The sequence below is a fragment of the Mustelus asterias genome, chromosome 29 (genome assembly GCF_964213995.1).
Source record: "Mustelus asterias chromosome 29, sMusAst1.hap1.1, whole genome shotgun sequence".
Taxonomy (NCBI): Eukaryota; Metazoa; Chordata; class Chondrichthyes; order Carcharhiniformes; family Triakidae; genus Mustelus; species Mustelus asterias.
Genome location: NC_135829.1, coordinates 10,011,412 through 10,147,755, shown reverse-complemented (window position 1 = coordinate 10,147,755; position 136,344 = coordinate 10,011,412). Strand labels below are relative to the sequence as shown.

General features: G+C 47.3%; 2 protein-coding genes and 1 non-coding gene across 5 annotated transcripts; 1 reads left to right on the top strand and 2 right to left on the bottom strand.

Annotated features, from left to right (window-relative positions):
* Nucleotides 1-15,153: 15,153 nt before the first annotated feature.
* LOC144480533 (protein FAM219B-like) lies at nucleotides 15,154-60,377 on the bottom strand. 3 transcript variants are annotated; one of them, XR_013495681.1, is made up of 7 exons: nucleotides 60,285-60,377; nucleotides 45,719-45,821; nucleotides 33,449-33,539; nucleotides 29,092-29,169; nucleotides 24,815-24,869; nucleotides 21,582-22,417; nucleotides 15,154-21,518 (listed from the first exon to the last, which is right to left on the bottom strand). XR_013495681.1 is itself a non-coding variant. In XM_078200099.1 (6 exons), exons 1-6 carry the CDS (start codon nucleotides 60,336-60,338, stop codon nucleotides 22,259-22,261), a joined length of 540 nt encoding a protein of 179 aa, XP_078056225.1. In that variant the 5' UTR covers nucleotides 60,339-60,377; the 3' UTR covers nucleotides 15,154-22,258. The 3 variants fall into 3 exon arrangements, 2 of the variants coding, with proteins under 2 accessions (XP_078056225.1, XP_078056226.1); XM_078200099.1 differs by having other exon boundaries at nucleotides 15,154-22,417; XM_078200100.1 differs by having other exon boundaries at nucleotides 15,154-22,414; nucleotides 60,285-60,375.
* A 29,718-nt stretch (nucleotides 60,378-90,095) lies between these two features.
* Nucleotides 90,096-117,042, bottom strand: LOC144480534 (cytochrome c oxidase subunit 5A, mitochondrial-like). The gene is made up of 5 exons (XM_078200101.1): nucleotides 116,790-117,042; nucleotides 107,072-107,188; nucleotides 106,125-106,246; nucleotides 101,101-101,225; nucleotides 90,096-90,243 (listed from the first exon to the last, which is right to left on the bottom strand). Exons 1-4 carry the CDS (start codon nucleotides 116,872-116,874, stop codon nucleotides 101,112-101,114), a joined length of 438 nt encoding a protein of 145 aa, XP_078056227.1. The 5' UTR covers nucleotides 116,875-117,042; the 3' UTR covers nucleotides 90,096-90,243; nucleotides 101,101-101,111.
* Nucleotides 117,043-121,687: 4,645 nt separating this feature from the next.
* Nucleotides 121,688-121,886, top strand: LOC144480603 (U2 spliceosomal RNA). The gene has a single exon (XR_013495699.1). It is a non-coding gene; the product is annotated as a U2 spliceosomal RNA (small nuclear RNA).
* The last annotated feature ends 14,458 nt before the right edge of the window (nucleotides 121,887-136,344 follow it).

Sequence of the window (136,344 nt, the reverse complement as noted above, 5' to 3'; positions counted from 1 at the left end):
GTCCAAAGTTGTGCGGGTTAGGTGGATTGGCCATGCTAAATTGCCCCTTAGTGTCCAAAGATGTGCAGGTTAGGCGGATTGGCCAAGCTAAATTGCCCCTTAGTGACCAAAGATGTGCAGGTTAGGGGGGATTAGCAGGGTAAATACGTGTGGTTACGGGGATAGAGCTTGGGTGGGAAGCTCTGTCGGACAGGGCAGACCCGATGGGCCGAATGTCCTCCATCTGCGTTGCAAGGATTCTATGATTCATCTCCTCCCTGGCTTCCACTGAGGTTCCTCCCCGACCCAGGACGCAAGTCCTTGCTCCCGATTGGGTCGGTTTCCCGCGCTGCCTCTCCAGGTTCTGCACACTCGCATTTCCTTCTCTATGAACGGTATGCTCTGTCTGTATAGCACGCAAGAAACACTGCAGACCAATAATAATAAATCAAATCCAATGAAAATAGGATCTGGCCCGATCACGTGACCCTCTGGGATCGTCCCCCCCCCCCCCCCCCCTCTCCCCTTAAAGGGGCCACGTTCCCACAGGAGTGACAAGCAAAATTCGAACGTTCCGACTTTAATAAAGGAACAAATGTTAACAGTCCTGTGGATCTGAGGACAAATAGACCTCAGAACACTGAGACAGAAAATCAATCCTAACCGTGTGGGAGAACATTTTGTTTCATTTACATTAGCAGCTGTTTAATTTAATTGTTTCCAAAAGTCCAGGTCAGAAGGTCAGCGACGTGCTTCATTCTCTAACTGCTTTACTTACGCAAATGGTTGGCGATATCTCAGTCCCCTTCCAAATATTTCTCCATCTACCTAATTGGGCTTCAGTCTGTTGGCAATTTGTGAAAAGTAAGCTCGTTTAAATGGCCAATTTCTTGTCCAGATAATTCCGCCTTCAATAGCTGTCTGCGACCCTTCATTATTTCGAGATATCAATAAACGTTGGACTTTGTATTGCTTCTAAACGGCCATCAGCAAGCTTTGTGACAATGTATTGATGGCACTGTGCTGGCATAGATATTTATCCCTGCGGGATTATAACCTTTGTCTTTGTTCTGTCTTAGGATACGGTAGTTCAACGTTTCCTGATGTGTCGTACAGAACTGACCATAACAAGGCTGCAAATAATTTGTTAGCCTTACATGCAAAGATCCAAAGATGTGCAGGTTAGGTGTGCATTGGCCGTGCTACATTCTCCCTCAGTGTACCCGAACAGGCGCCGGAGTGTGGCGACTAGGGGATTTTCACAGTAACTTCATTGCAGTGTTAATGTAAGCTGACTTGTGACACTAATAAATAAACATTAAACTCTCCCTTAATGTACCCGAACAGGCGCCAGAGTGTGGCGACTAGGGATTTTAACAGTAACTTCATTGCAGTGTTAATGTAAGCTGACTTGTGACACTAATAAACATTAAACTTTAAATTCTCCCTTAATGTAACCCAAACAGGCGCCAGAGTGTGGCGACTAGGGGATTTTCACAGTAACTTCATTGCAGTGTTAATGTAACCTACTTGTGACACTAATAAATAAAGTTCAAACTTTTTGTTCCGTCGCTGTTTAGTTTCTCCTGGGTTTTGTCAATGCCAGTTACTGCTCTTTCCACTAGAGGGCACCAGAAAGCCATCAGGATGCAGCAAGTGGCAAACATGGGCCAGGTATTGAAGCTTTCAGATTAGGTTATGATTTGATTTGATTTATTATTGTCACATGTATTTAGATGCAGTGAAAAGTATTGTTTCTTGTGCGCTATACAGACAAAGCATACCGTTCATAGAGTACACAGGGGAGAGGGAAAGGAGAGAGTGCAGAATATAGTGTTACAGTCATAGCTAGGGTGTAGAGAAAGATCAATTTAATTAATCTAAGGTAGGTCCGTTCAAAAGTCTGATGGCAGCAGGGAAGAAGCTGTTCTTGAGTCAGTTGGTACGTGACCTCAGACTTTTGTATCTTTTTCCCGATGGAAGAAGGTGGAAGAGAGAATGTCCGGGGTGCGTGGGGTCCTTGATTATGCTGGCTGCTTTTCCCGAGGCAGCGGGAAGTGTAGACAGAGTCAATGAATGGGAGGCTGGTTTGCGTGGTGGATTGGGCTACATTCACGACCCTTTGTAGTTTCTTGCAGTCTTGGGCAGAGCAGGAGCCATACCAAGCTGTGATACAACCAGAGAGAATGCTTTCTGTGGTGCATCTGTAAAAGTTGATGAGCGTTGTAGCGGACATGCCAAATTTCCTTAGTCTTTTGAGATGGTAGAGGCGTTGGTGGGGCTTTCTTGACTATGGTGTTGCCATGGGGGGGACCAGGACAGGTTGTTGGTGATCTGGACACCTAGAAACTTGAAGCTCTTGACCATTTCCATTTCATCCCCGTTGATGTAGACAGGGGCATGTATTCCGCTACCTGTAGTCGATGACTACCTCATGGCCTGGGTGGGATTGTTGTTGGCGCAGGCTCTTCTGACTGTTAACAATCCCACCCAGGCCCTATCTCCATAACCACGCTTATTTACCCTGCTGATCCCGCCTGACACTAAGGGTCAATTTAGCACGGCCAATCATCCTAACCTACACATCTTTGGAGGAAACATCCTTGCCACATCCTTGCCACTACCCCTCGGGGTCATAAAGGTTTGGATCAAGTCGCTTCTTACTCTTCTAAACTCCAGTGGATACAAACTTAATTTTTCCAACCTTTTGTCAGTGCTCGAAAGATATTTGGACGCAGCGTTCCCGAGTGATGGATCCTTTATTGTCTTCTTATCGATAAGGAGAGGAGGACTGAAGAATTCCTAAGGCTTCTTCAGTCTGCTCTGCCCAATTGTGTACAGTCGACCTTTTTTATAGGACACAACGTCTAGAAAAAATATTTGTTTCTAATCACGTATACCGGTAAATTATTTACATATGATACAAAGAGATAAGCCCGGGACAATAACTGTTTAATCGCGTCCCATCAGTAATGTCATAATCTTTCGTGGTGGACGGATGGAATGTCCATTCAGACAATGGTCACTTAATCATGTCTTTATTACAGTTTTGGTGCTGTAAGCAAGGATATTCGGCTGTGTCCTGTTGATAGATATGGTGAAACATCCCCTTTTGTCTGCGCTGTCTATTTCCTGTATATGCAGAGACAGCCAGTCTACAGTGAGGATGCTGCTGCTGATGTGCTAATTTTCCAGGTCCCCTGGTCGACCCTTTGCTGAGCTCAATCTCCTCTCCCACACTGCCCCCACAGGACAATCCACCCATTCCAGGTATTAGCCTATTCAAAGAATCTTCATCTGTCATAGCTTACCCTCTGATTTCAGCTTCTCTGCCGTTTAGCCATTCACACCTTCTATTCTCTCTCTGGGCTGCCATTAGCAGCCTTTCCCCTGGTTTCTGTGGCTATGACTCATTTTTCATTCCCTCCCCCGCAGTATAAATACCTCCCACTTTCTCTGCCTTTTAGCTTTGACAAAGGGTCATCTGGACTCGAAACATCAGCCCTTTTCTCTCCTTACAGATGCTGCCAGACCTGCTGAGATTTTCCAGCATTTTCTCTTTTGGTTTCAGATTCCAGCATCCCCAGTAATTTGCTTTTATTAGTCTAGTAAACCTTCTCTGGGCTGTTTCTAACGCATTTACAACCACCCTTAGATAAGGCGATTACTGTACACAATACAGGTAAATAAGTGTGGTCATCCTTAGATAAGGCCAGTACTGTACACAATACTCCAGATGTGGTCTCACTAATGCCATGTACAACTTATGCATAATCTCCCAACATCTGTAATCAAATCCCCACACAATAAATGACCCCTGCACGAAAAGGGGGAATAAAGATTGACAATGGCTTTGTTACTGGTGTCACAAAGTGTGAATTCAGTCTTGGATATCTTGAAAGGACTCAATCCATCCACGACACTAGAGGGCAAAAGTGTTGCATTTTTCAGATGCTGGCCCTAAAGAGCAATGCTTCAGGATTTTATGGGACAGTCTTGTAAGCTATTGCGCTCCGCCCCAATAAAGTGTTGCAGACAATTCACTTTACATTCTCTAAATGCTCTTGTCATTTAATCCAAAACCATTATGCTCGAGTAGATAAAGACTAAATGCAATTTGCGATTGCAGTCACATTGGCATAATGGAAAACATGGGGTGGCATGGTGGCACAGCGATTAGCACTGCTGCCTCACAGTGCCAGGGACCCGGGTTCGATTCCCAGCTTGGGTGGCTGTCTGTGCGGAGTCTGCACTTTCTCCCCCGTGTCTGCGTGGGTTTCCTCCGGGTGCTCCGGTTTCCTCCCACAGCCTCGAAAGACGTGCTGGTTTAGGTGCATTGGCCATACTAAATTCCCCTTCAGTGTACCTGAACAGGTGCCTGAGTGTGGCAACTAGGGGATTTTCACTGTAACATCATTGCAGTGTTAGGGGCAGCACGGTGGCACAGTGGCTAGCACTGCTGCTTCACAGCGCCAGGGACCCGGGTTTGATTCCCGGCTTGGGTCACTGTTTGTGCGGAGTTTGCGCATTCTCCCCGTGTCTGCGTGGGTTTCCTTCGGGTGCTCAGGTTTCTTCCCATAGTCCAAAAGACGTGCTGGTTAGGGTGCATTGGCCCGAACAGGCACCGGAATGTGACGACTAGGGGATTTTCACAGTAACTTCACTGCAGTGTTAATGTAAGCCTACTTGTGACACTAATAAATAAACTTAAACGAAGTTTAAATACAAAGTGGCTGGAGATCAGGTTAAATAAAAAGGAGGATGGACTGAGATAGCCCCTTCATTTTGTTTTTATTCATTCGTGGGACATGGGCGTTGCTGGCTGACCAGCATTTATTGCCCATCCCTAGTTGCCTGAGGGCAGTTGAGAATCAACCACATTGCTGTGGATCTGGAGTCACCTGTAGGCCAGACCAGGTAAGGACGGTAGATTTCCTTCCCTAAAGGAACATTAGTGAACCAGATGGGTTTTTCCAACAATCGACAATGGTTTCATGGTCATCAGTAGATTCTTAATTCCAGATATTTTTTATTGAATTCAAATTCCACCATCTGCCGTGGTGGGATTCGAACCCGGGTCCCCAGAACATTAGCTGAGTTTCTGGATTAATAGTCTAGGCCATCGCTTCCCCTTTGTATAGAGTCATAGAGGTTTACAGCATGGAAACAGGCCCTTTCGCCCAACTTGTCCATGCCGCCCAGTTTTTACCACTAAGCTCGTCCCAATTGCCCGCGTTTGGCCCATATCCCTCTATACCCATCTTACCCATGTAACTGTCTAAACGCTTTGTAAAAGACAGAATTGTACCCGCCTCTACTACTACCTCTGGCAGCTTGTTCCAGACACTCACCACCCTCTGAGTGAAAACAATTGCCCCTCTGGACCCTTTTGTATCTCTCTCTCAAGTTAAACCTATGCCCTCTAGTTTTAGACTCCCCTTACCTTTGGGAAAAGATGTTGCCTATGTACCTTATCTTTGCCCCTCATTATTTTATAGACCTCTATAACAGAATCATAGAATCCTACAGTGCAGAAGGAAGCCATTCGGCCCATCGAGTCTGCACCAACCACAATCCCACCCAGGCCCTATCCCCATGCATTTACCCTAGCTAGTCCCCCTGACACTAAGGGGCAATTTTAGCATGGCTAATCCACCTAACCCGCGCATCTTTGGACTGTGGGAGGAAACCGGAGCACCAGGAGGAAACCCACAGGAGGAAACAGGGAGAATGTGCAAACTCCACACAGACAGTGACCCGAGGCTGAGATCGAACCCAGGTCCCTGACATGTGAGGCAGCAATGCCACTGTGCTGCCCCATAAGATCACCCCTAGGCCTCCTACACTCCAGGGAAAAAGGTCCCAGTCTATCCATCCTCTCCTATATCTATACTGTGACTGTACATTCCACATTCTAGGGCAATAGTAGAAATCCTCATGAGGGGTACATAGGAAATAGGAGTAGGCCCGTTCGATCCGTCAAGCCTGCCCCACCAATCAAAGAGTTCATGTCTGTTCATCTACCTCTGCACCATTTATCCTTACCATCCCCATATTTGTTGATATCATTAGTTTCCAGAAATCTATCGATCTGTCATGAACATAATCAATGATCAGCCATGGTCATAATGAATGGCGGGGCAGGCTCAAAGGGCCGAATGGCCTACTCCTGCTTCTAGTTTCTATGTTTCTAATGATTGAGCCTCCGTAGTCCCCTGGGGTAGAGAATTCCAAAGATTCACCACCCCCTGAGTGAATGGGTGGCACAGTGGTTAGCACTGCTGCCTCATTATGCCAGTGACCCGGGTTCGATTCCCGGTTTGGGTCACTGTCTGTGCAGAGTCTGCACATTCTCCTCGTGTCTGCGTGGGTTTCCTCCGGGTGCTCCGGTTTCATCCCACAGTTCCGAAACGATGTGTAGGTTAGGGAGATGGGCCATGCTAAAATTCCCCCTTAGTGTCAGGGGGGCTCGCAGGGTAAATACATGGGGTTACGGAGATAGGGCCTGGGTGGGATTGTTGTTGGTGCAGGCTCAATGCAGGGAAGTCACGTTGGAGTTGTCTAGCACTTTGGTGAGGCCACAGCTAGAGTACTGTGTGCAGTTCTGGTCGTCACATTATCGGAAGGATGTGATTGCACTGGAAGGGGTGCAGAGGAGATTCACCTGTCTGGGATGGAATATTTAAGTTATGAAGAGACGCTAGAGGGATTTGCTATGCTAAATTGCCCCTTAATGTCCAAAGATGTGCAGGTTAGGTGGATTGGCCATGCTAAATTGCCCCTTAATGTCCAAAGATGTGCAGGTTAGGTGGATTGGCCATGCTAAATTGCCCCTTAGTGTCCAAAGATGTGCAGGTTAGGTGGATTGGCCATGCTAAATTGCCCCTTAGTGTCCAAAGATGTGCAGGTTAGGTGGATTGGCCATGATAAATTGCCCCTTAGTGTCCAAAGATGTGCAGGTTAGGTGGATTGGCCATGATAAATTGCCCCTTAGCGTCAGAGGGGCTAGCAAGATAAATACGTGGGGTTACGGGGATCGGGCCTGGGTGGGATTGTGGTCGCTGCAGGCTCTTCTACACTGCATAGATTCTATGAAGAAATTCCTCCGCCTCTCAGTCTCAAATGGCATGCTCCGTATACTGGAAAGGGTAAAAACAAGAGTACTCTTCATTGTAACCTTAAAGTCCAGCCTAACCTGGATACAAGGGTAACGTGCCAGGGTAGACACTCTGATTGGCGAAATTTACAACTGCGTGCGAATCCACTTGCTCTGCATGCCTGGGTGCTATTTTTATTTAAGGACAAGTTGACTCCCGTGTAAAAATAGCACGCAGGAATGCACCACAAGCGTGTTAAGCATTCGGACGATCAGAATCTCTGTCCTATCAATAATAAATCGTTCAGTTGGTAAGTGAACGTTCCAATGTTCCGTCAGGTCTCTGACTCTTCCTGCTTGGGGTATTTTTAGGTCAGCAAAGGGAAGCATCGCGCACAGACCCACTCCTGACCACACTCCAGTGATCTCCCTTGAAAAGGATATGCTAACCTTTCGCTAGAGTCCCGGTACTATCATAGAATCCCGACAGTGCAGGAAGAGGCCATTTGGCCCATCACGTCTGCACCGACTCTCCAAAAGAGCATCTTACACAGGCCCTCCCCTCCAGCCTATCCCTCTGAACCCTACACATTTACCAAGGCCAATCCACCTAACCTGCATATCTTTGGACACTAAGGGACAATTTAGCATGGCCAATCCACCTATCCTACACATCTTTGGACACTAAGGGGCAACTTAGCATGGCCAATCCACCGAACCTGCACATTTTTGGACACTTAGTGGCAATTTAGCATTCCAATCATCTAAAGTGCACATCTTGGGACACTAAGGGGCAATTTAGCATGGCCAATGTACCTAACCTGCACATCTTTGGACACTAAGGAGCAATTTAGCATGGCCAATCCACCTAACCTGTACAACATTGGAGTGGGGGAGGAAACTGGAGCACCCGGAGGAAACCCACACAGTAGAAGATGGGTCATGCGTGCACCATCTACGAGATAAACTGCAGCAACTTGCTAAGGCTCCTTTAACAGCACTTGCCTAACCTGAGGAATATAACACCTCAGACAAGGCCAGAAGGTGCATGGGAACGCCATCACCTTCCAAGATGCGCGCCATCCTCGCTCCATAGATATTGGATCAAAATCCTCGGACTCCATACTCAACAGCACCTGGAAAGCACCTCCAGCACTCGGACTCCAGCAGTTCAGGCTCAAATTCAGCTTCTCATTCTGTGGGCGGCGCGGTGGTTAGCACTGCTGCCTCACAGCGCCAGGGACCTGGGTTCGATTCCAGCCTCGTGTCACCGTCTGTGTGGAGTTTGCACGTTTTTCCTCGTGTCTGCGCGGGTTTCCTCCGGGTGCTCCGGTTTCCTCCCACAGTCCAAAAATGTGAGGGTTCGGTTGGTTGGCCATGCTAAATTGCTCCTTAGTGTCCCAAGAGGTGTAGATTAGATGGATTGGCCATGGTAAATGTGTAGGGTTACGGGGATAGGGTTGGGGAAAGGGCCTGGGTAAGATGCTCTGTCAGAGAGTCGGTGTAGACTCGATGGGCCGAATGGCCTCCTTCTGCACTGTCGGGATTGTATGATTCTATTCTATTCTAAGGGAAGAACAGGGATGGGCAATAAAGATTAGGTAAAAGCAGCAAGAGAGAATGGGACATTGGTAACTCAATTGCTCACTGAATGGATGTCACCAGAACCATCAGGCCAAGGCTAACAGTTATAAATCTGCAATCCCAGTACAGTGAAGCCAATGACGGGAGGTATTGTCACTGGACAAGAATGACGCCAGGGACGAAGGGTTTGTCATATAAGGAGCGGTTGAGGACTCTGGGTCCATGGAGTTTACAAGGATGAGGGGGGGATCTAATTGAAACTTACAGAATACTGAGAGGCCGAGATAGAGTGGACGTGGAGAGAATGTTTCCACTCGAGGGAGAGACTAGAACCAGAGGGCGCAACCTCAGAGTGGAGAGACGCTCCTTTAAAACAGAGATGAGGAGAAATTTCTTCAGCCAGAGGGTGGTGAATCTGTGGAACTCAAAGGGTTGTGGAGGCCAGGTCATTGAGTGTATTTAAGACAGAGATAGATAGGTTCTTGGTCAATAAGGGGATCAAGGGTAATGGGGAGAAGGCAGGAGAATGGGGATGAGAATCATATCAGCCATGATTGAATGGCGGAGCAGACTCGATGGGCCGAGTGGCCTAATTCTGCTCCTATATCTTATGGTCTTATGGACTAGTAATCCAAACTCTGTCCACTGGCAGGAGGGAGGAATTTCTTCAGCCAGAGGGTGGTGAATGTGTGGAATCCATTGCCACAGAAGGCTGTGGAGAACAGGTCATTGAGTGTATTTAAGACAGAGATAGATAGGTTCTTGATTGGTAAGAGGATCAAAGGTTACGGGGAAAAGGAGATTGAGGTTGAGACTTATCAGCCGTGATTGAATAGCAGAGGAGACTCGAAGGGCCGAATGGCCTAATTCTGCTCCTATATCTTATGGTCTTATGGACTAGTAACCCAAACACCCAGGGCAGTGCTCTGAGGACCTAGGTTCGAATCCCATCACGGCAGATGATGAAATTTGAATTCAGTTAAAAAGTCTGGAATTAAAAGTCATCAATGATGACCATGAAACCATTGTCGATTGTCGTAAAAGCTCCCCAGGATCACGAATCAGCTTGAGGGAGGGAAATCAGGTGCCCTCACCTCTGGCCTACATGTGACTCCAGGTCCACAGCAATGTAGTTGATACTTAAACACCCCTCTGAATTGGCTTAGCGAACCCACTCATCCGATCAGGGAGGGGCAAAAAATGCTGGCCCAGCCAGCGACGCCCACATCCCATGAATGAATTTCTTTTAAAAAGTCCAGAAATTTCTCCACACCCAATTCTCTAAATGTGCACAGCTGTCTAGGGAAGGCCATTCAGCCCATCCATTTGAAAATGGGTGGCCAAATGTTGTACTTTTCTCCTATTTTTCACTTTTCTTTGAAAAATGCCAATAAATGGTTTTGCCCCTACCCACAACCCTACTTGTATGTCTATAATAATGGCATTCGGAGTCCACTACATCACGTTAAACAGTCACTAGACTCCCAAATTACACAGCAGATTCCCAAAGAGTTTCCCACACCAAAATTTCATTTTTGTTTTCCTTATATATTGAAAAGAAGAGGTATAGCAGCACAGTGGTTAGCACTGCTGCCTCACAGCACCTGGGACCCGGCTGCGATTCTGGCCTTGGGTCACTGTCTGTGTGGAGTTTGCATGTTCTCCCCGTGTCTGCGTGGGTTTCCTCCCACACTCCAATGATGTGCAGGTAAGGTGGATTGGCTATGCTAAATTGCCCTTTAGTGTCCAAAGATGGGCAGGTTAGGTGGATTGGCTATGCTAAATTGCCCTTTAGTGTCCTATGATGTGCGGGTTAGGTGGATTGGTCATGCTAAATTGTCCCTTAGTGTCCAGAGATGTGCAGGTTAGGTGGATTGGCCTTGCTAAATTGCCCCTTAGTGTCCAAAGATGTGCAGGTTAGGTGAATTGGCCATGCTAAATTGCCCCTTAGTGTCCAAAGATGTGCAGGTTAGGTGGATTGGCCATGCTAAATTGCCCCTTAGTGTCCAAAGATGTGCAGGTTAGGTGAATTGGCCATGCTAAATTGCCCCTTAGTGTCCAAAGATGTGCAGGTTAGGTGAATTGGCCATGCTAAATTGCCCCTTAGTGTCCAAAGATGTGCAGGTTAGGTGGATTGGCCATAGTAAATACGTGAGGTTACAGTGGATAGGGTAGGGGGGATGGGCCTGTCTAAGATGCCTTTTCGGAGATTTAGTACAAAATTGATGGACCGAATGGCCTCTTTCTGCACTGTAGGGATTCTATGGATAGTCGTCATAATTGTAATGTGCATCACAGACTTTACTCCCAATGCAGAAAGCTAAACATAATATCGCAGGCTTCAACTCTGCACATTACGGGGAGACAAGGAGATGCATTTAAAATAGAGGGAGTCTAAATGCCTGAACTAAAACCCTTGCTCACATTCGACACATAGCATTAGCCACACAGAGTAATCGCTCCATGATTCATTGTAGGCAAGGTCTAATTCTCAACATTAAACTCCCAAGCATTTGGAATGTGCTAGCTCCCTCTTTTTCCATTTTCACAAGTTACTGAGACAAAAGATGTCGATGTCACAGAGAGCGCCACTTCTGGCTTTAGCTGGGACACCAGCAATGAACTGCCTTAAGAGTGCCTGAAAGCGTTTCAATGTTGTACCCAAGATGTAACCCTCCCCAAGCAACTGCGTGGCATCTTCAATTTCAAGCATGAACGACCCTTCAGCAGATGGGCGATTGAGCGTCTGATTGGGAATTGGGTTCTGCCAGGAACCTATGCCCACCATCAGATTGAGGTTGCCCCAAGCTTGCTCACTTCCATCAGCTGATCGAGGAACTTGCACTTTCCGATCTCGATTGGTACGGAATCCAGTAACCCACAGCTGAAAGGCCAGTCTGATACTCCACATCACATGGAGGCGATGGCCTGGTGGTATTATCGCTGGACTATTAATCCACAATCTCAGCTAATGTTCTGGGGACCCGGGTTCGAATCCCGGCACGGCAGATGATGGAATTTGATAAAAAATATTTGAATTTAAGAATCTACTAATGACCATGAAACCATTGTCGATTGTTGTAAGAACCCATCTGGTTCACTAATGTCCATTAGGGAAGGAAATCTGCCGTCCTTACCCAGTCTGGCTTTAAGTTGATTGATTTATTAGTCACAAGTAGGCTTACATTAACACTGCAATGAAGTTACTGTGAAAATCCCCCAGTCGCCACACCCCAGCGCCTGTTCGGGTACACTGAGGATGAATTTAGCACGGCCAATTCACCTAACCAGCACGTCTTTCAGACTGTGGGCGGAAACTGGATCACCCAGAGGAAACCCATGCAGACACGGGAAGAATGTGCAGACTCTGCACAGACAATGACCCAAGCCAGAAATCGAACCCAGATCCCTGGCGCTGTGAGGCAGCAGCGCTAACCACCGTGCTGCCCATCCTTAGGAGTAACCATCCTTCATTATCAAGTTTACAAAATAGACAAGAATGGTGGATAGGGGCAACATCTGTGCCACCGTGCTGCCCACACATGACTCCAGAGCCACAGCAATGTGGTTGACTCTCAACTGTCCTCGGGCAACTAGGGATGTACAATAAATGCCAGTGACGCTCATGTCCCATGAGTGAATTTTTAAAAATTCCCTCAATACAAACACCCCCCACCCCAGACTACCAGCCCCCACAAACTCAAGGCCAACACTCCAGTATTCATGCTGAAGGAATGCTGCACTCTCATCACTTGATCAGGCATTCAAAAGATACCTAAATGTTCAAATGAATGTTAGAGATTTTAATGGTACTATTTTGAGGGTAGGAAATTTTCCCAAGGGTCCAACATTGTTCTCTCAACGCGTACCTTAATAAAGCAACAAGATTAACTGCACTATTGTCACAGTGCAATCAATGGCATAGCTGATGTGGGTCCACTGTCTGGCAGGGTCAGGAGTTTGATGTGAAGTTGGTTCACTGAAGGCTTCACATACTTTCGCCAGACAACCCAAGTTGATAGTCCAGGCAGGGAAATATAAAATTAGTTCAATAAGGGCGGCACAGTGGTTAGCACTGCTGCCTCACAGCACCAGGGACCCCCCCGGGTTTGATTCCCAGCTTGGGTCACTGTCTGTCTGGAGTTTGCATGTTCTCTCCATGTCTGCGTGGGTTTCCTCCGGGTGCTCCGGCTTCCTCCCACAGTCCGAAGATGTGCAGGTTAGATGGATTGGCTATACTAAATTTCCCCCTAGTGTGAGGGGGATTAGCAGGGTAAATATGTGGGGTTGCGGGGATAGGGCCTGGGTGTGGTCCGTGCAGACTCGATGGGCCAAATGGCCTCCTTCTGCACTGTAGGGATTCTATGAATTAACGCCTACTCAAGGAGGATGCAACTAGCAAGTAAAAATAAGGTTTAAAAGCATTTTTCTAAAATATATAAAATGTTTACATGTTACATTGGTACACTTTTGTACATTGGCCTTTATAAATCAAAGTATTGGGTATAGGAGTTGGAATGTTATGGTGAGGTTGTATAAGATATTGGTGAGGCCGAATTTAGAGTATTGTGTACAGTTTTGGTCACCTAATTACAGGAAGGATATTAATAAGGTTGAAAGAGTGCAGAGAAGGTTTACAAGGATGTTGCCAGAACTTGAGAAAGTGAGTTACAGAGAGAGATTGAATAGGTTAGGACTTTATTCCCTGGAGTGTAGAAGAATGAGGGGAGATTTGATAGAGGTGTATAAAATTATGATGGGTATAGATAGAGTGAATGCAAGCAGGCTTTTTCCACTGAGGCTAGGGGAGAAAAAAACCAGAGGGCATGGGTTAAGGGTGAGGGGGAAAAGTTGAAAGGGAATATTAGGGGGGGCTTCTTCACACAGGGTGTGGTGGGAGTCTGGAATGAGCTGCCAGATGAAGTGGTGAATGTGGGTTCACTTTTAACATTTAAGAAAAATTTGGACAGGTACATGGATGAGAGGGGTGTGGAGGGATATGGTCCAGGTGCAGGTCAGTGGGACTAAGCACAAAAATGGTTCGGCACAGCCAAGAAGGGCCAGAGGGCCTGTTTCTGTGCTGTAATGTTCTATGGTTCACTCTTGGCACAGGTGGCTGCCATTCAGCTATGGAAGGAAGCATACCAGCTTGATGCTATCCCTTCAGATCCACTTGTGTGCACACTAACGCAAGCAACAACATGGACCCCAATTTATCTTCTCCCCCCTCTAGATACATGCTGGATAGTGTCCATAACGTGGGCGGCACAGTAGCACAGTGGTTAGCACTGCTGCCTCACAGCGCCAGGGACCCGGGTTCGATTCCTGACTTGGGTCACTTGGGTGCAGAGTCTGCACGTTCTCCCCGTATCCGTATGCGTTTCTTCCGGGTGCTCCTGTTTCCTCCCAGTCTGAAAGACGTGCTGGTTAGGTGCATCGGCCATGCTAAATTCTCCCTCAGTGTACCCAAACAGGCGTCGGAGTGTGGTGACTAGGGGATTTGTCTCAGTAACTTCTTGTGTAAATAAATAAACTTTAATTTCAACTGCTCCCAGCTGAGATCAGTTAACTGTTAGCACAAGTGTCGGCTGCACCTATCTCTTTCTCACCTGGGTTCAAGTTAGACTCCAAAGACATCTAGGCTAACACTCCAGCGCTGTATCAAGGGAGTGCTGCACTGTTTGAGGTTCCGTCTATCAGATGATCCGTTAAGTGTCTGTCCCCATTTGCTTTTCAGATGGACATAAAAGGTACTACACCACTATTTCGAAGAAGAGTTCACCCCTCCCTCGTGACCAATATTTTCCCTCAACCAATATCACGCTGCACAAATTATCCGGTTTGTCTGTGGAAGTGGCTGTGCAAACAGTTGTCACTGCACTTCATGTACTGGTGACGACACTTCAAAAGGAATTAGTTGGCTGCAAACTGCTTTGTGTTATCCCAATGTAAGTTGTCAGATAGCAAGTTATGCAGACTTCAGCATGAAGGGTGGCACAGTGGTTAGCACCGCTTTCTCACAGCGCCAGGCACCTGGGTTTGATTCCCGACTTGGGTCACTGCCTATGCGGAGATTTTACGTTCTTCCTGTGTCTGCGTGGGTTCCCTCCGGGTGCTCTGGTTTCCTCCCACAGTCCCAAGATGTGCATGTTAGGAGGATTGGCCATGCTAAATTGCCCCTTAGTATCCCAAGATGTGCAGATTAGGAGGATTGGCCATGCTAAATTGTCCCTTTGTATCCCAAAATGTGCAGGTTAGGGAGATTAGTAGGGTAAATACTTGGGATTACGGGGATACGGCCTGGGCGGGATGCTCTGTCGGATAGTCAGTGCACACTCGATGGACCAAATAGCCTTTTTCTGCACTGTAGAGATTCTATGATGCTATGATTATCTTGGGACTTTCCAATCTGCATGGTTTACAGGACCCTCCCTGGGAGCCAGAATAATAATTTTTTTTGCATCAACTCTTGACAAGCAGAGAGCAGGCTTGAGTCTTTTAAAGCATTTTTTATTTTAATCTGCCATACCAATAACATACAAAAAATAAATGCAATTTAATAAAATGTCGTTAAGTCTATGTATTGCACAGAAAGAACATTTAGTCTTTACACTTTGTGTACAGTGTGTAAATTGAAAGTTTAAAGACAACTTCAGAACCCAAACAGCCACGTGGCCCAGTGCATCATCACAATCCATTGTAACTTCCAGAAAAGGCGACACAACACACGGCATCCCGTTCAATGTACCCTGTGTCCATATTCACAGAAATATTATGGGTGAGCGAGTCTACAAAATATCAAACTTCTTTCCACACAATTTCCTTTAAACTTGCCCTTTTCTTTTGACCATGACCCAAAGTGTAGGCATACAGCATTGAGACTTTTGGGATAGCTAATGACTGCATCGTTGTAATTAACAGCTCAGCAGAATACGATTGTGTACCTTTCCAGAGGAATGATTTCTATTTTGGTTCGAAAGAACACATCCTTTGATCCTATTGCTGTCTAATTGCGAGCTCCCGGTTTGCAATTGAACTGTGGTTGAAATCGTCAAGACAGCCATGCACATTTACCGAATGCCATTAAATATTTAAGAATGAACAGCCCCCAGTAGATTTGTAGGATTTCGCCATGGCAATCCTTCTAAACAACCAAAGCATATTTGCAGATTATTACAGATTGACTGCAGCAAGACAAGATCGCTACGGACTAGTCTCCTATTCTTCCACATGCTGCCCCTTGTAGGTACAAACTGCTGATATTAACTCCTCCTCTTCTCCAGCCCCCCTCTCTCTGGATGTCAAGGGCACCACTACTGTCTACAAAACACCCAGTGAAAATACATTAGCTGCTCTGCACTGCTCTTAAACAAGGTTTAAGTTTTAAGTATTAGTGTCACAGGTAGGCTTACATTAACTGCAATGAAGTTACTGCAAAAATCCCCCACACTCCGGCGCCTGTTTGGGTACAGAGGGAGAATTTAGCATGGCCAATGCATCTAACCAGCACATCTTTTGGGCTGTGGCAGGAAACTGGAGGAAACCCATGCAAGTACGAGGAGAACAATCAGACTGCGCACAGTGACCGAACCCGGGTCCCTGGTGCTGTGAGGCAGCAGTGCTAACCACTGGCACCGTGCCGCCCCATCAGTAAACTGCCGATATTAACTCCTCCTCTTCTCCAGCCCCTCTCTCTCTCTGGACATTGACTCAAGGACACCACTACAAAACACACACTGAAAATGCATTAGCTGCTCTGCGCTGCTCTGAAACAAGGGCATGCAATAATACTCTCCAAAGACCAATGCAAAATTTAAAGGGAGCATTTAAAGGTGCTGATGAGCGTTGCTATGAGGTGTAGTCACGTATGGAGTAACTGGTGCACCGACATGGAGGTCATAATCCAAGCCTGGGACAGGCTTTGAAAATACACTCCAGAGTTGCAATACGTTTAATAGGATAGGGAACATAAAGTTTTGGTGATTTCAACAGGTTCCCCGGCTGGAGTTGCGAGTGCAGTATTATATAGACGAGTTCAAGTGGGTGAATTAATTGACAAAATTACTCACCCTCCCCTCAGATTTCTACACAACTTTAAATTGGATTTTTAGTTGTTTTTTGGTAACAATATTGATCAAATCTCCTTGGCTCACCTAACACAGCCTCCCTTATACCTGGTTCAATTCCTTCTCTAAAGCGACCGCAACAGTTAAATATAAACTAAATTATAGCGTGCAGCTGTCACCATAATAAATTCTAATTCTGTCGATTGCAATTTAACAGACTTTTAAAAATGTTTTGCCGTCCTGGGTTAAAGTAATTGGGCTTCCTCCGGAAGACGTGCTGGTTAGGGGTGCATTGGCCGCGCTAAATTCTCCCTCGGTGTACCCGAACAGGCGCCGGAGTGTGGTGGCTAGGAGATTTTCACAGTAACTTCATTGCAGTGTTAATGTAAGCCTACTTGTGACACTAATAAATAAACTTTCACTTAAAATAGAATGAATGGATGCTAAATAACCTTTGCAGTGAAATTAATATACGTGCAAAAGTTGCTCAGAACCAACTCTTAATGGCATCTACAGTGCAGGTCAAAGAGGCCAAGACTGGGTACTTCCGGAGGTGAGACACCAGTATTCTCTTCCCAGTGCTGGGAAGGGGGTTATTCACGTGGTGGGGTCTTGACGAATGCACTGCTACAGCCCTACAATTAGCTGCCATAAGCCTACTAGCCAGGCTTGGCTGTTTATTAAGCTAGTGTAACACTTCACACAACGAAACAGAAAATGCTTCTGACCCAATTCACGACAGAATGTGCTACTTGTTATTTCACAGAATCCCTACAGTGCAGGAGGAGGCCATTCGGCCCATCGCGCCTGCACCGGCCAGATCCATTACCGGGTAGCAAGACTGCATGACCGAAACTAAACCTGGGAGGCAGCAAAATCAGACAAGGGGGAAGCGTAATATATTCAAGCGGCAGGAAGGTTCTGTGGTTCTTTTACTCCACCGTACTCCAGATTCCCTGCCCCTCCCGCATTTCTCCAACAACTTCCCAGCTCCTCTACCCCCTACCCTCATTTCTCACGGAGCCACAAGGAGGTCCGCAGGGACAACCTGCCCTTTTGCGTAACATTGCATGGCTCCCTTAACATAGCAGCGTTCAATCAGCATCCTTCTGAAGTTGCCAGCGAGGCCCTGCAATTAAAGCAAAAGTGCCTTTACAGCTCGTAACTGGACGAATCAATAGTCCATTAAGCAACGGGTTCACTGGAATCCAAACGCTATGAACACTGCTATTTTCCCCTAAACCGCAGACGATATAAATCCCATGTGTTCATCCCAGGGATTCCAAACTTTGTCCACGTAGAAAAAAAAGCACTCCTGGGGCTTTTGGAGCAGTTCTCCTAACTAATATTTAAGACGTGATTGCCCCTTCTAAACAAGTGATCTGCCAGCATAATGCCTTTGGTTCGTGGCTCAAGGAAAATAGAATTTGCACTGCACGCGCTCTTTACCTTGTCGAGCCGTACACTGAAAGTGCGCAGCGTGAATCTTCAGCAATCACTTGGTGGGCTACTTTATGAAGGTGTTAACTCGCTCATCCATAAACGGCGCACATTAAAATAGGCCACAAATGATTGCACACCAATGCGTTCACTGTTTAAACACTAATATTTACAGTGTAACCTCAAAGCCAGAGACACGAGATGCCGACTACTTAAATTATCGAGGCCGTGTGCCCCCATCTCATTTCTTTTCCCCTCACAGCTCAAACATAGAATGACTTTATTTCCTATCTGTGCCTTAAATAGTTAAAAACATAAGAGCTGTCAAAAGCCACAATCTTAAGATGCCCAAGCACAGGAACGTCAGGTTTACATTCCAGACAACAGTAACTTTGGTAACATCGAATCCTACAGTGCAAAGGAGGCCATTTGGTACATCAAATCTGTACTGACCACAATCCCACCCAGGCCCTATCCCCATGACCCCATGCATTTACCCTAGCTAGTCTCCCTGACACTAAGGGGCGATTTAGCATGGCCAATCCACCTAACCCGCACATCTTTGGACTGTGGGAGGAAACCGGAGCACCCGGAGGAAACCCACGCTGACACGGGGAGAATGTGCAAACTCCGCGCAGACAGTGACCCAAGTCGGGAATCGAACCCGGGTTCCCTGGCGCTGAGAGGCAGCAGCGCTAACCACTGTGCCACCGTGCCGGGGAAACTTCTAAAACAAACAGGGAATTAGTGTGTAGATGGAGCTGGACAGAGGAATTAAAATAAGTCCAGACTTTCCATCGTTGCATACATTACCTAACTAAATCAAGCAACTTAACTGAATGGGAGAGCATTACAATATACAATAAAACCCCACATCCCTAAAACAGGAAGCATGGAGCATTTGAATTCCACAACTCTCCATTAATGCTAATAATAAATGTTCCATTGTAGCTCCAAAGAAAACAGGGAACTTATGGTCAAAGTGCAAGCTCAGGACTAGTACTCTAAAACAAGCTCCTGGATCCCCTATCCTAGCACGAAGTAGGCTGAAACATCACAGAAGATATTAAAAATATGCAACCAACATTTTAACCCCAAGCATAGTTTGAAACGAACAGTTTGGAGAAGGTTAGCAGATGGCCTAATGGACGGGTGACATCCCGTCAAAGGATACCAACACGGACAGCCACTACAGCTAAGAATGTTCAGAGTAGAAAGTGCATCTCGCTGAAAAATAGGCCAACTTCAATTGGTTTGTGTTCAACATTTTAAGCAAACAAGCACGTAAACACGACACGTCTTGATAGGGAATGGGTATCATGGGGGGGGGGGGGGGGGGAGGGGGGAAAGAAACAAGAATCAAAGTGCATCAGACGTGGCTGCCTTCAAACTGAACGTAACCAAACATTCATTACGCAAGTGCTCCCAGAACCTCAAGAGAAGCCCTTTCCCCAATTAAGAGTTTGCAGTCCTTCCTGTGGTGGGATTGTAAAAGCTGATCTCTTTGGAATCACGGCCATTCCACACGTTGTGGCAGATTCTGTGTAGTATCGGACTGTATAAAGAAACAAAATTGTCCTGAAACCATTGAACGTGCATTCGGATTGTGACAGAATGGGAGAAAGCAGGCTGGACAGAATTGCACCATGACCATTCTCAGATTATTGCCATGGGAAATGATGATATTCATAATATTCTTTGGGATTTTATGGGTACACCAAATCAATTAGGAATGCAGTAAGATTGATTCTTGCCCTTTTCCTCGCCTTTGCATTTGGCAAGTTGCTATCAAGGGCGAGTGATGTGTTACTGAAAAGGCACTCAATGACCACTGGACCTCTCATCGGAAAGTTCTGCGACTTGGGTAGCAAAGGACACTTCTTGTGGTAATCGTACAATGTCGTGCTGTGCCAAACCACACGTCAGGGGTTACTCCCTATCTGTCTGTCTCTTCCGCACTGCATGAGGTTACCAGGAACAGCTGGCAAGCTGCTTCCCAGTTCCCTGTCAAAAGCACCGCAGTCGGCGTGTAACAGATGGGAATCCTCTTAACTTCCTCACAAGAACATCTTGTCCACCCCCATCCCATCTTCCTCTGCAGAAAGATCTCACCATGGTTCGGTCTCTTATTAGATAACGTGACTAAAAATCTGGAACTTATTGAATGGCCAATAACCCCTCAGTATACTATTCTGCAATGAAATATTAATACAGCATAGAACACAGCCACTGAGTCTCAAAATTGATTTTACAAGTCCTAATTTACTTTTCCATAATCTGGATACTAAACATTAATAATAGAATCCCTACAGTGCAGGAGGAGACCATTTGACCCATCAAGTTTGCACTGACTCTGTCTGACAGTATGTTACCAGGCCCATTCCCCCGCACTATCCATGTAACCCCACATATTTACTGTGGCTAATCTAACCTACTTATCTTGAGGCACTGGGGGGCAATTTACCATGGCCAATCCACCCAAGTTGTACATCTTTGGACTGATGTGGAGTTGCTGGCGTTTGACTGGAGTGGGCACAGTGAGAAGTCTCACAACACCAGGTTAAAGTCCAACAGGTTTATTTGGAATCACGAGCTTTTGGAGCGCCACTCCTTCATCAGGTGAGTGGCTGATGAAGAAGCAACACTCCGAAAACTCGTGAGACTTCTTACTGTGCCCATCTTTGGACTGTGGGACGAAACCCACACAGACATGGGGAGGATGTGCAAACTCCGCACAGACAGACAGTCACCCAAGGCCAGAATTGAACCTGGGTCCCAGGCGTTGTGAGGCAGCAGCGCTAAGCAATGTCAATAAATAACCTGTGTGTTTGCACCAAAAACAAGTACAATTTCTGGCCATATCTGTGTAGTGTGAAGCTTGTGCAGTTGAGCATTGTCCTGGTGGTACATTGTACAAGCCACGACTGAGTTCTCATGCATATGATCTGTGTGGTACAAAGACTAATGCTCCATACAGATTTCAGCTATTCGCCATGCAGGTTTATTTCAGCACCCCTATTGCTGTCCGTTGACAGAAAAGAAAGCTGAAGTTAGAGTCCTTTATGTTTCCTCAGAGTCTGCGTGCTTTAGCCCCCCCTCCATCGATTTCCAAACAATAATTTAAGCCAGTAACAGAGTTATCATTGTTCACGTCTTTCATTCCTGGCCTGCCCACTAAGCATGGTCCTAGTCTATGGAATGAAATGGCGCTGTCCATTAAAGTGCATACATTCAGGCAAAATCCCTTCACCCAGCATCAGATGCGAGCCTGCTTTTGACTTGAGCTAGCATCTAAATAAATTACATTGAGAAGTCTCACAACAAAGTCCGACAGGTTTATTTGGAATGACGAGCTTTCGGAGCGCTATCGCCTGATGAAGGAGCAGCGCTCCGAAAGCTCGTGATTCCAAATAAACCTGTCGGACTTTGACCTGGTGCCGTGAGACCTCTTACTGTGTCCATCCTAGTCCAACACCGGCATCTCCACATCATGGTAATAAATTACATAGAAGTGCCCCATTCCAGTATCAGAATATGTAAGTTCACCACCCCCCCCAAACAGTTGTAATTTTTTGCATAGCTCCAGTCTATTCTAAGTTACAATCTTCTCTTCCTGTTTTGACAGGTTTTTCTTCCTGTGGGTCAGTGGATAAATAAGGTGGGAAAAGGTGGACTTGAGTTAGCATGGGCGTTTCACAGCATCATCATTCAATTAGGCAGCAGGGAATAGTGAGCAGCATATGGTGGAGAAATTTAGCAGTTGCTTTAAGTCTTATCGTTATCACCTGGAAAGGCAAGCCAGTTATGAATTAAGGGGTATAGACCAATATAAATTCAATCAAAGAGGTCAGCAATTGCAATGGCCACATACTGCTCGTGACTTTTCAACAGAATCCTAGTATGTTAGTATCATTTTCCAGTTTATAAATTTTTCTTTTCAACAAGTTCAGCCAAAATATAGAATATGTTATCTACACACACACGCACGCATACACCCGCACGCACACACACACTGTCCTTGTATGTAATGCTCAAAACATTCAATTGCCTCAAATGAAACGATCTTTCGACAGGGTAGTGAAGGAGGCAGTGGCTACTGCACAGTACAAGAACTCTCTGCCTGACAACAGGCACAGGCTGACGAGGTAACAGGTTTCGGAGGAATGAGATCAAGGTCTTCGTCGTCTGGTATTTCGTCGAGGTGATAGCCGTCTTTCAGGAGCTGGCGGTTCAGGTCCTGGTTAACTTGCTGCTGGAAGAGAAAGTTGCCAAGAACGAGTAAGCCAGGCGGCTAAACAACCTCACATTCGCAGGACAAGGACAAAGAACAGTACGGCGCAAGAACAGGCCCTTCGGCCCACCAAGCCTGCGCCGAAACATGGTGCCTTTCTAAACTGAAGACGCTTTTGCCGCTACGTAGTCCGTATCCCTCCATGTCCAACCTCTTCATGTATCTTGTCAAGGTGCCTGGTAAACGTTGCTATTGTATCGGCTTCTCCCCCCACCTGTAGAATTCTCTACCACAGAACGCTGTGGAGGCCAAGAATATATTTGATATGGAGAAGCCGGAGTTGGACTGGGATGGGCACAGTAAGAAGTCTCAAAACATCAGGTTAAAGTCCAACAGGTTTATTTGGAATCACGAGCTTTCAGAGCGCTGCCCCTTCAGGACTCACCTGATGAAGGAGCAGTGCTCCAAAAGCTCGTGATTCCAAATAAACCTGTTGGACTTTAACCTGGTGTTGTGAGACTTCCTACTAATATATGTAAGGAGGAAATAGATAGATTTCCAGACAGTAAAGACGTCGAGGGTTATGGGGAGGGAGCAGGTGTACGGTGTTGAGACAGAGGATCAGTCATGATCATATTGAATGGCAGAGCAGACTCGGAGAGCCGAATGGCTGACTCTTGCCCCTACTTTCATTGTTTTGAAATAAAATAGCTGGGATTGAAATGGCCCGAGGAGCTTTCTGCAATGGACCCAAATCGCACAGCAAGTAATACGCAGATCTGAAAAGCTGCTCTTAAATTTTTTAAAGCTGTATCGTTACCTAGCCCCACCTCTCAGAACAAGAGCTCTGGATGTGTGGAGGATGGAAGTATCCACCAGACATGAGCCACTCTCTCTACATGTGCAAGTTTAACCAGAGTTCATAAGATATAGGAGCAGAATTAGGCCATTCGGCCCATTGAGGCCGCTCCACCATTCGTTCATGGCTGATATGCTCCTCATCCCCATTTTCCTGACTTCTCCCCATAACCCTTCAACCCATTACCAATTAAAAATCTGTCTAACTCCTCCTCAAATTTACTCACTGTCCCAGCATCCCCCGCACTTTGGGGCAGCGAATTCCACAGATTCACAACCTTTTGGGAGAAGTAGTTTCTCCTCAACTCTGTTTTAAATTTGCTCCCCCTTATCCTAAGACTATGACCTCTCGTCCTAGAATTCCCCACAAGAGGAAGCATCCGTCTACTTTATCCATACCTTTTATCATCTCGTATACCTCAATTTGATCTCCCCTCATTCTTTTAAATTCCAAAGAGTATAGGCCTAAACTATTCAATCTCTCTCCGTATGACAAACCCCTCATCACTGGAATCAATCTAGTGAAGTTCCTCAGAGTGACTGATCCATCCAATTTTTCCTCTCATGGGGACAGGTACTTGCGCATCTTCCTGCACTGTTTTGTCCATAAATTGCTTTCTCAAGCATCTTAAATTTATTTATTTTTAAAGTTTTCCTGACCTTGGTTTGGCCTTGCAGTGCAAACTGGTGACTTCCCAAATATACAAGTGTTTGGTGTAGGAAGTATTAACTTTCACCTCCACCACATGGATGAAGCATCCGGAAAGGCATTCTGGGACGTCATTAGTGGCAAGTTACCTAGTAAGATCGATCTAACCCAGTGCAGTGCCTCACAACTGGTACACGGTTCTCTAGAGGTGGAGTCACAGGTAGATAGGGCAGTGAAGAAGGTTTTTGACACACTGGCCTTTGTCAGTCAGGACACTGAGTATAGAAGTTGGGGAGTTATGTTGCAGTTGTACGGAACGCCACACCTGGAGTATTGCGTTCAGTTTTGGTCGCCTTGCTATAGGAAGAATGTTTTTAAACTGGAGAGAGTGCAGAAGAGATTTACAAGGATGTTGCCAGGGACTCAGGGGACTGAGTTACAGGGAGAGATTGGACAGACTGGGACTTTTTTCTTTGGAGCGTAGGAAGGAGACTGAGGGATGAACTTATAGAGGTGTATAAAGATCATGAGAGGCACGGATAGGGTGAATGCACTCAGTCTTTTTCCCAGGGTTGGGGAATCGAGAACTAGAGGGCATAGGTTTAAGAGGGGAAAGAATTCATGGGAAACTGAGGAGCAAATGTTTTACACAGAGGATGGTACGTGTGTGGAATGAGCTGCTGGAGGGAGTGGTTGAGGCAGGGACATTGACAACATTTAAAAGGCATTTGGACAGATACATGGATCGGAAAGGTTTAGAGGGATATGGGCGAAATGCAGGCAAATGGGGTTCGCTTAGATGGACGTTTTGGTCGGCATGGACCAGTTTGGGCCGAAGGGCCTGTCTCCGTGCCGTAGATTCCATGAGCAACTCAAAAATCGAGGTAAAACAAGCAAGTCAGTCAGCTCACCTCTGCAGAAGAATAGCCTGACGAGGAATAATACTTGGACTCAAATTCACCATCACTGGAAAAGAACACAAAGAAAGCAGTTTACAATGCATTTATATAATGCCATTCACAACCACAAATTATGACGAATGAACTACTTTTTGTTTTCCAAATAAACATCGCTGGATCAGGATATTGAGTTTGATGATCAGCCACGATCAAAATGAATGGTGGAGTAGGCTTGAAGGGCCGAATGGCCTCCTCCTGCTTCTAGTTTCTATGTTCTAACCTAGGAAACAGCACAGCCAATTTGCACACAGCAGGCTCCAATAAATGGAAATGTAACGTCCAGATAATTTGTTTCTTGTGATGTTGGAGGGATAGTACTGGCCAGGGAACTGACAATAACTCCTCTGCTCTTCAGAGAATCTACAGTGCCGAAGGAGACCATTTGGCTCATCGAGCCCACACCGACAACAATCCCACCCAAGTCCTGTCCTATCCCCGTAACCCCACATATTTACCATCCTCATCTCCCTGACATTAAGGGTCAATTTAGCATGGCCAATCAACCTAATCTGCACATATTTGAGTGGGCGGCACGGTAGCACAGCAATTAGCACCGCTGCTTCACAGCGCCAGGGACCTGGGTTCGATTCCCGGCTTGGGTCACTGTCTGTGTGGAGTTTGCACATTCTCCTCGTGACTGCGTGGGTTTCCTCCGGGTGCTCCGGTTTCCTCCCACGGTCCAAAGATGTGCGGGTTGGGTTGATTAGCCATGCTAAAATTTCCCCTTAGTGTCCTGAGATGCGTAGACTAGAGGGATTAGTGGGTAAAATATGTAGGGATCTGGGGGTAGGGCCTGGGTGGGATTGTGGTCGGTGCAGACTCGATGGGCCGAATGGCCTCTTTCTGTACTGTAGGGTTTCTATGATTTGGACTGTGGGAGCAAACCGGAGCACCCGGGGGAAACCCACGCAGACACGGGGGAGAACGTGCAAACTCCACACGGACAGTCACCCCAGGCCAGAATTGAACCCAGGACCCTGGTGCTGTGAGGCAGCAGTGCTAACCACTGTGCCACCGTGCCGCCCCTTCTTCAAAATAGTGCCGTTTTAGGTTCAATTGAAAGGGTAGTTGGGCCTCAATTTAACATCTTACCCAGAAGACAGAACCACTGACAGTGCAGCGCGCTCTCACTACTGCACTCGAGTGTCAGAATTGGGTTTTGTGCTGAAGTAGGACTTGAATGTGCACATTTCTAGAATCCCTACAGTGCAGAAGGAGGCCATTCGGCCCATCGAGTCTGCACCGACCACAATCCCACCCAGGCCCTATTCCCGTAACCCCACGTTTACCCTGCTAATCCCCTGACACTGAGGGGCAATTTAGCATGGCCAATCAACCTAACCCACACATCTTTGGAGTGTGGGAGGAAACCGGAGCACCCGGAGGAAACCCACTAGCGCTGTGAGGCAGCAGTGCTAACCACTGTGCCGCCCATCTCTGGCTCAAGAGGCAGGTCAACTAACTCATTATTAACTGAGTCACATCAGACACTGCTAAATGACACCACTAAATTAATGCTTTTGGCTTAAAATGTTGTCAAAAATATTCCAATTGCTGTTTGTATGAGTTTAGCTACAAAATTGGCGATTTCAGGGTGTAAAAATAAAACTTCTGCACAACTTGCAAACTTCAATGGAACTTGCTTTGCATCAATGGAATTATGTTTGCCGCAATAAGTATTCTGAAGGAAATTGGCAGTGGCGTCCACAGCATTTAAAGCCTCAATCAGTTCCACACAGCAGCAGAGATTGGTGACAGCGGAACAGATAATAGCTCTGTGACCCCCCACGTCAGGCTTTGATCACTTTAACAAAGCTTTCAAAGTGAAATCTTCAGGGATTTGAGGAGATTCTTGGAGCCCAGCAATACAGCGCTGAAGTCAGAGACTTTGTGCTATGCAAAGTGTTTAGGACCTTGCAAAGATAGATATATTCGAACAAAAAAAAAAAAATGGGTTAAAGGGATATGGGGAACAGGTGGGGAGGTGGATTTGAGACCAGGGAGAGATCAGCCATTGAATGGCGGAGCAGGCTCGAAGAGCTGAATTTGCCTACTTCTGCTTCCTATGTTCAAAGTTAAAGTTTATTTATTATTCTCAGGAGTAGGCTTAGATTAACACTGCAATGAAGTTACTGTGAAAATCCCCTAGTCAAAGAACAAAAAAACAAAGAAAAGTCCAGCACAGGAACAGGCCCTTCGGCCCTCCAAGCCTGCGCTGATCATGATACCTGCCTAAACTAAACCTGTATGCACTTACAGAGTCCGTATCCTTCCATTCCCATCCTATTCATGTATTTGTCTAGTTGCCCCTTAAACGCCGCTATCGTACCCGCTCCCACCCCCTCCCCGGGCAGCGAGTTCCAGATACTTGCCTCGCACATCTCCTCTAAACTTTTCCCCACGCATCTTAAACCCATGTCCCCTCGAACTTGACTTTTCTACCCTAGGAAAGAGCATCTGACTAACCACCCTGTCCATGCCCCTCATAATCTTGTAAACCGCTATCAGGTCACCCCCTCAACCTCCATCATCCCCGTCGGCACACTCCGGCGCCTGTTCGGGTACACTGAGGGAGAATTTAGCATGGCCAATGAACCTAGCTACGTAAACCACATCAGGAGTTATCATCGGTATCCCAAAACAAAAATGCCTTTAGATTCTAGCTCACACCGATTCTCATGTCAAAACTCCATATTTGAGTAGGACAGCCCATGTTTCCCACAGTTAGATACGATTAGCTGATTCCAGCCAGGATGCCCAGTGGATTACAGCCAGCCCGAGGACTGCTGGGGTTAGAGGAAGGGTAAGGATATGCCATGGGTGCCAAGCTGGAGGAGGGCAATCCTGCTGGAAATGCAAGCTGAGCAAGGCAAGGCAGCTTTTGTTTTTAGCCCTTACACGGGCGACATGGTGGCACAGTGGTTAGCATTGCTGCCTCACAGCGCCAGGGACCCAGGTTCGATTCCCGGCTTGGGTCACTGTCTGTGTGGAATTTGCACATTCTCCCCCATGTCTGCATTTCCTCCGAGTGGTCCGGTTTCCTCCCACAGTCCAAAGATGTGCGGGTTAGTTGGATTGGCCGTGCTAAATTGCCCCTTAGTGTCAAGGGGACTAGCCAGGTTAAATGCATGGAGTTATGGGCCTAGGTGGGATTGTGGTTGGTGCAGACTCGGTGGGCCGAATGGCCTCCTTCTGCACTGTAGGATTCTACGAAGATCACTGGCAAGCCCGATGTTTGTTGCCCATCCCTCGTTGCCCTCGGGGAGATGGTGGCTACGATGCCCTTACTAACTGGGCAGCCGATCGACATCCATTGTAATGGCTTCCTGAAGCAAAGCAAGGGGGGGCACTTTGATACTTGCGGCTCTGCAATCCTGTGAATCAATGCCTTCGGGACATTGCAATAAGGTGAAAAGCCAAATGGAGAGAGGCAAACGCCAGGGACCCGGGTACAATTCTGGCCTTGGGGTCACTGTCTGTGCAGAGTCTGCACATCCCCCCCCATGTCGGCGTGGGTTTCCCCCCGGGTGCTCCGGTTTCCTCCCACAGTCCAAAGATGCGCAGGTTCGGTTGATTGGCCATGCTAAATTGTCCCTTAGCATCAGAGGGATTAGCAAGGTAAATGTGTGGGGTGACGGGGATGGGGCCTGGGTGGAATTGTTATTAGTGCAGGCTCGATGGGCTGAATGGCCTCTTTCTGCACTGTAGGGATTCTATGATCTCAGACCCATAACAGGTCAATTTAACTCCAAACTAAAGTACTTTTCATTTTGGAAAGTGAAATGCTTCACAATGAACTGAGAACTGCATACGATAAACTCATTTGCTGTGACACCGGCCTACTCACTCCTATTGAGAATTCAGAGTATGATCTGGGTGAGATTGTGGTCGGTGAAGACTTGATGGGCCGAATGGCCTCCTTTCTGCACTGTAGGGATTCCATGATGCTATGAAAATGGTAGCTCATTGGTAATTTTTTCCCTGTAACATTTTGCCACTAGTTCTGATTCAGAATCCAACAGGTTATAAATTGGACAGGGAACTTCCTGGATTACATCCGCCCCCTCGAGTAGATTTTAAAATTACCGATTAAAGCACTTCTCAATTGATATCATCTTCTCTCCTTTTAACCCAGGTGTTGTGCTCTGACATAAACCTGCTCGCCCTTCATTTAGATTTCTCAATTTGTAAAAAGAAAAATCGATGGCTAGGATCGAATCCTTCCTTACCTGTCAGACTCCAAGGAGACTAAAGATTCATCCGGATTCTGTTTCAGGGCAGAGTAACCTTTATTGAATTTTACTAACCTATAGTGAAAGAAATGGCAAACAGAATTAAGCTCAAATTAAACGTAATTATTGAATGCAACTACCACCGCTGCCATTCCTCTGCTTACTGGTATCGGGTTATGGGCGTTTAGCTGTTCAAACACAGCCTGTGGAAGGAAAAGTGTCAACACCTGAGGCAAGGACAGCAGTCCCTTTCTGCATTCTTGCTTTGAGGGGTGCAGAAACACCTCTGCAGCAAACAAGAACGCAGTCATGATGTGGAGATGCCGGCGTTGGACTGGGGTAAACACAGTAAGAGTTTTAACGACACCAGGTTAAAGGTCCAACAGGTTTATTTGGTAGCAAATGCCATTAGCTTTCTGAGCCCTGCTCCTTCGTCCACGAAGGAGCAGGGCTCAGAAAGCTAATGGCATTTGCTACCAAATAAACCTGTTGGACTTTTAACCTGGTGTTGTTAAAACTCTTACTGTGCAAACAAGAACAACAGCTATTGAACCACAGAGGAGCTACAATTTGATTTACTGTCACCGTGTATTGGGATACAGTGAAGAGTGTTGTGTCTTGCGTGCTATACAGACAAAGCACAAGAGAAAATGCTGGAAAATCTCAGCCGGCCTTGCAGCATCTGTGAGGAGAGAAAAGAGCTGACATTTCGAGTCCAGATGACCCTTTGTCAAAGCACAAGTGTGCTGACTGGCCAGCCATGATCATAATGAATGACGGAGCAGACTCAAAGGGCCGAATGGCCTACTGCTGCTTCTGTGGACAGAAGCCTTCTCTTTAATCACCTTACTTCTCCTGAAGCAAGGTTGTTTTTTTTTCCCATCAGAACGCTGGAAACACCTCTGCCAAAAGGGAATCATCTTCGTCAATCTGCTGGGGGTCTGAGACGTGCTGGTTAGATGCATTGACCCGAACAGGCGCCGGAGTGTGGCGACTAGGGGATTTTCACAGTAACTTCACTGCAGCAAGGCCTTACTTGTGACTAATAAATAAACTTTAACTTTAAGACGGAAATCAAGGACGTGACTAGTTTCAAAAGAAAATCTTGGATTTTTCCAGCTGGAATTTGGAATGGGAATGCTCCCACATTTTGGTTGCCAGAGGGAAGAGGGAGCCATCCGAATTTATAAAACTGAAAACTTAGAACACCTGTTTAATCTTACTGAATTTCTAATTTTATGTCCCGTCTGATGGTCTATCAAAGTGGAGACGGACAGAAATGATACTCAAACTAATCACTCGCTATCTTTTTAAGACGGCAATGCACAATCACATCTCGAGAATCCAAATGATTTGATTTATTGTCACATGTATTAGCGTACAGTGAAAAGTATTGATTTTTGCGCCCTATACAGACACAGCATTCCGTTCATAGGGAAGGAAAGGAGAGAGTCCAGGATGCAGTGTTATAGACAGATTTTGGAAAATTGCAAGCTGCCAAGTCCGTGAAAAGGCAGGAGAAGTTTAAAATCGAGTTGATTAAATTTTGCGCACATCTTTGAAGCATATTGACAAAAACTAATTGGAGTAATGAAAACAACATGCTTTATTTGAGATCAATTGTAATTTGCAGAGTAGCATTGATCCCAATCGGAATTTAATTGCAGCGAATAGGATTGAGAGGATCGCATAAACATCAATGGTTTACCACTTACAACACTAATCATTAGGGGTGGCACAGTGGTTAGCGCTGCTGCCTTACAGCACCTGGGGCCTGGGTTCGATTCCTGGCTCGCGTCACTGTCTGTGCGGAGTCTGCACATTCTCCCCGTGTCGGCGTGTGTTTCCTCCGGGTGATCCAGTTTCCTCCCACAAATCAAACAACGTGCTGGTTAGGGTGCAATGGCCATACTAAATTTTCCCTCAGTGTACCCGAACAGGCGCCGGAGTGTGGCGACTAGAGGATTTTCACAGTGACTCCATCGCAGCCTACTTGTGACACCAATAAACTTTTTAAACATTTAGTGACAAAAATGAGTACCATTTGGAACTTCCCAAAATTACTAGATGCCTGTTTAAAATATATACTTTTAAAATATTACAGGAGGCTGCCTGAGGGCGTTGGCCTGTTGTCGTTCCGATGGGTATCTGCCGAATCTATCTGGAGCAATTAACTATTGAAATATAGGTTTACAACCTTCCACTGGGTTAAAACTGCTAATTTCTCTGACACAAATTCAGGGAGCCATTCCCCTGAGCACATACTCAAACTGAATTTCTATATTACACGAGGAGCCCAATGTAACCAGCACCTGACTGGTCAGTAACACCATTCCCGGGAGTTGCTCGCTCAGAGAGGATCTTTTATTGGGTAGAGTGGAAGTGCTTTTCACCCCGGCACACAAGGTCTCACCAACCTTGCAAACTGTCAATGCGGTGCGTGTGTATGCGCCGAGGGGTGGCACAGTGGTTAGCACTGCTGCCTCGCAGCGTCAGGAACCCGGGTTCGATTCCCGGCTTGGGTCACTGTGCGGAGTTTGCACATTCTCCCCATGTCTGCGTGGGTTTCCTCCGGGTGCTCAAGTTTCCTCCCACACTCCAAAGATGTGCAGGTTAGGTGGATTGGCAGTGCTATATTGCCCCTTAGTGTCAGGGGGGGACTAGCTAGGGTAAATGCATGGGGTTATGGGGATAGGGCCTGGGTGGGATTGTGGTCGGTGCAGACTCGATGGGCTGAATGCCCTCCTTCTGCACTGTAGGATTCTATGATTAGAAATCCTACATATCTAATTAATTCCTGCAAGCATCACACTTTTCTGATAACCCCGCTCTATTACTATAACACTGTACATGGATGATCAGCTATGTCTCAGTATAACTTCAAAAACCAACTTCACACAAGCTGCTCCTTATTCTCAGGGCAGTCACCATTAAGATCTTCTTTCATTGAAATAATGCTCTGTGGCCCCAACTCCCCCTCTTTCCTCCCATACCATGTGAATTGACTGCTTTTCTGAGAATTGTGCACCAGTTAGAGAGTCATAGATAGAGACAGAGGTTTACAGCATGGAAACAGGCCCTTCGGCCCAACTTGTCCATGCCACCCCTTTTTTTTTTTAATATAACCACTAAGCTAGTCCCAATTGCCCGCGTTTGGCCCAAATCCCTCTATACCCATCTTACCCATGTAACTGTTTAAATGCTTCGTAAAAGACAAAATTGTACCCGCCTCTACTACTGCCTCTGGCAGCTCATTCCAGACACTCACCACCCTCTGAGTGAAAGAATTGCCCCTCTGGACCCTTTTGTATCTCTCCCCTCTCACCTTAAACCTATGGCCACTAGTTTAAACCCCCCTACCTTTGGGAAAAGATGTTGACTATCTAGTTGATCTATGCCCCTCAGTTGGATTAATTGAACTCCTTTGACCATCAAGTCTACACTCGACAGCATCATAAAACAATCAGCGGCGCTGACACAATGGACTCAACTACCTCCTCCTGTTCTGCAAACCTTTTAACCTCTCGAGATACTTTCCTATGTTAAATGCATTAATACATGCAAGTGCTGGTGGCGCGTAACAATTTATTTAGAAGGTGAACTGAAAAAGGATTTGTTACGAGGAAATTCAGGTTGCGAGATGTCATTATATTATATTACATTTTAGCTGTAACACCTGCACACAGCCCGAGTGAAGGGACGACCCTTTAGAACCGAGATGAGGAGGAATTTCTTCAGCCAGAGGGTGGTGAATGTGTGGAATTCATTGCCACAGAAGGCTGTGGAGGCCAAGTCATTGAGTGTACTTAAGACAAAGATAGATAGGTTCTTGATTGGTAAGGGGGAATCAAAGGTTACGGGGAAAAGGCGGGAGAATGGGGTTGAGGAACACAGCCATGATCGAATGGCTGAGAAGACTCGATGGGCCGAATGGTCCAATTCTGCTCCTATATCTTATGGTCTTAGCGTGACTTTGTTCCCTATGGACACTATGAAGTTAAGAAACCCCCCGAGTCAGCGGCTGACCTGACTCCAGAATGAAGGACAACAGGATTCCCTCCTTCAGGGAAAACCTGCTCCACATCAGTAATTCTAGTGTAAATGCAACCTAAGGGTAGCTTAGTCTTTGCCAGCCTCAAGTGCGCTGTCAATTATTTATTTTTTTTGCCATCCCAAGCTCTCGGGTTAATTCAATTCGCACAATTTATGCAAACGATAAAAATAATTCTGGGCCAATCAAGTTGTTGGGGAGGTGCGTTGTCGGGGCGGGGGGGGGAAGCGGCATTGGAAGGGGAGGTTAGGAGGCAGCAGTGCTAACCACTGTGCCACCGGGCCGCATAGTTGGCTTACTCACCTTTTCGTGCCCGATTTAGGCTGATGCAAGACCGGGCCTCCACCCATTCCTTTCTTCTTCAGGACTTTCTTGGCTAATTCCCGATGTTTCTCTGCAAGAATCAACATATGGCAGAATTTAGATTGAAGAAAGGTACAACGTTTCACCATGAAAACAAAATAAAGCTTCAAGTTACCAAGACTTGAGATTTGAATGGAACTCGATGCAGAGAGCGCCAAATTCTAAGTGGGTGGGAACAAAAAGGTTGCGGTAGCCTTATCAAATAACAAAGAACAGTACAGCACAGGAAACAGGCCCTTCGGCCCTCCAAGCCTGTGCCGCTCCTTGGTCCAACTAGACCAATCGTTTGCCACAGCGGGCTGTGGAGGCCATTCCCAGGCTGCTCACGTGACTCTCCAGGTAAGTCTTAAACGATGTCAGCGTGCCTGCCTCCACCACCCTACTTGGCAGCGCATTCCAGGCCCCCACCACCCTCTGTGTAAAAAATGTCCCTCTGATATCTGAGTTATACTTCGCCCCTCTCACCTTGAGCCCGTGACCCCTCGTGATCGTCACCTCCGACCTGGGGAAAAGCTTCCCACTGTTCACCCTATCTATACCCTTCATAATCTTGTACACCTCTATTAGATCTCCCCTCATTCTCCGTCTTTCCATCATTAACACATCCATTTCAGCGACTGGATTAGAATGTAGAAAATGTATTTATTAGTGACAAGTAGGCTTACATTAACACTACAATGAAGTTACTGTGAAAATCCCCTAGTCGCCACACTCCGGCGCCTGTTTGGTTACACTGAGGGAGAATTTAGCATGGTCAATTCACCTGACCAGCACATCTACAGACTGTGGGAGGAAACTGGAGCACTCGGAGGAAACCCACGCAGACACGGGGAGAACGTGCAAACTCCACACAGACAGTGACCCCAAGCTGGGAATCGAACCCGGGTCCCTGGAGCTGTGAGGCAGCAGTGCTAACCACTGTGCCACCCCGGTGAACTCACAACAAATACTATTTGATCACCCAGACCCAGTTTCGCAGGACTGATGGTCATGTGTACGGCACCTAAACTTCGAACAGTATTTTTGCCATGAATGAGTGCAATCGATGATCTTTGACCTATAGCAGCAAAGGGTGTAATTCCCTTTGTAGTTTCCAGACAAGTTTCCAATCTTTTTAATTTGTTTTCCTCAGCGAGCTTGTTTTCTTTTATCGAACAGTTTGCTAGCCTTGCTCTCCCCACGCTCAGATTAATCACCCTGAAGTGAATGGTGCTGAATTGGAGAACAAAAACCCAACAAATTCATGTGAATAACCTTCAGTAAAGCCAGGGTGATTTATCACTGCGAAACATCCCATAATGATCTCAGAATTCTGGCTAAATTAGTTTTTTCCGAATTGTCTTTTTATCTGTGGAATTCCCTGCCCAGTGAAGCAGTTGAGGCGACCTCACACTGTTTTCAAGGCAAGGATACATACATTTTTAAACAGTAAAGGAATTAAGGGTTATAGTGAGCGGGCAGGTAAGTGGAGCTGAGTCCACGAAAAGATCAGCTATGATCTTATTGAATGGCGGAGCAGGCTCGAGGGGCTGGATGGCCTTCTCCTGCTCCTAGTTCTTATGTTCTTAATCATGGGAATTGCCCCCCAGAATATAGGAGAAATTGTTAAATTTAAAGTTTATTTATTAGTCACAAGTAGGCTTTACATTAACACTGCAATGAAGTTACTGTGAAAATCCCCTCGTCGCCACGCTCTGATGCCTGTTCGGGTACACTGGAGGGAAGAGTTTAGCATGGGCAATGCACCTAACCAGCACGTCTTTTGGACTGTGGGAGGAAACCGGAGTACCCGGAGGAAACCCAAGCAGACTCGCTAATCCCATTTTCCTGCAACTGTACAGGACCTTGGTGAGACCGCATTTGGAATATTGCGTGCAGTTCTGGTCACCTCACTATAAGAAGGATGTGGAAGCGCTGGAAAGAGTGCAGAGGAGATTTACCAGGATGCTGCCTGGTTTGGAGTGTCGGTCTTATGAGGAAAGGTTGAGGGAGCTGGGGCTGTTCTCTCTGGAGCGGAGGAGATTGAGGGGAGACTTAATAGAGGTTTATAAAATGATGAAGGGGATAGATAGAGTGAAAGTTCAAAGACTATTTCCTCGGGTGGATGGAGCTATTACAAGGGGGCTTAACTATAGGGTTCATGGTGGGAGATATAGGAAGGATATCAGAGGTAGGTTCTTCACGCAGAGAGTGGTTGGGGTGTGGAATGGACTGCCTGCAGTGATAGTGGAGTCAGACACTTTAGGAACATTTAAGCGGTTATTGGATAGGCACATGGAGCACACCAGGATGGTAGGGAGTGGGATAGCTTGATCTTGGTTTCAGATGAAGGTCGGCACAACATCGTGGGCCGAAGGGCCTGTTCTGTGCTGTACTGTTCTATGTTCTATGTTCAGACACGGGGAGAACGTGCAAACTCCACACAGACAGTGACACAAGCCAGGAATCGAACCCAGGTTCCTGGAGCTGAGAGGCAGCAGTGCTAACCACTGTGCCACGCCGGTTATTTATTTATTTGTCACAAGTTAGGCTTACATTAACACTGCAATGAAGTTCCTGTGAAATTCCCCTAGTCGCCACACTCCGGCGCCTGCTCAGGTCAATGCACCCTAACCTGCACATCTTTCAGACTGCGAGAGGAAACTGGAGCGCCCGGAGGAAACCCACGCAGACGCAGGGAGGATGTGCAGGCTCCACACAGACAGTGGCCCAAGTGGGAATTGAACCCGGGTCCCTGGCACTGGGAGGTAGCAGTGCTAACCACTGTGCCACCGTGCTTGTCCCTTTACTCACCTGATCTTGGATAAGATTACTAATACCCGGGCTTGAATATGTCCATTTCTGGGCCAGTTCCCCAGTGGTACATGGATCCCCAGGTTCCATGCATTACAGAATGGTGCTTGGAGCCTCACAGCTTCACAATGCAACCCACCAACTCCACAATAATCAAATCTTCAAGTTGCTGCACTGAATTTGCAAATTTAAAAAGAGGAACGTTGCGACCAATACACACAAGTTCCATGCAGTTCTCAAAGCTGGAGAGACAGGCCTGCGACTCCATGATGCCAGAAGGGCATTGCCAATGGCGCCTTTCATCAACCAAACATTTCCAAAAACAATATACAAAAGACTGATTGTGAAGGCAAGGCTGGGAGATGGACCTAAGTCACGCACCCCGCAGTAATTTGCTTTTAACTCACTGCCACTTCTCTTCCAGGAATACCTATCCTGAAGTAGTACTGTTCTTCTCTCCGAGAGGATTTATAAAAATCTCCCACTTTCTCTGCCTTTTAGCTTTGACAAAGGGTCATCTGGACTCGAAACGTCAGCTCTTTTCTCTCCTTACAGATGCTGCCAGACCTGCTGAGATTTTCCAGCGTTTTCTCTTTTGGTGACCTACGTTACGCATCAGCTGTGACCTGGCTGAACGGTACAACGGGTTCAAGGGGCTGAATGGCCTCCCCTGGTTTCTACATTCCTACCACTTTTACTGCCAATGAGCCTTAACTGGTCCCATGACAAAGCCAGGGGGGAGAATTTTCCTGTCCCGCCCGCCACGGGAATTGTAGCGGGCCGGGGGGGAGGATTGTCCAGTTTTGGGACGAGCGCAGCCGCAAAATCCCGCCCATAGAGTCATTCAGCGCAGAAAACGTCCTTCTTTCAAATCGAGTCTGCGCCGACAATAACCCCCACTAAAGTCTCGCTAATCCCATTTTCCTGCACTTGTCCCTTATCCTTGAATGTTTTGATATTTCAGGTACTCATCCAAATATATTTTTTTTAATGGTTGTAAGGTTTCCGGTCTCCACTACCTTCCCAGACAGCGCGTTCCAGATTCCTACTGCTCTCCGAGTGAAAATAATTTTCTCAAATCCCCTCTGAATCTCCCGCCCCTTGCCCTAAAACTATGCCCCCTTGTGATGGACCCCTCAACTCCGAGTGTTGACACTGCTGATCGCTGACACCATTTTAAATAAAACCATCCATACTTGTAAGGGAAGGCAAATTCAGGTGGCCCAAATTTTGTAGCAAAATTAGGGAATTTTGAAGTGTGGTCACGGATATTAGGGAATGCTGGAGCCAACTCCACAGACAGCTGTCCCTTGATTCGAGGGTGATGTCTATTCAGGGCCACAAGTTTCTATCAGGGGTCTTCATGTGCCCAAACCAGCCGATTCCCGACATTCAGGTCTTTGGGCACAGGGGGCACGACATCCAACTGGGCAGTGGGACCCAAAGTGCAGGGTTTGCTTCCTTTACTTTCCTTCTCTGTCGTCACTCTGCCTCATTATGATGATGTTCAAACCCAAAGCATGATGGAAACATAGAAGATAGGAGCAGGAGGAGGCCATTTGGCCCTTCGAGCCTGCTCCGCCATTCATCACGATCATGGCTGATCATCCAACTCAATAGCCTAATCCTGCTTTCTCCCCATAACCTCTGATCCCGTTCGCCCCAAGTGCTATATCCAGCCGCCTCTTGAATACATTCAATGTTTTGGCATCAGCTACTTCCTGTGGCACTGAATTCCACAGGCTCACCGCTCTTTGGGTGAAGAAATGTCTCCTCACCTCTGTCCTAAATGGTCTACCCCGAATCCTCAAGCTGTGACCCCCGGTTCTGGACTCCCCCCACCATCGGGAACATCCTTCCTGCACCTACACTGTCTAGTCCTGTTAGAATTTTATTAGTCTCTATGAGATTCCCCCCCTCATTCGTCTGAACTCCAGCAAAAACAATCCTAACCTAGTCAATCTTTCCTCATACATCAGTCCCGCCATCCCCTTGCAGCTTGAGGGACAAGTTGCCACCATTTTGAATGATTGGTAACCAGCTCCTTGCCGTCGTTAATGTCGATGGTGCCATGCTCCGAGGAGAGCTTTGGCGCGTCTTTGAAGCATTTTCTTTGACTTCCCCACCTGCCCAGAACATTGATGAGCTGAGATTTGAGAAAACAGGGGAGATCCTTTTTGGCTTTCCGGACTGAATGCAGCCCACTGAAGTTGATTTGGCAGGAGTTTTGTTTGAATACTCATGGAGCTGCCCTCAAGAAGCACACATTTGTTCCACGGTCCTTCCGACTGAAACCGGAGGACATGGTGGAGGCATTATAGAGATATACAGCACGGAAACAGGCCCTTCGGCCCATTTCGTCCATGCCGACCAGGCTTCCCAAACTGAACTGATCCCATTTGCCTGCATTCGGCCCATATCCCTCTAAACTTTTCCCATTCCGTGTTCCAAGTGTTTGATTTCATTTGTCACATGTATTAGTATACAGTGAAAAGTATTGTTTCTTGCACGCTATACAGACAAAGCATACCGTTCATAGAGAAGGAAAGGAGAGAGTGCAGAATGTAGTGTTACAGACATAGCTAGGATGTAGAGAAAGATCATTAGTGCGAAGTAGGTCCATTCAAAAGTCTGATGGCAGCAGGTCTTCTAAATTATGTAATTGTAACCGCCTCTACCACCTCCTCTGGCAGCTCATTCCATATGCACATCACCCTCTGTGTGGAAAAAGTTGCCCCTCAGGTCCCTTTTAAATCTTTCCCTTCTCACCTTAAACCCATGCCCTCTAGTTTTGGATTCCTCTACCCGGGGGGGGGGAGAGAGAGAGAGAGAGAGAGAGAGAGAGAGAGAGAGAGGACCTTGGCTATTCACCTTATCTACGCCCCTCATGATTTTATAAACCTCTATAAGGTCACACCCTCATCCCCCTACATTCCAAGGAAAAAAGTCCCAGCCTCTCCTTATAATTCCGGGTAATATCCTAGTAAATCTTTTTTTGCACCCTTTCCAGTTTAATAACATCCTTCTTGTGTGTCGCTGATATACAGAGTAAGAAGTCTCACAACACCAGGTTAAAGTCCAACAGGTTTATTTGGTGGCACGAGCTTTTGGAGCGCAGCTCCTTCATCAGGTGAGTGGAGCAGCCCTCCAAAACCTCGTGATTCCAAATAAACCTGTTGGACTTTAACCTGGTGTTGAGAGACTACTTTCTGTGCCCCACCCCAGTCCAATGCCAGCAACTCCGCATCATGGCTGACATACAGAGCAGATCTCACTGTAATAGAGGAATGTGATGACAGCTGCTCCGTACACTGGGGCTTACGTTGAATTGCGGAGGTCTTTGTTGTAGTTTGTAGAAGCCTGAGCTGGAACAGCTGATCGAGTGTTGGATTTCCTCAAAGGTGACCCTTTGAGAGGATTGGTTGCAAGGGTATGGAAAGCACTCAACAAATTCTTTATTGTGGCAACACTCAAGAACAAGCCAAGTTTCCCGTATGCGGAATTGGAGAGATCGAGAGTGGCTTGCAAACCTGGTGCAGAGTGGGTAACAACACTTCAGTCATCCGCAAACTCCAGGTCAAGTATGCTTGTGGTGGGCAAATTTACAGAGACAGAGGGAGTTTACAGAATTTTCCTTTTAGACTGTATTTAGTTTGGACACGAGAGGGCAGCTGATCTTTGATGAGGTGAAGAGACACCGTAAGGTGGATTGCAAATATTATCGGGCTGATCTGAAAAAAAAAGGCAGCAAATGGCACACAGTGAGGTGCCCTTAACAACAATGGAATAGTCACCAGAAAAGCTGCTTTAATGTTACTCAATTTGTTAGTTAAGGGATAAGTGTTGATCAGTACTCCAATAGAACTGCCTTGATCTTCTTTGTATATAGAGCCATGGGATCTTTTACATCCACCTTACAGGGCAGAGGGAGCCTCCCTCTATTTAGTGTTTCATTTCAAAGACATTCCTACATGGCACGGTGGCACAGTGGCTAGCACTGCTGTCTCACAGCGCCAGGGACCCGGGTTCCATTCCAACCTCAGGTAACTGTCTGTGTGGAGTTTCTCTCCGTGTCTGAGAGAGGTTCCTCCAAGTGCTCCAGTTTCCTCCCACAGTCCAAAAGATGTGCGGGTTAGGTTGATTGGCCATGTTAAATTGCCACTTAGTGCCAGGGAGATTAGCTGGGGTTACGGGGATAGGGCCTGGGTGGGATTGTTGGCACAGGTTGAGTAGCCTCTTTCTGCACTGTAAGGATTCTTGGATTCTACATTAAGCATTCCTACAGTGCAGCATTCCTAGTACAACACTGGATTGGCCTCCTGGATTATGGGCTCACGGAGTTGGGCTCGATCCCACAGCCTTCTGACTCGGAGGCAATAAGCGTCAACCACTGAGCCACGGTGGCACTCAGGAAACTGGAGAGCTCCCATTCTTAAAGCTTCCCCCAAGTTGACGTTTGCTATCATCTTGTCAATTTGGTGCAATGCTACTTCAGCCTCATTACAGCATGATACATTCAGCATCAGTGGCGGCACAGTGGTTAGCACTGCTGCCTCACAGCTCCAGGGACTTGGTTCAATTCCAGCCTCGGGTCGCTGTGTGTGGAGTTTGCACCTTCTCCCTGTATCTGCGTGGGTTTCCTCCGGGTGCTCCGGTTTCCTCCCACACTCCAAAGATGTGCGGGTTAGGTGGATTGGCCGTGCTAAATTGCCCCTTAGAGTCAGGGGGATTAGCAGGGTAAATGCGTGGGGTTACAGGAATAGGGCCTGAGTGAGATCGTGTTCAGTATAGATGGGCCGAAGGGCCTCCTTCCGTACTGTAGGGATTCTATACTTATGCAGAATGCTTTCTTTCTACTGGCTACTATATTTTTGCAATGTAGGACCCTTTTGTTCTTGTTACAAACATTGGCAGACTCCGCACTATCCACCCACTCCCATCTCCTCAGGTCTCACAAGCAACAGCATCCATCTCACTCCTACAGTCTCATCAGTAACCCCTCCTCCAACCTCACACTCACTCACTCTCTCAGATGCTGTTCTGGCAGTGTGTCCCTTATTTCTTTCTCCCAAAGTTGGTCCACCCTGCTGTGAGCAAGTAACCAAGAATCAGGAAAGCGGCATCTGTGAAACTGTTAAGACGGTTGCCAGCAAATTGCCAGCCAGGGTTTTATCCAAGTGCAATAACATTGCAACAAGAAAGTAAACGCTGGAAAATCTCAGCAGGTCTGGCAGCATATGTGAGGGGAGAAAAGCGCTGACGTTTCGAGTCCAGATGACCCTTTGTCAAAGCTGGAAGCTGTGGGAGGAGTGGGGAGGCATCCGGAGGAAATGAGGTTGGTAACGGTGTTGGTGTTTGAGGTAATGGCTTGATGTTCAGTGGTGTGGTCATGGTCCAGGGGGAGGTAGGAGGAAGTCTCTGAGAGTTGGTGCTCAGCCTCTGCGAGGTAGAGGTCAGTACGCCAGACGATAACAGCGTCCCCTTTGTCGGCAGGTTTGATGACAATGTCGGGGTTGGACCTGAGGGAGCAAAGAGCGGAAAGTTCGGAAGGGAGAGAGGTTGGAATGGTGGGGGATGGGGAGGGGGGGGGGGGGGGGGGGCAGAAAAATTAAGATGGCCAATGTACCTGCCCTCGATCTTTTCATTGGGCAGGATATACAACATTGCAACAATTTTCTCATTTCTAGCAAGGAATCTATAAGATGCAGTGTCACCTGCCTGTTCCCTGCCCCACCCCATTATTTAGCCTTCATCAAGTGTTAGGAAACTAAAGGTAGTTTTAAGGGAATGACATTTATATGGGTAAACATTAGAAATAAGGTATAGTTTTAGGTGGGTTTAATTTAACGATTTTATGCCTGGAAGGACCTATAGTTAAATACATTTAGATAAAAGTTGTTTGTACTTAGTTAAGTTCCAATTGTGATGGGTGGCACTGCGTCATGAAGAATAAATATAGTTGCTTAGCAACTAGAGGCCCTGGTAAGAAAAAAAGCTTTCCTTTATTCTTTAGTTTTAGCTTAAGGCTAGAGCAGGCAGTATCTCTCTCAGCTTTGCTAGAAGAAAAGCCATACAATAGAGTAATGTTAAGAAAGCCAGTGCCAGAAAACTGAAGGACAGCTACTTAAGGAAACTAGAGAAATGGACAGGAGTTTCCAAGGAGCCTGAAGGTAAATGAACAAAGAGTAACTGGGAGGAGTGCAGGGTACTGCTCATTTCAAATCACAGAACTGTAAAGGAGCTGGCTAGTGCAAAGTCAAAAAGATAACTGAAGTGGTTCTAAGGCTTGTGATATCTTACTACAGTTTGAGAGACAGCAATTGAAATAATCGTAGAGCAATTAGTGGCTGGATCTCAGAATTTGCATGGGTAAATGCAGTCAAGACAAAGAAATTCTAAAAGGGGTTGGTGTAAAACCTGGAGTGAATTCACTAGTTAAAGTGGAATGGAAGCTCTGATCCAAGAGTCCTATGGAAAAGATGGACTGGATTTCGGAATGCAAATCTCCAACATGAAACATTATGAGAGGAGATTTTAAAGTGTGTTTCGAGAAGTAGAGTTTGGAAACCCTTACGTGACAATCACCTGGACGAATTCTGAGGCGAAATCTAAAGACTCTAACTTGGGTTCAGAGAGGAATGCATATCTGACCACAATCATTGTGTGTGCATCTGGCGGGTCCATTCATTTCTTAGAATAGACGTAGGTAGCACTGAGTACAAATTTAAGATGATTTCCCTTATTGAATGAAACTTAAAATTAAAACTACAGAAACGAAGACAGGATTACTGGAGAGAGAGAAAGGGACCAGCAAAAGACAGTCCCGACACAGATTTGAACTCAAACCTCACACGGGCCGGACTAACTAAACAGATAACTGTTACTACAATATATAAATTCTTATCTGTGTTATTGAAATTGCTGGGTGCGCACACAGTCCCTAACTTTCATAAACAATTTGCAGCTGCGGCCATGAAATACTTTATGAAAAACTTTGTTTGCATTGTACTGTCAAAGAATGCAGTCAACTTTCCAAGATAATCCCAGCATGCCTGCTGAGTTCAAAACGTGGCCAAGTTAACTTTGAAGCTTAACACAGTTAGTTTCGTCGGCAGAAATATCTTAAAATGAAGTCTTTTAACTGAAGCAAACCATACAAAGGATCCCACAGCGTCAAAGCAACTTTGGGTACTAATTGTAACTTCAAATGCACTTTGCCATCCATGATAATCTTTAAACCTGTGTGTACTTGGTAAGATAGCGGGGAGTAAAGGAGTATTGTATTATAGTCCAATATTTCCATGATTAATAAATGTTTTCTGTTGTTAAAACTAGCTACCAGTCCTGTGACTCGCTTCCTCCAAGGTTGATTATAAAGAAGTGAAAGATTACGGTATTTTGAGCTAGTGTCCCATTCTGGGATCTTCCCACCCAGTTATACCAACTGGGATATCAACAAGTGAGGCTGAGCTACAAGAAATTAGATTTTAAAATATTTTACGCAGTATTTATTTTCCGACGGCACCAACCTTATTGGGTTCTTAGTTTGCAAAGCAGGATGGCGGAGCTAGGAGTAGCATGAGGCTGAACGCAGCAGCCTGGAAGATGGAACCAAAGCACATGTAGAGAAACTGCAAGCTGGTGAGAGAAGCAGTAGCTGCCTAGAGAGAGAGAGAGAGAGAGATAGAGAAAGAAAGAGATGAAGGGGAAGAGGGAGAGAGAACAGAGAGGGAGGATACAGCATGAACGTTGTTGAAGTAGCACAAGTGTTGGGAAATGGGATTAGATGGGAGGTCAGACATTTCTCAGTTGTCAGTCTAGACTCAGTGGGCCGAAGGGCCTCTTCTGCGTTATGTGATTCTAAGAGGAGAATACTAAAAGGGACGTAACAAACAAGCTTCTGAAAAGAGGAATAAAAGGTAGAGAATGCAGCCAGTTTTCTGCAGTTTTGCCAGGAACCAAAAAGGTTCATATTTTGAGTTGGGATAATTTTGTCAAAAGAAGATCCAAAAAGCCAGATCATTAATCAGGGTGTTTCTTTATTCTAATCAGTAACTGAATGTTTCCACAATCACCTGATTCTGATCATCGACCACTTCCATCTAGGAGGACAAGGGCAGCAGATACGTGGGAACGCCACCACCTGCATGTTCCCCTCCAAGCCACTCACCATCCGGACTTGGAAATATATCGGCCGTTCCTTCACTGTCGCTGAGTCAAAATCCTGGAATTCCCTCCCTAACGGCACTGTGGGTCAACCCACAGCGCGTGGACTGCAGCGATTCAAGGCGGCAGCTCACCACCACCTTCTCAAGGGCAACTAGGGATGGGCAATACAGCCCCTAAAGGGGATCAGCAGGGTAAGTACAGGGGGATCAGCAGGGTAAGTACAGGGGGATCAGCAGGGTAAGTACAGGGGGATCAGCAGGGTAAGTACAGGGGGATCAGCAGGGTAAGTACAGGGGGATCAGCAGGGTAAATACAGGGGGATCAGCAGGGTAAATACAGGGGGATCAGCAGGGTAAATACAGGGGGATCAGCAGGGTAAATACAGGGGGATCAGCAGGGTAAATACAGGGGGATCAGCAGGGTAAATACAGGGGGATCAGCAGGGTAAATACAGGGGGATCAGCAGGGTAAATACAGGGGGATCAGCAGGGTAAACAGAGGGGGATCAGCAGGGTAAATACAGGGGGATCAGCAGGGTAAATGCAGGGGGATCAGCAGGGTAAATGCAGGGGGATCAGCAGGGTAAATGCAGGGGGATCAGCAGGGTAAATACAGGGGGATCAGCAGGGTAAATACAGGGGGGGGGGGTCAGCAGGTTAAATACAGGGGGGGGCGGGGTGGGGGGGGGGTGTTACAGAAATAGGGCCTGGGTGGGATTGTGGTCAACACAGACTCGATGGGCCGAATGGCCTCCTTTTGCACTGTCGGGATTCTATGATATAACTCAGGCAGTCAATGGACTCTTTTGCAGAACGCTACAGTCTGATATTTGATATCGAGAGGGGGTTTAATTCATGAGGGCTCCCATTCACTCGTGTTCTATTCTTGGCAATACCTGTGGGAAAATTGGCTGACAACAGGGCTAAAGTTTGTCTTGTCAATGGTGGAATGGCATACTATCTGCATCAAGGCTCACACATGGCGAATGGACACTTGTATGCGATGCCAGAGGGCTGCCAGAACGAGTGAAGTAGTCACATAGCAAGGCTCATGTGCCTACGAATGACAACACAGGCATGATACCGGGGGTACTGCCAAGACTGAAATCATATATCTCTGTGCCAGGACAAGGGGGGAAGCCAACTACAACGTGCGTGCTATAATAGAGCTACGAAGTAATGTCAGCAACCTGTGTCACCGCACAGTGACCCATAAAAGTGACAGCTGAGCAGCTAGCGTGTGACTCACGTAATTTGAGATGTATTGAAGGAGTTCTGGTGGTGGTTGAAGGCAATTTCCTCTTCTCTGGTATCTTGAACACACTCTCATTTTTCCAGCTTTTGCTGTGACCCTTAAGAACAGAAACGGGGAGATCAGCAAACTCCTTTTGTTTATTTTTTTATAAATGCAGCAAAGTAAAAACATAAAAATCGTAAGACATAGAAGGAGTTGGCCCATCATTCAAAGTCCACTTTCTTGACCGGAGCCCCCAACCTCTCCTCTATCTTCCCCTAATGCCCACCCTTCCTTCACACCCTTTCCCATCCTGCCCTCCATTCCCCCTACTCCCTTCCCCCAATGCCTACCCTTCCCCACCCCCTTTCTTAACCCAGCTCCCAGATTCCCCAATCTCTGCCCCCCCACCCCCTTCTCTCAAACCCACAACGCTCACTCCCAGGCCCCCGCCTCCTGCCTCCCAACCCCTGTACCTATCCTTCCCCACCACCCTGTCCCTGCGCCCCATTCCCCTACACCCATTTATCTCTTGCCCCAGCCGCCTATTCTTCCCCTGCACCCCCTTCACCTCTTTCCCCTGCACCCCCCACCCCCTTCACCCAATGCCCACCCTCCCGCCACCCCCTATCTCACCCTTAAAATCTTTTAAAAGGGGCTGTATTCAGTGAATCCTCACTGGCTCAGTCCATTTGCTGATCAGCAGGGATCCAAAAATGCACAAAATGAATTTTCGTTGATGATTATAATTTTAATCATAGAATCCCTACAGTGCAGGAGGAGGCCGCTCGGTCCATCAAGTCTGCACTGACAATCTGAAAGAATATTTTACCCAGGCCCTCTCCCTCCCCCGCCCCCCCCACCCTATCCCTGTAATCCCACACATTTCCATTGGCTAATCCATCAAATCGACACGTATTGGGAACCGAGGGGCAATTTAGCATGGATAATCCACATAACCTGCACATCTTGGGACTTCGGACTGTGGGAGGAAACTGGAGCATCCGGAGGAAATCCCCTTTCTCACCCCTGCCTCTCCATTCCGCCCAGCCCCCCCACCCCCTTTCCCCCCTCACACCCTTCCCATGCCCCCCAACCCACTTCCCCCCCTGCCCACCCCACCCACCCCCCTTTCCTCGTTCCCCCCCCCCCCCACCCTTCCCCTCATTCCTTACCTGCTCTGGCCTACATGTGACTCCAGAGCCACAGCAATGTGGTTGACTCTCAACTGCCCTCCAAGAGCAACTAGGGATGGGCAATAAATGTCCCACAAATTAATTTTTTAAAAAACTTGAGGGTCACCACACCCGAGGGACAAGATTGAGAAGACGGGGCCTTCAGGGATGCCCTCAGCTGGTACGTGAATTGAACCCACATTATTGGCTTCACTCCGCATCACAAACCAGCCCTCCAGCCAACTGAGCTAACTGGCCATCACTTATATAAAAATAAGGACGGGATTTAATCTTGCCGCTGAACCTTTAAAAGGTTTTACACAAAATAACCAGTAGTGGTTGGCACTGCTGCCTCACAGCGCCTGGGACCCGGGTTCGATTCCCAGCTTGATTCACTGTCTGTGCGGAGTTTGCACTCTCGCCCGTGTCTGCGTGGGTTTCCTCCGGGTGCTCCGGTTTCCTCCCACGCTCCAAAGATGTGCAGGTTAGGTGACCGGGCAGGTGGGCCAGGGGCTTGTGGGACTGGGTAAGATGCTGAGTCAGTGCAGACTCGATGGGCTGGATGGCTTCCTTCTGCACTGTAGGGATTCTATGATTCTAATTCATTTTAGGGATCCAATGAACCCAATATCCCGGTTGAGGCCGTCCTCGTGTGTGCGGAACTTGGCTATCAGTTTCTGCTCAGCGACTCTGCGCCGTTGTGTGTCGCGAAGGCCGCCTTGGAGAACGCTTACCCAAATATCAGAGGCCGAATGCCCGTGGGTTCATGGCACACTATTTGTAACCCCCACAGAGTTTCACTGGCTGTCTTGTCTGGAGACAATACACATCTTTTTAGCCTGTCTTGATGCTCTCTCCACTCACATTGTTTTGTTTCTTAAAGACTTGATTAGTTGTAAGTATTCGCATTCCAACCATTATTCATGTAAATTGAGTTTGTGTCTTTATATGCTCTGTTTGTGAACAGAATTCCCACTCACCTGAAGAAGGGGCTTAGAGCTCCGAAAGCTTGTGTGGCTTTTGCTACCAAATAAACCTGTTGGACTTTAACCTGGTGTTGTTAAACTTCTTACTGTGTTTACCCCAGTCCAACGCCGGCATCTCCACATTATCAGTATGTTACCAGGGTGAATTGAAATTTTCCAATTACAGCTTTCAGTATCGTGTGCACAGCCAGATTCATCAACCACAATTCAGCACCTTCAGACAAAGTGGCCAGGGATTTGCCATGCAAGGGGTGGGGATGCCGACAGATCATAGAATATCTACAGTGCAGACGGAGGCCATTCAGCCCATCGAGTCTGCACTGAAAGCAATCCCACCCAGGCCCTATCCCCGTAACCACACATATTTACCCTACTGAACCCCCTGACACCAAGGGGCAATTTAGCATGGCCAATCATAACTATAGAGTTCATGGTGGGAGATATAGGAAGGATATCAGAGGTAGGTTCTTTACGCAGAGAGTGGTTGGGGTGTGGAATGGACTGCCTGCAGTGATAGTGGAGTCAGACACTTTAGGAACATTTAAGCGGTTATTGGATAGGCACATGGAGCACACCAGGATGATAGGGAGTGGGATAGCTTGATCTTGGTTTCAGATAAAGCTCGGCACAACATCGTGGGCCGAAGGGCCTGTTCTGTGCTGTACTGTTCTATGTTCAATCAAACTAAACTGCACATTTTTGGACTGTGGGAGGAAACCAGAGCACCTGGAGGAAACCCATGCAGACACGGGGAGAATGTTCAAACTCCACACAGACAGTAACCCAAGCCGGAATCAACCAAGGTCCATGGTGCTGAGGCAACAGTGCTAACCACTGTGCCACCCCTTGATGATCACAGAATCGCTACTGTACAGAAGGAGGCCATTCAGCCCATTGAGTGTGCACTGACAACAATCCCACCCCGGCCCTATCCCCATAACCCCATACATTTACTCCGCTAACCTACGCTCCCGAGGCACTAAATGCCAATTTAGCATGGCCAATCAACCTAACCCGCACATATTTGGACTGAGGGGGGAAACCGGAGCACTCGGAGGAAACCCATGCAGACATGGGGAGAATGTGCAGACTCTGCACAGTGACCCAAGGCCGGAATTGAACCCGGGTCCCTGGCGCTGTGAGGCAGCAATGCTAACCACTGTGCCATCCATCCATGATGTGTAAGACAGGTCACAACGCAGCTGATTGGAGCAGAGCACTGGGAAATTACATAGAATGTTTTGGATGGTACGTGGGAACTCCACTTCGCCAAAATATAACCAGCCCAAGCACGCCATTCCCTTGCTAGCAACTCATGAGGAAGGAGTGCGCCATTGTTACACAAATTACAGACAACTGGGACCAAAGTGACATCTTCCGTGTGACTTCAGGATAGCGTCAGGGTGGGGGAAGGTTGAGGGGAGGATGAATGTAGTGAATTAATGACTGGCATTTTACCACTGGATTTGTATTCAATCTAGCGCAGGCTGTTGTGACAGCTGCTTCTTCTGACTGTTGGGGAAAAGGGGCTGTGTTCAGTGAATCCTCACTGGCTCAGTCCTTTTGCTAATGAGCAGGGATCCAGAAATGCACAAAAATGAATCGTCATTGATGGTTATAATTTGATCATAGAATCCCTATGGTGCAGGAGGAGGCCGCTCGGCCCATCGAGTCTGCACCGACTCTCTGAAAGAGTATCTTACCCAGGCCCTCTCCCTGTAATCCCACACTTCCCATTTGGCTAATCCATCAAATCGACACGTCTTGGGAACGAGGAGCAATTTAGCATGGCTAATCCACCTAACCCGCACATCTCGGGACTTTGGGAAGAAACCAGAGCACCCGGAGGAAACCCAGGCAGACACAGAGAGAACGTGCAAACTCCACACAGTCAGCCGAGGCTAGGAATCGAAGCCGGGTCCCTGGCGCTGTGAGGCCACGTTTGTTTTTAAATAAAAGATTAACGGTTACGTCCAAACTGGACAGCTGAGAGATTAACAAAGGTGCTTGGGGGGGGGGGGTGTTAAAATGGTGCAACTGGAAAATCAAACATAAAACGCGGGGGGGGGGGGGTGTTAAAATGGTGCAACTGGAAAATCAAACATAAAACTAGCAATCTCGTTCAGAGTCCAGAATGGTTGGAATGAGAAGACTGGTAAAGCAAGTGTGCAGCTGGAGGAAGTTCCAAATAGTGGCTGAGTGAGTTACAGGGTAGAGCAGCACCGTCCAATTCGTCAGCCAAATCGGAATCCAGGAATAACAGATGTGCATTTCTAACACGTAACTCCAAAATAAGCAACAAGCACCACATCAGGTGTGTGATTTCAGTTCTCATATCCACATGCTGTGAGCATGTGAACTAACATTCTTGTGCAGTTGCTAAAATAGGAGAATGGAACGCCAAGTACTTTTAAAAAATCAATGCTTTCCATGCTCAGTTGCTGAATGGTGGCATGTGTTTATTAACTAAACAAACACACACAAAGTACATTGACCCAAATCGTGTGGGCATTTGTACAGTAATTTCTACTAAAGTAAGTATCCTTGGCTACACCAGTGCGGCTGGCTGTAGGAAAGGCTTGTGGTTAGTTGGCACTTCCCTACTGGGCAGCCTGGATGAGCGGGAGCTTTACTTTGCAAATTCCTCTGCTCCACTTGAGGTGGAAAGGTCAAAGAAGAAGAATTCAATTCTCTAGCACTGATATTACACAAACAAAGGCATTTCCAAAGGTATAATAAGTTTTACAAGTGGAATTGAGTCTCTTCTAAGGCCTGTAAATCAGAAATTACAGCCAAGGTGTCCAGATCACCAACAACCTGATCTGGTCCCCCCAAGCCAACACTATAGTTAAGAAAGCCCACCAACATGACCTCAGACTTTTGTATCTTTTTTCCCGACGGAAGAAGGTGGAAGAGAGAATGTCCGGGCTGCGTGGGGTCCTCAATTATACTGGCTGCTTTGCCGAGGCAGCGGGAAGTGTAGACAGAGTCAATGAATGGGAGGCTGGTTTGTGTGATGGATTGGGCTGCATTCACAACCTTTTGTAGTTTCTTGCGGTCTTGGGCAGAGCAGGAGCCATACCAAGCTGTGACACAACCAGAAAGAATGCTTTCAATGGTGCAACTGTAAATGTTGGCGAGAGTCATAGCTGACATGCCAAATTTCCTTAGTCTTCTGAGAAAGCAGAGGCGTTGGTGGGCTTTCTTAACTATAGTATCGGTATGGAGGGACCAGGACAGACTGTTGGTGATCTGGGCACCTAAAAACACCTGGGCACAGAAGACTTAAAAAGGTTGATATCAGAAATGCGTGGGCATGCATATCAAGAGAAGATCGACAGGGTCACTTCGCTCTTGAAAAGAGAAGGCCAAGGGGTGACCCTAAATCGAGGTCTTTAAAAGAGTGAATGGTTTTGATAGAGTGGGTACAGAGAATGTTTCCTTTTGTGGGGAAGGACAGAACAGGAGGTCATCAATATAAGACCGTCACCAGGAAAACCAATTTGGAAGAAATGTTTTACCCAGAGAGTGGTAAGAATGTGGAACTCACTACCACAGGAAGTGGATGAAGTAGTAACTGTGGCTGAATGGAGATTTAACTTTTAATATGTGGAAAGATCTTCAAATCAAGCAAACCTGATTTTTGGTTAAAGTTGTTTTTTCACTATGCTGGAATTTCTTGTGGCCAGTGGCCTGGAATTTGTCAAAGGACAGAAGGTGTCAGAGTTAACAGCTTGTCCTTGGCAGGGAAGAGTTACATACAGACTTTTGGAGCCAGTCTTCCTTATCTGGGCACTGGAATGTACCAATATGCACTTAAGGGGTCTGGAGATGATGAGGCCTGGAGGGACCGATGCAACTATTCTGGCTGTGCTTGATTGGCCTAATCGAATGATGTAATTGGGGTTTCTGATCAATTCATTGGCTGGTTACCAAGGAACTTTGGGAGTTTTAACTCTGCTAACACAAATAACTTGTTCAGAAAGGCAGTGTGGAGAACCCGGGGACCAAGCTCACACGGAGAGACAACATCTGGAAGAGGAGGAGGACAAAGGGCTGGTTCCATGTGACAACAAAACTCTGGCCAGGTTTTAATTGCAAGTGGAATTCAACCTTAAGTAACAGATAGTGAGTATTTGGTTTATGCATTCCAAGTATTTACTGTGGTTTAAGTATCTACAGAATAAAGGAAATTGTGTTCAAGTGTTTAAAGTCAACTGTGTGTCTTTATTCGCCACAGGAGGTTAAAACACACAGGTTTGGACAACATAACGATACATTTAAGGGGCAACTAAACATGAATGAGGGAGAAAAGAGTAGTAATTTACGGTAGAATTAGATGAGAAAGCAGGGGAGGAAATTCAAGTGGAGCATAGCTTGCTCCACTTCAGCATCGATTGGTTGGGCATGGGCGTTGCTGGCTGGCCAGCATTTATTGCCCATCCCTTGAGAAGGCGGTGGGCTGCCTGCTTGAACAACTGGCTCGCTCGGCCATTTCAGAGCGCAGTTGAGAGTCAACCACATTGCTGTGGCTCTGGAGTCACATGTAGGCCAGACCGGGTAAGGACGGCAGATTTCCTTCCCTAAAGGACATTAGTGAACCAGATGGGTTTTTACGACAATCGACAATTTCTTCATGGTCATCAGTAGATTCTTAATTCCAGATATTTTTTATTGAATTCAAATTCCACCATCTGCCGTGGCGGGATTCGAACCCGAGTCCCCCAGAACATTAGCTGAGTTTCTGGATTAATAGTCGAGTGATAATACCACTATGCCATTGCCTCTCCATGTAAATGTAATCCTTTGTAAATGGTGTTCATGCCTTCTCTCTCCTACCTTTAAAACGCTCTGACAACCAACTTTTTCGAGAATCTATTTATTGATCATCGGTCCAAATATTTTCTGTGAGGCTGTGTCAAATTTTGTTTGATAACACCCCTATGCCTTGGGATGTTTGACTACATTGAGGTGCTATATAAATGCAGATTATCAATGTTGATGTCCGGAGTACAAAATTAACCGAGAGTCGCACCAGACAGCCAACTGCAGTGTCTATTGGACGATTCTCAGCAGTTTATTTTGAGCTTTTAATCCCTTTCCATGGTAGCAGACCAGCTCATTAACACAAGTTGCAAAGAAAAATTAAGATTTAACCTGCATCTTGGTACTGATCAGCAGAAATCAGCAAAGGCAGCGGTGGCACAGTGGTTAGCACTGCTGCCTCACAGCGCCGGGGTCCCAGGTTCAATTCCAGCCTCAGGCCACTGTCTGCGTGGAGTTTGCACATTGTTCCTGTGTCTGCGTGGGTTTCCTCCGGGTGCTCTGGTTTCCTCCCACAGTCCAAAGATGCGCGGGTTAGGTTAATTGGCCATGTGTGAGGGGGATTAGCAGAGCAAGTGCGTGTGGTTACAGGAATAGGACCTGGGTGAGATTGTGGTCGGTGCAAACTCAATGGGCCGAATGACCTCCTTCTGTACAGTAGCGACTCTACGCAGAAGAACTGAGAATTTGAGGTAAGCACAAAATGTGGCAAATGCAGAGAGCAACTCATTGGAAAGAGGATGTTGACTAAGTAAACTTTTCATCAAAAGTGAAGAATCTGCAAGTTGCTTCGATATAGCAGCTTCTGAGTCCCAAAACTCTTCGGTAGTAAAAAGGAGCACTGAGCAACTGTTGGCATGGGAGTAACCAAAATTCCCACAGTGGTTAGCACTGCTGCCTCACAGCGCCAGGGACCCGGGTTCAATTCCAGCCTTTGGGTGACAGTCTTGTGTGGAGTTTGCACATTTTCCCCGTGTCTGCATGCGTTTCCTCCGGGTGCTCCGGTTTCCTCCTACTCTCCAAAGATGTGCAAATTAGGTGGATTGCCCATGTTAAATTGCCCCTTAGTGTCCCAAGATGCGTAGGTTAGGGGGACTGGCCATGGGAAATGTGCGCAGCACTGGCATTAGTATTGGGGAAAGTGGGATTTGTATCCCATTGTATCATTGGGGAAAAACATGGAGTCACAATTTAAGGGGTAAAATTCTCAACGGGGTGCAGGAGTACAGGTGTATATGAGAATAGATCATTGAAGGTGGCAGGACAGATAATAAAACAAAGTATGCTGGGCCTTATAAATAGGGCTTAGAGTACCAGAGCCAGGTGGTTTTGCTGAACTTATACAAGACACTAGTTAGACCTTAGCTGGAGTAGTGTGTATAGTTCTGGGTGCCACATTATAGAAAGGATGGGAACGCATTGGAGAGAGTGCAGAAGAGGTTTACAAGAATGGTTGTAGGGGTGAGAAACTTCAGTTATGAGGAGAGATTGGGACAGTTCTCCTTGGAGAGAACTAGGCAGAGATTACCGAACTCTCAGATTCAGAGGGATCTGGATGTCCTAGTACATGGATCACAAAATGCAGGTAATCAGGAAAGCTAATAGAACGCTATTGTTTATTGAGGGGAGAGATAAATATGAAATTAGGGAGGTTATGCTTCAGTTGTACAGGACACTGGTGAGACCACATTTGGAGTGCTGTGTACAGTATTGGTCACCTCATTTAAGGAAGGATGTAAACGCGTTAGAAGCAGTTCAAAGAAGGTTTACTAGACTAATACCTGGAATGGACAGGTTGCCTTATGGGTTGGACAGGGTGGGCTTGTATGTGCTAGACTTTAGAAGAGTAAGAGGCGGCTTGATTGAAACGTATACAATCCTGAGGCATCTTGACAGGGTGGATGTGAAGAGGATGTTTCCTCTTGGGGGCAAATCTAGGACTAGGGGTCACTGTTTAAAAATGAGTCGCCCATTCAAGACAGATAATCAAATCTACTTTCTCAGAAGACTAAGGAAATTTGGCATCTCAGCTGCAACTCTCACCAACTTCTACAGATGCGCCATAGAAAGCATTCTTTCTGGTTATATCACAGCTTGGTGTGGCTCCTGTTCTGCCCAAGACCGCAAAAAACTACAAAGGGTCGTGAAGAAAGTCCAGTCCATCACTCAAACCAGCCTCCCATCCATTGACTCTGTCTACACTTTCCGCTGCCTCGGATAAGCAGCCAGCATAATTAAGGACCCCACGCACCCCGGACGTTCTCTCTTCCACCTTTTTCCTTCGGGAAAAAGAAACAAAAGTCTGAGGTCGGGTATCAACCGACTCAAGAACAGCTTCTTGCCTTGCATTAAGTTGATCTTTCTCTACACCCTACCTATGACTGTAACACTACATTCTGCACTCTCTCCTTTCCGTCTCTATGAACGGTACGCTTTATCTGTATAGCGCGCAAGAAACAATACTTTTCACTGTATACTACTACATGCGACAATAATAAATCAAATCAAAGAAGAAATCTTTTCTGAGGGTCAAGAGTATTTGTGACTCCCTTCCTGAAAAGACAGTGGAAGTAGAGTCTTTGAATGTTTCCAATGCAGAGGTAGACAGATTCTTGATAAAGAAGGGAGTGAAAGGTTATCAGGGATAGACAGGAGGTTACTGTCAGATCGGCCATGGTCTTACTGAATGACGGAGCAGGCTCCAAGGGCTGAGTGGTCTACTCCTGCTCCTAGTTCATATGGTTAAAAGTACAACTGAGAGAAGATGCAAAGAAGTCAGATAAGTAAACAGAGGACACTATTTACATGTAACTTGTACTGTGTACCAGTCTCATCCCACTCATAGAATCCAACAGTGCAGAAGACGGCCATTCGGCCCATCGAGTCTGCACCGATCACAATCTCACCCAGGCCCTATCCTCATATCCCCATAAATGCATTTACCCTAGCTAGTCCCCCTGACACCAAGGAGCAATTTAGCATGGCCAATCCACCTAACCCGCACATCTTTGGACTGTGGGAGGAAACCGGAGCACCTGGTGGAAACGCACGCAGACACAGGGAGAATGTGCAAACTCCACACAGACAGTGACCCAAACCGGGAATCGAACCTGGGTCACTGGCGCTGTGAGGCAGCAGTGCTAACCACTATGCCGCCTTGAAGCACTCGAAACACTTAACTCCCAGAAGTACTTGTAACTTTAAATTCGGCAAAGTAGTACTTGAACTTGACATATTACATACGAGGCAGCGAATCTGCACTCAGGCAAAACTCTTGCAAAAAATCGGACTGGTCAGCATATCCAGATAGCCAAGAACCATCTCCCCATCAGCTCTCAACTCTCAAATGGCCAATGTTCCAGGGAGGTCAAAGAAAATGCTGAAGCTCCCCTGGAAGCACATCACCATTGACATTAATACCTGGGAGGGGCTCGCTATTAACTTCCTCAGAATGGTGACAACTTGTCCAACAAGAAACTATTGTAAGGATGGGGAAAGGCAATGGCAGCTGAGGAAAGAGAAGGAAACGAGCCTTGGATCCCAAGGCCTCCCAGAAGGTCCTACTCCCCCCATGCCCAAAGATCTGCAGCTTGAGAATTGGTCTGTTTAATCACGAAGACCTGTGGTGGAATTAATGGGAACAAAGTAGAAAAGGTCGAGAGCTTCAGGTTTTTAGGCATCTGGATTACCAATCACCTGTCCTGGTCTCCCCCACGCCGACACTAGTTTTTACAGATGCACCATAGTAAGTATTCTTTCTGGTTGTATCACAGCTTGGTACGGCTCCTGCTCTGCCCAAGACCGCAAGGAACTACAAAGGGTCGTGAATGAAGCCCAGTCCATCACGCAAACCAGCCTCCCATCCATTGACTCAGTCTACACTTCCCGCTGCCTCGGAAAAGCAGCCAGCATAATCAAGGACCCCACGCACCCCAGACATTTTCTCTTCCACCTTCTTCTGTCGGGAAAAAGATACAAAAGCCTGAGGACACATACCAACCAACTCAAGAACAGCTTCTTTGCTGCCACCAGACTTTTGAATGGACCTACCTCGCATTAAGCTGATCTTTCTCGACACCCTAGCTATGACTGTAACACTATATTCTCCTTTCCTTCTCTATGAACGGTATGCCTTGGCTGTATAGCACGCAAGCAGCAATACTTTTCACTGTCTACTAATACATGTGACAATAATAAATCAAATCAAATCGACCCTATCGAATCAAGGGATAGCCCACAACGACAACTAGGCCACTCAGGGATTCCTATTCTCCATGTACACTTCCTTCTGATTTAGTCTCCGGAATTATAATTTGGTGGCAGGACCTGAAGCAAGATTAAATACTTATGATGTAATTTTAAGCAGGTTCGGCAACAATGATCTGTTGGGTAACGAAAAACACCCAACCGTTTAAACATAAAAGGAGGTAACTGATGTCAAAGTTAATATCATTGCAAGGATCCAAATGAGGGGGTTCAGAGATGATGAGCCAGTTATCACTGATAATCTCAAGTTCTATTTTATCTGAGCATCCATTCTTTAATATGATGCATTGCACTTTTGGGAAGACTGAAGCCATCGTATTCAGTCTCACTTCAAAGTTTTTGGCCATTTGACCTAATATTTCCTTGTGGCTCGATGTTGTTTTATGGCACTCCTGATGAAGCACCTTGGGATACTATGTAAATATAAGTTAAGTCTAAATATAGAGCCAAAACACAAGGTAATAAACAGTGATCCATTTCCTGAAGGCGAGGCTTTGTCTTTCCAATTTCTTGCCTCCAAACCAGGAATAGTTTATTATATTCATTTAATAGTTTTGTTATAAACTGCTAGCTGTAGCTTCACAAGTACCAGATATTTACCTTGTCAGTGATGTCCACATCCCATTGGGAGCTTTTAAAAATTACTAACGTGGCAACCAACGTCTTCAGTTCTCAGTTGACGACTGACAGTCGATCTCAGCTCCCCTGCCTCTCCCAAATAACTGGGCAGAATGAGAAGCTTTTGATCGCTGCACACAGCAGATAGGGAACATTCACCAACGCAGGCAAGGGAATAAAGTTGGGGTGGGTGCACACAATTATAAATTTTGCTCAACATTGACTTGTATCATTGTATCGGGAGATACATTTAGACTACTGTAATTGTGGAATTGGTGCAAAGCAGTTTCAGTTTACTGCACTAAAAATCCATTCTCAATCCAGAGCAACGACCTGACCAGATCCTGGGACCAAAAACCCTGAAGAAAGGCACTTGCTCAACTTCATTCAGAGGCCAGTCAAACCTCAATGTCAGATTTACACTACATGAGTGTGGGTGGCACAGTGGTTAACACTGCTGCCCTCTTTTTAGGTCAAACCAAATAAACAAACTCAGATTAAGTCAGGACAAAGTAAAAGGGGCAGCTCCCCAAAAGGAGGGGGAACAGCCCGAACAGATTCAAAGTATCACAGCGCCAGGAACCTGGGTTCAATTCCAGCCTTGGGTGATCGTCTGTGCAAAGTATGCACATTCTCCCCGTGTCCGCATGGGTTTCCTCCGGGTGCTCCGGTTTCCTCCCACAGTGCAAAGATGTGCAGGTTAGGTGGATTGGCCATGCTAAATTGTCCCTTAGTATCAGGGGGATTTGCAGGGTAAATAAGTGGGGTTATGGGTATAGGGCCAGAGTGGGATTGTTGCCGGTGCAGGCCCGATGGGGTGAGTCTGCACTGTAGGCATTCTATAACCCTAAGAATAAGATCAGTGTGAAGTCCAAACTACACTATACTAAACAAATGCATCTTGACCAGAACTAAACAGCAGGCTTCATGAGAAAGTCTTTGTGAAGAACAGTACCAACCTCTATTATCGTGACTTCTTTTTAAAGTGTTTGGTATGTGCTAACAATTGCGTGTTCAGTAAGATTGTTCAATAAAAAGTAACAAAACTAAAAAAAGAACAATATCAACACTCAGTCCATTGTAAGCAAAGTTCACTGGGTGGCAGCAGTGGGCGGGCAGGGGGGCAGCACAGTGGTTAACACTGCTGCCTCACAACGCCAGGGACCTGGGTTCCATTCCCGGCTTGGGTCACTGTCTGTGCGGAGTCTGCACATTCTCCCCGTGTCTGCGTGGGTTTCCTCCAGGTTCACCGGTTTCCTCCCACAGTCCGAACGACGTGCTAGTTAGGCACATTGGCCATGCTAATTTCTCCCTCAATGTACCTGAACAGACGCCGGAGTGTGGCGACTAGGGGATTTTCACAGTAACTTCCTTGCAGCGTTAATGTAAGCCTACTTGTGACACTAATAAAAATAAATTTTAATCAAGTACAGTTTTTAAAGCCAATCACAATCACCTTACACTTGTGACACGGTAGCACTGCTGCCTCACAGCACCAGGGACCCAGGTTTGATTCCCGACTTAGGTGACTGTGCGGGGTCTGCATGTGAATGTAAGCCTACTTGTGATACTAATAAAATAAACTTTAAACGGGATTACGGGGATCAGGCCTGGGTCGGATGTTGTCCAAGCAAGAGGATGGGCCAAAATCTGCACTGCAAGGATTCTAAGGTAGCACGGTGGCACAGTGGTTAGCACTGTTGCCTCACAGCACCAGGGACCCGGGTTCAATTCCAGCCTTGGGTCACTGTCTGTGAGGAATTTGCACGTTCTCCCCGTGTCTGGTGGGTTCCCTCTGGGTGCTCCGGTTTCCTCCAAGAGTCCAAAGATGTGCGGGTTAGGTGGATTGGCTATGCTAAATTGCTCCTGAGTGTTGGGGGACTAGCTAGGGTAAATGGTGGGGTTATGGGGATAGAGCCTCGGTGGGACTGTAGTCGGTGCAGACTTGGTGGGCCAAATGGCCTCCTTCAGCACTGTAGGATACGACTCTAAGATTGTTTGTTCAATAAAAAAAGTGACAACAGCATGTCCATTAGAGCTGATTAGAGAGTGAGCGATTTAAAGTTTGCTTAATAGTGTCACAAGTAAGGCTTACATTAACACCGCAATGTTTCCACTGGCGGGTGAAACTAGAACTTGGGGGCATGGCCTCAAAATAAGGGGAAGCAGATTTAGGACTGAGTTGAGGAGGAGCTTCTTCACACAAAGGGTTGTGAATCTGTGGAATTCCCTGCCCAGTGAAGCAGTTGAGGCTACCTCATTGAGTGTTTTTAAGGTAAAGATAGATTTTTGAACAGTGAAGGAATTAAGGGTTATGGTGAGTGGGCGGGTAAGTGGAGCTGAGTCCATGAAAAGATCAGCCATGATCTTATTGAACAGCGGAGCAGGCTCAAGGGGCCAGATGGCCTACTCCTGCTCCTAGTTCTTATTATGAATTTGCTGTGAAATTCCCCTGGACACAGGATTGGGAAAGGAGCTGCCAGTGACAGAGCTGCCAGTGACAGAGCTGCCAGTGACAGAGCTGCCAGTGACATTCTCTCCCTGTGCCCCACCCCACCCCCACTGAGCCCCCCATCACCCCCCCCCCATCACCCCCCCCCCCTCCCCTCCCCCTCCCCCTCCCCCAGCCTCAGCCTCTCCCCCAGGCCCTCAGCCTGATGCCTGCCGAGCCCCCCCAAACTCTGTCTCTGTCCCTGTCCCTCTCCCTCTTACCGAGGCCCCAGGCCGCTCCCCGCTCTCTCCCGGATCCTCTCCCCGCGGCTCCATCTCCTCATCCCGGCTTCGCCCTGACAACCGGCACCTTCCGCTTCCGGGTCGCGGGGGCGGGGCTGACCCCGAGGAAAGGTCACACTCACAGTAACCCCGCCCCCTTGAGTCTGGTTTATATCAACCTGGGTCAGGATGTGTGTGTGTGTCACTGTGTGTGTGCATCTGTCTGTGTGTCTCTCACTATCTCTGTCTATGTGTCTATCTGTGTCTGCAAATGTGCCTGAGTGTATGCATGTGTCAGTGTGTGTGTTTCTGTCTGTCTGTATCTGAGTGTCTGTGTTTCTGTCTGTGTCTGTGAGTGTGCCTTTGACAGTGTGTTTGTGCATCTGTATATATGTATGTTTCTGTCCGTCTGTGTGTATCTAAGTGTCTGTCTATGTCTGCGAGTGTGCCTGTGTGTATGCATATGTGAGTGTGTGCGTATGTCTCTGTGTGTGTATGTCTCAGTCTGTGTGTGTATGTCTCTGAGTGTGTATGTCTCAGTCTGTGTGTGTATGTCTCTGAGTGTGTATGTCTCAGTCTGCGTGTGTATGTCTCTGAGTGTGTATGTCTCAGTCTGTGTGTCTGTCTGTCTTTCTGTGTGTGTCTGTCAGTGTGTGTGTCCGTCTGTCTTTCTGTGTGTGTGTGTGTGTCTGTCTTTCTGTGTGTGTGTCTGTGTCTGTCTTTCTGTCTGTGCGTCTGTTTTTGTGCCTGTCACTGCAAACCCCTGAATCACCCCCACAATATCCCCATTATAAATTCTCCAGGACCTGAGGAGAGCAAACCATTCACTTGATTATATTTTATTATGCTCAGAATTTATTTCACATTTCCAACAGAGTTTGGTTACAACCTCCACAATTCACAATATAAAAAAACGCTGGACGATTGGTCAAACATTCCAGACCATTGGGTCACACACAGTCTGCGTGGAGTTTGCACGTTCTCCCCGTATCTGTGTGGGTTTCCTCCTGGTGCTCCGGTTTCCTCCCACAGCCCGGAAGACATGCTGGTTAAGTGGACTAGCCATGCTAAATTGCCCCTTAATGTCAGGGGGATTAGCAAGGTAAATAGATGGGTTTACGGGGATAGGACCTGGGTGGGATTGCTGTCGGTGCAGACTCGATGAGCTGAATGGCCTCCTTCTGCACTGTAGGGATTCTATGACTTGAAGAGACTTACAAATTCCATCACAAATTATCACAGTTCATATTGGCGAGACCATGGAAGCTAATTAAATAGCTCTAAATGGGGAGTTAATATTCAAGAGGGGCCATAAATAACGCAGTAAAAATCATTATTAACCGTACAATAAATAATTACAGAGATTAATGTGAGGGGTGATCTATTGGTTCTTCCATTATCAGCTATCCATTAGCCATGCAGTCTGGAGACTGAAACTGTTCAGTCTGTTCTAATTATTTCTTCTCATCTTGCAAAGCAACGATACTTTTGAAGTTGACAGATGATGTATAGTATAATTGTTCCCAATAGTTAGCACTCTGAATTTCAACTACTACATCCTCAGGCATGTTTAGGTCATCACAATACTCTTGGTCAACATTTCAAGACTCCCACTGGAGACGGTACATCAAAGGTTCACTAGATTGGTTCCTAGGGATGAGGGGGTTGTCCCTGCGATGAGGGGGTTGTCCCTGGGGTGAGAGGCTGAATAAATTGGGCTTATACCCTCTGGAGTTTAGAAAAATAGTACAGTAAGAAGTCTCACAACACCAGGTTAAAGTCCACCAGGTTTATTTGGAAGTACGAGCTTTCGGAGCGCTGCTCCTTCATCAGCCACTCACCTGATGAAGGAGCAGCGCTCCAAAAGCTTGTGATTCCAAATAAACCTGTTGGACTTTAACCTGGTGTTGTGAGACTTCTTACTGTGCCCACCCCAGTCCAACGCCGGCATCTCCACATTGTGTTCAGAAAAATGACAGGCAATCCTCATTGACATGTAAAAGATTCTGAAGGCAAAACAGAAAATGCTGGAAAATCTCAGCAGGACTGACAGCATCTGTGGAGAGAGAGAATAGAGCCAACGTTTCAAGTCAGGTTGACCCTTCATCAGAGCTATTCTCTCTCCGCAGATACCGTCAGACCTGCTGAGATTTTCCAGCATTTTTTGCTTTTGTGTCAGATTTCAGCATCCGCAGGATTTTTGCTTTTCTCTAAGATTCTGAAGGGGTTAGTTTATTTATTAGTGTCACAAGTCGGCTTATATTAACACTGCAATGAAGTTACTGTGAAAATCCCCTAGTCGCCACACTCCGGCGCCTGTTCGGGTACACTGAGGGAGAATTTAGCACGGCCAATGCACCCTAACCAGCACACCTTTCGGACTGTGGGAGGAAACCGGAGCACCCATAGGAAGCCCACCACAGACACGGGGAAAACGTGCAGACTCTGCACAGACAGTGGCCCGAGCTGGGAATCGAACCCGGGTCCCTGGCGCTGTGAGGCGGAAGATAACTCGATCAATTCTGTCAAGTTCACAAAAAACGGTGCCCAGTGAGTAAAGACAGATTGCTATCGTGCGCCTCTTAGTGGTCAGTTGTGGAACAGCTCGAACAGAGCTCTGGAGACTTGCAACTCCAGGATTGGCAAGTGATGCAATGGGTCATCACTAGAGGGGGGGGGGGGGGAGGGAGAGGGGGGGGGGGAGGGGGGGAGGGGGTGGAGGAGGGGGGGGGGAGGGGGGGGAGGGGGGGAGGAGGGAGGGAGGGGAGGGGGGAGGGGGGGAGGGGGGGAGTGGGGGAGGGGAGGGGGGAGGGGGGGAGGGGAGGGGGGGAGGGGAGGGGGAGGGGGGAGAGGAGGGGGGAGGGGCAGAGGGGGAGGGGGAGGGGGAGGGGGAGGGGGGAGGGAGAGGGGGAGGGGGGAGGGGGAGGGGGAGGGGGGAGGGGGGGGGGAGGGGGAGGGGGAGGGGGAGGGGGGAGGGGGAGGGGGGAGGGGGAGGGGGGAGGGGGAGGGGGGAGGGGGAGGGGGAGGGGGAGGGGGGAGGGGGGAGGGGGGAGGGGGAGGGGGGAGGGGGGAGGGGGGAGGGGGAGGGGGAGGGAGGGGGGAGGGAGGGGGGGAGGGAGGGGGGAGGGGGAGGGGGGAGGGGGAGGGAGGGGGGAGGGGGGAGGGGGAGGGAGGGGGGAGGGGGGAGGGGGGGAGGGGGAGGGAGGGGGGAGGGGGGCGGGGGGGGCAGGGGGGAGGGGGGGGTTGGGGGGGAGGTAGGGGGTGGAGGGGAGGGAGGGGGTGGAGGGGGAGAGGGGAGGGGGAGGGGGAGGGGGAGGGGGGAGGGGACGGGGGGGAGGGGGGAGGGGAGGGGGGAGGGCGGGGGGGAGGGGAGGGGGGGAGGGCGGGGGGGAGGGGAGGGGGGGAGGGCGGGGGGGAGGGGAGGGCGGGGGGGAGGGGGGAGGGGAGGGCGGGGGGGAGGGGGGAGGGGGGGAGGGGAGGGCGGGGGGGAGGGGGGAGGGGGGAGGGCGGAGGGGAGGGGGGAGGAGGGGAGGGGGGAGGAGGGGAGGGGGGGAGGAGGGTGGGAGGTGAAGGGGGAGAGGGGGGAGGAGGAGGGGGGAGGGGGGAGGGGGGTGGGAGGAGAAGGGGGGGAGGGGGAGGGGGGTGGGAGGAGAAGGGGGGGAGGGGGAGGGGGGTGGGAGGAGAAGGGGGGAGGGGCAGGTGGGAGGGAGGAGGGGGGAGGAAGGGGGGAGGAGAGGAGGGAGAGAGGGGAGGGGGGAAGGGGGAGGGGTGGGCGGGGGGGAGGGGGGTGGGAGGAAAAGGGGGGAGGGGGAGAGGGGAGGAGGAGGGGAGGGGGGGTGGAGGAGGGGGGAGGGGGGTGGAGGAGGAGGGGGGAGGGGGGGTGGAGGCGGAGGGGGGAGGGGGAAGGGGGGAGGGGGAAGGGGGAGGGGGTGGGAGGAGGGGGTGGGAGGAGGGGGAGGGGGAGGGAGGGGGGTGGGAGGAGAAGGGGGGAGGGGGAGGTGGGTGGGAGGAGGGGGGGAGGAGAGGGAGGGGGGGGGGAAGGGAAGGGGCGGGGAGGAGGGGGGAGGAGGGGCGGGAGGGGGGGAGGGGTGGGAGGAGGGGGGGTGGAGGGGGGGGCGGGGGGTGGAGGGGGGGAGGGGGTGGAGGGGGGAGGGGGGGTGGAGGGGAGGAGGAGGAGGGGGGGCGGAGGAGGGGGGTACGAGCGGGGGGAGGTGGAGGGGGGAGGAGGGGGGAGGGGGAGGGGGGAGGGGGAGGGGGAGGGGGGTGGAGGGGGGAGGGGGGAGGGGGGTGGAGGGGGGAGGGGGGAGGAGGAGGGGGGAGGAGGAGGAGGAGGGTGGGAGGAGGGGGGAGGGCGGGGGAGGAGGGGGGAGGAGGGGGGAGGAGGGGGGGAGGAGGGGGGGGGGGGAGGTGGGGGGGGAGGTAGCAGGGGGGGGAGGGGTGGGGGCGAGGAGGGGGGAGGGAGGGGAGGGGGGGGAGGAGAGGCGGAGGAGGGGGTGAGGAGGAGGGGAGGGAGGAGGAGGGGAGGAGGAGGGGGGAGGGCCGGAGGAGGGTGGAGGTGGGGGAGGGGGGGGAGGAGGGGGGGGGGGAATTGGGACAATATATACACCTTATCCTGAAATCAAAGTGGGGTAAAATAATCTTTTTGTCATCGATGGGATGCCGAGCTATTTACTACGCTTCATTATGCATACACATATGTTTGAGTTATAAGGAGAGGCTGGATAGACTGGGACTTTTTTCTCTGGAGTGTAGGAGGCTCAGGGGTGATCTTGTAGAGGTCTATAAAATAATGAGGGGCATAGATTAGCTCGATAGTCAATATATTTTCCCAAAGGTAGGGGAGTCTAAAACTAGAGGGCATAGGTTTAAGGTGAGAGGGGCAGAGGGGCAATTTCTTCACGCAGAGGGCAGTGAGTGTTTGGAACAAGCTGCCAGAGATAGTAGTAGAGACGGGTACAATTTTGTCTTTTAAAAAGCATTCAGATAGTTACATGGGTACGATGGGTATAGGGGGATATGGGCCAAATGCAGGCAATTGGGATTAGTTTAGGGGTTTAAAAAAAAAAGGCCGCATGGACAAGTTGGGCCGAAGGGCCTGTTTCTCTGCTGTAAACCTCTGTGACTCTATGATACACAACATAGTTTCAAGTCATTATAAATGGGATTAACTCTCCAATCTCCAGTTTGAACCTTCTGCTGGTTGTAGCATTCCCTGCTCCAGCGAAATTCAGACGCGATCTGAACCTCCCCTGTCTCTGATTTGTAGCTCAGCACGGCTGACATTAAAGCTTCTAAAGATTTGGGGGTCTTGGCCCACTCTCGTTGCAAAATCTCAACTGATTCAGGTGGATTTCACAATTTCCCTGTGCAATAGTGAGAAAAGGAGTGGAGGCAGCTGCTCACAGACAGACAACGGCGTCTCTATCGTGGTTTGAGTGAAATCACAGTTCCCCACTCTCAGGCCAGTATCTCATGCTGTTATACAGCCTCATGTGTGCGGCACGGTGGCACAGTGGGTTAACACTGTTGCCTCACAGCGCCAGGGACCCGGGTTCGATTCCCAGCTTGGGTCACTGTCTGTGCGCAGTCTGCATGTTCTCCCCGTATCTGCGTGGGTTTCCTCCGGGTGCTCCGGTTTCCTCCCACAGTCCAAAGATGTGTGGGTTAGGTTGGTTGGCCGTGCTAAATTGACCCTAGTGTCAGGGGGATTAGCAGAGTAAATGTGTGGAGTTACGGCAATAGGGCCAGGGTGGGATGTGGTTGGAACAGACTCGATGGGCCAAATGGCCTCCTTCCGCACTGTATTGATTCCAATGTGTTGGGATCAGTGATGTGCAAGTTATACACGTGTATATTTATACAGTATTTCCTGAGTGACTGCTTTAATATTAGGGGCAGTGTGACTGGAGGCAACTCGGTGTGGCTCCATCAACGAGAAAGGTTTATTAAACTATAATACACACAAAGTTTAAATTATTTATTAGTGTCACAAGTAGACTTACATTAACACTGCAATGAACGTACTGTGAAAAACCCCCAGTCGCCACATCCCGTGCCTGTTCGGGTACACTGAGAGAGAATTTAGCCTGGCCAATCCACCTAACCAGCATGTCTTTCGGACTGTGGGAGGAAACCAGAGCACCTGGAGGAACTACAGGAGAAGAGTCACGAGTGGGTTCGCTAATCAACCAGCACCCTTAGTCCTGTAGTATAATTTGCTGCGATTGTTTGAAATCTGGTGTTCTTGTGTTTGTCCTGACATGTGCAAGTTATAACATTTGGGCAACATGACTCTCATTTCAACTATATTCAAGTTCTATCAAGTATCCATTGGACGTCGAATAGTTATTTGGTGAGTCTTGTAACTACAACCAGTTTGACACAACATTACAACTTCCAAACAAAGAGTGATTATGTGGAGTTGAGTTGAGTGCCCTAACCTGTATGATGCTATTTTGCAATAAGAAAATAGTGAGGCCTCATTGGCTTTACAACATTAATTCCACAGGTAGTTCCATTTGATTTAACTAATGGGTTTTAAAAGTACAGCAGGATGTTCCAAAGAAGCTTCCCCTGAAGCTCCATCATTAATGCAGGGGCCAAGATCAGGGCTTGATTGGCACACCCATGCTGCAAAGCTAGGTGTTGACTGGGGTGACTGTATATGATAGGCGTCAGTTCCTGCTGAGCGTCATCGCAAGAAAAACCTTGCGATTTTGGAATTTGCTGAACCCTAAGAGATCCAGCACAAGTAAAAGTTCCTCTGGCTGTAGTCGGAGGGTAAATGTGACCATTAAGTGTTTCTCCCTTCAGTGCTCACATTAAAATACGATGTGGAGATGCCGGCGTTGGACTGGGGTAAACACAGTAAGAGTTTTAACAACACCAGGTTAAAGTCCAACAGGTTTATTTGGTAGCAAATGCCATTAGCTTTCGGAGCGCTGCCCCTTCGTCAGATGGAGTGGAAATCTGCTCTCAAACAGGGCATACAGAGACACAAAATCAAGTTACAGAATACTGATTAGAATGTGAATCTTTACAGCTAATCAAGCCTTAAAGATACAGACAATGTGAGTGGAGGGAGCATTAGGCACAGGTTAAAGAGATGTGTATTGTCTCCAGACAGGACAACCAGTGAGATTCTGCAAGTCCAGACAAGCTGTGGGGGTTACCGATAGTGTGACATGAACCCAAGATCCCGGTTGAGGCCTGATGCGCGATTAATTCACTCGGGAGGCTGGATCGTACCCGGGAAATAAAGGCTTTTATTAGCAACAAGAATGGAGCATACTGCTTAACAATACAATCCCAGACTAAAGGGTCACTAGGCAGTGCAGTGACCTTTATACTCCTATAGGTAGGCGGAGCCAACCGGAGTGTACCACAGAACAATACCAACAGGTGGAACACCCCAACCCTAACCCCAACAGTAACAAGAGTAACATATGTACAAGTACCCATAGTGGTAACCATCTATGGTTCAGTACCCATAGTGGTAACCATCTATGGTTCACCACAAGGCCGTCCTCATGTGTGCGGAACTTGGCTATCAGTTTCTGCTCAGCGACTCTGCGCTGTCGTGTGTCGTGAAGGCCGCCTTGGAGAACGCTTACCCGAAGATCAGAGGCCGAATGCCCGTGACCGCTGATGTGCTCCCCCACAGGAAGAGAACAGTCTTGCCTGGTGATTGTCGAGCGGTGTTCATTCATGCGTTGTCGTAGCGTCTGCATGGTTTCCCCAATGTACCATGCCTCGGGACATCCTTTCCTGCAGCGTATCAGGTAGACAACGTTGGCTGAGTTGCAAGAATAGGTACCGTGTGCCTGGTAAATGGTGTTCTCACGTGAGGTGATGGCATCCGTGTCGATGATCCGGCACGTCTTGCAGAGGTTGCTGTGGCAGGGTTGTGTGGTGTCGTGGTTACTGTTCTCCTGAAGGCTGGGTAGTTTGCTGCAGACCACATTAAAATAAACAGGGTGAAGGTCAGGATAAGGATACAGACTGGACACAAGCAGAAAACCCAGGTCCATTTTCCCCTTAGAAACAGGAATCACAGCAATTCATATACGCTTAGTAACTTGAGCATTCCCACGGTTGGCAAGTTATGTTACAGCTGTACGAAACTTCATCTAGAATACTGTATGCAGTTCTGGTCGCCACATTACCCTGAGAGGTATGGTGGCACAGTGCTTAGCACTGCTGCCTCACAGCGCCAGGGACCCGGGTTCGATTCCTGGCTTGGGTCACTGTCTGTGTGAAGTCTGTTCATTCTCTCTGTGTCTGCGTGGGTTTCCTCCGGGTGCTCCGGTTTCCTCCGGGTGCTCCGGTTTCCTCCCACAATCTGAAAGACATGCTGGTTAGGTGCATTGGCCATGCTAAATTCTCCCTCAGTGTACCCGAACAGGCGCCAGAATGTGGCAACTAGGGGATTTCCACAGTAACTTCATTGCAGTGTTAATGTAAGCCTACTTGTGATTAATAAATAAATAAATTTCTTCTTGTGTCATGTCTTAGCTCGCTGATGGTACCCAGGAATCTAAGATAAAACTCCTTTGCATTCTGGATATATCCTCATTCAGTCTTCCGCCACAGTGGTTAGCACCGCTGCCTCACAGCGTCAGGGACCCTGGTTCAATTCCCAGCTTGGGTCATTGTCTGTGTGTGGTCTGCACATTCTCCCCGTGTGTGCGTGGGTTTCCTCCGGGTGCTCCGGTTTCCTCCCACAGTCCGAAAGAAGTGCTGGTTGGGTGCATTGGCCGCGCTAAATTCTCCCTCAGTGTACCCGGACAGGCGCCGGAGTGTGGCGACTCGGGGATTTTCACTGTAACTTCATTGCAGTGTTAATGTAAGCCTACTTGTGACTAATAAATAAAAATTTTAACAAAAAAACTTAACCAGACGACGCGGATGATTTGGAAAGACTGCAAAGAAGGTTTACCAGGAGGTCGCCTGGTCTGGAGGATTTTAGGTATGACGAGAGGTTGGATAAACTCGGATTGTTTTCACTGGAAAGACAGAGGCTGAGGGGAGACCTGATAGAAGTTTACAAAATTATGAGAGGCATGGATAGGCTGGATAGTCAGAGGCTTTTTCCCAGAGTGGAAGGGTCGACTACAAGAGGGCACAGCTTTAAGGTGAGGGGGGGTAAGTTTAGGGGAGACGTGGCAGGGAAAGTTTTTCACACAGAGGGTGGTGGGTGCCTGGAACGCGCTGCCGGTGGTGGTAGTGGAAGCAGGCGCATTAGCAATGTTCAAGATGTGTCTTGATAGATACATGAATGGGAGGCGAACAGAGGGATGGAAACCATGTGTCGGTGCTGGCTTGATGGGCCAAAGGACCTGTTCCTGTGCTATATTGTTCTTTGTTAACACATGGATTTAACACCTCCCATGGCAGCTTACTATAGTAAATGCCCTTATTAAACAGCAAGGGCAATATCTCTTTGAAGACAGGCCCTGACATGTTCCACAGAATAGCCTGCGCAAATAATAAATGTTGCCAATATCCTACCCCGCATCAAGACCCTTCTACCCGTCAACCCAGTGCTTACTGACCCACACTATCTTACGATCCTGCAATGTCTCGATTGTAGAATTTTCTTCTCAAATCCCTGCATGACCTTGCGTTCCCCCCAACTTCCCTATTTCTTTAACCTCTTCCAGTCTCGCAACTTTCGGAGATCTCTGCGCTTCACCAATTCTGCCGTCTTGAACGTCCCCGATTTTCTTTTGCCCCACTATTGGCGGCTGTGCCTTCAGCTGTCTAGGCCTGAAGCCTCAGCAATTCCCTCCCCAAAATTCCTCGCCTCGCTCTTTAAGATGCTTATAGGCCCTTACTAATACCTCCTTATGCAACTTGATGTGATAGAATTCCTACAGTGCAGAAGGAGCCCATTCAGCCCATCAAGTCTACACCGACTATCCAACAGAGAATCTTACCCAGGCCCTATCTCTGTAACTCCACAAATTTATCCCACTAATACCCCTTAACCTATATATCTTTGGACACTAAGGGGCAATTTAGTATGGCCAATGCACCTATCCTGCACATCTTTGGACACTAAGGGGCAATTTAGCATGGCCAATCAACCTAACCTGCACATCTTTAGACACTAAGGGGCAATTTAGCATGGCCAATTCATCTAACCTGCACATCTTTGGACTGTGGGAGGAAACCGGAGCACCCAGAGGAAACCCACACAGACATGGGGAGAACGTGCAAACTCCGCACAGATAGTGACCCGAGGCCGGAATTGAACCCGGGTCCCTGGCGCTGTGAGACAGCAGTGTTAACCATTGTGCCACCACCCCCCATCCGTGATTTATCTTAAATGCGGACGTCAATTTAACCCAGAGTTAATAATAGTTCAGAGTGTGCTGCCCAGTCACATTTAACTTCACACTGAAAGCAGCTGGAAGCAAGTTTTAGTGTACATTTATTTAGGCGCATTAAGATGAGTAGCCAGGCTCTGCTAGACTCTCTGTCCTCAAGGCCTGCTGTGCCTCCCAGCCAATGCGCACCCATACGGAGCTTTTAATTATTAAAAGCACAGTGGGACAATAGTCTCTTTCAATTATATTTACTCAGTTGGTCTCCGGGGAGGCTTTCAATCACTTCAGTAGAGCGTGGCATTTTTTTCCTTCCCCCCCTCTGCTTTTGAAATCCATCTAAATTATTCTTGAAGTGTCAGCTCTTAGGAAAACAAAAGAACAGTTAAAAGGTTAGCATTAAAATTTCATGGCTCCTCAGTGATCGAAGCTTCACGTCCACAGAACCAGCATCTATCATATTCTTTGGACAAACAGCAGTCTTCCTTTCCAACTGTGACCATTTTCTCTGTTGCCTCAATCCCACTACATTTGAAGGTCTTGTTGTTAAAAGTTTCCTTTACGCTGTTGCCAAACCCTGAGATGACATACAATAGAAGGGTTTTTTTTTCCCTCGTAAAGACCCTTGCCGCGGCAAATGGAATTAATTTCCTTTTCTCTCTCTTATTTTCTCATCTCCCCCGAGGACAAAGGTCAGTTATTGAACCTACTGCTCTCTATGATCAATGTTTAAACAGACAACTATCTCCTCAAGCACCTCCAGAACGTATTTCCAAAGGGACGGAAGATCTTGGTTGGGAATTGTCAAAACCGAACTGAGTTCAGTAGAACAAAGAACAAAGAACAATACAGCACAGGAACAGGCCCTTCGGCCCTCCAAGCCCGCGCCGCTCCCCGGTCCAGGATTGAATCCTGAATCCAGGATCCCCGCCCAATTTTCCAGCCTATCTACATACCAATATCCTATCCACAGAGCTGTCCCTCACAGCTACGATGCTTTGTTCATTACAACCTATTAACTCACCCCCACCCCCCCATTCCAGACCATGTGATCTCCAGGGAGAGGCGAAAACCCAGAGTGAAAAACCCCAGGGCCAATATGGGGAAAAAAAAATCTGGGAAATTCCTCTCCGACCCCCTGAGGCGATCGAAACGAGTCCAGGAGATCACAATGGCCCTGATCGGAAAATGCTTCCCAACCCTAGTCATTTCCACTTTCACGAACACCATATGAATTCCCTGCCCCCGAGACAGGTTCCCAACTATCCGCAGTCTCGCTCTGTACTGGCACCAGCAAGATGATCATAGAATGAAGCCATGAAACGAGAAACAAGGAACAATTAGCCCGCGCCGCTCCCTGGTCCAAACTAGATCACTCTTTTGTATCCCTCCATTCCCACTCCGTTCATATAACTGTCTAGATAAGTCTTAAATGTTCCCAGTGTGTCCGCCTCCACCACCTTGCCCGGCAACACATTCCAGGCCCCCACGACCCTCTGTGTAGCTCTACTTTTTGGGCTAAGAAAATGCCCCTGTCTACATCAACGGTGATGAGGTGGAGTTGCTCGAGAGCTTCAAATTTCTAGGTGTCCCGATCACCAACAACCTGTCCTGGTCACTCCATGCTGACGCTATAGTTAAGAAAGCTCACCAACGCCTCTACTTTCTCAGAAGATAAAGGAAATTCAGCATGTCCACTACGATTCTCTCCAATTTCACCAATGCATCACAGAAAGCACCCTTTCTGGATGTATCACAGCTTGGTATGGCTCCTGCTTTGACCAAGACCGCAAGAAACTACAAAGGGTTGTGAACGTAGCCCAGTCCATCACGCAAAGCAGCCTCCCATCCATTGACTGCATCTACACTTCCCGCTGCCTCGGGAAAGCAGCCAGCATAACTAAGGACCCCCGCACCCTGGACATACTCTTTTCTACCTTCTTCCGTCGGGAAAAAGAAACAAAAGTGTCCAAAGATGTGCAGTTGAAAGTCAACCCCACATTGCTGTGGCTCTGGAGTCACGTGTAGGCCAGACCAGGTAAGGATGGCAGATTTCCTTCAATAAAGGACATTAGCAGGACATGTGCATCACTGGCTGGCCAGAATTTATTGCCCATCCCTGGTTGCATGAGGGTAGTTAAGAGTCAACCATATTGCTGTGGCTCTGGAGTCACACGTAGGCCAGACCGGGTAAGGACGGCAGATTTCCTTCCCTAAAGCACATTAGTGAACCAGATGGTTTTTTTCTGATAATTGACAATGGTTTTATGGTCATCAGTAGATTCTTAATTCCAGATTTTTAAAAATTGAATTCAAATTCCACCATCTGTCATGGCAGGATTTGAACCCGGGTCCCCAGAACATTAGCTGAGTTGCTGGACTAGTTGTCAAGCGATAATACCACCTGGCCATCACCTCCCCTGTGAAGGCTGGGTCGTTAAATTCAGGGCTAAAATAGACAGATTTTTAATCCGTAAGGAAATCAAAGGTTAAGGAGATAAGGTGGGAAAGTGGAGTTGAATATTACATCAGATCAGTCATGATCTCATTGAATGGTGGAACAAACTCGATGGGCCGAATGGCCCGATTCTGCTCCTATGTCTTATGGTTTTATGGTATCATGATTTGAACCTGTGTCCCCAGAGCATTAGCCAGGGCCTCTGGATTACGAGTCTGTCTGTGCGGAGTCTGCACATTCTCCCCGTGTCAGCATGTGTTTCCTCCGGGTGCTCCGGTTTCCTCCCACATTCCGGAAGACGTGCTGGTTAGGTGCATTGGTCGTGCTAAGTTCTCCCTCAGTGTACCCGAACAGGCGCCGGAGTGTGGCGACTAGGGGATTTTCACAGTAACTTCATTGCCATGTTAATGTAAGTCTACTTTTGACTCTAATAAATAAACTTTAAACCTGAAACTCTATTTTTTACCAAGGGGAGAATCAGGTAGTTTTAGATGCTTGGAGTGCATATAATTTGTTTTATTCATCCATGGGACATGGGCGTTGCTGGCTGGCCAGCATTTATAGCCCATCCCTAGTTGCCCTTGAGAAGGTGGTGGTGAGCTGCCTTCTTGAATCGCTGCAATCCACGTGCTGTGGGTTGACCCACAATGCCGTTAGGGAGGGAATTCCAGGAAGATTCAAAGCCGATCCTGTATTGGAGCATCTGGGAACATTACTCAATATACTGGTTTCTTCCATTCAAAACATATTAGTTGGCTGCTAGAGGATTCTCCATCTGTAATACATTCCAGCAAATCCAACTAAACCACAGACAGGGTCACAGAAGTGTTTTAATGCGGTTACTGGGTGCGAAAGCTTGTTAATGTTGCCAGTTTGCTGATTCATTCAAATTTCATCATATGAGTTGCACAATATAATTGCTTAATACTCTTTCCCATAAAGAGCCTGAATTAATGTGTTTAAAAAATATATATATTTGAGGTGATTTATCGAGGAGAGTTTTTGCAATTCCGTCTGCTCTGAAAAACTAGTTCGAATGGCACCATGTTTGACCACGTCACACGGTTTTACAACATTGGGAAAAGGACATTTGCAACTCAGGAAAACAAAAGCAATTCTTTTGGGATCTCTGGATGATATTTATTGGGCTGGATCTTGCTGGATTCAGGCATCTCCAAAGATGTGCGGGTTAAGTGGATTGGCCATGCTAAATTGCCGCTTAGTGTCCAAAGATGTGCAGGTTAGGAGGACTGGCCATGCTAAATTGCTCCTTAGTGTCAGGGGGACTAGCTGGGGTAAATACTTGGGGTTACGGGGATAGGGCCTGGATGGGATTGTGGTTGGTTCATGGCCTCCTTCTACATTGTAGGGATTCTATAATTCTATGATTCGGTGTCTCAAGATGTCAGAGGGAATAGGGTCTGGGTGGGATTGTGGTCATAAGAACATAAGAAATAGGAGCAGGAGTAGGCCATCTGGCCCTTCGAGCCTGCCCCGCCATTTAACAAGATCATGGCTGATCTGAAGCGAATCAGTTCCACTTACCCGCCTGCTCCCCATATCCCCTAATTCCCCTAATTATCAATCAGAAATCTATCTACCCGTGATTTAAACATATTCAACGAGGAAGCCTCCACCACTTCAATGGGCAGAGAATTCCAGAGATTCACTGCCCTCTGAGAGAAGAAGTTCCCCCTCAACTCTGTTCTGAACCGGCCCCCCCTTATTTTGAGGCTGTGCCCTCTAGTTCTGGTTTCCCTTCTAAGTGGAAAGAATCTCTCCACCTCTACCCTATCCAGCCCCTTCATTATCTTATACGTCTCTATAAGATCACCCCTCATCCTTCTAAACTCCAACGAGTACAGACCCAATCTGTTTAATCTCTCCTCATAAGCTACACCCCTCATCTCCGGTATCAACCTGGTGAACCTTCTCTGCACTCCCTCCAAGGCCAATATATCCTTTCGCAAATAAGGGGACCAAAACTGCACACAGTACTCCAGTTGCGGCCTCACCAGTGCCTTGTACAGTTGCAGCAAGACCTCCCTGCTTTTATATTCTATCCCCCTCGCGATAAAGGCCAACATTCCATTCGCCTTCTTGATCACCTGCTGCACCTGCAGACTGAGTTTTTGCGATTCGTGCACAAGGACCCCCAGGTCCCTCTGCACAGTCGCACGATGTAATTTTTCTCCATTTAAATAATATTCCAATTTACTATTATTTCTTCCAAAGTGGATAACCTCACATTTGCTAACGTTATATTCCATCTGCCAGACAGTCCAAGGATGTGCGGGTTAGGTTGATTGGCCAGGTTAAAAATTGTCCCTTAGAGTCCTGGGATGCGTAGGTTAGAGGGATTAGTGGGTAAAATATGTGGGGGGAGGGCCTGGGTGGGATTGTGGTCGGTGCAGACTCGATGGGCCGAATGGCCTCCTTCTGCACTGTAGGGTTTCTATGTTTCTATGTTTCTATCCTCGCCCACTCGCTCAGCCTATCCAAATCTCCCTGCAGACTTTCCGCGTCCTCCACGCAATTCGCTTTCCCACTCACCTTCGTGTCATCAGCAAACTTGAATACCCTATATTCAGTCCCCTCCTCCAGATCATCTATGTAAATGGTAAACAATTGAGGCCCCAGCACCGATCCCTGCGGCACGCCACTGGTCACCAACTGCCAACCAGAAAAGCACCCATTTATCCCAACTCTCTGCTTCCTGTTAGATAGCCAATCCCCAATCCACGCCAACACCTTACCCCTAACTCCGTGTACCCCAATCTTCTGCAGCAACCTTTTGTGAGGCACCTTATCGAACGCCTTCTGGAAATCTAAAAACACCACATCCACCGGTTCCCCTCTGTCAACCGCACTAGTGACATCTTCATAAAAGTCCAGTAGATTCGTCAAACACGACTTTCCCTTCATGAATCCATGCTGCGTCTGCTTGATCGAACCATTCTTATTCAGGTGCTCTGTTATTTCCTCTTTAATAATGGACTCTAGCATCTTCCCAACTATGGACGTTAAGCTAACCGGCCTGTAGTTACCCGCCTTTTGTCTACTTCCTTTTTTAAACAGCGGCGTAACAGTAGCTGTTTTCCAGTCAGCCGGCACTACCCCAGAGTCCAGCGAATTTTGATAAATTACTACTAACGTCTCTGCTATTACCTCAGCCATTTCTTTCAGTACCCTGGGATGCATTCCATCCGGGCCCGGGGACTTGTCTACCTTCAGTCCTATTAGTCTACCAAGCACCACCTCCTGAGTAACAGTAATTGTATTAAGGACCTCCCCTCTCACCAACTCTCGATCTCTAATATTCGGCAAACTATTTGTGTCTTCCACCGTGAAGACCGACACAAAGAACTTATTTAAAGTCTCAGCCATTTCCTCGTTTTCCACTATTAAATCCCCCCTCTCATCTTCCAAGGGTCCAACATTCACTCTAGCCACTCTATTCCTTTTTATATACTTGTAAAAACTTTTACTATCATTTTTTATATTTTGAGCTAGTTTAGTTTCATAATCTATCTTTCCTTTCTTAATCGCTTTCTTAGTCGTTCTTTGTTTTTCTTTAAAGCTTTCCCAATCCACTAATTCTCCACTATTTTTGGCCACTCTGTACGCATCTGATTTTATTTTAATACTCTCCTTTATTTCCTTCGTTATCCATGTCCGGTTATCCTTTTTCTTACAGTCCTTCTTTATCACTGGAATATATTTTTGCTGAGTACTTAAAAAAATCTCCTTAAAAATCCTCCACTGTTCCTCAGCCGTCCTACCTACCAGTCTGCTCACCCAGTCTACATTAGCCAATTCCACCCTCATCCTATCGTACTCCCCTCTGTTCAAGCAGAGGACACTGGTTTGGGACCCTACTTTCTCACCCTCCATCTGTATCAGAAATTCCACCATATTATGATCACTCATCCCAAGAGGATCCTTCACAAGAAGATCCTTAATCCTACCTGTCTCATTGCACAGAACCAGATCCAAGATAGCTCGCTCTCTCGTAGGTTCTGTAACATACTGTTCAATGAAACAATCCCGACAGCATTCCAAGAACTCTTCCTCAAGCCCTCCACGTCCAATTTGAGTCGACCAATCAATATGTAGGTTAAAATCCCCCATGATTATTGCCGTTCCACTTTTGCACGCATCCATTATTTGCTTGTTTATAGCCCTCCCCACCTCTAAGTTATTATTTGGGGGCCTATAGACCACGCCTACCAGTGTCTTTCTCCCCCTACTATTCCTTATCTCCACCCACAACGATTCCACGTTTTGCTCCTTAGAGCCTATGTCATCTCTCACTACCGTCCTGATATTATCCTTTATTAACAAAGCTACCCCACCTCCTTTTTCTACCTGTCTATCCTTCCTAAATGCCTGATAACCCTGTATATTCAGTTCCCAGTCCCGGTCACCCTGCAACCACGTTTCTGTGATGGACACTAGATCATATTCATTTGTATGGATTTGTGCCATCAACTCATTTACTTTGTTTCGAATGCTTCGTGCATTCAGGCAAAGTGTCTTTATGCCAGCCTTTATCTGGACCCGGTTTGTTGAAGCGCTACTAACATCTCCCAAGCCCTCTCCTCCTTTAGCTAGTTGTTTATTCACTATACTCCTGGCATTAGAGTAGACACCTCTCAATCCTATGGTCTGACCTCTCCCCTTCTCTGTTCCCAGTCCACCTGCCCTCTTGCACTGCCTATAACCCTTCTCTGTTTGCGAGCTACCTTCCTCACTCTCAGTCACGTCGCTTTGATCCCCTCCCCCCAACCTATCTAGTTTAAACTCTCCCCAGTAGCCTTAGCCAACCTTCCTGCCAGGATATTGGTCCCCCTGGGATTCAAGTGCCACCCGTTTTTAGTATACAGTCGGTGCAGACTCGATGGGCTGAATGGCCTCCTTCTGCACTGTCGGGATTCGATGATGATTTTGTGGATAAACCAAAACCACATAGCGGCAGTCACTAAACTGAATCATGTAGAGGACATGGTATATGTACCAGAAGACCAGAAATTTAGACCACGTATGGGAATGCCAAGCAGGTGGTGGCAGGGTGTATAAATCTTTATGGTAACTTACTCCCAGGACCACATTCCCCAGTGAGTACCATTGATCTCTGCTCTCAGATTGCCAGACTCCTGTTGTCTGTCTATGTGCAGGGTGGAACAGGTATAAATCACATTAGATCACTTGATCAGGGAGCGCGGGGCAGCAATAAAGAGCAGGGCAAACGAGAAACAGGACGGAAGGCAACTCACCACCACCTTCTCAAGGGCAATTAGCCTTATACACAGTTATTGTTTCACCTTTCAAGGAGGAGTTGACCATTGAACCATAGAATCCCTACAGTGCAGAAGGAGGCCATTCAGCCCATCGAGCCTGCACCCACCACAATCCCACCCAGGCCCTATCCCCATAGACCCATGTGTTTCCCCTAGCAAGTCCCCCTGATACTAAGGGGCAATTTAGCATGGCCAATCCACCTGACCCGCACATCTTTGGAGAGTGGAAGGAAACCGGAGCACCCAGAGGGAACCCACGCAGACACGGGAAGAACGGGCAAACTTTGACAGTCACCCGAGGCCGGGAATCGAACCCAGATCCCTGCCACTGTGAGGCAGCAGTGCTAACCACTGTGCCGCCCCCTTTATGGGGAGGCCATTTGGCCCATCGAGTCTGTACCAACCACAATCCCACCCAGGCCCTAACCCTCATTTTAAAGTTTATTTATTAGTCACAAGTAAGGCTTACATTAACACGGCAATGAAGTTACTGTGAAAATCCCCTAGCCGCCACACTCTGGCGCCTGTTCGGGTCAATGCACGTCTTTCAGACCGTGGGAGGAAACCGGAGCACCCGGGGGAAACCCGCACAGACATGGGGAGCAAGTGCAAACTCCACACAGACAGCGACCCGAGGCCGGGAATCGCACCCAGGTCTGGAGTGTGAGGCAGCAGTGCCATTGTGCCTGCCCTGGGGTGATTAGTCTCAGGAACACTGTTAATAAAAATATAACAGAGGGAAGAAAACACAGTTCGCAAAGGTACTCATCCTCCACTCAATTAACAGGAGAAGAACTGAGAAATTGGCATTTCTGCACTCAGTGATCTTGCCTTCTAGAATAAATCCAACCAACCAGGTCACCATACTGGATTTGATCATTATAGGAATCTGTGTGCCTCATATCCATGCCTGAACAGTACTTATGGCACACCTTGAGCTGAATTCAAAGAATTTAATCCATTGTGTTGTTTTTTTCCTTCTTCCGGATTCTTGCGCCAAAGTATGATTCTGTAAATACATCCCAGTCTCCATGCCTCCCACACAAGTTAACAAGAATTTTGTCTGCATGGCTGGTAAATCATGCTGGGCTTGGCACAGTTAGGGTGGCACAGTGGCACAGTGGTTAGCACTGCTGCCTCACAGTGCCAGGGACTCGGGTTCGATTCCCGGCTTGGGTCACTGTCTGTATGGAGTTTGCACGTTCTCCCTGTGTCACCGTGTGTTTCCTCCGGGTGCTCCGGTTTCCTCCCACACTCCAAAGATGTGCGGGTTAGGTTGATTGGCCGTGCTAAATTGCCACTTAGTGTCAGGGGAACTAGTGAGGGTAAATGGGGTTATAGAATCATAGAAACCCTACAGTGCAGAAGGAGGCCATTCGGCCCATCGAGTCTGCACCGACCACAATCCCACCCAGGCCCTTCCCCCACATATTTTACCCGCTAATCCCTCTAACCTACGCATCCCAGAACTCTAAGGGGCAATTTTCTTTAACCTGGCCAATCCACCTAACCCGCACATCTTTGGACTGTGGGAGGAAACCGGAGCACCCGGAGGAAACCCACGCAGACACGAGGAGAATGTGCAAACTCCACACAGGCAGTGACCCGAGCCAGGAATCGAACCCGGAACCCTGGAGCTGTGAAGCAGCAGTGCTAACCACTGCGCTACCGTGCCGCCCTTATGGGGCTAGGATTGTGTTCGGTGCAAACTCGATGGCCGTCTTCTGCACTGTAGGATTCTATGATTTGATCATAGAATTCCCAGAATGCAGCAGGCCATTTTCCCATTGAGTGAAGAAGGCCTATAGTGTGTTAGCTTTTATTAACAGGGGGTTGGAGTTTAAGAGCCGTGGGGGTTATGTTGCAACTGTACAGGACCTTGGTGAGACCACATTTGGAATATTGTGTGCAGTTCTGGTCACTTCACTATAAGAAGGATGTGGAAGTGCTGGAAAGAGTGCAGAGGAGATTTACCAGGATGCTGCCTGGTTTGGAGGGTAGGTCTTATGAGGAAAGTATGAGGGAGCTAGGGCTGTTCTCTCTGGAGCGGAGGAGGCTGAGGGGAGACTTAATAGAGGTTTATAAAATGATGAAGGGGATAGATAGAGTGAACGTTCAAAGACTATTTCCTCGGGTGGATGGAGCTATTACAAGGGGGCATAACTATAGGGTTCAAGGTGGGAGATATAGGAAGGATATCAGAGGTAGGTTCTTCACGCAGAGAGTGGTTGGGGTGTGGAATGGACTGCCTGCAGTGATAGTGGAGTCAGACACTTTAGGAACATTTAAGCGGTTATTGGATAGGCACATGGAGCACACCAGGATGATAGGGAGTGGGATAGCTTGATCTTGGTTTCAGATAAAGCTCGGCACAACATCGTGGGCCGAAGGGCCTGTTCTGTGCTGTACTGTTCTATGTTCTAGTCACCGACAGAGCATCTTACCCCGGCCCTCTCCCCGTAACCCCACACATTTACCCAACTAATCCCCCTAACCTACACATCTTGGAGTGTGGGAGCAAACCAGAGCACCCGGAGGAAGCCCAGGCAGATACGGGGGAGAATGGGCCAAACGCGGGCAATTGAGACTAGCTTAGTGGTTAAAAAAAAAAGGGCGGCATGGACAAGTTGGGCCGAAGGGCCTGTTTCCATGCTGTAAACCTCTATGACTCCATAACAGTGTTAGGTATGAGGAGAGATTGAATAAACTGGGATTATTCTCCCTGGAAAGACGGAGGCTGAGGGGCAATCTGGTAGAAGTTGATAAAATTGAGGGGTATAGATAGGGTGAACAGTTGGAAGCTTTTTCCCAGGGCAGAAATGACAATTACAAGGGGGACAAGTTCAAGGTAAAGGGGGGGGAAGGTTCAGTGGAGATGTGGGCGGGGGGGGGGGGGGGGGGGGGAGTTTTTTTTACACAGAGGGTGGTGGGGGCCTGGACTGCACTGCCAAGCGAGGTGATTGAGGCAGTTATGTTAGCGACGTTTAAGACTTAACTTGATAGGCATATGAACAAACGGGGAATAGAGGGATATAAGCAGTTGGTCTAGATAGGTAAACGTGATCAGCGCAAGCTTGGAGTGCCGAAGGGCCTGTCCCTGTGCTGTACTGTTCTTTGTTCTTGTTTTTGACAGTCACCCAAGGCCGGAATTGAACCCGGGTCCCTGGCGCTGTGAGGCAGCAGTGCTAACCACTGTGCCACAATGTTTAGAGGAACAGTTTTCGATAACACTCCTCTTTAGTACATCTGAGTGATAAATACAAGTACTCTGTGCACAGCCTGCAGGCCCAGTTCAGCTAGATTTATACAGTTAAGACCAAGTTGCTAAAATACTGGTGTTGCAGCTAAATGACAAATTACCATTGGAGGAAATACTTTAGCCTGATGCAGACTTAAAATAGCTCGGGGGAAACCACACAGGATGCATCATCAGAACCAATTTAGTTTACCCATCCTCACTTGCAAGGTCATCACCTTTATCTTGAATGAGAAGTTTTTAAGACAAAGTTTTTATGGGGTGCAGGCATTGCTGGCAAGATCATCATTTATTGTCCATCTCTAACAGCCCCCGAGAAGGTGGTGGCAGAAAGTTTATTTATTTGTCACAAGTAGGCTTACATTAACACTGCAATGAAGTTAGTGAAATTCCCCTAGTCGCCACACTCCGGCGCCTGTTCGGACCTTTGCACCCTAACCAGCACGTCTTTCAGAATGTGGGAGGAAACCGGAGCACCCAGAGGAAACCCACGCAGACACGGGGAGAATGTGCAGACTCCGCACAGATGGTGACCCAAGCCAGGAATCGAACCCGGGTCCCTGGTGCTGTGAGGCACCTGTGCCTCCTGATGCAGGCATCGCTGGCAAGGTCAGCATTTATTGCCCATCCCTAACTGCCCTCGAGAAGATGGTGGTGAGCTATCGCCTTAGAATCAGACAGCGCAGAAGAGGCCCTTCGGCCCAAGTTCGCACCGGCACATTAGAAACACCTGAACTCCCCGCCTAATCCCATCTGCCAACACTTGGCCCACAGCCCTGAGTGTTGTGATGTGCCAAGTGCTCATCCAGATACTTTTTAAAGGATGTGAGGCAACCCGCTTCCACCACCCTCCCAGACAGCGTATTCCAGACCCTCACCACCCTCTGGGTAAAATAGTTTTTCCTCACATCCCCCCATACCTCCTGCCCCACACCTTCAACCGATGTCCCCTCGTGACTGACTCTTCAACTGAAGGGAATAGTTGCTCCTTATCCACTCTGTCCACGTCTCTCATTATCTTAATCTTTTTAAGTCCACAGAGAGTAACTACATCCCTGGGGCTGTTGCTAAGGATTTACAAGGTTTCAACCCAGCCACAATGAAGGAACAAGTTTTTATTTAGGTCAGGAGGATGAGAGATTTGGGAGGGAGGAATTACAGGCGACAGTGTCCCCATGTGCTACTGTCCTCATTCTTTCTTCTAGGTCTTCATTATCCATTGTAAGCGTATTATGTACCAAATATTTGAAGAAGATACACTTTCAGGGCAATGGGGAAAGAGTGGACACTACCAAGAACTGGCACAAGCATGATGGACCTTCTTCTGTGTTGCATCATTCCTTATAAACGGATCAATGATAGGACAATATTTCACATTCATACTTAGAATCCCCCCCCCATTCAGAAGGAGGCCATTTAGCCCATCAAGCTTACTTGATACAGGATATACTGGCACTGGAAGGGGTGCAGAGGAGATTCACTAGGTTGATTCCGGAGTTGAGAGGGTTGGCTTATGAGGAGAGACTGAGTAGACTGGGATTATACTCATTGGAATTCAGAAGAATGAGGGGAGATCTTATGGAAACATATAAGATTATGAAGGGAAAAGATAAGATAGAAGCAGGGAGGTTGTTTCCACTGACGGGTGAAACTAGGGGGCAAAATAAGGGGCAGCAGATTTAGGACTAAGTTGAGGAGGAACTTCTTCACACAAAGCGTTGTGAATCTGTGGAATTCCCTGCCCAATGAAGCAGTTGAGGCTACCTCATTGAGTGTTTTTAAGGCAAGGATAGATACATTTTTGAACAGTAAAGGATTTAAGGGTTATGGTGAGCGGCCGGGTAAGTGGAGCCAAGTCCACGAAAAGATCAGCCATGATCTTATTGAATGACGGAGCAAGCTCAAGGGGCCAGATGGCCTATTCCTGCTCCTAGTTCTTATGAGTCTGCACTAACAACAATCCCACCCGGGCCCTATCCCTGTAACCCCACATATTTACCCTGTTAATCCCCCCGATACTATGGGGCAAATTTTTAAAGCATGGCCAATCCACCTAACCCACACATCTTTGGAGCGTAGGAGGAAACCGGAACTTTTACAGATGCACCATAGAAAGCATCCTTTCCGGATGTATCACAGCTTGGTATGGCTCCTGCTCTGCCCAAGACCGCAAAGAACTACAAAAGGTCGTGAATGTAGCCCAATCCATCACGCAAACCAGCCTCCCATCATTTGACTCTGTCTACACTTCCCGCTGCCACCACAAAGCAGCCAGCATAATTAAGGACCCCACGCACCACGGACATTCTCTCTTCCATCGGGAAAAAGATACAAAAGTCTGAGGTCACGCACCAACCGGCTCAAGAACAGCTTCTTCCCTGCTGCTGTCAGACTTTTGAATGGACTTACCTTGCATTAAATTGATCTTTCTCTACACCCTAGCTATGACTGTAACACTACATTCTGCACTCTCACCTTTCCTTCTCTATGAATGATATGCTTTGCCTGTACAGCGTGCAAGAAACAATACTTTTCATTGTATGTTAACACGTGACAATAATAAATCAAATCAAATACACCCGGAGAAAACCCACGCAGACACGGGTAGAACGTGCAAACTCCACATGGAGTGACCCAGGGCTGGAATTGAACCCGGGTCCCTGGCACAGTGAGGCAGCAGTGCTAACCACTGTGCCACCCATTCAACATTGTGATCAAAAGTAACAGGGCAGATCGTAGAGACAGTCATAGATGTTTACAGCATGGAAACAGGCCCTTCGGCCCAACTTGTCCTTGCCGCTGTTTTTTTAAACCCCTAAGCTACTCCCAATTGTCCGCTTTTGGTCCATATCCCTCTATACCCATGTAACTATCTAAACGACCTGGGTGTGCAAGTCCACAGATCCTTGAAGGTGACGGCACAGGTGGAGAAAGTAGTGAAGGCGGCGTATGGCATGCTTGCCTTTATAGGACGGGGCATAGAGTATAAAAGTTGGGGTCTGATGTTGCGGTTGTATAGAATGTTGGTTCGGCCGCATTTGGAATACTGCGCCCAGTTCTGGTCGCCACACTACCAGAAGGACGTGGAGGCTTTAGAGAGAGTACAGAGGAGGTTTACCAGGATGTTGCCTGGTATGGAAGGGCTTAGTTCTGAGGAGAGATTGGGTAAACTGGGGTTGTTCTCACTGGAAAGACGGAGGATGAGGGGTGACCTAATAGAGGTGTATAAAATTATGAAAGGCATAGATAGGGTGAACGGTGGGAAGCTTTTTCCCAGGTCGGTGGTGACGTTCACGAGGGGTCATAGGTTCAAGGTGAGGGGGGGGGAGGTTTAACACGGATATCAGAAGGACGTATTTTACACAGAGGGTGGTGGGGGCCTGGAATGCGCTGCCAGGCAAGGTGGTGGAGGCGGACACACTGGGAACGTTTAAGACTTATCTAGATAGCCACATGAATGGAGTGGGAATGGAGGGATACAAAAGAATGGTCTAGTTTGGACCAGGGAGCGGCGCGGGCTTGGAGGGCCGAAGGGCCTGTTCCTGCGCTGTATTGTTCTTCGTTTGTTGTTAAACGCTTTTTAAAGGACAAAATTGTACCCGTCTCTACGACTACCTCTGGCAGCTCGTTCCAGACACTCACCACCCTCTGCGTGAAAAAATTGCCCCTCTGGACCCTTTTGTATCTCTCCCCTCAAACCCATGACCTCTAGTTTTAGACTCCCCTACCTTTGGGAAAATATATTGACTATCTAGCTCTCCTATGCCCCTCATTATTTTATAGACCTCTATAAGGTCACCCGTCAGCCTCCTACGCTCCAGAGAAAAAAGTCCCAGTCTATCCAGCCTCTCCTTATAACTCAAACCACCAAGTCCCGCTAGCATCCGAGTAAATCTTGTTAAACAGAAATGCAAAGCTTATGAACCAAAATTCAACTGCGGGACATAAGCTCAAAAAATCAGATGCTGGGACCGAGAGACACGTTAACATCTTTCCAACACAAAATGATGAAACTCCTCTCCTTCAGTGTTCTGAATGCAACAGTTAGAAAAATAAAAGTTGTCCAAAATAAAACAGCCAACTGCATTTGGAGTAGAATTACAAAATGTGGTTTCCTGCTCTGATGCAAGTTTCCACTGCAGCAATCATTTTAACTTCACAGTTTTTGGGTACAAGTGTTTGTGTGTGTGTGTGTGTGTGTGTGTGTGTGTGTGTGTGTGTGTGTGTGTGTGTATGTGTGTGTGTCTGTCTGTCTGTGTTGGGGGGGACACTCATTTTGGTTATCCACATTACATGCAAGGTAATAACTAGGAGTGCAATAGGGGGTAACATCACAAGGTTGTCATCACATTCAAAACTCAACTGCAAGATCCCATGACAATATTTAAAGAATTCCAGAAACGTTCCTTCATATTTTGCAAACATGTAATCATAGAATCCCCCCAGTGTAGAAGGAGGCCATTTGCCCATTGAGTATGCACCAACCCAGGCCCTATCCCCATAACTCCACGTGTTTACCCTCGTCCCCCTGACACTAATTGACAATTAACATAGAAACAAACATAGAAACATAGAAACCCTACAGTGCAGAAGGAGGCCATTCGGCCCATCGAGTCTGCACCGACCACAATCCCACCCAGGCCCTACCCCCACATATTTACCCGCTAACCTACGCATCTCAGGATTCCAAGGGGCAATTTTTAACCTGGCCAATCAACCTAACCCGCACATCTTTGGACTGTGGGAGGAAACCGGAGCACCCGGAGGAAACCCACGCAGACACAAGGAGAATGTGCAAACTCCACACAGACAGTGACCCGAGCCGGGAATCGAACCCGGGACCCTGGAGCTGTGAAGCAGCAGTGCTAACCACTGTGCTACCGTGCCGCCCGTTTAGCATGGCCAATCCACTAGCCCACACATCTTTGGACACTAAGGGGCTATTTAGCCTGGCCAATCCACCTAACCTAGACATCTTTGAACATTAAGGGCCAATTTAGCATGGCCAATCCACCTTACCTGCACATCTTTGGACATTTAGGAGCAATTTAACCTGGCCGATCCACCTAACCTCCCATTTTTGGAGTGTGGGAGGAAACCAGAGCACCTGCAGTAAATCCACGCAGACACGGGAAGAACGTGCAGACTCCGCACAGTCACCCGAGGCTGGAATTGAACGTCAGTCCCTGGCGCTGAGGCAGCAGAGCTAACCACTGTGCCACCATAAATTAAAGCAAATCATGCGCAAAATTAAGCTTCAAAGGCTAATTGAGACTAGAAACAATATAAATCAAAGCTTACTTGCAATTGCATGATTGAATGCCAGAAACGTGGTACATGACTCTTCATTCCAGAGTTTCAAAAGAAATTCAAATGAAGGACCGGGCTGACAAAGCAGCAACTTCAAAGCCAAATTCAATCACAGCTGGAATAGTACGTCCACTTCTTGGCACCAGGCTATAAGTTTTTTAAAAAACTTTTATTTGTTAGTGTCACAAGTAGGCTTATGTTAACACTGCAATGTTACTGTGAAAATCCTCCAGTCGCCACACGCCGGCGCCTGTTCAGATACACGGAGGGCGAATTTAGCACGGCCAATGCACCTCACCAGCACGTCTTTCGGATTGTGAGGGGAAACCGGAGCACCCGGAGGAAACCCACGCAGTCACGGGGAGAACGTGCAGACTCCGCACAGACAGTGACCCAAGCCGGGAATCGAACCCGGGTCCCTGGGTTGTGAAGTATCAGTGTTAACCACTGTGCCACCCTGTCAAGGCCTTCAGAGGAAGAAGGGATTCACTAGGACGGTAGCAGAGATGAATGGCTTCAATTATCTGGAGAGATGAGACTCGCTGTCAGAGCAGAAAAAGTTGAGAGAAGGTTTGATGGAATAGAGTCCTGAAGATATACAGCAGGGAAGCAGGCCCTTCTGCCCAACTCTATCATGCTGACCAGGTTTCCTAAACTGAACGAGTCCCATTTAACTGCTTTTGGCCCATATCCCACTAAACCGTTCCCATTCCATGTACCTGTCCAAATGTTTGATTTGATTTGTCACATGTATTAGCATACAGTGAAAAGTATTGTTTCTTGCACATTACACAAAGCATACCGTTCACAGAGAAGGAAAGGAGAGAGCACAGAATGTAGTGTTACAGTTATAGCTAGTGTGTAGAGAAAGATCAAAATGCGAGGTGGGTCCATTCAAAAGTCTGATGGCATAAAGGTGTTCAAGACGTTTTCTGCTCAGAAGAAAGATTTATTTAACGCACTCACACCAAGGCTCATGTCCAGAGAATAGATTTAGATAATTGGCTGAAGAATCGAGGTGATATCAGGAAAAATATTTTTTATTCATCTAGGTTTGATTTGGAATGACTGCTGAGTGATGGAAGATGATTCAATGCCAACATGCAAAAAAAAGGGGAACTGGGTAATATTTTTAAGAGGAACGCTTTGCAGGGCATGCATGGGAGAGGAACTAATTTGAAAGTTCTTTTAAAAAGGTAGACCATAGGCTTGATGGGCCAAATAGCCTGCGTTTATGTGGCAACATTCCATGCCAAGACCACTGCACGAACTTTACTACCTGTAATCAACCCAACCCAAAACTCCCCATGCTCCAAAATCATAGAACCCCTACAGTGCAGGAGGAGGCCATTCAGCCCATCAAGCCTGCACCAACAACAATCCCAGTCAGACCCTAACCCCGCATATTTACCCTACTAATCCCCCTGACCCCAAGGGGCAATTTAATACGGCCAATCCACTTAACCTGCACATCTTTGGAGCGTGGGAGGAAACCGGAGCACCTGGAGGAAACCCATGTAGACACGGGGAGAACGCACAAACTCCACACAGACAGTGACACGAGGCCAGAATCGAACCCGGGTCCCTGGCGCTGTGAGGCAGCAGTGCTAACCACTTACTACCCCTGCAAAATGTTCCTCTTGGGGTGGTGGGTTGGGATTCTAGTCTTCGGAAGCTTTCATCAGTTGAAGAAAATAAAAACACCTTTGTTCACCGTCACGTAGCCTCACCAATAATTGAAAAATGGATAAAATCAAGCTTTCTCAGTGTTCAAAGACAATGTTTAGTTTTGTCCCCTAGCTTTATAAAGTAGCCAATGTTCCTAATGTCAGAATAGCTGCAAGCACAATAGCTTGTCTATCCAGCTGGTTAATTGCACTTAGAGGGGATGACAAATTAAGCAGTATTTAAATTTTATTAAAAACCAATTTAATGATTAGCCATGGACTTGGCTCCAAATCCAAAAACGACATCCAACACAATACACTGAAGACTTTCATCCGATTGCATGGAAAATGCCACTGTCCAAGGAGGCCTCGAGCTGCACGCGTGGCCCACCTCAGCTTCAAGATTGAAGAGACTGCAGTTACTTAGCCCACTGCAGACTCAGTCAAACCTTCACACAGGAAAATGTGCTACTGGTTAGGAGTCACAGCTGGGAAAATTATTCCAGTTTCACTTTAGAATAAGTCTGAGCGATTTAGGGCTATCACTGTGATAAGCACCTGTGTTGGCATTACTGAGATAGAAATCATAGAATCCCTATAGTGCAGAACAGGCCATTCGACCCATCGAGTCTGCATTGACTCTCTGACAGAGCATCTTATCCAGTCATCATAGAAACCCTACAGTGCAGAAAGAGGCCATTCGGCCCATCGAGTCTTCACCCACCACAATCCCACCCAGGCCCTACCCCCCATATCCCTACATATTTACCTACTAATCCCTCTAACCTATGCATCTCAGGACACTAAGGGGCAATTTTAGCATGGCCAATCAACCTAACTCGCACATCTTTGGACTGTGGGAGGAAACCGGAGCACCCGGAGGAAACCCACGCAGACACGAAGAGAATGTGCAAACTCCACACAGACGGTGACCCGAGCCGGGAATCGAACCCAGAGCCCCTCTCCCCTATCCTATCCCCGTAACCCCACACATTTCTCATGGCTAATTCTTCTAACCTGCACATCTTTGGACACGAAGGGGCAATTTCGCATGGCCAATCCACCTCACGTCAAATACTGAGGTAGACTCCTACAGTGCAGGAGGAGGCCATTCAACCTATCAAGTCTGCACCGAAGCTCTGATAAGAGTATCTTACCCTGCCCCTATCCCCACATATTTAGCATGGCCAGTCAACCGAACTTACACGTCTTGAGTCTGTGGGAGGAAACTGGAGCACCCAGAGGAAACCCACACAGACATGGGGGGGGGGGACGACGTGCAAACGTCACACAGACAGTGACTCAAGGCCGGAATTGAACCCAGGTCCCTGGTGTTGAGAGGCAGCAGTGCTAACCACTGTGCCGCCCTGGTGTGAACACAACTACAAAAAGGCTGGCACTTTAGAGGTAGGAATTACCTGGTACTATAGTCCAAAGGTTAATTTGGAATGATTACACGTACACACAAATCTGTTCAATAACTGCAGGCACCGAGTGTTTTATCCCATTCTTTATTGAATTTAGTTCACAGGTAGGCATAATACATTAGACAGAACAGACTCCAAAATGTTCAATAAAGTAATATTTTAGGCTGCATCTCACATCATGTACAATCATAATGGACGAAGGTCAAAGACTGCCTGAAAGAAAAATATTGCACAATGTTAGATTCAGTCCACTGATTTCTGCACCCCCTCGTACATGCTGAACGCAGCTCAACTCCAAACAAGAACAAGAAAGTCACTGTCAACTTAATGGGTGGAGTGAAGTTGAATCAGATTTTGCATTGATTCTGTGCACAACCTGCATTCATATAGTGCCCCTGAACATGACGAAATGCTCCAAGGTGTATCAGAGGACAAGCTTGGTCAGAGGTAGATTTTAAAGGAAATCTCAAAAGCGGAGAGGTTCAGGGCTTGGGGCTTAGAATCCCCACAGTGCAGAAGGAGGCCATTCGACCCATCGAAACAGGATTGACTAATACATAGTTATTGTTTCACCTTCCAAGGAGGAGTTGACCATAGAATCCCTACAGTACAGAAGGAGGCCATTCGGCCCATCAGGTCTGCGCCGACCACAATCCTACCCAGGCCCTATCCCATGCACTTACCCTCACTAATCCCTCTGATACCAGGGGGCAATTTAGCATGGCCAATCTACCTAACCCGCACATCTTTGGACTGTGGGAGGAAACCGGAGCACCCGGAGGAAACCCACGCAGACACGGGGAAAAGGTGCAAACTCCACAGAGTGACCCAAGCTGGGAATCAAACCCAGGTCCCTGGCGCTGTGAGGCAGCAGTGCTAACCACTGTGTCACCCCTTTTAGGAGGCCGCCATTCGGCCCATCAAGTCCACAACAACCACAATCCCACCCAGGCCCTTTCCCTGTAACCTCACATATTTACCCTGCTAATCCCCCTGACACTAGGGTCAATTTAGCATGGCCAATCAACCTAACCTGGACTGTGAGGAGAAACCTGGAGGAAACCCACGCAGACACGGGGCTTATGACAGCTAATGGTGCAGAATGAAGAACGTGCCCACAACTGAATCTTTCCTTATTCGCTGAGCTTCAACATAGGCAGAGAGTGCAGAATGTGGAGGTAGACTTGGGAGGATGTAAAACTGAGGTGGGCTTTAGGCCCCACTTGCCAGGCAACAGAAACTAGCAGCTCATTCATTGTACAGGTGGAGAAATATGGCTCATTCACCTGAACAGCTCCAAAAGGATCAAATATCCACAAGTAAAAGATTACCTCATGGCTGTGTCAGAGTATATCGAACATAACTCACTTTTCCCTGGTGCAGCTCTGGAGAATGCTAGGCCCTTTCCACTACACATTTCTCAAACCTCTGCTTGGGAAACTATTTTTCCTTTTTAAGGCTCGGAAAAAAAGGGTCATCCAGACTCAAAACGTTAGCTCTATTCTCTCTCCACAGATGCGGTCAGACTTTGTTGTTTCAGATTCCAGCATCCGCAGTATTTTGCTCTATTCTCTCTCCACAGATGAAATCATAGAAGCCCATAGAATCGCTAGTGCAGGAGGTGGCCATTCAGCCCATCGAGTCTGCACTGACAACAATCCCACCCAGGCCCTATCCCAGTAACCCCACATATTTACCCCACTACCTACGCATCCTGGGACACTTAAGGGTCAATTTAGCATGGCCAATCCCCCTAACCCGCACATCTTAGGACTGTGGGAGGAAACCGGAGGAAACACATGCAGACACAGCGAGGATATGCAGACTCCACACAAACAGTGATCCAAGTCAGGAATCGAACTCGGGTCCCTGGCGCTGTAAGGCAGCAGTGATAACCACTGTGCCACCGTGCCACCCAGACGCTGTCAGACCTGCTGAGTTTTTCCAGCATCTCCTGCTATTTTGTTTCAGCTTGCAGCAGCCACAGTAATTTGCCTTTATCTGCTTCAGTGCTCAGTATCTTGACGTGCAAAAATAAATGCTTCAAGAACAGCGGTGGTTTTAAATTTTAAGCTCAACAGTGGAGAATCATAGTCAAACTTGAGCCAGGAATTGGCCGACGAGCAAACAGCTGTTTTCCGAACAGCTTTCGCAAACCGAGACACCACAGCTTGCCATTCTAAACGATGGATGAGCAAACAAGATGGTGAACCCAAGAGACTGAAAATAGATGAAGCATCACCTATAGGTCTGCTGGACCCCTCGGGACAATAATGGCAACACCAATGGAAAAGGAGCTGCCATTAAGATGGTTCCCGTCTCAACTGCCCGGATTCTAAGAAGGGCTGCAGCTGCAAGATATAGAAGTATTTGTGGAAGAGTGCGCATGCAGCTGGATCCAATGTATCTAGCTTCTAGCCAAAGCAATATTCCCCACTGGCAGAAGAGATGAGTTACTAGGTTCTGTTGCATGGTGCAATTTCTTGCAATTTCCCTGAGAAAGTGGCCTCCGGTTAGTTTACTTTTTGGGTAGCGGGCAGCAGAGTGAGCAGGGGACAGAGTGAGAGCTGAAGGGCTTTGGCTCAAAACGGGCTTCGGCGAGAACAGGCAGAGGCCAGAGTAGGTTTTTTTTCTTTTTCAGAAAGTTTATTCCTGTATTTCCCCAGAGTAAAAAAAGATATGCCAGGCAAGATGTTGGAATGCTCCTCTTGCAGGATGTGGGAGATCAGGGAGACCTCCGGTATCCCTGACGACAGCACCTGCAAAAGATGCATTCAGCTGCAGCTGCTAGCTAAGCGTGTTAGGGAACTGGAGAAGGAGCTTGATGACCTCCATCTAATTCGGGAGAATGAGAAGTATATAGACAGTAGCTTTAGGGAGATAGTTACACCTAAGCAGCAGAGCACAGGAAATTGGGTTACTGTAAGGAGAGAAAATGGCAGTGTGAAAGGACAGGCAGAGCAGGGTTCCCCTGTGGACATACCCCTCCACAACAGGTATACTGAATTGGATACTGTTGTGGCAGATGCTTTACCTGGGACAAGCTGCAACAGCCGGAACTCTGATACGGAGTCTGGTTCTACAGCGCAAAAGGGTGGGATGAAGAAGAGGAGAGCAGTAGTGATAGGGGACTCGATGGTCAGAGGTACAGACCGGAGGTTCTGTGGTCGGGACAGAGACTCCCGCATGGTTTGTTGCCTCCCAGGTGCCAAGGTCAGCGATGTCTCTGATCGCGTGCATAGCGTTCTAAAGTGGGAAGGTGATCAGCCAGATGTCGTGGTACACGTCGGTACCAATGACGTGGGAAGGAAGAGTGAGGAGGTCCTAAAGAGTGAGTACAAAGAGCTTGGAAGGAAGTTAAAAAGCAGGACCCCGAGGGTAGTAATCTCAGGATTGCTACCTGAGCCACATGCCAGTGAGGGCAGGAGTAGGATGCTTGGGCGGATAAACACGTGGCTGAGGAACTGGTGCAAGGGGCAGGGTTTCCAATTCTTGGATCATTGGGACCTCTTTTGGGGCAGGTGGGACCTGTACAAGAGAGACGGGTTACACCTAAACTACAAGGGGACCAATATACTTGCAGGGAGATTTGCTAGTGTTATTGGGGAGCGTTTAAACTAGATTTGCAGGGGGGTGGGAACCAGAGTGCCAGAGCAGATAATGGAGCAGGGGTAAAAAGACAGGTTAGTTCAAGCAAAATCACAAATGGAAGGGTAGAGTGTGGTGGAAATAATTTTTTGAGGTGTGTCTATTTCAATGCCAGGAGTATTGTGGGGAAGGCAGATGAGCTGAAGGCGTGGATAGACACATGGAAATATGACATTATAGCCATTAGTGAAACTTGGCTACAGGAGGGGCAGGACTGGCAGCTCAATGTTCCAGGGTTCCAATGTTTCAGGCGGGATAGAGGCAGAGGGATAAAAGGTGGGGGGGTGGCATTGTTGGTCAGGGAAAATGTTACAGCGGTACTCAGGCAGGATAGATTAGGGAGCTTGTCTACAGAGGCCCTATGGGTGGAGCTGAGAAACAGGAACAGTATGACCACATTAATGGGCTTGTATTATAGACTACCCAATAGTTAGCGAGAATTGGAGGAGCAAATCAGCGGAGAGATAGCTGACAACTGCAAGAAACACAAAGTTGTGATAGTAGGGGATTTTAATTTTCCACATATAGATTGGGACTCGCATACTGTTAAAGGTTTAGACAGGGTAGAGTTTGTAAAATGTGTTCAGGAGAATTTTCTACATCAGTATATAGAGGTGCCAACTAGAGAGGATGCGATATTGGATCTCCTATTGGGAAATGAGTTAGGGCAGGTGATGGATGTGACTGTGAGGGAACACTTTGGATCCAGTGATCATAATGCCATTAGTTTCAACCTGATCATGGATAAGGATAGATCTGCTCCTCGGGTTGAAGTTCTGAACTGGAAAAAGGCCAAATTTGATGAAATGAGAAGGGATCTGGGAAGTGTGGATTGGCACAGGCTGTTCTCTGGTAAGGATGTAAATGGAAAGTGGGAGGCCTTCAAAGGAGAAATTTTGAGAGTGCAGAGTTTGTATGTTCCTGTCAGGATTAAAGGCAAAGTAAATAGGAATAAGGAACCTTGGTTCTCGAGGGAGATTGTAACACTGATTAAGAGGAAGAGAGAGTTGTATGAAATGTACAGGCAGCAAGGAACACATCAGATGCTCGAGGAGTATAAAAAGTGCAAGAAGCTACTTAAGAGGGAAATCAGGAGGGCTAAAAGAAGACATGAGGTTGCTTTGGCAGACAGAGTGAAGGAAAATCCAAAGAGCTTCTATAGGTATGTTAGGAGCAAAAGGATAGTGAGGGATAAAATTGGTCCTCTTGAAGACCAGAGTGGTAGACTGTGTATGGAACCAAAAGAGATGGGGGAGATATTAAATGGTTTTTTTGCATCCGTATTTACTGAGGAAACGGGCATGGAGTCTACGGAAATAGGGCAAACTGGTAGGAAGGCCATGGAACCTTTACAGATTAAAGGGGAGGAGGTGCTCGCTGTCTTGAGGCAAATCAGAGTGGATAAATTCCCAGGACCGGACAGGGTATTCCCACGGACCTTGAGGGAAGCTAGTGTTGAACTTGCAGGGGCCCTGGCAGACATATTTAAAATGTCAGTATTCACGGGGGAGGTGCCGGATGATTGGAGGGTGGCTCATGTTGTTCCGTTGTTTAAAAAAGGTTCCAAAAGAAATCCGGGAAATTATCGGCCAGTAAGTTTGACGTCGGTGGTGGGCAAGTTATTGGAAGGTGTGATAAGGGATAGGATCTACAAATATTTGGATAGACAGGGACTTATTAGGGAGAGTCAACATGGCTTTGTGCGTGGTAGGTCGTGTTTGACCAATCTATTAGAGTTTTTCGAGGAGGTTACCAGGAAAGTGGATGAAGCGAAGGCGGTGGATGTTGTCTACCTGGATTCAGCAAGGCCTTTGACAAGGTCCCTCATGGGAGGTTAGTTAGGAAGGTTCAGTCGCTAGGTATACATGGGGAGGTAGTAAATTGGATAAGACACTGGCTCAATGGAAGAAGCCAGAGAGTGGTTGTGGAGGATTGCTTCTCTGAGTGGAGGCCTGTGACTAGTGGTGTGCCGCAGGGATCGGTGTTGGGTCCATTGTTGTTTGTCATCTATATCAATGATCTGGATGATAATGTGGTAAATTGGATCAGCAAGTTTGCTGATGATACAAAGATTGGAGGTGTAGTGGACAGTGAGAAAGGTTTTCAAAGCTTGCAGAGGGATTTGGACCAACTAGAAAAATGGGCTGAAAAATGGCAAATGGAATTTAACGCAGACAAGTGTGAGATATTGCACTTTGGAAGGACAAACCAAAGAAGAACGTACAGGGTAAATGGTAGGACTCTGAAGAGTGCAGTTGAACAGAGGGATCTGGGAATACAGGTTCAGAGTTCCCTAAAAGTGACGTCACAGGTGGATAGGGTGGTAAACAGTGCCTTTGGTACATTGGCCTTTATCATAGAAATCATAGAAACCCTACAGTGCAGAAGGAGGCCATTCGGCCCATCGAGTCTACACCGACCACAATCCCACCCAACCCTACCCCCACATATTTTACCCACTAATCCCTCTAACCTACGCATCTCAGGACTCTAAGGGGCAATTTTTAACCTGGCCAATCAACCTAACCCGCACATCTTTGGACTGTGGGAGGAAACCGGAGCACCCGGAGGAAACCCACGCAGACACGAGGAGTATCTGAGTATCGAGTATAAAAGTTGGAGTGTTATGGTAAGGTTATATAAGGCATTGGTGAGGCCGAGTTTAGAGTATTGTGTACAGTTTTGGTCACCTAGTTACAGGAAGGATGTAAATAAGATTGAAAGAGTGCAGAGAAGGTTCACAAGGATGTTGCCGGGACTTGAGAAGCTGAGTTACAGAGAGAGATTGAATTGGTTGGGACTTTATTCCCTGGAGCGTAGAAGATTGAGGGGAGATTTGATAGAGGTGTATAAGATTTTGATGGGTATAGATAGAGTGAATGCAAGCAGGCTTTTTCCGCTGAGGCTAGGGGAGAAAAAAACCAGAGGGCATGGGTTAAGGGTGAAAGGAGAAAAGTTTAAAGGGAATATTAGGGGGGGCTTCTTCACGCAGAGAGTGGTGGGAGTGTGGAATGAGCTGCCAGATAAAGTGGTAAATGCGGGGGGTCACTTTTAACATTTAAGAAAAACTTGGACGGGTTCATGGATGAGAGGGGTGTGGAGGGATATGGTCCAAGTGCAGGTCAGTGGGACTAGGCAAAAAATGGTTCGGCACAGACAAGAAGGGCCAAAAGGCCTGTTTCTGAGCTGTAATTTTCTATGGTTCTATGGTTCTATGGGTCTAATTGAAAAGCAGGCGATGTTTTCATTACAGAAGTCACAAATTTACAAAACAGAACATTTGAGGGGAGGCAATGTCCTAGTGGTGTTATCGTTAGACTATTAATCCAAAAAGTCAGCTAATGTTCTGAGGACCCGGGTTCGAATCCCGCCACGGCAGATGGTGGAATTTGAATTCCGTAAAATATCTGGAATTAAGAATCTACTGATGATCGTGAAACCATTGTCGATTGTCAGAAAAACCCATCTGGTTCCTTCAGGGAAGGAAATCTGCCGTCCTGACCTGGTCTGGCCGACATGAGACTCCAGAGCCACAATGTGGTTGACTCTCAACTCGTCCTCCAAGGGCAACTAGGGATGGGCAATAAATGCTGGCCCGGCCAGCGACGCCCATGTCCCACGAATGAATAAAAAAAAATTTTTGAAACTGAATCGAGCTCAATGACACAAGACAAAATATGAGCCCCAGAAGTAGTTTGGTAACTCACTATTACTCAACTTTTTTAAAAAAACATGATAAGAACTGGCCAGAGCAACAGTGATACACACTCCTTTTAAAAAAAAAGGTAGGTTAGCTTTATTCTCTGCCCTTTTTAAAATGACAGAACTTTCTATGATGGGCCATGCTAAATTGCCCCTTAATGTTCCGGGATGTGTAGATTAGAGGGATTAGTGGGGCAAATATGTGGAGTTAGGGGGAAATAGAGCCTGGGTGTGATTGTTGTCGGTGCAGGCTTGATGGGCTGAATGGCCTCCTTCTGCGCTGTAGATTTCTATGAACACAAGTTGAAAAAATGGCCAATGAAGACTAACTCACATTACAACAATTTTTATCAGTAGAAACAGACAGCAGCTGGACAAGACTAGCTCTGAGGAAGTGTGATCCAGGCTCGATTCTCTCTCAACAGATGCTGTCAGACGTGCTGAGATTTTCCAGCACTCTTGTTTTGTTTCAGATTCCAGCATCCGCAGTGATTTGCTTTCATTTAAGCAACTAATCAAATTGTGCAGTGAAGTTTGACTAACGCAATTTCTAAAAATTAATTTATGGGATGAGCCCGTCACTGGCTGGGCCAGCATTTATTGCCCATCCCTAACCTCTCTTCATTTCAAAAGATATTTGAGACACACACACATTGCTGTGGCCCTGGAGTCACATGTAGGCCAGACCGGGTAAGGACGGCAGATTTCTCTTCCTAAAGGACATTAGATTTGCAGCCTGTAACCACAGCAAGGATTCCAGGTCACTGAAAGTGACAACGCAAGTGGAGAAGGTAGTCAAGAAGGCATATGGCATGCTTGCCTTCATCGGCCGGGGCACTGAGTTTAAAAATTGGCAAGTCATGTTGCACCTTTATAGAACCTTGGTTAGGCTGCACTTGGAATATAGTGCTCAATTCTGGTTGCCACACTACCTGAAGGATGTGGAGGCTTTGGAGAGGGTACAGAAAAGATTTACCAGGATGTTGCTTGGTATGGAGGGCATTAGCTATGAGAAGAGGTTGGAGAAACTTGGTTTGTTCTCACTGGAACGACGGAGGTTGAGGGGGCGACCTGATAGAAGTCTACAAGATTATGAGGGGCATGGACAGAGTGGATAGTCAGAAGCTTTTTCCCAGGGTGGAAGAGTCAATTACGAAGGGGCACAGGTTTAAGGTGTGAGGGGCAAGGTTTAAAGGAGATGTACGAGGCAAGATTTATTTTTACACAGAGGGTGGCGGGTGCCTGGAACTCACTGCCGGGGGAGGTAGTGGAAGCAGATACGATAGTGACTTTTAAGGGGCGTCTTGACAAATACATGAATAGGATGGGAATAGAGATATGGTCCCCGGAAGGATAAGGGGTTTGGGCAGCATGGTCAGTGCAGGCTTGGAGGGCCGAAGGGCCTGTTCCTGTGCTGTAATTTTTTGTTTGAAAGCAGCCTTATTTTCCTACTTGTGCAGGAATGAAGAGCACAGTCTGTCTTGTGCTATTTTTGCTTGTTTGAAAATGCACTAGGAGCACTTAAAACACTTTTTGCGGGAGCTGCAAATGGTCTATATGCAGTAATTGCATTAGAAGATGTTCAGAGGTGGTTCACTCAGCTGATTCCTATGATGAAGGGGGTTATCCTCTGAAGAAAGGTTGAACAGGTTAGGTTGAAAAAAAGCAAAATACTGCAGATGCTGGAATTCTCCAAAATAAATCAGAAAATGCTGGATAAACTCAGCAGGTCTGACAGCATCTGTGGACAAAAACAGAGCCAACATTTCTTAATGTGTAGAAGGGTCACATAGACCTGAAACATTAACTGTTTCTCTCCACAGTTACAGCCAGGCTTATTTTTTATATTCATTCATGGGACATGGGCGTCGCTGGCTAGGTCAGCATTTATTTCCCATCCCTAGTTGCCCCTTGAGAAGGTGGCGGTGAGCTGCCTTCTTGAATCGCCGCAGTCCACATGATGTGGGTTGACCCACAGTGCCGCTAGGGAGGGAATTCTAGGATTTTGACCCAGTGACTGTGAAGGAACGGCCGATATATTTCCAAATCAGGATGGTGGGTGGCTTGGGGGGGAACTTGCAGGTAGATGATGGTGTTCCCATGTATCTGCTGCCCTTGTCCTTCGAGATGGAAGTGGTTGTGTGTTTGGAAGTTGCTGTCTAAGGATCTTTGGTGAATTGCAGCAGTGCATCTTGTAGATAGTACACACTGCTGCTACTGAGTGTTGGGGTGGAGGGAGTTGATGTTTGTGGATGTGGTGCCAATCAAGCGGGGCTGCTTTGTCTTGGATTGTGTCAAACTTCTTGAGTGTTGCTGAGTTTATCCAGCATTTTCTGTTTTTATTCTGGACAGGTTGAGCCTGGATCCATTGGAGTTTAAAACAATGAGAGGTGATCTTATTGAAATATAACATCCTGAGGGGGCTGGACAGAGTGGATGCTGAAGGGATGTTTCCGCTTGTGGGAGAGACTGGAACTAGCGGACAGTTTAAAAATAAGGGGTTTCCCATTTGAAATGGTGATGAGGAGATTTTCTTTTCCCTGAGGGTCACTAGCCTGTGAAATTCTCTTGCACAGGGAGCTGTGGGGGCTGGGTCATCGAATCATTTTAAGGATGAGCTGAGGTTCTTGATTGACAAGGGTGTCAAAGGAAACAGGGCAGAAAAGTGGAGTTGGGGCCACAAGCAGGTCAGCTATGATCTTGTTGAATGGCAGAGTAGGCTCAAGGGGCCAAATGGCCGACTGTTCGTACGTATGCACCCATTCTGACAGTCGTCCCTTTTTCGAGGCAAGTATCACATTTTAAAGTTTATTTATTATTGTCACGAGCAGGCTTACATTAACACTGCAATGAAGTTACTGTGAAAATCCCCTAGTCGCCACACTCCGGCGCCTGTTCGGGTGCACTGAGGGAGAATTTAGCATGGCCAATGCACCCTAACCAGCACGTCTTTCAGACTGTGGGAGGAAACCGGAGCACCCGGAGGAAACCCACGCATAGAATCCCTACAGTGTAGGAGGCCATTCAGCCCATCGAGCCTGCACTTGCAACAAGCCCACCCAGGCCCTATCCATGTAAACCTCTATATTTACCCTGCTAATCCCCCGACACGAAGACGCAATTTAGCATGGCCAATCAGGCAAACCCGCACATCTTTGGAGTGTGGGAGGAAACCGGAGCACCCGGAGGAAACCCACCCTGACACGGGGAGAACGTGCAAACTCCACACAGACAGTGACCCAAGCCAGGAATTGAACCCGGGTCTCTGGCGCTGTGAGGCAGAAGTGCTAACCGCTGTGCCACCGTACTGGCCTGTGCCATGAATTGAAATGTAGATGAAATAGATCAGGTAGATGAAGCCTTGTACAACTGAGCGCATTCCAATAGATAAAACATCATAAATGTGAACTTTAACAAAGCCGTTACCCACTGTAAAGGAACAGAATATTCAAAATTGCCACTTCTTTAAGCAAATGTGTTCCTTCAAAATGCAACTAATCAACAATTCCACAAATAACATGTATTCACATTTCAGTCCATCTTACATAACTTATAAGCTTTGGTTCAGTCAGTACCCAATCCGCTACATAATTATATTGTTACGGCTGCCATACAAATACAGAATTCATACTTCACAACACTCCACGAGCCAGCTTCCAATTAGCTAACAAGTCAAGCTGGTCGGATAAATGAAGAAATGAAAGGCCGCCCTAAACTCACCGGGTATAACGTTATAATTTGTCCAGACCGATCTCCTCTGGGGTTGGAATACCCAGTTCAGTCAACGTGGGCCTGAGTTCCTGAATAACGTACGGGTAGATTTCTTTGTGAGGGCCAGCTTTGTCCTGAAAAAAGTGCAAAGGAGTTTAAGTTAATTCATTTACTAGTGTCTTAAGTCGGCTTACATTAATACTGCAATGAAGTTACTGTGAAAATTATCCAGTCACCACACTCTGGCACATTTATATTCAGCTATGTGACGCATTTTGTTTGATGATGACTGACAGAAGTGCAGGATGGTACTCAGCTACTGTTAAAATCAGCATCCCAGAGCCCGGCAGGCTTGAAAAATAACGAGTGAGTTTGCATCAATCTAATCAAACTGGCAACTTCACTGGTTTACATACAGAAGGCACAGCTCATTCTAAATTCCCCCTTACTTGAAAGCCACTCCTCACCACCCACAAAAGGGAAAGATAAAATCAAAAAGTTTGAAATTATTTTAGTTGGATTAACGTTTCTTTTCTCTTCTGATAAGATGGCATTGACATGGGGCATCATTAGCTGTCCGCCGATAGCACAAGGTATCCGCGGGATACACGAGGGGCAAGGATTGACCACATCGTGCGGGGAAGAAGTCACACGTAGGCCTGGTCAGGTAAGAATGGGGCAATTTCTCTTCCGAACAAGCAGCATAGTGGTTAGCACTGCTGCCTCACATCACCAGGGACATGGGTTCAATTCCAGCCTCGGGTGACTATGTGGAGTTTGCATTGTTTTTCTTTTTAAATGTTTATTGGAGATTTTCATATATTTTACATAGCCAACAAACACAGATTTCGTAGCTTTCACTACACTCCTGGCAAGACGAGTGTGCACGTTCTCCCCGTGTCAGCATGGGTTTTCTCATGATGCTCCAGTCCCGTTCCCCCCCCCCTCCCCCAACAGTCCAAAGATGTGCAGGTGAGGTGGATTAGCCATGGTAAATTGCCCCCTGGTGTCGGGAGATTAGCAGGGTAAATACATAGGGTTATGGGGATATCTAGTGCTTGGGTGGGATTGTTGTCAGTGCAGACTCAATGGGCTGAATGGCCTCGTTCTGCACGGCAGGGATTTTATGTTCAATGGTGAGCAATATGGTGGGAGCAGTATTCCCCTTTCTAAATGAAAAGATTTTTTGGGGGGATGCTGAATCTCATTCTCCGCAAGCAAAAGCACATATTGCTGCACCCCATATAACAGACAACAATTCAGGGCCACTAGAACTATAGCGATTGAAGTTAAACTGCATTTTGTTACACAATACTGATCGCATTGGAGTGGAATCTTAAAGGTCAAATCCTACACTGCGTGTTTGTTTGAAAAGAATCAATTAACATACCACGTCATCGATTTAAATATGAAAATCATCAGGTTCCTTTCCATTTCAAATGCTCAGGAGACAGAGGAAGATATTCCGGAATACAACTATAATCATAGACTCCTACAGTGCAGAAAGAGGCCATTCAGACCATCAAGTCCGCACCAACCACAATCTCACACAGGCCTGACCCCCATTCACCCTAGCTCGTCCCCGACAATTTCGCATGGCCAATCCACCTGACCCGCACATCTTTGGACTGTGGGAGGAAACGAGAGCACACGGAGGAAACCCATGCAGACACGGGGATAACGTGCAAACTCCGCACAGACAGTGACCTAAGCCGGGAATTGAACTCAGGTCCCTGGCGCTGTGAGGCAGCAGTGCTAACCACTGTGCCGTGGTGGTAGAAATACTGTGGCCGAGGGTAGTGTAGCTAGGTGGTGCTTAGAAGCTGGTTACATAGAAATGTAGGTACAGATCAAGGCCATTCAGCCCCACAAACCTGTTCCGTCATTCAATTGGATCATGGCTGACCTGCACCACAGTCATGATGTGGAGATGCCGGGGTTGGACTGGGGTGGGCACAGCAAGTAGTCTCACAACACCAGGTTAAAGTTCAACAGGTTTATTTGGTAGCACAAGCTTTCGGAGCGTTGCCCCTTCATCAGGTGAGTGAAGAGTTCAGTTCACAAACAGGGCATATATAGACAAACTCAATTACAAGATAATGGTTGGAATACGAGTCTTAACAGGTAATCAAGTCTTTACAGATGAAGACAATGTGAGTGGAGAGAGGGTTAAGCACACAATTCACACCTCTTTAACCTGTGCTTAACCCTTAACCTGTTGGACTTTAATTTGGTATTGTGAGACTATTTACTGTACCACAGTGTTATTAGTTCTGGAATGAGATTGGCAGTGTATGGAGGCACCGGATAGGGTGGAAAGGCACAGCAAAAGAAATTTGCTGAGAGGAGACCCTGCAATGATGAGACAGACAAAAACAGTCCATAACCAAATGCAGCAAGACCTGGACAATACCCGGGCTTGGGCTGACAAGTGGCAAATAACATTCACACAAGTGCCAGGCAATGACCATCTCCACCAAGAAAGAATTGAAACATTGCCCCTTGACACGTTATGACATTATCACCACCAAATTCCCCCACCAACAACATCCTGTGAGGGTTACCATGACCAGAAACTGAACAGGACTAGCCAAGAGCAGATCAGAGGCTAGGAATACTGTGGTGAGTAACTCACCTCCTGGCTCCCCAAAGCCTGTAAGAAGTTTAACAACACCAGGTTAAAGTCCAACAGGTTTATTTGGTAGAAAAAGCCACACAAGCTTTCGGAGCTCTTCAGGTGAGTGGGAATTCTGTTCACAAACAGAGCTTATAAAGACACAGACTCAATTTACATGAATAATGGTTGGAATGCAAATACTTACAACTAATCAAGTCTTTAAGAGACGAAACAATGTGAGTGGAGAGAGCATCAAGACAGGCTAAAAAGATGTGTATTGTCTCCAGACAAGACAGCCAGTGAAACTCTGCAGGTCCACGCAACTGTGGGAGTTACAAATAGTGTGACATGAACCCAATATCCCGGTTGAGGCCGTCCTCGTGTGTGCGGAACTTGGCTATCAGTTTCTGCTCAGCGACTCTGCGCTGTCGTGTGTCGCGAAGGCCGCCTTGGAGAACGCTTACCCGAATATCAGAGGCTGAATGCCCCTTCCCCAAAGCCTGCCCACCATCTACAAGGCACAAGTCAGGAGTGTGATGGAATACTCTCCATTTTCCTGGATGGGTGCAGCTCCAACAACACTCAAGCAGCTTGACACCATCCAGGACAAAGCAGCCACTTGATCAGCACCCCATCCACAAACATTCACTTCCTCCATCACTGACACAAAACAGCAGCCATGTGTTCCAATCACAAGATGCATTGCAGCAACACACCAAGACCCCCTCAGAGAGCACCTTCCAAACGCACAACTGCTACCATCTGGAAAGACAAGGACAGCAGGTACATGGGAACACCAACACCTAGAAGCTCCCTCCAAGCCACTCACCATCCTGACTTGGAAATATATCACCATTCCTTCACTGTCACTGGATCAAAATCCTGGAACTCCCTCCATATCAGCAGTGTGTGTGTAGCTACACCACACGGACTGTAGAGCAAGGATGGAGTAATAAGCATGGCATGGTGGCACAGTGGTTAGCTCTGCTGCCTCACAGCACCAGGGACCCGGGTTCAGATTCTGGCCTTGGGTCACTGTCTGTGTGGAGTTTGCACATTCTCCGTGTCTGTTTGGGTTTCCTCCAGGAACTCCAGTTTCCCCCCTCAGTCCAAAGATGTGTGGATTTAGGTGGATTGGCCATGCTAAATTAACCCTCGTGTCAGGGGAGTAGCAGGGTAAATATGTGGAGTTACAGGGCCTGGGTGGGATTGTGGTCAGTGAAAACTCGATGGGCCGAATGGCCGCGTCCTGCGCTGTAGGGATTCTATGGTTCTATGAAATTCTGGCCTAGCCAGCAATGCCCACATCCCAATTGGAGGAATTCTAATAATTTCCCCAGCATGGGTAAAGATCAGTCTGGTTTTGGAGGTGACAATTGGTGTTCAGGGCAGTCTAGGAGAGGCAAGTGCATTGAGGTTAGGGTGCATTGACCCGAATAGGCGCCGAAGTGTGGCGACTAGGGGAATTTCACAGTGACTCCATTGCAGTGTTAATGTAAGCCTTACTTGTGACTAATAAATAAACTTTTTACTTTACAAAAAGCCGAGGCAACCTCAGGGAGAAAGCACAGCACCATCCACCTCAGAGAAGGGAACGCTCAGCAACAGATGCGAGGCTCATGTAGATACAATGATAGAAATAAGCCACAGGAACGTAACAACTTGTATTTTTTTTCATTCATTCGTGGGACATGGGCGTCGCTGGCTAGGCCAGCATTTATTACCCATCCCTAGTTGCCCTCGAGGTGGTGGTGGTGAGCTGCCTTCTTCAATCGCTGCCGTCCATGTTCTGTGGGTTGACCCACAATGCCGTTAGGGAGGGAATTCCAGGATTTTGACCCAGCGACAGCGAAGGAACGGCAATATATTTATACAAGATATTTCATGTTTAGGAACTTGCTGGACAATATGGGCTTTATAGATAATTAAATAGTGTTAATTAAAAACAGTTGCAGCACTTTCAGAAGTGTTAAGTCAGAAAACACCAATTGCAGAAGGTTTCCTGCTTTCAGCCACTAATCAAGAGTATGTTTGTTATGTTTATTTATCATTGTCATAAGTCGGCTTACATTAACACTGCAATGAAGTTACTGTGAAAATCCCCTAGTCGCCACAATCCGGCACCTGTTTGGGTACACTGAGGGAGAATTTAGCACGGCCAATGCACCCTAACCAGCACGTCTTTCGGACTGAAAGGGGAAACTGTAGCACCTGGAGGAAACTCACGCAGACGCGAAGAGAACGTGCAGACAGTGCACAAACAGTGACACAAGCCGGGAATCGAACCCGGATCCCTGGCGCTGCAAGGCAGCAGTAGTAACCACTGTGCCACCCATTCATAGGAGTAACCATCCTTCACTATCAAGTTTACAAAATAGACAAGAATGGTGGATAGCGGCATCTCAGTTCCACTGACCTTCACTGCTTCTAGAATGCGGATTGCACTCGCTAGATCGTTTAACCTACGGCATGCTCTCAGGGCAGCATCAAGAATTTTGGGTTCAGGTACGAGATCGTATCCGATGAGGGTGTTCATGCCTGTCAAACAAAATAGACTCGTGTTAGAGCAGACTGCTTGGAAAATCAGCCATTTTGTACAACGTCAAACCTCAAGTGCAGAATGAACGCAGAAATATTTTACAACCTTCACAAACAAACTCGAGTTTAAAAAAGCACATTAGCGACTAAGGAAAAGGAAAGACCACAGTTCAGAACAGTGCTAAGATCAGAAAGTGACCAGATCACGAAGCAGTTGTGAGACGATTCCAAGCTTACTTTAAAAGCTTGCGGTCTAAAATGGCAGTGAAAAATTGCTCCGCCAAGTTTATATTTACGTGTTAGTGTCACAAGTAGGCTTACATTAACACTGCAATGAGGTTACTGTGAAAATCCCCGAGTCGCCACACTCCGGCGCCTGTTCGGGAACACCGACGGAGAATTTTAGCACGGCCAATGCACCTAACCAGCACATCTTTCAGACTGTGGGAGAAAACTGGGGCAGCCAGAGGAAACGGCAAGAACCTGCAGACTCCACGCAGACAGTGACCGGAGCCGGGAATCGAATCCAGGTCCCTGGTGCTGTGAGGCAGCAGTGCTAACCACTGCCAAAGTACTGAGACAATAATTTTGGCCTGGTGATTCCAAGTGACACATTGACCTATAGACCCTTGTGGAAAAATTATGAGTTCACAATGTGTGTAAAATTAAACAGCAATTTGCAACAAGGGTTGCGAATCGCCATTAGTCCTGCAAAAAAATGTGAGCTCCTTAAAATTTATGACAGACTTGAACCTAATTTTCACACATTCTTGTTTTATAGTCACTAATTCAGCAATGCCTTCTTCACACTGATTTACGTTTTACCTTTTCTGAGCTCCCACGCATCAATGTCAGGCTTGTTGAAGTATGTCACCCAGCGAGCATCAAACTCCTCATCAGTTTCCTGTTTGCCATGTGAATACCAGCGAGAAGCAAGGGCAACTGTCAAAGAGACGACAAATTAAAGCCCGAACACACCACATTGAACCCCTTACAACTTCACTTCCAGCTTCCAAAACCAATATCAACCCCAATTATAAACATACTTGAAATTAAGAGGAGGCTTTTTTAAAAAAAGTTTATTTATTTTATTTGTGTCACAAGTCGGCTTACATTAACACTGCAATGAAGTTAGTGAAGATCCCCTAGTCGCCACACTCCAGCGCCTGTTCGGGTACACTGAGGGATAATTTAGCACGGCCAATGCGCCTAACCAACACGTCTTTCGGATTGTGGGAGGAAACCGGAGCACCCGGAGGAAACCCATGCAAACACGGGGAGAGCATGCAGACTCCACACAGACAGTGACCCAGGACAGGAATCGAATCCGGGTCCCTGGCGCTGTGAGGCAGCCGTGTTAGTCACTGTGCTGAGTAACTTTCCTGGTAGCAAGACAACATGTTTCCTTCCATTCCCTCACTTCTCAAGTTAATTCATCCTGTGAAGTAAGCTGGCCACAATCCCCCCCCCCCCACACACAAAGATAGTTCTCAGAATGATGAAGCAATGGCAATACACAGATGTAGAGTGTTATTACAGAATTAAAGTAAAATTAAAATAAGTTAAAAGCAAACCAGTTGACTGCAAATACGGCTGATCAAATCAGGAGTACACACAGTTACTGCGAAACAGGGATGAGCAACAAGTGAAAATTGAGGACGATGGGTTCAATTATTAAGCGGTGGAGCATATACACTTGCCACACTGGAAGCTTAACTTCCTTGGCCAGTCACATTAGAGCCAGCATCTGTTGTAGAACAGTCACAAGCGCACGAGTTCACAACCTCGACTGAAGACTTCCTCAAAGAAAGCAAAAGTTAACTATGTGTGCTATGGTTATGCTGAAAGTCAACGTTTGATTGAAGTTTACAAACTTAGAACTGTCAGAGAATCCCTACAGTACAGAAGGAGGCCATTCGGCCCATCGAGACTGCACCAACCACAATTCCACCCGGGCCCTATTCCCATAACCCCACACGTTTACCCTGCTAATCCTCCTGATACTAGGGTCAATGTAGCATGGCCAATCCACCTAACCTGCACATCCTTGGACTGTGGAGGGGGAAAAATGGAGCACCCGGAGGAAACCCATGCAGACACAGGGAGCAAGTGCAAACTCCACAGAGACTTGCGTGCTAAAGAAAAGTTTGGATCTTTCCTTGACTATTGAAGCGAGCTTCTATCGATTTCAAGGTTAAGATGGTGAATTCTGATTAATAATCTTATGTCAGCACCAAGCTGTGGCAGGAACAACCTTTCTAGAAGGCTCATGAACATTAGAAACAGTAGAAACTGGTTTCTAATCCCTGGTTTCAATCTTTGAAAATAGGACGGGGCAAGTTGTTTTCATGTCGGGGCAAATTCTATTCTAGTGATCAGAAGTAGCTGCACTTCTGACCAAGAGGATTCGAGATAGGTTTTTTTAAAAATTTTGGATACAAATGAATATAAACACAAAGAATGCAACATTTGGAATTAAGGTGACCCTATCTAATCCTGCCACACGAAGAAGAAAAATAACCTCTGACTGCCAAAACACCACCACTCCCCATTTCAGCCTCGATGTACTGTTTTACATCAGCCATGACCACAAACTGGTTTCCTCCACTTTTCCAACCACAGTAAATACCTGTGTGCAAAGTGCGTCTGCAGGGTTGGATAACCATGTCATAGTATCAACAAGGCCAGAGAATCTAAAAGAAACAAACTGCATACACACAGCACCTTTTAGAGTCATAGAGGTTTACAGCATGGAAACAGGCCCATCAGCCCAACTTGTCCATTCCGCCCTTTTGTTTTAAACGGCTAAGCTAGTCCCAATTGGCCCATATTCCTCTATACCCATTTTACTCATGTAACTGTCTGAATGCTTTTTAAAAGACAAAAAATTGTACCCGCCTCTATTACTGCCTCTGGCAGTTTGTTCCAGACACTCACCACCCTCTGAAAAAATTGCCCCTCTGGACCCTTTTGTATCTCTCCCCTCTCACCTTAACCTATGCCCTCTAGTTTTTGACTCCCCTACCTTTGGGAAAAGATATTGACTATCTAGCTGATCTATGCCCGTCATTATTTTATAGACCTCTATAAGATCACCCCTCAGCCTTCTACGCTCCAGAGAAAAAAGTTCCAGTCTATCCAGCCTCTCCTCATAACTCAAACCATCAAGTCCTGGTATCATCCTAGTAAATCTTTTCTGCACGCTTTCTAGTTTAATAATATCCTTTCTATAATAGGGTGATCAGAACTGCACACAGTATTCCAAGTGTGGCCTTACCAATGTCTTGTATAACTTCATCAAGATGTCCCAACTCCTGTCTGACCAGTGAAATCAAGTATGCCGAATTTAACAGAACTATACCTCTATGAAGTAGAAATGGTCGAGAGCTTCAAGTTTTTAGGTGTCCAGATCACCAACAACCTGTCCTGGTCCCCCCATGCCGACATTACAGTTAGGAAAGCCCACCAACGCCTCTACTTTCCCAGGAGATTAAGGAAATTTGGCATGTCAGCTACGACTCTCACCAACTTTTACAGATGCACCATAGAAAGCATTCTTTCTGGTTGTATCACAGCTTGGTATGGCTCCTGCTCTGCCCAAAACCGCAAGAACTACAAAGGGTCATGAATGAAGCCCAATCCATCACACAAACCGGCCTCCCATCCATTGACTCCGTCGACACTTCCCGCTGCATCGGGAAAGCAGCCAGCATAATCAAGGATCCCACACACCCCGGACATTCTCTCTTCCACCCTTTTCCTTTGGGAAAAAGATACAAAAGTCTGGGATCTTGCACCAATCGACTCAAGAACAGCTTCTTTCCTGCTGCCATCAGACTTTTGAATGGACTTACCTCATATTCAACTGATTTTTCTCCATCTACACCCTAGCTATGACTGTAACACTGCATTCTACACTCTCTCCTTTCCTTCCCTATGAACAGTATGCTTTGTCTGTATAGCGTGCAAAAAACAGTACTTTTCACTGTGTACTAATACATGTGACAATAAATCAAATCAAAATCAAATCAAATGCACGATAGAAACCATCTTCCTGATTGTATCACAGCTTGGTACAGCTCCTGCTCTGTCCAAGACTGCAAGAAACTACAAAGGGTCATGAAGAAAGCCCAGTCGATCACTCAAACCAGCCTCCCATCCATTGACACTGTCTACACTTCCCATCCCCTCAGAAAAGGAGCCAGCATAATCAAGGACCCTACGCACCCTGGACATACGCTCTTCAACCTTCTTCCATCGGGAAAAATATACGCAAGTCTGAGGACACATAACTGACACAAGAACAGCTTCTTCCCTGCCGCCATCAGACTTTTGGACCTACCTCACACTAAAGTGATCTTTCTCTACACCTCAGTTATGACTGTAACACTACATTCTGCACTTTCCCTTTTCCTTCTCTATGAACGGTATGCTTTGTCTGTGTAGCTTGCAAGAAACAATACTTTTCACTGTATCATAAGACATGTGACAATAATAAATCAAATCACCTCCCATGGTGCGTCACAGGAGCATTAGACAAAATTTGACATCCAGTCACACAGATGTTGAGTGTGCAAAGAGACTGGTTTGAAGGAAGCTCATACGGGAGGAAAGAGGGTCCAATGGGGAAGCGATTAAACGAGGGATGTGCAAGAGGCCAGTACTGGAGAGCAGGGATCTCCGAAGGCCACTAAACTGGAAGAGGTCACAGAGGTTGGGAGGGCAGAGGCCTTTAAAACAAGCATGAGTATTTGAAAATCTGCTTCCAGAAATCGGAAGTCAACAACCTCGGCAATGGAGGTTGGAGGGTTACTCAGCTGAGGGTCAAAAAAATACGAGCCTCGGCTACCAAGAGTTACATGGAACACTGCAGAGCACCCAACCTTAACAGCACTGTAGGGAAGGGAAGATATGAGAATGCAATAACATTCTAAAGTTTATTTATTTATTCGTCACAAGTAAGGCTTACTTTAACACTGCAATGAAGTTACTGTGAAAATCCCTGAGTTGCCACGCTTCGGCGCCTGTTTGGGTACACTGAGGGAGAATTTAGCACAGCCAATGCACCTAACCAGCACATCTTTGGACTGTGGGAGGAAACCGGAGCACCCGAAGGAAACCCACGCAGACACGGGGAGAACGTGCAAACTCCGCACAGACGGTGACCCAAGCAGGGAATCGAACCCGGGTCCCTGGCTCTGTGAGGCAGCAGTGCTAACCACTGTGCCACTAGTCATGTGTATCGGTACTGCTTAAAAGGCTTTGCATATCCCAACAGTCATATAGCGAGGGAATAACCAATAGCGTTCTGTTGAAAAGATGAACCAGGAACATCAAAATGGTAAATACAGTCAAAACATGGACAAGTACCAGCAAACCAAAGAAAGACAACTTTCATTTTATTGGAATGGAGGAAATGTGGGCAGAAATCAGTGGCAGGAGGAGGGGGGCGGAGACAAGTGAGAGACGGTATATCAAAAACGGGAAGCCATTTCTGCTGTTCATTCTCTGTACTCCCAAGTTCATCAGCTTCAACATCCAGTACAGGAGGGTCAAGAGGAACCTCCATACTCTGATCGTCAATGCAGCCTTTATCTGATCGAGGGGCCAGCGACTTATCTTGGGAAAGTTGGAAAAGAAACCAAAGCAAATTGAAAAAGGTGTGCCATTTTGGAAGTAAGAGTGAGGCTCCCGGTCCATACAGTGGACGGTGCCAACCAGCAGACTGTCCAAACACAGCCCAAAATATTGCTTGGAGATGCAGCTACTGGAGTTGTCTCCTTAGCAGCAGGGATTTAGTTTCATTTTGAATGCTATATTACAGGAAGCTGTGCAACATTAAACTGACTGTGGCCTGCTTTCACAAGGTGCCTATTAATCATTGACGGAGTCGAGCCCATAAACCGATTCCTAGAATTGAACAACACCCCACTTCCTTAAAGCAGAACTGAACACAAAAGACCAATAGCCAAAAGGCTTCAACCCTACCGAGCACAGTTTGTCTAAGACTTCAATACCCTCTGGCCAATTCAGAAGACCATGCAAAAGTAGATTCCCTGTCAGACCATGTTTAGCAGTAAGTTGTGATACCGATGGGCTGTCAGGTACAAAAAAAAAGTGTACACAATTCTGGTCATAGAGTCAGAGGTTTACAACACGGAAACAGGCCCTTCGGCCCAACTTGTCCATGCTACCTTTTTTTAAAACACCCTAAGCTAGTCCCAATTGCCCGCATTTGGCCCATATCCCTCTATATCCACCTTACCCACGTAACTGTCTAAATACTTTTTAAAAAGACAAAATTGTACCCCGCTCTATTACTACCTCTGGCAGCTTGTTCCAGTCACTCACCACCTTGTGTGTGAAATAATTGTCCCTCTGGATACTTGCATCTCTCCCCCTCTCACCTTAAACCTATGCCCTCTAGTTTTAGACTCCCCTACCTTTGGGAAAATATATTGACTTTCTAGCTGATCTATGCCCCTCATTTTATGGACCTCTATAAGATCACCCCTCAGCCATCTACTCTCCAGAGGAAAAAGGTCCCAGTCTATCAAGCCTCTCCTTATAACTCAATCAACTCGCCACACTATCAGAAGGATGTGGATGCTTTGGAGAAGGTACAGAAGAGGTTTACCAGGATGTTGCCTGGTCTGGGGGGTATTGGCTATAAGGAGAGGGTGGATAACCTCGATTCGCTCTCACTGGAACGACGGAAGTTGAGGGGTGACCTGATAGAGGTTTACAAGATTGAGTGGCATGGACAGAGTGGATAGTCAGATGCTCTTTCCTAGGGTAGAAAAGTCAAGTACTGGGGGACATGGGTTTAAGAGGAGATGGGCGAGGCAAATTTTTTTTTTTTTTTTTTACAGAGGGTGGTGAATGTCTGGAACGCACTGCCTGGGGAGGTGGTGGGAGCAGGTATGATAGCGGCATTTATGGGGCAACCAGACAAATACATGAATAGGATGGGAATGGAAGGATACGGGCTCCGTAAGTGCATACGGTTTTAGTTTAGGCAGGCATCATGATCGGCGCAGGCTCGGAGGCCTGTTCCTGTACTGTTCTTTGTTCTTTATGAATGTAGAATCATACTTGCAACAAAACTTGCATTTATTATCTTGTTTCTCTAGCCATCACGATGAGATGTCAAATACGGGCAAAAGCAACATTTTCCACGCGAGTACCCAGTTACAGCATCAAAAGCAGCCCCCATATTTTATAGGATTTTGAATCAGAAGAGTTGATCTCTGCTCCTTTTGATACCACATTCAGTAGGTAATCCTCAGTGTTGCAGGGTTCCAAGATTATTGGAGAACCCGGGTGTTACTTCAGGACCAGGTGCTAACATTTTTAGAACTAAACCAAGGCTGGAAACACAAAGCATGCCCATTGGTTCATTTTCATGGAACTACAATCCTCTGTGTGCTCCAGTTTCATCCCGCAGTCCAAATATGTGCAGGTTAGGTTGATTGGCTATGGTAAATTGCCCCTTCGTGTCAAGGGGCTATCAAGGTACGTTCGTGGGACGATGAGGATAGGGCCTGGGTGGGTTGTCAGTGGTGCAGGCTCGATGGGCCGAACAACCTCTTTCTGCGCCGTAGGAATTTTATGATTCATTGTACAATTTTGTCTTTTATAATGCGTTAAGACAGTTACATGGGTAAGATGGGTATAGAGGGATGGGCCAAACGCGGGCAATTGGGACGAGCTTAGGGGTTAACAAAAGGGGCGGCATAGACAAGTTGGGCCGAAGGGCCTGTTTCCATGCTGTAAACCTCTATGAATTTGTTCATTGCAGAACTGATGGAAACCAATAGACCAAAACTGCAGTTCTACAATTGATTTTCCTCCACAAACACTGAAGTCGTCTTAGGTCGACAACAGTAAAGATCAGCTACCTTGTCGATACCCATCTTAGAAAACCACTCACATTTCCCACAATGAGCAAGACTGCCTTCAATATTAGAACTAATTACAGCCACGCACTCCCGGCTCAGACAAGCAGGAAATGGATTTGCTTTCCAGAATTTCACTCAGTTTAAATTCAAGTTTTAATCCATGTATAAATTCAAATCCATTTCTTAAAGAGACACAATGCTCCAGCTGATCTTCAAAATGGATGCAAGGACAGTCAAAATAGAAAAACAATAACAAAAAAAGCAAATTATTGTGGATGCTGGAATCTTAAACAGAAACAGAAAATGCTGGAAAATCCCAGCCGGTCTGACAGCATCTGTGTAGAAAGACAGCAACATTTCGAGTCCGGATGACCCTTCATCGGAACTCAATACTCAAATAACTCAAACAAAAACTCAATACTCTGTATATGTTTAACTAAACTGACCAGCCCAAGACGATTAGTCATATCTGATTCAACCATTTCCTTTAAAAAATTTACCACATCTTGTAGCTTGCTCCCCCTCAATAAGGCCAGGAAAAACAACCCCTCCAGTCACTTGGTAACCAACTAAGGAGCGCACAGAGCGATCATGCCATCAAATGACTGTGACTGCCCTTGACAACGAGGCAGCATTTGACTGAGCATGGGAATCCGACGGGGAAAGCGGGGAGAGGAGAATGAAGTCAAACCTCCCACAAAAGGATGATGATTGTGGTTGTTGCAGGTCAATCTTCTCAGTCCCGGGACATTACTACACGAGTTCCTCAGGTCCAAGGCCCAAACATCTTCAACTAGTTCTTCAAATAACCTTCCTTCCACATAAGGTCACTGATGACAACACTACGTTCAAGCAACATTCACAAATCCTCAGATATTGAAGCAGTCAGCATCCAAATTCAGCAAAATCTGGACAATATCAAGGCTTGGGCTGACAAGTGGCAAGTAACATTCATGCCACACAAGAGCCAGGTAAGGACCATCTCCAACAAGAGAGAATCTAACTATCGTCCCATGACATTCAATTGCATTAACATCGCTGAATTCCCCACAATCAATATCACTGGTAACCCCCTCCCCATCGATCAGAAACTGGACTAGCAATACAAATACTGTGGCTACAAGAGCAGGCCAAAGGCTAGGAATCCTGTCGTGAATAACTCTCATCCTGACTCCCCAAAACCTGGCCACCATCTCGACAAGACACAAGAGTGTGGCATGCAGAAGGAGTGTGGCCCCAATAACGAAGAAGCTTGACATCATCCAAGACAAAGCAAACCGCTTGATTGGTACCCCTTCCACGAACATTCACTCCCTCCATCACTGACACACAATGAAAGCTGTGTGTACCAGCCACAAGATACACTGAAGCAAATTTTGACAATTTTAATCTAAAAATCAGTTCCTCCAACATCTGCAAAATGAACTCCCTAACTAGGTACACAGAATATACAAGTGACCTTGAATTCTCCTTCACTGCACATATGCAATAATTCGACTGCTTTAAAAATGCATCAAATACATGTTACTGGAATAGATGTGGGTGGGAGGGCTGATGCAATTAACTATTTTAAAAATCTATTTTTTGTAACAGAAAATAATTCAGACAAGGGGTTTGGGGGCAAATTTGAACTAAATGCACACAAAAAGTGGTAGCCACCTCCACCACCCCTTCAACCTCACCTGCCCCATTACCACCATTCTCCTTCACACAACTTCCTTACACCCTCCCTCCTCCCCCACACCCATCCTCACCTCCGTTCCCCTACCTCCAATCCTCCTCCTCTCCATTCTCACCCCCTTCCTCCTCCCTCACTCTCCACTCCCCCTCCCTCACCTTCCCTCCTTGCCCCAAACTCCACTTTCCCTCCATCCCTTCACCTCCAGTCCTCCTCCCCATTCTCACCCCTTCCTCCTCCCTCACTCTTCAATCCCCTTCCTTCCCCCCCATTTCCATTCCCCTCCCTCCCTCCCCCTCACCTCCCTTCCGCACCTTTCCCCTCCTTTCTCCACTTCCCTCTCCATCCTCACCCCCTTCCTCCTCTCTCATTCTCCACTCCCCCACTCCTCATCTTCCATTCTTTCCTGTCCCCCACTCTCCCTCCTCCTCATTCTCCATTATTCCCCACTCCCCCGACCTCCCTTCTTCCCTCCCTCCATTCCTTCCTGCTGCCTCCACTCCTTCCTCATTCTCCTTTTCCCCCCTCACTCTCCAGTCTCACCCCCTCTTCCTCCTCCCTCATTCTCCACTCCCCCTCACCTTCCATTCCTTTCTCACCCCCTCTTCCCCTCACCCCCTCTTCCCCCTCACCCCCTCCAGCCTGGTCAATGTCACTAGGCCCGGAGCCTGCCTGGAGTAGCGGCCGGGTCATTGCAAGGACACACCGGTGCCGGGGCTGGGGGGAGGAGGAGGAGGTGGTGCCGGGACTGAGTGGGGGGGGGGGGGGGAGGGGGGGGGGTGGGGGGGGAGGGGGGGGGGTGGGGGGGGGGGGGGGGGGGGTGGGGGGAGGGGGGGGGGGGTGGGGGGAGGGGGAGGAGGAGGCCGAAGCGGGCGATCCCCTCACCCTCACCCGGCCCCGGGGGTCGCTCTGACATTGGAGCCGGGGCTCCCGCGCTACACGCGGCTCGGAGCTGCGCCTTTACCCGCTGCCGGCTGCCGGGGCCGGGTCGCTGTCCGCCTCCAGGCGCTGAGGCCGGTGCCGCTGTATCGGAGCGCCGCTCGGAACATTGCCGGGGGTGAGGGTGGGTGGGGAGGGGGGGAGGTTCTGAAGGACAATCCGCCGCTGCCGCCGGGACCGGGAGAGAAGCTCGAGCCGCCGCCGCCGCCGGGTCACGTAAAACTGACGTCCCCTGACGTCACCGCGCAACCGCCCCCACGCACACCCGCACTGAGCATGCGCACTCCCGCCGCCGGGACACGGAAACCCACGGCGTCTGACGTCACCGCGCAACCGCCCCCACGCACACCCACTCCGGGCATACACGCTCATGCTGCCGTGACCAATCTGGGCGCCGCCATCTTTGATACTGGCGCCAGTCTCCATATGATGTGTTCTTTAATCTGTGTGATTCACTCTCCACTCACATTGGCTGTACCTCTCAAGACCTGATTACCTGTTAAGACTCGCATCCATCCATTATCTTGTAAATTGAGTTTGTGTCCATCTATGCCCTCTCTATGCCCACTCACCTGATGTCCCGAGGCATGGTACATTGGGGAGACCATGCAGACACTACGATAACGGGTGAATGGACACCGCTCGACAATCACCAGGCAGGAGTGTTCCCTTCCTGTCGGGGGAACACTTCAGCAGTCAAGGGCATTCAGCCTCTGATCTTCGGGTAAGCGTTCTCCAAGGTGGCCTTCACGGCAACGCAGAATCTCACAGCAGAAACTGATCGCCAAGTTCCGCACACATGAGGACGGCCTCAACCGGGATCTTGGGTTCATGTCGCACTATCTGTAACTCCCACAACTTGCCTGGGCTTGCAAAACCTCACTAACTGTCCTGGCTGGAGACAATACACATCTCTTTAACCTGTGCTTAACCCTCTCTCCACTCACGTTGTCTGCACCTGTAAAGACTTGAATACCTGTTAAGACTCGCATTCCAACCATTATCTTGAATTGAGTTTGTGTCTATATATGCCCTGTTTGTGAAACAAATCCTGCACTCACCTGATGAAGGAGTGGCGCTCCAAAAGCTCGTGCTACCAAATAAACCTGTTGGATTTTAACCTGGTGTTGTAGACTTACTCACCTGATGAAGGAGCAGCGCTCCGAAAGCTCATGCTACCAAATAAACCTGTTGGTCTTTAACCTGGTGTTGTGAGACTTCTTCCTGTGCATTCTCCATATGGGAGAATGTGCATGTTCAGACTCTATGATGAGCAACCTCATTCATTTCAGATTCAAACCCTCCTTCATCACAGATTGAAATCATAGATTTGCACTAACCGTGACCCCATGGATAAATCATAGAATCCCTACAGTGCAGAAGGAGACCATTCACCCCATTGAACCCATACTGACAACAATCCCACCCAGCTCCTATCCCATAACCCCATGCATTTACCCTAGCTAGACCCCCTGACAATAAGGTGCAGTTTAGCATGGACAATCCACCTAACCTGCACATCATAGAATCGTAGAATCATTTGCACTTAGCACGTGCAAACTCCACAGTCACCCAAAGTGGGAAATGAACCCGGGTCCCTGGTGCTGTGAGACAGACGTTCTAACCACTGTTCCACAGTGTCATCCATACGGAGTGGTGGTGGTGGCGGTGGCGGTGGCTGGGGATGTGTGTTGAGATTCAATGATGGCCAACCTTAGCTACTGAGTGGACCCACCCTCCTTCATCTCACATTGTAATCGAGCACTTGCACCAACCACGACCCATGAACGAGACTAAATGCATTTAATGTATGCTAAATATTTCATCATTGATTCCAGAAAATGCTTTGTCATTCGTATATCAATAAAACTGATTTGATTTATTATTGTCACATGTATTAGTATACAGTGAAAAGTGTTGTTTCTTGCGTGCTATACAGACAAAGCATACCATTTTTGGAGTACATAGGGGAGAAGGAAAAGAGAGGGTGCAGAATTTGGTGTTACAGTCATAGCTAGGGTGTAGAGAAAGATCAGCTTAATATATGGTAGGTCCATTCAAAAGTCTGATGGCAGCAGGGAAGAAACTGTTCTTGAGTCGGTTGGTACGTGGCCTCAGACTTTTGTATCTTTTCCCCGACGGAAGAAGGTGGAAGAGAGTTTGTCCGGGGTGAGTGGGGTCCTTAACTATGCTGGTTGCTTTCCCGAAGCAGCGGGAAGTGTAGACGGAGTCAATGGACGGGAGGCTAGTTTGAGTGATGGACTGGGCTACGATCACGACCCTTTGTAGTTTCTGGCAGTCTTGGTCAGAGCAGGAGCCATACCAAACTGTGATACATCCGGAAAGGATGCTTTCTATGGGACATATGTAAAAATTGGTGAGAGTCGTAATGGAAAAAGTAGAGGCATGGTGGGCTTTCCTAACTATAGCGGCGCTGTGGAGGGGCCAGGACAGATTGTTGGGAATCTGAACACCTAGAAACCTGAAGCATATAGAGTCATAGAGGTTTACAGCATGGAAACAGGCCCTTCAAACCAAATTGTCCATGCCACCCTTTTTTTTTAAACCACTAAACTAGTCCTACTTGCCTGCGTTTGGCCCATATCGCTCTCTACCCATCGTACCCATGTAACTGTCAGAATGATTTTTAAAAGACAAAATTGTACCTGCCTCTATTACTACTCTGGCAGCTTGTTCCAGACACTCATCACCTTCTGTGTGAAAAAAAATTGCCCCTTTTGTATCTCTCCCCTCTCATCTTAAACCTATGTCCTCTAGTTTTAGACTCCCCTACCTTTGGGAAAAGATGTTGACTATCTAGCTGATCTATGCCCCTCATTATTTTACAGATTTCTGTAAGATCGCCCCTTAGTCTCCTATGCTCCAGAGAAAAAAGTCCCAGTCTATCCAGCCTCTCTTTATAACTCAAACCATCAAGTCCCGGTAGCATCCTAGTAAATCTTTTCTGAACTTTTTCTAGTTTAATAATATCCTTTCTATAATAGGGTGAACTGTATTCCAAGTGTGGCCTTACCAATGTCTTGTACAACTTCAACAAGACGTCCCAACTCCTGTATTCAATGTTCTGACCAATGAAACCAAGCATGCCGAATGCCTTCTTCACCACTCTGTCCACCTGTGACTCCACTTTCAAGGAGCTATGAACCTGCTCCCCTCGGTCTCTTTGTTCTATAACTCTCCCCAATACTCTACCATTAACTGATTAAGTCCTGCCCTGGTTCGATCTATCAAAATGCATTACCTCGCATTTAATTCCATCTGCCATTCATCAGCCCACTGGCCCAATTCATAGAGTCATAGAATCCCTGCAGTACAGAAGGAGGCCATTCGGCCCATCGAGTCTGCACCGACAACAATCCCACCCAGGCCCTAACCCATAACCCTACATATTTGTCCCTCTATTGCCTCTAACCTACTGATCAAGATCCCATTGCAATCCTAGATATACATCAAAGGATGCTCTGAGATGCTTCAATATAGTCAAAGAAATGCTACAGACAATTCAAAATGGTTATTACCAATGGTGCATTGATACTTAAGTTGTTCACCTAGAACAAGTTGTGGTACAATTGTGATACATGTAATATTCTCCGTATACATTCAATGAGTTAAACAGCCAGAGGGGGAGTTTGTACAATTCCACTCCCATCGATTCACTTTGGCTGAAAGATCTTGTGAGGACATCCATTTTTTTTACTCCATTCTTAAAGTGACAAAGTCAATGCTTAGAATGGACTGGGTAAACCCAAATCTTGCTTGCTCCAAATTCAAACTCCAATTGAATCCAATTCAAGGTCCCCACAAGAGAGGCAAACAAAATCCAAGCTGACAAGACAAGGCATTGCAACCCATCTTGTGCTTGATCTAACGCTTAATCTTAGCCAAAAGGCCGAGAAGTGAAGGTCTTGTGAATGCAGGCCCAGTCTCTCCTCATACGATATTCCTGCCATCCCAGAAATCAGTCTGGTGAACCTTCGCTGCACTCTCTCTATGACAAGTATATCCTTTCTCAGATAGATTATCCTGATCCTCTAAGCACTAGCCCAGTGACATTACTACACCACTATCTCATAGAACCATAGAAACCCTACAAGTACAGAAAAGGCCATTTGGCCCATCGAGTCTGCACTGATCACAATCCCATCCAGGTCCTATCCCCGTAACCCTCCGTATATGCCCTTGCTAGTCTCCCTGACATTAAGAGGCAATTTAGCATGGCCAATCAACCTAGGCCGCACATCTTTGGAATGTGGGAGGAAACCGGAGCACCCACTGGAATCCCACGCAGATACGGAGAGAATGTGCAAATTCAGCCAGTCACCGAAGGCCAGAGTTGAACCCAGGTCCATGGTGCTGTGAGGCAGCAGTTCCAATCACTGTGCCACCATGTCTCCTCCTCTGAATTTAATAGGATTAGAGCGTGCCATGTTTTTCCCCATGAGAAAGGTTGTTGAATGATCTAATTTGCAAGTGTAAGATGCACCTTTTCAAACATAGCTACTTTGGATATACAAATGATGCCTAGCTATGCACTATATCAGAACAATCACTGCTGTTCTAAGTTGCAAGGAAGTTTTCCTGCATCAACTCCAGCTCAGGAAAGGTTAGTGACTAGCCCTCAAATTGACAAGAAGCACATTAAAACTACCCACGCACATCAAAAAGAAATTTGTTTTTATAGAGTAGCTTAATCATGACTCTTAAAAACAGCTGAAAGTGCTTCACACGCAATGACATACTTTGACTGTTGTTAGTACATGTGCATAAAAGACTTCTATTTATATCGTGCATGCAAGGCATTCCAAAATGCAACCCGGGGGATGATTAGCTTTTGATGTACAGGGCCCGTAGCTTATCTTTTGGCAGATCGATTGCCAAGTAGAGCAAAGATTTGCATTTATCTTCGCTTCTCGGCCTTTTGGCTAAGATCAAGTGTAGTATCGACATGCTGTGCTTGGTTGAAGTCATTAGGTTACATTTTAGCTTCATTGGAAGCAATTTTTAAAAGCGGCATCTCGGCCTTTTGGCTAAGATGCAAATGAGATCAAGCCTTGGAAAAGATGCAATGCTGACTCCAATCAGCTTGGATCATGTAGATCAAGCCCAAGACAGGAGGTGAGAGCCCTGTCTTGTCAGCTTGGATCGGGAATGTCTCAACTTGTTGAGACTCTGAATTGGACTTGATTTGATTGAATTGGAATAAAAATTTTAAAAAAGATTTGCATTTATCTAGCTCCTTTCACACCGAGCAGATGTCTCAAAGTGCTTTACAACCAATGAAGTACCCTTTGAAGTGTGATGACTGTAGGAACATAGCAACATAGAATTAGGAGTGGAAGTTGACAAATTCAGCCCTTCGAGCCTGTTCCGCCATTCAATCAGATCATGGCTGATCTCTCACTGGTCTAAAATCCACCTCCCCACCTGTTCCATACATCCCTGTTTCCCTTTTCTTAAATTAAAAATATATCTATCTCCCTCTTGAAAACCATTCAATGATTCAGACTCCACCGCGCTATGGGGCAGCGAGTTCCACAAATTGTGAGAAGTAGTTCCTCCTCATCTCAGTGTTAAATCCACCGCCTCTCAATCTATACCTCTTGTTCTAGATTGCCCCATAAGGGGAAACATTTGGTCTACATTTAATTGATCAATTCCTTTTAAAATTTTATATACCTCGATCAGATCCCCCCTCATCCTTCTAAACTCCAGCGAGTATAAACCCAAACTGTTTAATCATAGACGAATCATAGAAACCCTACAGTGCAGAAAGAGGCCATCTGGCCCATCGAGTCTGCACCGACCACAATCCCACGCAGGCCCAACCCCCACATCCCTACATATTTACCCACTAATCCCTCTAACCTACGCATCTCAGGACACTAAGGGGCAATTTTAGCACGGCCAATCAGCCTAACCCGCACATCTTTGGACTGTGGGAGGAAACCGGAGCACCCGGAGGAAACCCACGCAGACACGAGGAGAATGTGCAAACTCCACACAGACAATGATCTCTCACAAGGACCTTACCTGTTAGCAGTAGAGAATTTGGAAGAGACCAGAGGATAGAGGAGTGGTCTAGTGGTATTATCACTAGGCTATTAATCCAGAAACTCGGCTAATGTTCTGGGGACCCGGGTTCGAATCCCGCCACAACAGATGGTGGAATTTGATTCCAATAAAAAATACCTGGAATTAAGAATCTACTGATGACCATGAAACCATTGTTGATTGTTAGAAAAACCCATCTGGTTCACTAGTTTCCTTTAGGGAAGGAAATCTGCCGTCCTTACCCCATCTGTCAACATGTGACTCCAGAGCCACAGCAATGTGGTTGACTCTCAACTGCCCTCCAAGGGCAACGAGGGATGGGCAATAAATGTTGGCCCAGCCAGCGACACCCATGTCCCATGAATTAATAAAAGAAATCCACCTAACCTGCACATTTTTGGACATTAAGGGAAATTTAGCATGGCCAATCCGCATAACCTGCACATCTTTGGACACAAGGGGGTAATTTAGCATGGTCAATCCACCTAACCTGTACATTTTTGGACACTAAGGGGCAATTTAGCATGGCCAATCCACCTAACTTTCACATCTTTGGACACTAAGGGACAATTTAGCATGGCAATCCACCTAACCTGCACATCTTTGGACACTAAGGAGCAATTTAGCATGGCCAATCCACCTAACCTACACATCTTTGGACACTAAGGAGCAATTTAGCATAGCTAACCCACCTAAGAAGGTGGTGAACCACCTTCTTGATCCGCTGCAGTTCCTGAGGTGTAAGTACACCCGCAGTGCTATTAGGGAGGGAGTTCCAGGATTTTGACCCAGTGACAATGAAGTAATGGCGATATATTTCCAAGCCAGTATGGTATGTGGCTTGGTGATGGTGTTCCCAGGTATCTACTTCCCTTGTCATTCTAGGTGGTCACAGTAAGAAGTCTCACAACACCAGGTTAAAGTCCAACAGGTTTATTTGGAATCATGAGCTTTCGGAGCGCTGCTCCTTCATTAGGGGAGTGGAGAAGTAGGTTCACAAACACGGCATATATAGACAAAGGACAATTGCAAGATAATGATTGGAATGCGAGTCTTAACAGGTAATCAAGTCTCTACAGGTACAGACAGTGCGAATGGAGAGAGGGATAATCACAGGTAAATGAGGTGTGAATTGTCTCGAGCCAGGCCAGTTAGTAGGATTTTGCAAACCCAGGCCAAATGGTGGGGATTACACGTAGTGTGACATGAATCCAAGATCCCGGTTGAGGCCATCCTCATGCGTGCGGAACTTGGCTATCAGCTCCTGCTCGGCAATTTTGCGTTGTCGTGTGTCTTGAAGGCCGTGGTAGAGGTCATGGGTTTAGAAGATGCTGCCATAAGGAGCCTTGGCGAGTTGTAGCCTTCCATTCTCAGATGAGCCCAAGGCTGCAGTGTCAACTGGTGAACAAAGTTAGGGACGGTACCCAGCTTTTGCTGCAACGGGACATTTCTCACTTTAATGAATACAAAATTCGCCAAGCGTTGCAAGCGAGCAAAGCAAATGTGTAAATTGAACACCGGGAACGGTCCCACAGGATGATGTTGTTGTTATCACTTTGAACATCTAAACTGTTGGTAAAACCAACAACTCACTTACCATCTGGAAGTTAATAGCAGAAACGTTCTGTAACTATTGCCAGAACAGCTGACAACATCTGTAAGCAAGTTTCAACACTTTGCATTGCAAATGTTGGCACGTAACAAAGGTGAAAGGAACTGTTAAGACACTAATAAACTCGTAAAATAACAGCACAGGGTGTGTCTCCAAAATGTGCCGTTAATTAGTGGGAAAAATAAATGAACATTACACTATCTTTGTAAGTCCACTAGGAAAAGTACTTCGAACATGAAGTTAAAGTAAAGTAAAGTTTATTTATTAGTCCCAAGTAGGCTTACATTCACACTGCAATGAAGTTACTGTGAAAATCCCCCCAGTCGCCACACTCCGGCGCCTGTTCGGGTACGCTGAGGGAGAATTTAGCACGGCCAACGCACCTAACCAGCACGTCTTTCGGACTGTGGGAGGAAACCGGAGCACCGGGAGGAAACCCACGCAGACACGGGGAGGACGTGCAAACTCCACACAGTTACCCAAGCCGGGAATCGAACCTGGGTCCCTGGCGCTGTGAGGCAGCAGTGCTAACCATTGTGCCACTGTGCCACCCCCAAATTTATATATAAGTAAGCGGTTAGCACTGCTGCCTCATGGCACCAGGGACCCGGGTTTAATTCCAGCCTCGGGTCACTGCTTGTGCAGAGTTTGCAATTTTCTCCCATGTCTGCGTGTGTTTCCTCCTGACGCTCCGGTTTCCTCCCACACTCCAAAGATGTGTAGGTTAGGTGGATTGGCCATGTTAAATTGCCCATTAGTATTTAAAGATCATAGAATCATAGATTCCCTATAGTACAGAAAGTGGCCATTCGGCCCATAGAGCCTGCACCGACAACAATCCCACCCAGGCCCTATCCCTGTAATCCTATACATTTACCATGTAACCCCCTGACACTAAGGGGCAATTTAACATGGCCAGTCAACCTAACCACACATCTTTGGACTGTGGGATGAAACTGGAGCACCCGGAGGAAACCCATGCAGACACGGGGAGAATGTGAAAACTCCACACAGACAGTCACCCGAGGACGGAATCGAACCCGGGTCCCTGATGCTGTGAGGCAGCAGTGCTAACCACTGTGCTACCGTGCCATCCCTTGTGCAGGGTGGCCATGATAAATTGCCCCTTGTCTCAAGATTACCGTATTAGCAGAGTAAATACAGGGGATAACCCTGTGTAAGAGTCGGTGCAGACTCGATGGGCCAAACGGCCTCCTTCTGCACTGTAGGGATTCTATGTTTCTAAGACATCTGAGAAATCTGGATTTAAGAATTATTCAGGAGAACATGCCCCTGTCTGTACCAACAAGGATGAAGTAAAAAGGGTCGAGAGCTTCAAGTTTTTAGGTGTTCAGATCACCAACAACATGTCCTGGTCCCCCCATGCCGACACTATAATTAAGAAAGCCCACCAACGCCTCTACTTTCTCAGAAGACTAAGGAAATTTGGCATGTCAACTATGACTCTCACCAACTTTTACAGATGCACTACAGAAAGCATTCTTTCTGGTTGTATCACAGTTCGGTGTGGCTCCTGCTCTGCCCAAGACCGCAAGGAATTACAAAACGTCGTGCATGTAGCCCAATCCATCACGCAAACCAGCCTCCCATCCATTGACTCTGTCTACACTTCCCGCTGCATCGGGAAAGCAGCCAGCATAATCAAGGACCCCACGCAGCCCGGACATGCTCTTTTCCACCTTACTCCGTAGGGAAAAAGATACAAAAGCCCGAGAGCACGTACCAACCGTCTCAAGAACAGCTCAATAAAAGCAAATTACTGCGGATGTTGGAATCTGAAACCAAAAGAGAAAACGCTGGAAAATCTCAGCAGGTCTGGCAGCATCTGTAAGGAGAGAAAAGAGCTGACGTTTCGAGTCCAGATGTCCCTTTGTCAAAGCTAAAAGGTATTGAAAGTGGGAGATATTTATACTGCGGGGGGAGGGAATGAAAGATGAGTCATAGCCACAGAAACCAGGGGAAAAAACTGTTAGTAGCTGTCCACAGAGCCAACACTAATGGAGAAATGGTAGGCAGTGAAGGTGGATGGGGTGGAGAGACATATGGAAATCCTGTCGGAGAGAAGAGCATTATTTCTTCAGGGTAGGCATTCCTGGAGGAGAAGTGGCAGTGCGTTAAACACTGGATAAAAGCAAATTACTGCGGATGCTGGAATCTGATCTGGAAGAGAAGTGGCAGTGAGTTAAACACTGGATAAAAGCAAATTAGTGCGGAAAACAACTTCTTCCCTGCTGCCATCAGACTTTTGAATGGACCTACCTCGCATTAAGTTGATCTTTCTCTACACCCTAGCTATGAGTGTAACACTACATTCTGCACTCTCTCCTTTCCTTCTCTATGAACGGTATGCTTTGTATGACAAGAAACAATACTTTTCACTATATACTACTATATGTGATGATAGTAAATCAAATCAAATCAAACAGTCTTATCTGAGTTATAAGGAGAGGCTGAATAGACTGGGACTTTTTTCTCTGGAGCGTAGGAGGCTGAGGGGTGACCTTATAGAGGTCTATAAAATAATGAGGGGCATAGACAAGGTAGTCAATATCTTTTCCCAAAGGTAGGGGAGTCTAAAACTAGAGGGCATAGGTTTAAGGTGAGAGGGGAGAGATACAAAAGAGTCCAGAGAGGCAATTTTTTCACACAGAGGGTGTTGAGTGTCTGGAACGAGCTGCCAGAGGTAGTAGTAGAGGCGGGTACAATTTTATCTTTTAAAAAGCATTTAGATAGTTACATGGGTACGATGGGTATAGAGGGATATGGGCCAAATGCGGGCAATTGTGATTAGTTTAGGGGTTTTTAAAAAGAAAGGGCGGCATGGACAAGTTGGGCCGAAGGGCCTGTTTCCATGCTGTAAACCTCTATGACTCTATGACCACAAACTTTAAAGTCAACACCTTGATATAAAACAAATGTAATATTCCTAAACCCAGAAACAGTTATTTGTAGCTTAATGCATTCTTATCGAGTGTAGATAAAAGTGAGCTGTAACTGCAGGGCATCTGAAATTGTTGGAAAGAGTGACATAGAACATATAGAACATTACAGCGCAGTACAGGCCCTTCGGCCCTCGATGTTGTGCCGACCAGTGGTATGTGTTGTCAAATTTTTTCATCTTGTACTCATCAGGACAAATGCAAGAATACCAAATTCCCAACGACCACAACAATGGAAGAAAAGTGAGCTGGTTGGTTGGTTGGCCAATCGACTACTCTGATTGGCCAAAGTGCTGTCATGAAGAAAGCAGCAAGCTCTCCGGTAATTAAAATAAAGAGCAAGGTTTGGACATATTCTCTCTGCAGAGAATGAACTCTTATGTATGAATGTCTGTCACTTTTAGCAATGTTCACTCTATCGCGGGACTTTTAAAAAATTCGTTCATGGGATGTGGACATCATTGGGTAGGCCAACATTTATTGCCCATCCCTGAGGGCACGTAAGAGTCAACCACACCCTTGTGGCTCTGGAATAATGAGCTTTTCAATTACAGATTTATTTATCTATTTAGTTATTTATTAGTCATTTGTGGAACATGGGCGTCGCTGGCTGGCCAGCATTTATTGCCCATCGCTACTTGCCCTTGGAGGGCAGTTGAGAATAAACCACGTTGCTGTGGTTCTGGAGTCACATGTAGGCCAGACCAGGTAATGTTGGCAGATTTCCTTCCCTAAAGGACATTAGTGACCCAGATGGGTTTTTACAACAATCGACAATGGTTTCATGGTCATCATTAGACTTCTAATTCCAGATTTTTTCAATTCAAATTTCACCATCTGCCGTGGTGGGACTCGAACCCCTAGTCCCGAGAGAATTATCCTGGATCTCTGGAAAAGAAGATGCCTTTGTGTTACCAGGTTAAAGGTCTGAAATTCCTCTTTAATTGAAAAAAAACAGAAAGTCACCCAGCACAGGAGGAGGTCACTTGTGCCTCTGCTGACTCTGAAAAAAAATCTATCCAATTAATAAAACCCTTTCCCCATACTTGCAATTTTTCCCTCTTCAATTCATAGGATCAATGGTGCAGAAGGAGGCCATCTGGCCCATCAAGTCTGCAACGACCCAGATCCCATTCCCGTAACCCCAAAACATTAACTTCTTAATCCCTCTGACACTAAGGGGCAATTTAGCATGGCCAATCCACCTAATCTACACATCTTTGGACACTAAGGGGCATTTTAGCATGGCCAATCCACCTAACTTGCACATCTTTGGACACGACAGGGTAATTTAGCATGGCCAAACCATCTAAGATGTACATCTTTGGACTGTGGGAGGAAACTGGAGCACCCGGAGAAAACACAAGCAGACACGGGAAGAATGTGCAAATTCCACAAAGACGGTCACCCAAGGCCGGAATCGAACCCGGGTCCCTGGCGCTGTGAGGCAGCAGTGCTAACCACTGTGCCACCGTGTATTCTGGGCGTTTTCAAGAGGGATATAGACCATAACCATAAGATATAAGAGCAGAATTAGGCCATTCAGCCCATTGTGTCTGCTCCACCAATCGATTATGGATTAATAGAATTTCCATAGAATTCCTACACTGCAGAAGGAGGCCATTCAGCCCATCATGTCTGCACCAACCACAATCCCACCCAGGCTCTATTCCCATAACCCCATAACCCCATATATTTATCCTGCTAATCCCCTGACATTAGGGTCAATTTATCATGGCCAATCCACCTAACCTGCACATCTTTGGACTGTGGGAGGAAACCGGAGCACCCGGAGGAAACCCACGCAGACACGGGGAGAATGTGCAGACTGCACACAGACAATGACCTGAGGCCGGAATTGAACCTGGGTCCCTAGCGCAGTGAGGTAGCAGCGCTAACCACTGTGCCACCGTGATATGTTTCTCAAACCCATTCGCTCACCTTTTCCCCATGACCTTTGACCCCCTTACCAATCAAGAACCTATCTATCTCTGTCAAATTTATCATTTCAATTGGCAGAACAGATGGAGAGAGCAGTTCATAAAATATATAGTATTATGGGTTTTATTAATAGGTTAAAGTTCAACAGGTTTATTTGGTGACACGAGCTTTCAGAGCGCTGCTCCTTCATCAGGTGAGTGGACAGTCATCAACTCTCCACTCATCTGATGAAGGAGCAGCGTTCCGAAAGCTCGTGCTACCAAATAAACCTGTTGGACTTTAACCTGGTGTTGTGAGACTTCTTACTGTGCGTACCCCAGTCCAACACCGGCATCTCCACATCTTTATTGATGGGGACATAGCGTACAAGAGCAAGGAGGTTATGCTGAACTTATACAAGACGCTAGTTAGACCTCAGCTGGAATATTGTCTACGGTTCTGGGTGCCACTCTATAGGAAGGATGTGAACACATTGGAGAGAGTGCAGAAGAGGTTTACTAGAGTGGTTCCAGGGATGAGAAACTTCAGTTGGGAGGGTAGATTGGAGAGGTTGGGACTGTTCTGCTTGGAGAGAAGACAATACAACTGCCTCCTCCGAGGGACAGGAACTGCTGTCAATGCACTTGGAAAAGGACACAGTTTAATGCACTCTTGGGAGAAATTCAGCCAAAAGCTTTTGAAATCTGAAATTCAAAGCAATCTTTCGGGGAGCAATTTGGTTGAACATTCTACAGGGGGCGCAAGTGAGCCATTTTGCACAGATGCAACATTATAGGCCAAAGCAGAGGTGTTCTGCTGCCTCTCAGTTGTACCTCTGCCCCGTTTCCTGGCATTTTTTCCCCAAAGCTAACCTATTCTGAATGAAACAAATTTAAATTGACAAACAGGAATATGTGTTCCAAAGATTATTTCTGAATACAAATCTCTGCCAGGAAATTTCACAGCCTGATGTCTATCAGATGGACACACGTGCAGAGTTCCCTTGTTACTTTAAGGGGTGCATTAATCTATTTTCAGTGGACAGGTCGGAACCTCCAGTCAAACACCAAATAGTAGGTGCAAATGCAAATGCAATGTGGTATCATAGAATCCCACAGTGCAGAAGGAGGCCATTTGAACATAAGAACATAAGAACATAAGAAATAGGAGCAGGAGTAGGCCATCTAGCCCCTCGAGCCTGCCCCACCATTCAATAAGATCATGGCTGATCTGACGTGGATCAGTACCACTTACCCGCCTGATCCCCATACCCCTTAATTCCCTTACCGATCAGGAATCCATCCATCCGCGCTTTAAACATATTCAGCGAGGTAGCCTCCACCACCTCAGTGGGCAGAGAATTCCAGAGATTCACCACCCTCTGGGAGAAGAAGTTCCTCCTCAACTCTGTCTTAAACCGACCCCCCTTTATTTTGAGGCTGTGTCCTCTAGTTTTAACTTCCTTACTAAGTGGAAAGAATCTCTCCGCCTCCACCCTATCCAGCCCCCGCATTATCTTATAAGTCTCCATAAGATCCCCCCTCATCCTTCTAAACTCCAATGAGTACAAACCCAATCTCCTCAGCCTCTCCTCATAATCCAAACCCCTCATCTCCGGTATCAACCTGGTGAACCTTCTCTGCACTCCCTCCAATGCCAATATATCCCTCCTCATATAAGGGGACCAATACTGCACACAGTATTCCAGCTGCGGCCTCACCAATGCCCTGTACAGGTGCATCAAGACATCCCTGCTTTTATATTCTATCCCCCTCGCGATATAGGCCAACATCCCATTTGCCTTCTTGATCACCTGTTGTACCTGCAGACTGGGCTTTTGCGTCTCATGCACAAGGACCCCCATGTCCCTTTGCACTGTAGCATGTTTTAATTTGTTTCCATTGAGATAGTAATCCCATTTGTTATTATTTCCTCCAAAGTGTATAACCTCGCATTTATCAACGTTATACTCCATTTGCCATATCCTCGCCCACTCACTCAGCCTGTCCAAATCTCTCTGCAGATCTTCTCCGTCCTCCACACGATTCACTTTTCCACTTATCTTTGTGTCGTCTGCAAACTTCGTTACCCTACACTCCGTCCCCTCCTCCAGATCATCTATATAAATGGTAAATAGTTGCTGCCCGAGTACCGATCCCTGCGGCACGCCACTAGTTACCTTCCTCCAACCGGAAAAACACCCATTTATTCCGACTCTTTGCTTCCTGTCGGATAGCCAGTCCCCAATCCACTTTAACACACTACCCCCAACTCCGTGTGCCCTAATCTTCTTCAGCAGCCTTTTATGGGGCACCTTATCAAATGCCTTTTGGAAATCCAAAAACACCGCATCCACCGGTTCTCCTCCATCAACCGCCCTAATCACATCTGCCAAGTAGGGTGTGTGCCCATCGCGTCTGCACCGACCACAATCCCACCCAGGCCCTATCCCCATAACCCCATGCATTTACCCTAGCTAGTCCCCCTGACACTAAGTGTCAATTTAGCATGGCCAATCCACCTAACTCGCACATCTTTGGACTGTGGGAGGAAACCGGAGCATCCGGAGGAAACCCACGCAGATACGGGGAGAATGTACAAACTCCATACAAACAGTTACCCAAGCCGGGAATCGAACCCGGGTCCCTGGCGCTGTGAGGCAGCAGTGCTAACCACTGTGCCACCCAGTATTGTATGTTGATAACACACAGCATTCGTCGCAGGCAATAGAATCAACTCAGAGCTATCCAAGCAGTAGCAAGGAATCATAGAATCCGTACAGTGCAAAGGGAACCCATTCGGCCCATTGAATCTGCACCAACCACAATCCCACCCAGGCCCTATTCCCGTAACCCCACATATCTACTCTGCTAATCCCCTCACACTAGGGTCAATTTGGCATGGCCAATCCATAAGACCATAAGACCATAAGACATAGGAGCGGAAGTAAGGCCATTCGGCCCATCGAGTCCACTCCACCATTCAATCATGGTTGATTTCAACTCCATTTACCCGCTCTCTCCCCATAGCCCTTAATTCCTCGAGAAATCAAGAATTTATCAATTTCTGTCTTGAAGACGCTCAACGTCTCGGCCTCCACAGCCCTCTGTGGCAATGAATTCCACAGACCCACCACTCTCTGGCTGAAGAAATTTCTCCTCATCTCTGTTCTAAAGTGACTCCCTTTTATTCTAAGGCTGTGCCCCCGCGTCCTAGTCTCCCCTGTTAATGGAAACAACTTCCCTACGTCCATCCTATCTAAGCCGTTCATTATCTTGTAAGTTTCTATCAGATCTCCCCTCAACCTCCTAAACTCCAATGAATATAATCCCACGATCCTCAGACGTTCATCGTATGTCAGGCCTACCATTCCTGGGATCATCCGTGTGAATCTCCGCTGGACCCGCTCCAGTGCCAGTATGTCCTTCCTGAGGTGTGGGGCCCAAAATTGCTCACAGTACTCCAAATGGGGCCTAACCAGTGCTTTATAAAGCCTCAGAAGTACATCCCTGCTTTTGTATTCCAAGCCTCTTGAGATAAATGACAACATTACATTTGCTTTCTTAATTACGGACTCAACCTGCAAGTTTACCTTTAGAGAATCCTGGACTAGGACTCCCAAGTCCCTTTGCACTTTAGCATTATGAATTTTGTCACCGTTTAGAAAATAGTCCATGCCTCTATTCTTTTTTCCAAAGTGTACGACCTCGCACTTGCCCACGTTGAATTTCATCAGCCACTTCTTGGACCACTCTCCTAAACTGTCTAAATCTTTCTGCAGCCTCCCCACCTCCTCAATACTACCTGCCCCTCCACCTATCTTTGTATCATCGGCAAACTTGGCCAGAATGCTCCCAGTCCCGTCATCTAGATCGTTAATATATAAAGAGAACAGCTGTGGCCCCAACACTGAACCCTGCGGGACACCACTTGTCACCGGTTGCCATTCTGAGAAAGAACCTTTTATCCCAACTCTCTGCCTTCTGTCTGACAGCCAATCGTCAATCCATGTTAGTACCTTGCCTCGAATACCATGGGCCCTTATTTTACTCAGCAGTCTCCCGTGAGGCACCTTGTCAAAGGCCTTTTGGAAGTCAAGATAGATAACATCCATTGGCTCTCCTTGGTCTAACCTATTTGTTATCTCTTCAAAGAACTCTAACAGGTTTGTCAGGCACGACCTCCCCTTACTAAATCCATGCTGACTTGTCTTAATCCGACCCTGCACTTCCAAGAATTTAGAAATCTCATCCTTAACGATGGATTCTAGAATTTTGCCAACAACTGAGGTTAGGCTAATTGGCCTATAATTTTCCATGGGAGGAAACCGGAGCACCTGGAGGAAACCCACGCAGACACAGGGAGAACGTGCAGACTCCACACAGACAGAGACCCGAGGCTGGAATTGAACCCGAGCACCTGGCTCTGTGAGGCAGTAGTGCTAACCACTGTGCCACCATGCTGCCTGTATCTGCAATATAATTTTACACTGTGAGAGTATTCAAGTTAAACATACTGTCATGGGTTTGGTGTTCAGCCTTTTAATTTATCACAACTTTGCTCTTCGAGTAACCAGACCAAGTCACAGAGCTCTCTTAAACAGCGGTGTTAATCAAGCTATATAGCTCGGAGCCTGGAAAGTCACAACTCACATTCTATAACCAGCCAGAGTGCAGTATTCAGAGATACAGAAGCAAATATAGTTTCAAATTCGATTACAAGTAATCAGCATATGCCAATAAACGTCTGGGAGTTATCTCTATCCACTCACATTAAGAACAAAGAACAGTACAGCACAGGAAACAGGCCCTTCGGCCCTCCAAGCCTGTGCCGCTCATTGGTCCAACTGGACCATTCGTTTATACCCCTCCATTCCCAGACTGCTCATGTGACTATCCAGGTAAGTCTTAAACGATGCCAGCGTGTCTGCCTCCACCACCCTACTTGGCAGCGCATTCCAGGCCCCCGCCACTCTCTGTGTAAAAAAACGTCCCTCTGATATCTGAGTTATACCTCGCCCCTCTCACCTTGAGCCCGTGACCCCTCGTGATCGTCACCTCCGACCTGGGAAAAAGCTTCCCACTCTTCACCCTATCTATACCCTTCATAATTTTGTACACCTCTATTAGGTCTCCCCTCATTCTCCGTCTTTCCAGGGAGAACAAGCCCAGTTTACCCAATCTCTCCTCATAGCTAAGACCCTCCATACCAGGCAACATCCTGGTAAACCTTCTCTCTAAAGCCTCAAACTTTAATTGATTAAAGTTACATCATCTATTAGTATCACAAGTCGGCTGACATTCACACTGCAATGAAGTTACTGTGAAAATCCCCCAGTCGCCACACTCCGAGGGAGAACTTAGCATGGCCAATGCACCCAACCAGCATGTCTTTCATACTGTGGGAGGAAACCAGAGCACCCGGAGGAAACCCACGCAGACACGAGGAGAATGTGCAAACTCCACACAGACAGAGACCCAAGCTGGGAATTGAACCCGGGTCCCTGGCGCTGTGAGGCAGCGGTGCTAACCACCGTGCCGCGTGAGCTGCATCCATCGTGCTACTTTCTCTGGTGTTTTAATAGAACATTCAAATTCTAAACTACAATCCATTTCTCTAGTTCCAAATTCACAGTTTAAGTTAGAATCATAGGATGCCTACAGTGCAGAAAGAGGCCATTTGGCCCATCGAGCATGCACCAACCACAATCCCACCCGGCCCTATCCCCATAAACCCATGTATTTACCCTGCTAAATCCCCTGACACTAAGGGGCAATTTAACATGGTCGATCCACCTAACCCACACACTTTTGGAGTCAGATTTTTTTTTAATTGGAGGTATATTTCCACTTAATCTGTTATTTCCTTGTTACGTGATTGAACAGTTCAAACTTGTTCCAGTCTACCGACGAGTTTCAGAACTAAACTGCAAACTGACGTGATTAATTACCGGTGGAAAATTGCCTTTTAATAAAAGGCTGGAGAGTGTCTGTTTTCATCCCCAGATACAGTGATTGCGCTGTCAGATATTGCATGTTTAGAAGTTAGATGTATTCATGCTTTCATTCGCTGAGCTTTCGACCATTGAGTTTTATTCTCCTGCACTCTTTCCGGGAGAATTTGAGGATGGACAGAAAGTTCACAGAATCACACAGTTGTTACGGAGCAGAAATCATAGAAATCATAGAAACCCTACAGTGCAGAAAGAGGCCATTCGGCCCATCGAGTCTGCACCGACCACAATCCCACCCAGGCCCTACCCCCATATCCCTACATATTTTACCCACTAATCCCTCTAACCTACACATCTCAGGACACTAAGGGGCAATTTTAGCATGGCCAATCAACCTAACCCGCACATCTTTGGACTGTGGGAGGAAACCGGAGCACCCGGAGGAAACCCACACAGACACGAGGAGAATGTGCAAACTCCACACAGACAGTGACCCAAGCCGGGAATCGAACCCAGGTCCTTGGAGCTGTGAAGCAGCAGTGCTAACCACTGTGCTACCGTGTCGCCATTCGGTCCATTGTGTCTGCACTGGCTCTCCAAACAGACATCATGGGCGGAATTTTACTATCTGGCTTGTCCTGAAACTGTAAACTCCCATCTGAGGTCAACGGACACAGGGGGCACAGGTTTAAGGTATAAGAGGCAAGGTTTAAAGGAGATGTTTTTTACACAGAGGGTGGTGGGTGCCTGGAACTCGCTGCCGGGGGAGGGAGTGGAAGCAGATACGATAGTGACTTTTAAGGGGCGTCTTGACAAATACATGAATCGGATGGGAATAGAGGGATATGGTCCCCCGGAAGGGTAGGGGGTTTTAGTTCAGTCGGGCAGCATGGTCGGTGCAGGCCTGGAGGGCCGAAGGGCCTGTTCCTGTGCTGTAATTTTCTTTGTTCTTTGGACCTTTCCATGTTCCGCCCCTCGCCCGCTCCGATCCCCATGGTGGGCGGAGCGGTAAAATACTGGCCCATGACTTAGTTCCATTCCCCTGCCTTTCCCCTGTACCCCC

Bases quoted from the DNA above. Each gene is read 5' to 3' on its own strand.
- LOC144480534 (XM_078200101.1), bottom strand. From the start codon at position 116,874: ATGTTCCGAGCGGCGCTCCGATACAGCGGCACCGGCCTCAGCGCCTGG. The intron at 107,189-116,789 runs GTAAAGGCGCAG...TCTCTTTGACAG, and splicing joins GCCCCGGCAGCCGGCAGCGG to TTGCCCTTGCTTCTCGCTGG. The intron at 101,226-106,124 runs GTCAGTGGAACT...CACTTTTTTCAG, and splicing joins GCATTCTAGAAGCAGTGAAG to GACAAAGCTGGCCCTCACAA.
- LOC144480533 (XM_078200099.1), bottom strand. From the start codon at position 60,338: ATGGAGCCGCGGGGAGAGGATCCGGGAGAGAGCGGGGAGCGGCCTGGG. The intron at 29,170-33,448 runs GTGAGTAAGCCA...CTTTCACTATAG, and splicing joins CCTAAATCGGGCACGAAAAG to GTTAGTAAAATTCAATAAAG. The intron at 22,418-24,814 runs GTGAGCTGACTG...TTTCTCTTCCAG, and splicing joins CAGGCTATTCTTCTGCAGAG to CAGCAAGTTAACCAGGACCT.